The 139670-nt window shown below is 38.3% G+C and overlaps 7 protein-coding genes across 18 annotated transcripts; 4 read left to right on the top strand and 3 right to left on the bottom strand.

Moving 5' to 3' along the window:
* Window positions 1-4398: 4398 nt before the first annotated feature.
* Window positions 4399-17162, top strand: LOC148853822 (glycosyltransferase BC10-like). 2 transcript variants are annotated; one of them, XM_088941259.1, is made up of 11 exons: window positions 4399-5262; window positions 6316-6432; window positions 8269-8369; window positions 10478-10549; window positions 12561-12642; window positions 12766-12846; window positions 13411-13449; window positions 14613-14678; window positions 15972-16121; window positions 16557-16685; window positions 16918-17162. In XM_088941259.1, exons 1-11 carry the CDS (start codon window positions 5029-5031, stop codon window positions 16945-16947), a joined length of 1101 nt encoding a protein of 366 aa, XP_088797385.1. In that variant the 5' UTR covers window positions 4399-5028; the 3' UTR covers window positions 16948-17162. The 2 variants fall into 2 exon arrangements, with proteins under 2 accessions (XP_088797385.1, XP_088797386.1); XM_088941260.1 differs by having other exon boundaries at window positions 4404-5262; window positions 8273-8369.
* Window positions 17163-18900: 1738 nt separating this feature from the next.
* On the bottom strand, window positions 18901-24585 carry LOC148853821 (Sec14p-like phosphatidylinositol transfer family protein). 8 transcript variants are annotated; one of them, XR_016094899.1, is made up of 6 exons: window positions 24148-24439; window positions 23058-23231; window positions 22538-22684; window positions 21579-21783; window positions 20137-20259; window positions 18901-19099 (listed from the first exon to the last, which is right to left on the bottom strand). XR_016094899.1 is itself a non-coding variant. In XM_088941264.1 (6 exons), exons 1-6 carry the CDS (start codon window positions 24262-24264, stop codon window positions 19022-19024), a joined length of 702 nt encoding a protein of 233 aa, XP_088797390.1. In that variant the 5' UTR covers window positions 24265-24585; the 3' UTR covers window positions 18901-19021. The 8 variants fall into 8 exon arrangements, 6 of the variants coding, with proteins under 6 accessions (XP_088797390.1, XP_088797388.1, XP_088797387.1 ...); XR_016094900.1 differs by having other exon boundaries at window positions 23079-23231; XM_088941264.1 differs by having other exon boundaries at window positions 21631-21783; window positions 23079-23231; window positions 24217-24585.
* A 15272-nt stretch (window positions 24586-39857) lies between these two features.
* LOC148853820 (protein neprosin-like) lies at window positions 39858-44275 on the top strand. Its single transcript, XM_088941682.1, has 7 exons — window positions 39858-40521; window positions 40668-40754; window positions 40908-41120; window positions 42020-42184; window positions 42407-42460; window positions 42567-42713; window positions 43612-44275. Exons 1-7 carry the CDS (start codon window positions 40183-40185, stop codon window positions 43987-43989), a joined length of 1383 nt encoding a protein of 460 aa, XP_088797808.1. The 5' UTR covers window positions 39858-40182; the 3' UTR covers window positions 43990-44275.
* Window positions 44276-49578: 5303 nt separating this feature from the next.
* LOC148853819 (2-oxoglutarate (2OG) and Fe(II)-dependent oxygenase superfamily protein) lies at window positions 49579-67992 on the bottom strand. 3 transcript variants are annotated; one of them, XM_088941257.1, is made up of 12 exons: window positions 67857-67992; window positions 67577-67677; window positions 67184-67351; window positions 63689-63851; window positions 63447-63564; window positions 61529-61598; window positions 61368-61448; window positions 52788-52844; window positions 52571-52682; window positions 50318-50982; window positions 50120-50224; window positions 49579-50018 (listed from the first exon to the last, which is right to left on the bottom strand). In XM_088941257.1, the coding sequence occupies exons 2-10, from the start codon at window positions 67670-67672 to the stop codon at window positions 50480-50482; spliced, it is 1368 nt and encodes a 455-aa protein (XP_088797383.1). In that variant the 5' UTR covers window positions 67673-67677; window positions 67857-67992; the 3' UTR covers window positions 49579-50018; window positions 50120-50224; window positions 50318-50479. The 3 variants fall into 3 exon arrangements, with proteins under 3 accessions (XP_088797383.1, XP_088797382.1, XP_088797384.1); XM_088941256.1 differs by having other exon boundaries at window positions 67577-67918; XM_088941258.1 differs by having other exon boundaries at window positions 50120-50384; window positions 67577-67918.
* A 67-nt stretch (window positions 67993-68059) lies between these two features.
* REP (Rab escort protein) lies at window positions 68060-101610 on the top strand. Of its 2 annotated transcripts, XM_088941254.1 has the most exons (9): window positions 68060-68890; window positions 70588-70710; window positions 72891-72990; window positions 82497-82535; window positions 87311-87560; window positions 87649-87724; window positions 88821-89013; window positions 89735-89815; window positions 101203-101610. In XM_088941254.1, exons 1-9 carry the CDS (start codon window positions 68172-68174, stop codon window positions 101287-101289), a joined length of 1668 nt encoding a protein of 555 aa, XP_088797380.1. In that variant the 5' UTR covers window positions 68060-68171; the 3' UTR covers window positions 101290-101610. The 2 variants fall into 2 exon arrangements, with proteins under 2 accessions (XP_088797380.1, XP_088797381.1); XM_088941255.1 differs by lacking the exon at window positions 70588-70710.
* A 1751-nt stretch (window positions 101611-103361) lies between these two features.
* LOC148853817 (cell division cycle protein 48 homolog) lies at window positions 103362-112661 on the top strand. The gene is made up of 9 exons (XM_088941253.1): window positions 103362-103753; window positions 107354-107519; window positions 107602-107830; window positions 107958-108724; window positions 108807-109028; window positions 109149-109220; window positions 109514-109795; window positions 110639-110998; window positions 112079-112661. Exons 1-9 carry the CDS (start codon window positions 103695-103697, stop codon window positions 112376-112378), a joined length of 2457 nt encoding a protein of 818 aa, XP_088797379.1. The 5' UTR covers window positions 103362-103694; the 3' UTR covers window positions 112379-112661.
* A 2821-nt stretch (window positions 112662-115482) lies between these two features.
* LOC148853816 (uncharacterized) lies at window positions 115483-119741 on the bottom strand. The gene is made up of 2 exons (XM_088941252.1): window positions 116376-119741; window positions 115483-116229 (listed from the first exon to the last, which is right to left on the bottom strand). The coding sequence occupies exons 1-2, from the start codon at window positions 119227-119229 to the stop codon at window positions 115727-115729; spliced, it is 3357 nt and encodes a 1118-aa protein (XP_088797378.1). The 5' UTR covers window positions 119230-119741; the 3' UTR covers window positions 115483-115726.
* Between the last annotated feature and the right edge of the window lie 19929 nt (window positions 119742-139670).

Below are 139670 nucleotides of genomic sequence, written 5' to 3'. Positions count from 1 at the left end.
ATTAATTAATGATAATTAATAAATATTTTAATAATGTTAATTATTAATTGGGATATAATCATTTTATATTTATATTAGTTCATATTAATTAGTTTATAAATGTATAATTAGTGTTATTTATTTACATTATTATTATTATTTTTATTATTATTATTATTATTATTATTATTATAAGTAATTATAATTAATACTATTATTATTCTCCAATAAATGTTTTATTTAGTGAAAATTAAATTATAGACTTTCAATTATTCATTATTGTTAAACTAAAAGAATTATAAAACAATTACTATTTTAGGAATTAACTAAAAATCATAATTATAACAAATTAATTACTTCATAATAAAAATAAAAATAAAAAATAATAATAATTTAATATTACTTATCTTATTTCAAAATTAATACACACATAATAAAAATATAATATTAGTAAATAATAGTAATAATAATATACTTATTATTATTAATGACTTCATAATTATTAATATATTATTGATCTATATTACTCAATAAAGACATGGAATAAAAAAACATTCAAATTGCTACTAAATGAATGAACTAAGAATTTGAGTATTCTAATTGACTTGAATTTGACACATCAACATGCCCAAAATTATAATTTCAACCTAAATTTCCTATTTCTATATCCCAATTCCCATAATTCAAACATACCAATAGGTTATGTACAGGTTTCCATACCTTTTTTCCTAAAGATAAATTCTACCCAGTCTACGTGCACTCTGAGGAGCTTAGACTTAAAATCCATAACCATGATTGACCAAAAGAAGTGTTGCCACCTAACTTGGAGGTGACTTCCATACTCAGGATGGTCCCATTATTCTCATTTCTTTCATGTTTCTTCTATTCGATGGGCTTTGGAGTCCTAATTATATTATCAGTTGATTGTAGCCATACATGATGATGATTTGATTGTAATCATTTATTTTTCATCTCTTACTTCAGAGGATGGATGCATCTGCAAATGTTGTTTGGCATTAATTTTTTTTCTTAGCAGCTCTTTGAATGATTTTCTTCCTTCTTTGCCTCTTTGAATGGATATCATTTAAATGTTTTTTATCCGTTCATATGTCCCTAAATATTAAGTAGTATTGGTGATATTGTTGTAAACATCCATCTAATTTTACTTTTTTATAAAATAGATTAATGATTTCAAAATTATTGATACTTTTTTGGTGTGGGTTGCTCGATAGGACATTGATATTTTATTGTTAAATAGTAAATATCAAATTAAATGATGTTGTAGTTGCCCCTTACTTAGTATGGGGTCATTGTCTAGATAAAACATGGTGTCTCTTAAATCAAATAAAGAGCCTACCCTAAATGTCTATTATAAATAATTAAAAAATGATATAATTCAAATTAAATCAAATAATTACTTGCTGACAATTAATGGATTAAGTAAATAATAATAACAATCAATTATATATAGAAATAAATAATAATAATAACAATTATCAAGCACTTAATTAAGTAAATAATAAAAAATGAAATAACAATCATCAGTTATCATTAATGTTTATTCAAAGCATGCCCCATAATAATTACCGAATACAATAATTAAACCTAAAATAAGAATCAATATTTATTAACAGTCATTAAAATCTGTTAAGCCAAATCATTAATGTTTATTCTTAAATGCAAAATATGAATTAACAAATCTATTATATAATAATTATATTCTGTTGGAAAAAAATATTTTAAGTAAATATTTAAATAATTACAAATTTAGTTATTATTATTACTATATAACAAAAACTTTAAATTAAATGCGAAAATAATTTAATAATAATAATAATAAGAATGGGTAAATTAAAGTAATAAACAACTCAAGTTGAATTTAATGACCCATATAATTTTATGAGTTTGACATACAAGGGTCAATTTATATGGACTTGTAGACTGTATGGATATCTTAAAAAATGACAGTTTATAAATAGTAATAAAATGGTGATAAAAATCATTAATGTTTATTCATATATATAATTAACTTCCCTATACTTAGTATGGGGTCATTCACTAGTAATATAGTATGACAAAATTGGGAGGTAATGAAAGAAGTGATCAGATCCGCTGCCCACAGAGCACGCTCCACAACCCATCCCCTCAAGCACGAGAGATGTTCCCAATGCATGAAGGTGATGGGCGGTGGGTCATGCTATTTGGGCAGTCGATCCCATCTCATAAATTAAAGAAGAGATTGTAAGAAAGAGGTTTTCAATATTTGATCATTCTTTATATAAATTTCATTTCTTAGGGTCTGTTTGGTTCATAGTCAGAATCTAAATCGGAATCGAAATCCTCCTGAATCGGAATCAGAATAGTCCATTTCCATAGTCTGTTTGGTTCGGACAGGAATGAGAATGAAAATTAAAATCATCAGGAATGAGATTTCATTCCTAAGGGAGGGGCATGAAATAACCATTCCCTCAAATGGGGAAATGTCATTCCAGCAAGAATGAGAATGAGATTCCGGTTCCACCCAATCAAACAGTTGAAATTGAAATAACCCATTCTAGTTCCGAATCCAAATCCCTATTCCTGCAAACCAAACAGACCCTTAATTTATTTTAGGCCCGAAAGAGAGGGAGGGAGTGGGAGAGAGGCAATCCAGTCCCCATTCCTGCCCGAACTGATGAGGTGAGCAGCAAATTTGAACCTCGTTACCCACTTACTTGAAAAACACAAACAAACAATGTGCATTGGACTTACATTCACATGATTGATAAATGCGCTATATAGATATGTTTTTTATACTTTTGCTAACATGCCAAGTAGATGTTGACGAAACTTGAAGGGTAAAATCTATAGTACCTGTATTGCACCATAACATGATTAGTTGAATATAATGATAAATTGGCCTTATTAAACATAAAAATAAATTTTATTATGAAATGTAAACCAATAAAAATTAAAAATACTTTAATATAATTAGTCGAAATATAGATTTAATAGACAACCAACTTTAATGAATGAATCATAATTAAATTCAACTTGAAGATGCCAATCCACTCGATTGATAAGGTTATTGGCTGGTTGTAGGATAGATTTGGGATCTGAGTCCCACCTTCACCAGGGTTGGGTGATCATGGAGTTGGAGCCGGAAGATGAGCTACCCCATTATGTAATCCAACGAAAGAAAAGATGCTGATGAAACTTCCTTGTTAGAAAACAACATTTTAACTACCCGTTGCTTTGCTTTCGTCAAAAGTAAGATACTAGTTGTTGTATATAAATATTTAGTAGACCATATGTGACCGATATAAGCATAAATCCATAATAAGGTGTTCGATCTATCTTATCATGACAAATTATTGTAACCACCAGAGTTGGCAAGTACGGTAGGCTATTATACTCGAAATGGGCCCATTGCATTTTCATCTTCTGCAGGTTCGAATATTTTACCCACAAACTCTTACTCATACAGTATTAGAGTTGCACATTGATAATATGTTCCTGATCATTTATTAAACGAAAATATTTCTACTACACTACTATTGGGATGGATGTAAAAATAGTTTGTGGGTGGAGCGTGAAGTTCCCTTAGAGATTGGAAAACATATCAAATAATGTCTCAATATCGATTTATTCTTCAATTTCAACATCGTCTTTCGGCATATTTATCATAAAGCAAATAAGCAATGGACTGATTTTATGCAAGATTCAACGTATTGATACGTATTGGCTTTATATCGGCTGATACGTATTATATTGGGAGTTTCCTGATATGCTCTTATAGAGAATGTTTCAGGATTTTGACAAATTCAGGAAGTGGACAGACCTTAAACTGGTCCCTCTGAATTCAATTGAATTTGAAAAAAAAAACTATCAGTACTACCGATATGTCTCCACCGGCACATGGAACGTATTGATATTTTGAACTTTGATTTTACGTGCAATTCTTTATTGACTTGATCAATTTATAGTATATACCTCGAAACCTTAAGTTTATTTGCTGCTACTCCCGTTTTCTAATAAAAAAAACAGTTTGTGGCTAGTGATTTCTTTTGCCATGGTTCAACCTAAAAAAAGAAGATGTCATCCGGCTCTCAGGTCCACTGCCTGCGCCCGGTTCTTATCTCATCAAGCATTCAAGCTCGGCCATGTCGAGGGAATCGGTGTCAGTCACATGGATTCCATAGTGCGATGGTTGATACTTGACAGCTCGAAGCATTGGTGTCGGAATGTGGTTGGAATTTTCCACGTTACAGTCTTACAGTAGAGTACAGACAGAGACAGGATCTTATACTGTACTACCGACTATACCGTAGAGACGTTCAACACGGAAACCTTATTTCCGTTATTTCTGTTCGAAGTGAAGGTTCTTTTTAGTACTTCCATTCGTAGCACCGGCTATAAATAAGGCATGGACTTCATTTCTTGGAGGAGAAGACTTCGGAGCCAATTGACGAAAGCCCATTTCTTAAGTCAAGTCAATTTCAGTGTTCTCTCTCTCTCTCTCTCTCTCTCTCTCTCAAGTTTCACCAAAAGCCTGTGAACCACAAGATTTCCATTGAAATTTCATCAAATTGGATTGTTTCACAAGCTTCTTACTCTTTAATCGACTCCACCGTTTCGTTGTTGACGTGATTCCAGATTCAACCTGTGAACTATATCACGGATTTCTGGTTTTTATCTAGTCAAAGTTGAGTTAATTTGTTAACTCAACTGGGTTCTGGCTACATATCGATGATCTAGATCTGGAATGTCTCATACATAGTTGTTTTGCCACCTGAACTTTTTGAGCTAGAAAAGAATGTTGAATTGGCTGACATTCATGTTTTTAAGCCTTTTATGAAACTGAGAAGTTGGAGTTTTGCAGTTTTCCTTTGGAATGTGAAGCATTTAAATTAAAACGTCTCACATTTGTCTCTGTTTTGACGTTCTGGTTGAATTCTGTTGTTTTCCCAAGAAAATTTACTTGGGCAAATGAGAATTGTGGATTTTCGCGGTCGTTGAGTTTTGGTTTTAGATGATTATTTGTTTATCTGTTGACTGAACTAAAAAGAAATGAAGCGAAGGAACACACAGTATAAATCCTACAGCCGATGGAAGCTGAAGCTTTTCGTCATTCTTTTGATAAGCTTTTGTTTTGGAAGCCTAGTATTGTTGCAGACACATTATAGTCGAATTAAGATGTTTATGTCGTTGCCACCTCCATTTGTTCAAAAGCCTAAGATTGCCTTTCTGTTTATTGCACGGAACCGACTACCCTTGGATGTGGTCTGGGATGCTTTTTTCCAGGTATCTTCTTTTACTCACTGTTACTTTGATTTTCAGCGACCGTAACTGTTGACTTCCTTCCTTTTATGTTATACTGTTTCATTGATGTCTAAGGTCGTTGTATTGCCTTTCTTTCCAATGAATCACATTATTGCCTGTAAGACTGAAATTTAGCATCTTAACATAGTTTATTGTCTCAAGGTTTACTAGTTCTTCACCTTCAGCACTACCATCGCTGTTATTATGTAATTAATTTTGCACATCGTGAAGACATAAGAAGTAGAAATAATTGGATACTGAGACTTAAACTCACTCTTTCTTGGCGTTTATCCTGTAGATTGACTTGTATCTCAGATATTTCCTTCCATTATTGATATTTCTTGGTTTCTCTTTTAATATCTCTTGAAAGAATAAGAAATTATTGCTCCTCAAAGTAAGTTCAGAGTCCTTCTGTTTTTACAGTGCATCTTCTTCTCAAGCTCCCCTTGTCATCTTGCATTTTCATTTGCATATTATTTGATGTTCAAAGTTCTTCAAATTGTTTATAAAAAATGTCTAACAAATTGATAAAAAAACAGAAAATGTTGAACAAACTTGATAACCAAACTAGAATGGACTGGAGCTACAGAATAGGAGAATTTGTCATTATGATCTTTTCTACGATTCTTTCCTACAGCTTTTCTCCTACCATTTGCTTGCTGGGATTTACCTATATGACTATAGAAGATCTTTCTTTGTTGGCAATGAGTTGTTTAATTGACATGCTATAACTTTTATGGGGGTGTTTGATGTATCGTATAATTGGTTTTGTGCTCTTGAAGGGTAAAAATATCTTTATTAATTTTATCCTATCAAATTTTATATTTTTATTTTCTGTTGTCCTTGGGAATCTGTAAATGCCGTTTGCATTAGTTTTCTTTAATTTGATACTCCAAAGTAAAAAAAAAAAGGAGAGAGAGAGAGAGAACATGTGGGCTTTGAAGCTCTGAAGTATATACATCAATTTTTCTTTAATTCTTTTTGCAAGAAACATATATAAATATATTGCTGAAGAAACATATCCATATTTTGCAGGGGGAAAAGGAGAACAGATTCTCTATTTTTGCTCATTCTAGGCCCGGGTTTCTGTTCAGCAAGGCAACGACAGGATCTACGTTTTTCTATGGCCGCCAAATTAATGATAGTATACAGGTTTACAGTACTTGCATTTGAATAAGTTTGAAAATAAATATTGAATTGATAGACAAGGAAATTCTCTTGAATTTGTATACATTTAAGTTGACAATTATTATAGCTGCCCCTTGCTTTAAAATAGTGTTTTTTATCTATAACTGTTAATTTTATTAGTTACAGAAAAAAAGAGCGTGAAATACAAATGTGTGCTTGCCAACTGCCAAGCACAAAAGCACTAGTAACCCCTGCTACCTACCCCAATACATTCTTGAGCATCCAGTCTAGTTGGTTGGGTATCCAATAATTATTCCCCAATACATGTTGGTTTTGTGTACACCTTTCTTAGCTAGCATATCTTCCAAATTCTTTCATTCCTTTGGTATCACATCTAACTTGAACTCTCGGCTTTCTCACCAACTTTCTAATATCCTTTAGTAGGTTCCTTTATTTCCAAGGGCCTGGATTTCTGTTGGCTAAAGCATTTACTGTGATGATTGAACCTTTTGCTAAGAAGTTGGCGTTGTTAAGATAGCAAGGTCAGCTTTAATCCATAATGTAGATCCATTGGTTTTGCCTTCAAAGACTCTGATGCAGCTGAATTGCCTATGCTTGCTTCATTTGCACCCAAGAAAGCAATTCACAGCCACTAGGTTTTACAAATGTGATTACTGGACCTAAATATACTCTAGTAGTTAAACTAAGATTTAATTGTTCTTTACAACTCTAAACAAGTCGAGACAAGGAGAAAGAGAAAACAATTATGCCCAACAAAGGCTATTCCATTCAACAATCAATCCAAAAGCTCATTACAAAGGGTGGGAGCTAGAATACATACTAGCTAATGGCACGTTCCATCCCTAATTCCAATCCATATTGGCACCCCAAATTTACTATAATAAGCCCAATACAAAATAGAAAGAGAACATTGTTAGAATAAAATAAAATCCTTATAAAACCTTAGAGAATAATATGAAGGGCACCCCAGTGCACGAGGCTCTCGCCAATGTGAGGTCTGGGGAGGGGCAGATGTATGCAGCCTTACCCCTACACATACAGAGAGACTTTTTCCAAGATTTGAACCCTGGTCAGGTCACCCAAGTCACAACAGAGCAACCCAATAGTGTGTGAAGGCCCATCCTCACAGTAGAGAATAATATCTAACTTGAAAATGGAAACTGACTATTTGCTGGATCTTTTTTGATGAGCTGAATCTTCTTATCCGCCTTAAGATTGCACCATCTAGATTTGCCTCTTCTTCCTTGATTCACTTTCTGAAATTGATGAGGTTGCCAAATTCTTCATCTCTGTTATTCGCTAGATCTTCTTCCATTAGCTGAATCATCTTGCCCAAATCTTAAGATTGTGCCATCTATGACCTGCCTCTTCTTCCTTGATTCACTTGCTAAAATTGATGATGTTTCCATACTTGAATGGCATATCTTCAATACAATGCAATGGGTAAATTCCATTAAAGAAAGTACCAGGGACAATAAGAAAGTAGCCATCATTTTATGTGGAAAAGAAAGTCATCTAAAACATGCTTCTTGAAAGTTATGAATCATAGTTTCTTAGAGCTAGCTTTTTCATACCTAAGAAGCAGCATAGATTTTATTTGTTGTCACCCATAAGCCATGAGTCACAGTTACTCACTCCTGAGTCTTTACTTCTCTGACTGAGTCCAGGTCCTTTGCAAGTTAAGCTCTAGTTTAGGTGCAGCTTATCCTGTCAGGATCTGAGTCATGTAACCTGTCTGATATTGACATATTTCATTTATAAGCGTGACTTCGTCATGGAGGTTTTGTTATCTCTATCTTTTTTTTTTTTTTTTTTTTTAAACTTATGATTTTGTTCCAGGTAGATTGGGGAGAAGCAACTATGATCCAAGCAGAGCGTGTTCTGCTAAAAAATGCACTTGCAGATTCTTTTAATGATCGATTTGTTTTCTTATCAGACAGGTGACTATCAATCTTAATGATGGATGCTTTAGATATTTCTCCTCACATGTCAATTTGAAATCTCTTCTACAACTTTTATTGCTGTACCAGTCTCTTTTTTATATTTACATTTCATATTTTATGGTCAAGTGATATGTCCACTAGATTAATGGGGATAAGCATTGCAATTTTTTTTTTTATTATTTTTTTTTGTTTCTTGTCCCTTTTCATTTATTAACAGAAAACTGTCTGAAGATGTTTGTAGTAAGTGGTTCCCACTGAATCTATCATATACTCAAAACTAGCAATTCTAGTCGTCTCACTTATGAAGTGAAACTATAGCTTTACATGACATCTTGGTAGTAATTTGTATTCTCTTCCAAGTTCTAATAAAATAAGATCTTATTTTTTAGTTGCTGGTTTTTCTTTTTCTTTTTTATTGAGATTATGTACATTGCGCAATGCATTCTAGTATTTTATTGGAAATCAGGTAGGGGTGGATTCGAGCCGAGCTGAGCTGCATATTTGGCTATTCGAGCTTGGCTCACCAAAAAAATGTCAGGCTTGAGCTTGAGCTTGAGCATGATTCGAGCTAGAGGTTTGAGCTTGAATTCGGCTTGGCTCAAAACTCAAAAGCTTGTATGTTTGAGCTTGGCTTGGCTCGAGCTTGACCATGAACCAAGCTTTAGAACTTCCTATAAAAAATAAAAATTAATTTTTATTTTACATACAAAAAATTAAGAATTAAAAAGTTATTTATTATCATACATATAAAAAATAAAAATATTATGTATACATATAAAAAATAATTTTATTTTATATACAAAAAATAAAATTATAAAAATTATTTACTATTATGCATAAAAAATATTATACATAAATGAAGCTTATTTATTAATATACATATGTATGTATGTATGTATGTGGACAGAAAAACAAATTACAAGCAACACTTCAAGTATACAACAATAAGCACAAGAAATACCAAGCTTAAAACAACAAAACAAATTGGATTTTTAGGGATTTCAGACCTGAACCTGAAGTATAGCTCCTCTTGGAACAGTTCCGCTACAGTAACAATGGTAGAAGCTGGCCTCCCGCACGGACACGCAGTGATGGAGGGATTGGAAGGTGCCAAAATGAGTCGACTCCTCAAAACCCAAGCTCTCAATACTTGAAAGCCCTATCTAGGGCTGAGCTACAACTCAAACAAGAGAGAAAGAACCAAAAGACCCCTCCAGAAACAGCCCCCCATCTCTTTTATAAGAACCAGTGCCTTGCTAGAGAAGCCAATTAAAATATGTACACATAACCCCTAAAATGCTTCCCTCTCAGAAGCAACTCCTTTAGAACAAAACTAACTTCAAATGAACCCCCAAAAGATAACTTTTGTTACAAAAAAACCCAAGAGACCAAAACCCAACTGCCCTTGACCAAAATCTGACATAAAATGACAAAAATACCCCTGGTCCCAAACTGTCAACAAAGCTACCCAAAAACAACAATTTGGGATCCTACTACAAAAAACATGCAAAACAGAATGCATTCACTTTTTTTTTTCCAATTTTCTTCCTTTTTTTTTTGCCTCATTAGTATGTACATATGTATGTATGTATTAGGCTCGATTGTGCTCACGAGCTTCATGAGCTGAGCTTCATTGAGCTCGAGCTCAGCTCGAAGCTCGGTTTAAACCAACCCGAATCGAGCTTTTCACAAGCCGAGCTTGAATGGCTCGTAAAAAGCTTGATTAATTTCCACCCTAAAATTAGGGTTAGAAATTAAAAATTCATTAATGGATTTAGTGTTAATTTACATAGTTGAAAGATATTTTTCTTTATGCAACAAATTTTCTATGTCAGAAGGCTTAGCAAAGGCAAGGCCTAACTTTTGAGTTTGTACTTAAGTTGTGTTCTTTTATTTTTTTTTCTTGTTCCCTTTTTAATAACCAAAACAACAAAACTACTAGATTTTCTTCAGGTTGAGCAAACCTTATTATGAATTTTACTGAATTAGATGTTCGGATTTCAGTTGACTTTTGATTCTGATGTTATTTCATTAAGCAATGACTACCAAGTAGTAATAAATTATTGATTCATCTAGCTAATTATTTTCATTTGATTGCATGGCAGTTGCATACCTTTGCACAACTTTAGCTACACTTATGATTACATCATGTCAACATCAAATAGTTTTGTAGACAGGTGAGTTGGGTAAGTTCTGATATAGAAATGAAATTTCTTATCAATAATCTGTAGCCATGAATCAATCTTCATGAGATAATATGTAATAACCAATTTTGTTACCATTTTTTGAGCTTTCCACCATAGAAATGCTTGTTTGACATTCTTAAATAAAAAGGGACATCATATCTAAACGCTTCTATGACATTCATGTTACATATTCCAATTTTGTATGAGCATTTTAAATTTTCGTTTGTAAAAAAATTGAGGTTGGTTAGAAAGATGAATTCTTAAACAGAAGGAAATAAATGCTGCATTCATAAAAGTAAGTTGAGAAAATAACTATTCTCATGATATCACAAAATTGGAATTGCACGAAAATGGGTTATGTGATTCTTCAATATGCCCATAAATGAGGATAGAAGAGATGATGCATGATGAGATGGGTGAGTGGCAAGGCTAGAAAAGTTAAAATTAGAGATGAATTCATCTGGGGAAATCTAGGAGTAAACTCAATAGATGATTAGAATGAAGTACATTAAAAGGGTTTGGGCATGTAAAAAGAAAACCAGCTATGGCACCAGTAAGGAGTAATTTCATTTAGATTGATGGTTGTAGAGGAGCCAGGGGAAATCCAAATAGGACATGAGAAATGATTGGAGGGCTCACAATTTCTCTAGAGGATATGGCCCTTGGTATTGTAGAGTGGTAAAAGAGGATTTATGTAGCTAAGTTCAATATCAGTGGGATGAAGCTTTATTGAGTGTAAAAAAAAAAAAAAAGAAGAAGAAGAAGAAGACTATTACCCAATGCTGGTCCCAGTTCTCTGGGGTTTGGGAGGGGTATACTGGATATGGACCTAATCTTTGACATTTTTTTTTTTTTCACAAAAAGTGGCTGCTCTCAGACTTGAACCTGCTCTCTCATGCTTGTCAGCCTGGGGTTTTACCATTATACCAAGCAATGGCCCCTATAATACTTTATTTAGCATTCATATTTTCATTGTGTATGCTTTTACTTTAAATAAACCTGTAAATATATTACCTCCATTGAATTTCTTTCTTGTGAATGTTATCCATTTATTCTTCTTCTTTCATGTGGTGAAAAGCTTATTTGGATTTTATGGTGAACTTTCATGAGGAAAATATTTTCAAGTAAACCAAAAGAAACTAGGGGAAAGAAAGGCCTGCAGAAGACACCTGTTCTGTTATTTGAGTCTTAACAGTAAACTTCCTTGTTATTCCTGTAGGACAGAGAAATGATACCTCTAAGTTGAGAAGAAATTATACTTCATAGTTCAAAGCAATCATCTATTTCATAGGAGTGCAGTTCTAAATTTAAAATTGATTTGGAGTCATTCCTCAAATTCAGCGTTATTAGCTATTCCTTTAATATACTGGTTAATTACTTATTGTATTGGAGGGCCAGGATTCACTAGAAGTTCCTCTTGTTGGAGGTTATAGGAATATTTCTTTAATGTTGTTCAATATCCAGGGACTCTCATATAACTTTTTGGAGTATAAAGGGCCTGCATATAATTTTCAGATTGTTATTTGTTGGGCTTGTTTAAGCAAGCATTAGGATATTTAAAGGTTGAGAGAGAGGTAGGCTATGAGCTTGAAGAATTTTATCTCCGTTTTCTGATATAGTGGACCGATATCCTCTCCTCTGGATGTATGCTCTTGTGGCCGAAGCACATAAAATCTGGTCTTTTCTTTGTTCTTTATTTCTTTTGCTGTTTTTCTTGTTTGTGGGTTAATATCTCCGTATTCTGTTATGGTGGTGAGGAACTTAGAATGATGTGGATACTAATGCATTCTGGATGATTTCTTGTTTTGCCAAAACACTTTGGAAATTATGTCATGGAGAAGTTAGTATTAATCTTTGGTGTTTCTACATGATTTTCAATATTCTGACTTCTTCGTCAGTGGAAATTATACTTAGACTAGTTTTTATGTAATCTAAAATATTGGGCATCTGTGGAATGATTAAGTTTTCTTAATTGCAACTGATCATATTATGTTGAAAGCAGTTTTGCTGATACAAAAGAAGGTCGCTACAATCCGAGAATGGATCCCGTTATTCCTGTCCAAAATTGGAGAAAAGGGTCTCAGGTAATTTTTTCATTGCTTCATATATATATGTGTGTGTGTGCATATATATATATATATATGTATGTATGTATGTATTTATGTATATTAGACCCTTGTCTGACTACTTGCAGTCTCTTCTTTCAGTGGGTTGTGCTAACCAGAAAGCATGCTGAGGTTGTAGTGGAAGATGAAACAGTCTACCCAGTATTTAAGCAGCATTGCAGAGTAAGTTTTTTAAACCATCATGGGGAGTGCCAGTATGATCTTGATTAAACTTAGTTCATATTAAGAATGTTTTTTTTTTCCCGAAAATACTTGACTACAGCAGAATGACAAGCTCTAAAAACAGAAATACAAATTTTACTTCAATGTATCATCAACATACCATGGCCTATTTGTTTTTATTTGGAATTTTGTCTAATATGATTTTATGCAGTTCAAGAAACATGGTGTTTTTATTTATCAAAAAAAAAAAACATGATGTTTTGGCTAAGCTCAGAAGTCAGAAATGGTTGAGAAAAAGAAATATGAACCTATTCTCAAGTAAATAATGGGAAGAAAATATATAACATGTAGAGTTGACTAATATGTTAATGTTTGAGTTTCATTACATTTGGAGTGATGATTTCCTTATTGCATATAATTTTTGTCTATGCATCAATAGGGGTGTTCTAAATTGTGAAGTTTATTTCTCACAGATGTTCCGTTGTTTTATTGCTTCAAAAGGGATATTATGATGTTGATTATCATGTAATGATATACCAATACCTTCTATTGTAAATTATGCAGAGGAGATCACTACCTGAGTTTTGGCGCGATCAACCTTTTGTAAGTACCACCCTACCTCTTTTCTTTATTCAGCCATGGCAAGGCTAGCCATTTAGGTATATGGTTGCAAAACCATCATTCATAAAGTAAAATTCATTTTTATAATTTTATATTACAATGCCATGTTAACAATCTGAGGACTTATAATTTAATGGGGATATTGCTCTTCATAGAGTGGAATGGTGAAACAGGATTTGTGTAGCCAACCCCATATAATTGAGATAAAGCTTTGTTGAGTTGAGCTGAACTTTGTTACTTCAAAATAGAGATAAATAACTGGGAAATTATCTAAAACCTAATGATAAAAAAATTATTTAAAATCTTCTTTGACTTTATGACAATGTCTAAAACTTCTCCCAGCTTTTAGATGCCTATAAGGACACCCCCAAAAAGTGTCGGATGACAGTCAGAAAATGCAAAATTACTACTCTATACATCATTGGCTATCTACCCTTCATTCATAATTACATATATCTTTATATACTGAAAAATGGTTATTTTGCAAATGACCAAAATACTCCAACTTGCATGTGAGAGACCCAACTGAACTAACAAAATGTATGAGCATGAGGACAGATTGATGCTTGCATTAAATGGATAGTCTTAATAAACATAGATCTGTACAACTACGTAGATGATATCAATTCAATGGTTTGATTTTGACATACTAATGGACTGTCAGATCAATGCGCTTCCTTGCTTCCATATAACATGTAACTTCAGATAAACTAATCAACCAAAATTAGATCAAATTTTGTCAGTTCCATGACCCTGCAGGTAGGCCATTTACGATCCTAGTTATACCTTTTTTTTTTTTGAGAGAGAAAGATATGGTTAGCATGTCTCAGGGGTATTTTTGTCACATTAAAATTAGGTGAAATAATTTCAAGTATCTCAAAGCCATTTTTATCATTTGAAATTATTTCTAGGTTAGGTTCACTTTCTTATGTAACATATGACTTAACAGCAAAGATAGCTATGTGGTTTGTGAAACCTTCTAACAGGAGGTTCCTTGGAGGTATCTAAAAGTTTGGGGAAGTCCTAGATATTGTCATTAAATCAGGAAAGTAGATAAACTGAACTCAAATGTACAATAACTTATGAGGAAGTAGTTATGCAGCTGAGATTGCAAATTTGTTTATTTATGGTCCTTTCTCCTGCAGCCTGCAGATGCATCTAAGGAACATAACTGTATATCCGATGAACATTATGTTCAGACATTACTGGCAGTAAGTGGATTTCTCAACCTTTTGTATCCTGAGCCTTACTGGTTTCTCTGCCTCCTTCCTTCCCACCCTCAAGAGGTTATTGGAAAGTGAGGTTCAAAACAACATTTTACCTAGAACAAAGTTTCAACTTGTTTTGAAGAATTCAGTTTGCAGTGTCATTTGGAGGCAGTTTGTTGGTTTTTCAACTTGTTTTGTACATAAAGGAGTAAATTGCTGCTGTCTTCCTTTAAGTACTGGTAGCATGCTTAGAAATTCCTTTTAAACCTGTATTTGTTAGGAATAACTTCCTAAGGTACTTGAACTGAAAGATTACAACTTGGCAATATACAGAGGTTAATTCAACTTCCTACATTCCAAGCAATGTAGAAATAAAAAGTGTATAGGCTTGTGACATGGGGTTAATTGCAAAAATACTTGTACTACTAAGCTTGCATTTGGATAAGCTTCAGGATTTGTGTTTTTAAAGCCCCAAAGCACAAATCGCCAATTTTAGGTTTTGTGTTTTGGGGCTTAAAAGTGTTTTGACTTTAGATTATGTTTTTAAAAGAAACACTTGCTAAATGCTTACAACACTTTTTGTCACATTACCACAGCCTAAAGATCAAAAGCAGAAGCTTACCCAAACATATGCTAATTGACAATATTGTTTGATTTTTTTAAATATTAGTTCATTTCCATTTGTAAGGTATAAACAGGTGTCCTTTATGTTTTTAAGTGTTATATTAAATTTGTAATGCCATTGGGGGCACATGTGCAAGATGGTAGGTTTCTATAAATATTAGTTCATTTAGACACAAGACGTTAAACTGTACAAATAACTATTTTTTTTTCTTTTAAAATAAACTTGATTTCTTAAATCATGAACTTTCAATTGTAAGCATGTAATTTGGGTCAGCAGTGTAATTTTTATGGGTTTTTTAATTATTGCAATAACTTACTGAACATAGTCCATTTTACTTAATTCTTCTTTCCATTCTCCTGATTAACTACTGGTGGTTACGTGTTTTGTGGTGTCATTGGAATTTGGCCTCTCAATCAAGTAGCATCAAGGTTTTGTTATTCCTGATTCCTCATCCAAATTTAAACCAAACAAGAGGAAAAGAACAATGAATTCATAAGGACAGAGAAAACCTTCTGAAGCATATGCATTCAGAATATTACTGCAATTCATTTTACTTGAACAAATTCTTGGAGTACCTGATGTTTGATTGCTCTCAAAGTCCTAGTGGTTCTGCCAAATATTGTTATACTGTTTCTCTTATCTTAAAGTCACATGATGTTTTACCCATCCAGCAAAAGGGACTTGAAGGTGAAATCACACGGAGAACACTGACACATACTTCATGGGACCTTTCTTTCTCCAAAGATTTTGAAAGGCGTAATTGGCATCCTGTGACTTACAAGTTATCAGATGCTACTCCCATGCTTATACAATCAATAAAGGTAGGCATGCTTCTGCAGTTCTGCCATGTACTTACAAGCAATTCTTTGAGTGACTATATGTGTATTGCTCTTACTCATTTGATCAGATCTATACAAATTCATTTTGTTTTGTTTGTCAAAATAAAAAGGATCTCTGTTTTTCTATGGTTTTAATAATTAAAACAGAAACTTTAAATTATAACATTATCTGCTCAAAGTTTCTGAGAACACATTGTGACTTGTGAGATTTAATCAGTTCATGCTGAAAGTTGGTCATATCTATGAATGGACCTTCAAAAGTAACATGAGAGAGAGAGAGAGAGGAAATTTTTTTATTCTTTGTGTTGGGTATTTTAGATAAACTTGAGAGACCATCAAGTGAAGTCAACATCCAGGAACTAATTAATTCAATTAATATGTAGTATCATAAAAAGAAAATGTTGCCAATATTTGCAGGAGATAGACAATATTTATTATGAGACTGAATACCGACGAGAATGGTGTAGCAGTAAAGGGAAACCAGCTCCATGCTTCCTTTTCGCAAGGAAGTTCACTCGGTCTGCTGCTCTCAAGCTTCTTTATACGGTAAATTTCCCATGCCTTAGTTGTCCTTTTTGTTATTTATACAAGGAGAACTGCAAAGTATCTAAGTATTCATAAAAGAGTCCGACATCTTTAGAAAAAGGGCAATTGGATTTTTGTGAGCCAGTGGCTGGCTTGTTCAAAGTCTAATTGCATTATTTATAGCCTTTAGAGTTTAGACAAACTTGCATTATCATATTTATTTATTAATTTACCTTTATTTTCTATGGGACAGTCTATCTTGGGAGTTTCAGTAAAGGAATAAGAAAATCATAGCTGTAGTGACATGCAAGTACCTGTTGTTGCAAGTTCAACACGATCAAAATGACTGGTGATAATCCATCCACTAAGAAAGCTGTAACCTTCAGTGTAAAATAAATAGGTAGAGCACAAATGAATGGTGTTAACTTGATTTTGTTCTCCTCATTTTCCTGTATTATATAACAATAAAGAATGAAACCACAAATTTGTGTTGCCTCATTGCCTTTGCCTGGTGGCCTTGTCAACATCGCTTTTTAGGTGGCATTAGTTTTTTATTGACAAGGAGTGTTAACTGCTAAGTGCACCAGCCCGGCTCGACCATCGGGCCTGAGCCCGACTTATAATGGGCTGGGCCAGGCCAGCCCGTCGGGCTACCTAGCCCATGAACAGGTCTACACATGACTCATCATATACTTTTATATGAAACAAACCAAACCCATAAACTATTAGTATTTAGCGTATTGAAGGGTTGAAGAACCAATCAACCAATGGTGTTGGTTGATATGCATCGATACATTTGGATATTCCAAGCCTTGTATGTCATATTTAACGGGTTGTTTGACTAAGAAACACAACCCATATCCCCATATAATACAGGGAACCATGAGCAGGCTTACCATTCTTCTTTGACTTTCACATTTGTTCTAACACCCAGGGAAATTGAAATGAGTACAATGATATTGGTGGTACCGTGTTTCAAAATATGTTCTAGTTCAATGCTACATAAATCAAGGATTTAAAATTTTGCAACGGGCGTTTTGGTGACCTTTCATTTGCCCTTACAGTATCCGTTTCGGGGTATGAGCAGTTTCAGGGGGTAGATAGGTCTTATACAAACCCCCTAACTAGTTTGGGGAAAAAAAAAAGAAAGAAAGTAAAAGTGGCCAAAGATACAGGCCGATATCATCCGACGGGTGTATCAGCCTGTATCGATGTTTGAAACCTTGCCATAACTTTTTGCTGCTTTCCATCTTTCCTATATTCTCCAAGAGTTCTTATTTCGACTTTAAAGGTACTATGCCACTATCATACCTGTATAATTTTCACATCTCTAGAGCGTAGACAGTGGACACGGGATGCTGACCCAGACAAGTAAATTTGCTTCTTGAGTTCTGAATTAAGGGTTTATTACTTTGTCTCCCTTTTACGTTCTTTTTCTTAAGAATAACATAATATAATTTACCGACTTTTTAAAGTTAACATGAAAATGGCAGAGGTATGTGTCTCATCACAACGACTACTTCCTTTTTTCCCCTACAGAAGCCTACCTATTCTAACATGTAATCAGTAATTTATTTTGCCAAGATAATCCCTTTAGTGGAGCCACTGCTCAACTTTCTATCATTGATTTTATCGGAAAAAAAAAATGCTATCTGTGGTTCAGTGCAATTTCATTTGCGTTGGTTTCAAAGTATGGGAATGCAAAGTTTGGCTTGTTTTGATTTAGTTTTTACTTTTATTTTTAGTGCCAGAATAAGTAAAATAAACATAAAGCAAAATTGAATCAGAATTTTAATTTACTCTTCTCATTTATACTTCCATGCATTTGTACTAATGCAAATGAAATTGCATTGCAAGCAAAGAGAGTTTATACTGCATGCATCAATGGAATTCACATGCTCAGTCTACCGCGACATTATGACTTAAAAAAGTCCACTTTGTACCCAAAACAAATGGTGCAGCTTTAAACTCCAAGGCTTGGAATATTTTTAGTATGATCCATTTTCCGCCTAAACGTTGTAGTTTTCTTTGTCATGCTTTGTCAATGGTATTGATATGTGTACCGAGCAATAGCCAATAGGAGAGTATTAAGGGAAGAAAGCTACATTTTAGCTATCAGTAACTGGTTTTATGGCTAGAACTATGGAATTGGAAGATTAACTGAGTGCTTTGCAGACAAGTTATTTTGTTTAGTTCTTGATGAAACGGCTCATAGCTGGTTATAAGAGAGAAAATATGAAATGAAACCTGGCAATTGCAACCTTTTTTGTTATATTTTCAAGTTTCAACCAATACAATACATTGGATAAAATTTTATCAGCCTGCTGACATTCAAGAGTGTTGAACAAATGATATTCTCAGTCTCTGAAGTCAGCTGGCACCGTTGCTTCTGTAAAATATTCTTCTCGAACAGTCTCTGCCGAGCAAAATCTCGCCTTCAAAAGAAAAAAAAGAAAAGTGAAATACTGCACACATAGAAACAGAGAAGCAGAGTATTTTATATCCCATGTTAGAAATTATTTACTTTCAAATTTGAACTTTTGGCTCAGTTTGGGAAGAGTGCAAATACAAATACAAGATTTATAAACATGGTATACAGGGTTTTGCACAGAACATATTTGTGTTTGCACCCTTCCCTATTGGTCAAATACAAATGCTTACAGTGCAAATACAAGGTTTAGTACAAGGTTTTGCACTTTACATATTTGTATTTGCACTCTTCCCAAACTGAGCCTTTAGATTTCATCTTCAATAATTGTAAAATGGTTTAAAGCCATGATTTAAACCAGCATACTAGTAATCAGCAGGCAAATTTCACTGAACTTATAAGCAATATCTAATACTAAAAGAGTTCTTTAACAAAAAGCTAAAAAAATTACGGAGATATTTGACCTTCAAAGTTTACACTAAGACTGTGTTTGGTTTGAAAGGAAAGGTAAAGTAAGGAAAGGAAAGGAAGGGAAACCCATATAATTTTTGTAGAGGTTTCCCTACCTTTTCTTTCCTTTCCCTACACTTTCTTTCAAACCAAAAACAGCCTAAGTGGAACCATGGAAGCTGCTCTGGAGGGACATAAGAATGAACTTTTGGAAGCTTAGTTCACACAAATATGTAGTGAACAGCTGTAATTAAGTTTGGGATAGATTACATACTAATCGTGTCTATTTGATATCGGACACTGTAAGATGACCATACACTAAGGCTCCATTTGGAAAGAGTACAAATACAAATATGTAGAGCGCAAAACCTTGTATTTTGTATTATTTTGTATGTATTTGTACTCTACATTACTGAGGTGTTGCAGTATCATCCATTCAGGAATGTGCTGCCAATTGAACAATCTAGATTGAAAAGCTGATGGCAAATAATATTTAGGATGCAGGGAGAGGGGGACTCTATGAAAGTAAAAATGAAAAAAAAAAACATTATAGAGAACCCGAAAGAATCTATGAATAGTAAGCACAAATCCTACCACAGAAGCATATGATTTCAACAAGGGCTTGACTAACTGCCAGAGTGGCTGGAAGACAAAGGGAGCATCTACAAAGAGAACTTGCCCCAGTCGTTTTGGATAGTAGTAATAAAATACATCGATCTGCAAGCATAGAAAAAAAATCAGCCACATCAAAACCACAATTGGATAGTTCTCTACAAGGCTCTTCAAATATTCATAGAATTTTTAAGAAACATTTCACTAAATTTTGTGTCCATTAAATTAAAATGGACCTTCTTTTTCCATCTTTACTTTTGACAGTCTGAACAATCACCTTGAACTATTTAATCTTTATGATAGAAGGCTTTCAGCTTTTTCTATTATTTTTTCTTTTATTTGCTTTTAGTAAATTACCCAAGTCTTCCACAATTTTTGAGTAGCATCAAACTTGAATAAGTTAACATTGGCATACCTGCTTTAAAATTGACAAATCCTTTTCTTTGAAGGGTAACAAAGATACGTTCTATTAATGAGGAGATATATTCTAAATAGAGGATGTGCAATGGTGCACAATATTAGATTATACAGTCCTACCCTCAAACTGAAAGTTACAAATGCTTTCAGTTTCCACCATGGAAAGAAGCCCTTTCCAGTCCCATTCTGAGCTAAGTCATACACTACTGAACTGATTTTCTAGGATTCCACCTTGTCTTGGATAAAATTGAACCTTGCTTTGTTAAGTGAGCAAGCATCCAATAACCCCAACCCAAACCTACACTCCACTTGATAGCATTAGCCAGAGCCTTCTGAATTGTCTTGGAAGAAATTTGATCTTTGTTCGCAGTGCAAAAATTAACAAGTCTTTAACATTAGGGAGGTAAATAATATAAATATAAAAATGTTAAGGGAGGTGATTCATGATTAAGAAGCTGCACAATGTTTTCAAGTTTTTACAATCCATAAAAGATGTTTAAGTACTTTAGTATTATTATTCAAACAACGGTAACTTAAAAATATAGCAAATGGGTTTGATGCTTCAACTAAGGGAAATAATGAAGATCAGGTTTTGAAAAGGCTATATTTGATAGGGTCGCTAAGACTTATGAAAAGCACTTCAGTACAGTAATTAACCAATGGTCAAGTAAATCAAACAATTAACTTCAATTTTAATGGGGTCCCAGAAATCCTTTTGGGTACCTGCACCCATGTAGCAAACTCCTTTAATTTCATTTTCAGTGGTATCCAATGACTGAAAAAAAAAGATCATTTTCAGCTGTATCACCAGATTAGAGGTTGGTTATAGACACCATTATCAGAAAGTGGTAAAGGTTCTATAGTTATGTTGCCCCTAAATTGTTAGCCCAATAAAATGTGGACTCCTAGAAGTGGTTCCTATGAGATTAAAATCCTCTTCCAGTTTCAATATCAAGATTTAAATTGAAAGAAAAAGAAATGAAAAAGACTAATTAGGACAGTAGAACCTTTTTCCTTCTTTCTTTTTCTTTTTTGCAACGTGGGGATTCAAAAAGTTACCAGGAACTTTAAGAAGTTCAAATCTGCATTATCTGTACTGAATCCCCGGAGATCAAATATTCCGAGTATTTCTTCTTTTCTATCTGGGAGTTTACTCAAAGCCTTCTCGACCATAAATATACAAAGTTTCTCATTCTCAACAGGATTGTGCTTCTGCAACCAAATGGTTATAAGCATGTCATTCCAGAATAATTAATTGCATAGTATAGGAATTTAAAAATGAGCTATTTTTCTAGGTAAAGATGCAAGGAAAGTATCTTTAATGAAGTTGGAAACAATTTCTATATGGAACTTCAATGACAGAAGCTCTTCTTGCAAAATATCGGAAACAGTAGTATACACAAATGGGAGAATGCATAAATTTGGTCACAAAGAATTTCTCGTCTCAGATAGTTTCATCAAAGGCATCCTGAGGAGGAGATTTCAGATATTTAAAAGGAAATGCTGTGAGAGGATGAATTTTGTGTATTAGTGTTCTTTTCTTCTTCTTTTTTTTTTTCATCTTCATATTTTTGTTCTTTTTGTGCCAGATTATGAGATACAAAACATGTCATTCAAGAAGAGGATGTAACAACATATCCCTCTAGTTGTACCTATCAAAAGACACACCCCTCTAAACGTTAAATGGATGAAACCTAGGTCTTGTTGCTTCTATCTTTCTGTTATTTTCATTTTCCTTCACCAACCTCAATATTAAGAGAGCTTATAAGTTGGGATTATAGAATTAGATAGTGGGAGTAATCAAATGGGGCTTATTTCTCCCACTATCTGATTCTTATATTTCTTCATAAGACCCTATCTGAGGAAAAAGAAAAATCAAAAGAGAAAGAAAGAAAATTTATGACATTAGAGAGCAGATTCTTCAAACTATATTGTCATCTCAATAATAAAATATGTGAAGACATACCGCTGGAAAATGCTTGGATGCCACCACTATAAGTACTGGTCTGCCCTCAACATCAAGAAAGTCATGTACATATGCTTTTCCAGTTCTAGCTATCTCTTCCATAGACTCTTCCGACATATCTGAGACACCAAATTCTTTACGCCATTTCTAGTAGGGATGAAAGGATGAAAAGGAAGGCTAGAAGATAAATAACGGCTTGACAAATATTCTGGGATTTAAAATTCTCATTCTTTTCAGCAAAAATAGAAATCCTGGATAAGTTGAAAATGTGCCACAAAATAAAGAGGCCCCAAAAGCAAGAAGATCAAGAATTTTTCCTCTCTAGGAATAAAGGGTTCTCCAGTTATTTCTTGGAAAAAAAAATACACAAACACTCTCAGGGTCCATTAGCAAAACTTTCCAGATTCCTGTTAAAATAAGTTTATAAATCAAGAAAAATATGAGGGACATGCAAAGGATAATTATCGAATATAATATTAGATAATGTAAATTTTAGTTTGTTCATATAGAAAGCATGGACCTGCAGGAAACTCATGGATACAATGGCTTTAGTCAATTTTGATACAGCCTCTTCAACAGAAAACTTGCGGTCCTTCAAAAACCAAAGGATCATTTCTTCGTCATCTCTTCCATTTCTGCCGACTGGCAGAGTAGAGTAATCTCTTTCAAGCCTTTCTCTCACTTCCTTTACTAGCTGTTAAGTATGAAAAATAAGGACTATGAGAATCCAACAAAGCGTTAGTAAATTCAAATGATAATGCCTAGAAAATGCACAAAGCAAAGAAGGTACAGCCTTGGAAAAAATACCTCTTTGAATTATGACTGAATTGAACAGTGAAAGCTAACAATTAATTATATATGTAGGAGTTGCATATTTACTAATTAACCACTACTATGCCATTTTTCTAGGAAACCACGACTTTGTCATTGAAATTTATCCAATATTAACCTTTTTTTAATGAATCCATTTCCTCAATCATTAATTGCCCCTCATGTTTGCCTTAAGTTTTCTTTCGTAGAGGTGAAATGAGTAAGAATTTGAAATTAGTAACGAGACCTCTACCAAAGCTACTTTAGGTTCTTCAAATTGTTCAGATTATCAATGAAATCTGCAGGTTTATTTAGCATTTTAGCAAGCGACCTCTCTTTTTACGGGGGAATTGTAAGAGAAATGCTCAATTTTATTATCAAGTAATGCAATGAAAACCACTCTATGCTGCATCTAATAACAGTTAAACGATACGAGAACTCCACAAACCAAACTGGTAGAAAGCCGATACAAGCACAGTACGGTATCTGGTCTATAAACTTTACATCAGAAATAGTGAAATCGTAGGCTCGTTCTCCCCCCAAAACACTTAATACAGCAAGAATTCAAGTAGTTCAAATACCATAAACGATGAAATTGAAAAAGAAAACGAAAACATAAGCACTAATTCGCAAATCTTAAAATTGTTGCATTTTGTTTAACAGTGGATACTGGATACTCCTAAAAACCTCTAATTCCGAAACCGTTGAAGTATGCAGACAAACTACTTTCCTTCAAATTCAAGAACCATAGTCTAGGCGTGTGTGTGTGTGTGTGGTGGTGTCAGAGAGAGAGAGAGAACCCTATGCGTTTCGATCTGATTTCGAGCGAAGAACGTGCAGGCACGAATGGGTCTATTGTGAACACGAACCGGAGAAAAGAAGGATAACCCAAAAGGGTAAGACAGACGTAGAGCCATTGTCGTGAGCTCGCTGCTTTTCAGTCTTCACATTTATTTGCAGTAGCGTTTCATGCTTCCCGGGAAAACGGATGGTGCCGAACCGCCGCTGGCTGTCGTTAAACATGTATGGACCGGTCCCAGTCACTTGCATGCGTTGGGCCAGACTTAAAGGCCCATTTAAAGATTGTGAGACAGTTTTGAATGTGATATGTTCTACTAAATACCGAAATGGCGAAACAGGATTTCATTCATGTAGCCGAATCCATATTGTTGTGGAACAAGGCTTAGAAGAAGAAGATGATGATGATGTTCGATTAAATGACAAACCTAATTGATCATTTCATGTTCCAAAAAGGCTTCCCAAAGTTCAGCTTCCATGCATCCATGGGCCATTTGCCATGTTTTGGTGGTACTCAGTAATCTCGTTTTTGTCTGGGTTCAGTCCCGAATATATGGACAAAATCTATGCAACTGGACTATAAAATGCAGAGTTGGATTTGTAGTGAGTTCATGATAATTTGGGGCCCAGATCGAACCTACTTTGTGGATCCATACCCAGCCAGATTATTCATGTGGATCCACATTTCCCAACCCCCTGGATGAGATACGGGTTGTGATTTGATAAATTTGAATTATCCAACTAAAACCTAGGTCCCCAATCCATCATCACTGAGTGGTAAGTTGAATATGCCCTCTCCAGGTTGTCTTTAATGAAAATAACTTTGATTGCTTGCTTGATCTCTCAGCTCAAACCTCAACGCAAGACATACTGACAAAGGCTCATCTGGTGGAGGGTTTGGATTTTCCGCATGTATTCTGGAGCAAGAGTTGGGGACTTGGAATTGTAAATTAGGGCTATAAGTTAGGTTGTCTACTTGCTTGATTTGAAGAATTCCAACTACATCGGACTTGGGTTAGGGTTTAACCGTTTAAATCCATTATAAGCTTAACAAATCTCCAACCAGCCTGACCCAAGTTGCACTCCCTGATTAGCTGTAATGACACATATTGGCTTTACTAAGAGAATAAATAAATAACAGTAATCGATTGCGTATTGTAAGTTGAGTCAGGCTAGACCGGTCCCATACCGTCCAACTCAGCCTGGAATAAGCCCAACGGCCCCAAGCAGAATTAGGTTTTGGCTTAGCTGGAACCAAATTTTAGAGTCCCAAGTGTTAGTGGTCGATCTGTGCTGAATCCCTGCTGGTAGTGATAGCTCGGAGACCGCTAGACGAGATTGCAAGACATGTCAGAGCGACCGAGGGATGACCCGAGCAAGGGGACAACACTCAAGTTAACACTGAACAGTCAAGCTAGCTGGTGTAACATGCTCGACACATTCGGAGATAATAAGACTTACCCGCTCATTGTTTACGGAGAACTCCTGCATGGTTTATCTGGTTCCCCGTCAAGTGGAGGGAACCGAGCCTGTTGCTGCCAGATGGGCATTGCGTCCGCGTGTATTTCAGAGGCATTGAGTGGTGTGGGTGGATAAGAGAGAACGTGCCATGTAGGTTAGAGTGTTCCTGAAGTCGGTGAGACCAAAGGGATGTGCTGTGGGACGTTGTGGGGGCTGATTTGAACTCGAGGTCGGAGGGGTAGTTGGACATTCATAGCAATCAGCGGAGGTACGTGTCCAATCACGTAGACCCGGTCTATAGGTCTACCTTTTAGCCAGGTCAGGACTTATTCGGGCTGCATGAGCCAATCTATCGAGAATGCTTGAGCAAAGTCGTGACACACATAAGATGCTAAGGTGTCGTGACACAGTTCTTAGCTGCCATTAGCAGATTGTATTGATGGGTCATTTTAGCCCTTATTAGATGACGTATGCATCCGGATATCGTATATTTGTAGAGTTCGGCTTCAGTTTAGATAAAGCCCATTCGAAACAATCTTTATAGCCTTGTATTGAGAATATCTCGATACATATTTGATTTCATGGGAAAATATTCTAATACAAGATTGCAAAAGGCAGTTGAAACGATTGAACCACTTGCCCTGATGGAAGCCGATCTCATATTTGTACCAAATTTGGTTAATATTAATAGCAAAGTACAAACTGATTGGTTAGTAAGCCTTCCTGCTGGTTGGGATTGGTTAGTAATTCGTGCTATTATGGATTAATATATTATAAATTAAGGTTTTAAAAACTAACCCCAAAATAGAACCACTTTGACCACCATTTTTCAGGCCAGTGGTTCAATCGTTTGGGTCGAACAGGTTGACGAGTTAAATAAAATACATGTACTTCCAATCTAATTGCATATTTTGATCTCTCTCTTTCTTTCTCCACCCCACTAATCAATTAGTTCCCACTTATTTTAGATTTTAAAACCCAACATCATTTTTTTTTATTATAAACCGTGAACCATTGCTCAGGTTGGTTCAATAGTTATATTTGCTGACCAAGTCAAATGTTTTCTTTAAGAATTCGGGGCATGGGCTAAATGGAACTAGGAACTAGATAGGTGGCTAATTCCCAGATCGATCAGGTCAACCACGCTCTGAGTTGGGGTGAGGAAGCTAATAGGATTAAATAAATATGGATGGGGGCCATCTAAGGGTGTTAATGGACCGGTTTTGGATTGGACCCCGTCCGGTCCAAAATCAATTTGGACAGATCAATAAAACATATTGGATTGGATCAATTCGGTCCAAAATATTTATTAAATTGGATTAGACTTGGTCCATCTATAATAAATTTATATTGGATTGGGTTGGATTAAGCCAATATCTGGTCCATTGACATAAGATAAGAATATAGGTGTTAATAGATCAGGCTTGGATTGAAACCAATGTAAATCAAAACGAATTTGAACAGATTAGATGGTCCAGACATTGAATTGGATTGGTCCAAAATGGTTCAAAATATTCATTGGACTAGATTGGACTGGATCACATTGGACCAAATCCAATCCAATTGACACCCCTAGGCCATGCATAGAAACCATTAGTATTAATATTAATAATACAAGTGGGAAACTTTGAGGCATAGGGGGGACCAAGGCATCCCAAGTCTCTCCACCACTTTCAAAATGAACGAAGAATACTGTAATAAACACATATAATGGGCTTGAAGCCATATTTATCTCCCATAAACAAGAAAGGAAGAAAAGAAAAGAAAAGAAATTCAGGCCTTGAGTCCTGGATCATTTATGGTCAATATGGACTGATGTTCACCAACACATTAATATATTTTGATCGAATACTCATTGATATTATTAGTACATGAGAATGTCCCTCTTATTTTATTGAGGCCCAAAACCTGGTGTGAGGAAGTTACTGACACCAAATTACTTAATATATCATTATTTTGAAGGGAAAACTCTTGAAAGTGATTTTTTTTCCCTTCTTTGAATCAAAGAGTGGGTTGGGTGTTAGATCTCCAATACATAAGAAAAAATTATGCATATTTGCATTTTTTTTTTTTCATTCAGGCTCATTTTGAAAGGCAGTACAAATGTAAATATATACAATATAAATACATACAAAATAATACAAAATATAAGATTTTGACTCTACATATTTGCATTTATATACTCTTTTCAAATTTGGCCTTAGGTTCAATTTAATAAAAAAAAATACAAATATGTAGAATACAAAACCTTGTATTATCTTATATTCTTAAACCTTACATTCGTACTGTACCAAGCTCAGCCTTAATTCATCAAGCTTGAGTAAATTCTATGGTTCAAAAAATTTCCCATTCCCTTTATAAAGGCAAACCAGTAATTTGAACCCTGGACTCACAATATAAGTGGAACATTTCATACATGCATGACAAGTCATGACTAAGCAACAATTGAAAAGCATTAGTTGTAATATTCTAACAGCCCCACAAGTCATGTCAAGTTGGCCACAGATTAAAATTCTGAACGGATAAGGGTGAAGTCTACATAGAATAGGGCTGTAATTCCCACAAAAGAATGTTGAGGCATATATGGGAGCCCCCGTACTGGCAACACCACTAAGGTCTGCCCTGTCAGTTTTCGATACCAAAGGTTCCAGAGCAACAATTTTGGCTAATGGCTATTGAGCTTAAATAGGACTACTAGCTATCCCCCTTAGGTGGACTTCATTTGGGATTTAAGGGCTACTTTCCTTTACAAGTCCTAATCTTGTGGATTTGGAAGCTTTCAAACAGATACCATGTCAGACTTTGGAATGTTGTGGGCTCAAATCCCAATGTAAAAAGGATGTTGAGACTTGAGAGAGAGGAGGCCGGGGGGGGGGACCGGGCCAGCTTAGCCCATTAGTAGGTATGGGCCGGTCCAGACAACCGGTGCTATTGACCCATAGATAGGTAAAAATGCATTTTCTACTGTTTTCAGTTTGTTATTCTATGCTTTGTATGTTTCCATTTAGAAGAGGTAGAATACGATTAAGACAACAGAGCCAATCTAAGCTGGAATGGCCTTTCGCATTGAATGCCAGACCCATCTCAACAAATAGACCCGGATAGAACTGCTCTACCTAAGGTAAAACAATCCACTGGAGAATAACTTGAGGCTCAAAATAGAACACAAACCCCAATGAACAAAGCTTTGGATTTCCAAATATTTAATCTCACCCTCATTCAAGAATGTGTCGTGTTATTTTATTATCCAAAATAAATCCATTATATTACAAAAGAAAAAAAAAACAAATTTTCAGTTACCAAAACTTATCTTTTCTAGCAAAATAAATTGGGGTTGTATTTGTTCTCTTTAAGAAGTCATTTATATCTAGCAATATCTATTTACACATTAAAATATTTCCCCGAAATACACAACCTGACATTTCTGTTTGATCTTAAGGCCTTGTTTGCTTGCTGTGCAGTTTTATTTGCTTTGGTGCGAAAGTATGGGAGTGCCTTTGTTTTGTTTTGTTTTTTGCAGTGCAGACAAAATAAAATAATAATTAAAGGAAAACTGGAAGCAAATATATACAAAATTTTGCAAAATTCTCATTTGCACTCCAATCCATTTGTACTAGATTACTAGTACAAGTGAAATTGTATTGCAACAAAACATGGCCTAACCAATAAATTAATTATGCAGTTTAAAATAAAATGAAAACAAAATCCATTTTTCTCACAACATTTGAAATATGTTGGCCAAAATTTGAGCAGAAATTCCAAATTCTTCAACAAAATAGTCCATTCCATTACGCCACTATTCTTGCATACATAAAATAAAATGAACCAAAATATACTGAAAGTTTGGGAAAAAAATTAAAATCATGCATCAGAAAGCGTTGTAGTGCTTTACTTAAACCTATTAATTAATTCCCAAATCAAACTTATCATTGCCGAGCTATTATCACAAAGGACACCCAAGAAAGGTTCAAAGTATCGGTACACCCGATACACACTATTCGATACCATCAAACATTATTTTTTTGTTAATTGTTTTTTTTCCTTTGGTATCTTAACAGGGAGTCAGTATTAGTAGTATTTAACATTTAAAAGTACAAGTTTTTTTTTTTTTTTGAAAAAACTTAAAAATGGCGTTTTGATTGAACCCCCGATACGATACGCCTGTTGAAAATTTGAACTTTGCACCCAAGAACTCTCAAAGCTAAAAAAAACTTTAGTTTTGGATAGAAATCAATCAGACTCAACAACTCCATTCGAATTGAAACCTTCCACCCATTAAAATAAAATGATATGGAGCTAATATATCCGATATCAGCGTCCTTTTTATGTTAAGCTGGGTCTTTTATCTTTGTAATAATGCCAAACCAGTTCATATCCGGACCATATTTTAATGGGTGTCGGGGAACCTTTCTGGGTGCAGACTTCAGAGTAGATACTGGATACAGCCCATGGTCGTTACAGTGCCAGCCTGGATCGGCCTTTGGGCCAACAGGTGCCGCTCTCTTCGGCGGTTGGCCTGGGCCGAACACGAGGCCCAATCAGCCCCATCCATACAATTTATTCTTCTTTCATATAAAAATAACATTGTTAGTGGCATCATTTGACTTGCCATCCTCATCAACAGCGGTCTGATCCTTATGAATGATAAAGACAACTACCCAAAATCCACCTACTAATACCAAACTTGAGACTCCACTTAAAAACTAATCCAGCAGGAATTTTCCTCACATTTGTCAACGCTCCGCTCCGTTCATGTGCTCCTTAGTCAACCTCATATAAAAACACTCCGTATCTGGTCGCATTGCAAATCATTCTGATATTTGATCCAACGGTCACCAGCTAGCTAGGAATCCACTTCCCAAATGCTGAAGCAGATAATAGTGGGTGGAGAGCGCACTACAGATTGTCCACTCTAAGTCAAAACTCCACATCGTTTTCTCCATTCTCGTCTCATATCAAAATTGCACTGTTGAAAAACTTCAGCGTGTAGTTTGTTTCTTGCCTAATTCTGTAGCCCAGGCTGGTAGATGGACATGGAGGGGTGATTTGATGATTCTGATCATCGGTCTTATTCTGTGTCAGAGATAGTGTACCTATTTCTTAGATCCATAGGTTGTACTATGCGGCAAAACGATAGTGGTGGGATCTACCACTTGATATGGCCCCACCTATGATATCTTGACCTGGTCAGCGATTTTGACCGTTTGATCTACCGTTTTCTTGTACGGCCAACTGATGGGTACCGGAGTGGGAAAGAAAAGGCCGAGTGGAATCCAGTTTAGCAGTGGGCTCAGCTGAGGGCAAGATTCTTGGTGGGCCATGGACCCCCAACCGCCCCAAGTAGTTAAGTGAAATTGTGGATTAATGTGGAAGCCCATATAAGGGGAGGGTGGGCCACGCCTACGCCGCTCCTCTGGATGCGCGTAGATGCACAATCTAGAGATAATGATTGTGATGTATGAGATGGAGACCATCCCATCGGATGCATGACTTCCAATCATGTGTCCTCCCCGCAAGAGAGCAACCCAGACCTAAAGAATCCGCGTTCACATTTGCCTGGTTTAACCATGAGCAACATCATCATGATGCACATGATGATGTATTTGGGATGGGCCCACGTGGATGATTCCATGAGCATGCGCCACGCGACACGCAAAGCGTGAGAGAGAGAGAGAGGAGCAAATTGAGTTAAGGTAGGTTTCCAAATCCAACCCACCACCGGATCCCTCCTATCAGAAAGAAACACAGTATTAGAGGCCTAGAGGGGTGACTTTGAGCCAGTGTGGTCCGGTCCGCTGCAATGGACGAGGACGAGGGTGGGAAGTGGTCAGCGACATCTTTCGATGGTTGTCTCCTTGCTAACTCTAGGTTTAGAAAGCTTGCTAACACTCTTAGACACCATGATTGCTTAACATCACCATTCCCCTTCTTTCAAGCCTTTTACACAACCTCTTGATTTCCTTTTTTTTTTTTTTTTACTTTTTAACAACCTTTAGTAATTAATACTTAGAGAGAGAGGGAGAGAGAGAACCAAAGGAACCATTTTTTTTTATTGAATCATGGTGTCTATATTCACTATAGGGAGAGAGGGGGATGGGGGGAAGAGATTTGATATCTATTTATTTTCAAAGGGGAACCATTCAGCTTGTGGGCCATTTCTAATTAAATTTTATTCTCTCACCATGGGTTTGGAAAATATTATGCTATGTTCATGATTCCATTCTCTTCTTTTCATGTTGGTCCAAATGGAATTTTCTTTTACTACTGTTTATTGGTATCAAAGATATACTCGGGGACATGCTTTTATGTGTAATTCTCCCGACACATGCAACCAACCTGCAAGCATCTTATCAACCAAGACAAATTGTCAAGCTCTTTTCCACTCAACAACTTGTTTCGTGGTATTGAGTGGAATCACAAATCCTTCGTGAAAGATCCTTCAGATTTTGAATTCATTCTTTTCAGAAGTCTGACCTTTGGTTGTTTGTTAATTTAAACTAGTTTTAGGTATTTATACACTTTTGTCATCATGATCTGGAGGGATTTTCTTATAAAAGAAGAAAAATGTGTCAAATCAAACGTAATCAGAGCTTCATGTGGGCTTAGTCGCTACATTCTCCATCACTCTTTTGATGCCCTTCTCTTTTCAGGATTTCCAGGAAAGAGTACCGAAAAAGCTCGGCCTTGGCTCTTCCTATGGGGCACTGAATCATTAGTAGAAATGGCTTCTGGTCAAATTCAAGATCAACCTGGGCATGAATATGTGTGTGTGAGAGGGAGAGATAGAGAGCCAACTGGGGGCGGGGGGAACAAATCTGACTGAAAATTCGACTGCTCTGAACTAGTTGATTGACCCATGTGGACTGGGCCTCATTCTACCTAATCTGGCCCGCTGGGTTAATATACCGAACCGTCCTGGCTTGGCCCGTATGGGCCGTATTCTTCATCTTCATTCAGGCAAAGCCCTTGATTGATTCTGCTTAGTGCTTACGGTCAAAAGCGATTTAAAGCGTTGAATTTCGTAAAAGGTTGTGAATAGTTAGAAAGATGAGTGTATGCCAAACGATATACTCGAGGTAATAGAAAATGATGAAGATGTAAGGTTGTGATCAAAGCTACCAACTTCTCCTGTATTGAAGTTGCGGATAGCGTTTCGACACTGAATCTCTTTTCCTCTATTCTTCTAATATTGATCAGAAGAAGTGTGTGAATGCTTTTTGACCAGCACATGCTATGAAGCTATGACTATCTTCTTTTTAATGTCAAAAACAGCTTAGAGTGTACTTTGGCTTCATTCACATAACCACTTTAGCCCGTTGAAGTGACCCTACATTGGGTTGGTCTGGAGTCATTTTTTTCATGATCTGGAGCCGACGCAAGCAAAACAATATCAGGGGGGGAGCATGGCTCCCACTATGACATGTCTAGCTAAGATTAACCCATTTGATTGCTTCATTTTGTCCCCTATTTTTATCCAATTCGGTAAATTTGTTCGTTGGTTTATTATCACGTGTAAAGCATACGTGGGTGGATTGTTTTAAGCCTTTTTTTTTTTTTACCTACAGTCGTCACCCTAAACCCGACTAAGTTCGACTTCAACTTTACCTCGTAGGATCGGGTCAAAGCGGATTTACCACTTAACCAGACCCATTGACATCACTAGCGTTTGCATTCTGGGATTTTTTTGCCAATGCAATGATTAACACTAGAATTTTGTGATTTATGGAACAATTTCAACAGTCTAGAGGGTTTTCATGAAAAACTGAAAAATGGATCGAACCGAACTAAACAATTCAAATCAATAGGATCCAGTTCGATATTATTCAAAATCGATAAAATAAGTTAATCGACTGATGAACATTCATGATTTGATCAACCTGTCCACGAACACCCCTACTAAGGCATATACTAACCAATAAGAATTCATAAAAAATTCATGGGGGCAGTTTTGATTGATCAAACTTTTAAATATCAACCATTTAGAGTTTGATTAATAAAAACCATTCTTATGAATTTTGAGGAATTTTCATTGATTAGCATACTCTTAGTACAGGTCTTTCAGTGCAGAAGATGTAGACTCCAATTTGCACTTTTTCCTACACTTTTATTGGGTCTGTAATAACGACTGACAAGTGTATCATTACATGTAAATACTTATACATATGGAAATTTACATGGGTACTGGGGCACTTGTCAAAAACTGAATGGAACTGCAAGAGATTCAAACTCCAAAAACACTCCCATGATGTAGTTGAAATGAGGTCCAGATTAAAGAAAAAAAAACATTCTCAGATGGAATCAGGATACGGCACATTGGAAAATGAAAAAGCAAACCACTTTTCTGAGCTAAATAGATTATGAGAAATGTTTTCAATAAAATACATGTAGTCACAAACATTTTAACAAACACAACGATGCCAAACCCAATTGAATTTGTAATTGATTAAAAAGTCAGACCAAGACACGACCCCTTCCACTACAACAACTCTTGGAAAGCTCAATAATGCATGTCATGTTAAGTGTTAACAATCTAAAACCCATAAAAGTTATCCGATCCGATATGACCCGATTTTTGGTGAGATGATTTTGTCAAGTGGAGATGATGCTTTTAAGTATACGACACCTGGCTAACTATGGGACCCCCATATCGCGACTACGTTTCCTGTGGCTGCAGGGCCAAGTCACTTGCGCGCATTGCAACGTAACAGAACCTTGTCTCTACGTTTAAGCAAATTGAACTTAACAAAAGCTTCTCCTTATTCCTTTTGCTTCAGGTCTCGTCTTTTATAGAGATCTTCAGCAACCTCAACTTTTAAGATATGAAAAGCGTCACATCTTATATATTCTGTAAAGCTATCTTCTCTTGGCTTCTCTCTTCTTCTCAACAACCATGGACCATCTCCTGATCTCCATCTTCTCTTCAATGTTTACACCAAGGTTTTAAAACAGTCATTGACCCGAACGGTCCAATTGTTCAGCCTGAACGTTTCAGTTCTAAATCGTTGTTTTCTCAAAAACTGTTGAATTGTTCAAGATCTACTGACCTGAGCGAGCGGTCAGATTGTGATCCATTCGCTTTGAACAAACTAATTTTTTATTTTGATTTTTTTAACATTATCATCGGCTGCTCCATTCTGATCGAACAGTCGAACCGCTGACCCACAAAGCCATACCTAAAGCTTACGCACACATAAAAATGTAATGGCGAATTAGCATCAACTCGTGTAGAGCTTAAATCTTACGAGTTTCATCATAACAGTGTTGACGTGGTTTTATAATCCACCGTAAAAGGAGCATTCCCTCTTTGTTTTAGAAAAGGAGCGAAAGTGAACTCAAGCTCCACCATAAAAGGAGCATTCCCACGTGCACAAGCGTGTGGATCGTTTGTCGACATGAATCATTTGGTCTTACAGATGATCAACCCCATCTCCCCCACCTCTTATCCCTTTTCAATATTCTATGTTGTCCTATACGAAAGGCAAACAGGGCAGACTTTATAGGGGAATTTGGATTCATTTAAATTAATCCCACACTTCACCAATCACCAAACCACATTCTCTTAATCTATATATTATTTGGTTAAGAAGTCTAAAGAGGATCTCTATTGTAATACTTTGGTTTAATCAGCTTAAATGTAGTAGAATGGAAGATAATATTTAATTAAGTAATATATTTAATGTATTTTCCTTGATCGAGGGACTAGAATCTATTCCTCAACCCAACTTTGTAAAGACACAGTTCCACTGAGATATCTTAAATCCCTTGGCCCCTTATTTGAGAGGAGAGTGACTCCTTGTGGGCCAATATTCCTGAATACTTTTATTCGTTGCAGAAGTGTGAGTGGGGTTTGTAAGACTATGATAAATAAAATAATAACAAAAGGGTTTGCTGCGGAAGTGGGAAGCATCATTGCTAGAACCCTAAAAAAGAGAACTAGGGGGCCTGCCCCAACCTTGGTGCTCCAACAAACTCTAATATGTCAAATTTTGAGGTTACTGTTGTTATTACTTTGTTGTTGTTCTGCTGCAATAAACCACATGAGTCATGTCGTCTCCATCATTTCTGGCTGAAAATATTAGAACACTTTGGCCTAATTTTTTGGCATGCAATTTCTTCTGCACTGGTGTAAAAGCACGAGAGTGCAAATGTGTTGAATGCAAATTCTTCTTGTTTTGTTTGGTTACAGTGCAAATGAAGTAACATGAAACCTAAAGTAAAGTAAATTTCAATGCAAAACTAAAATGGAATTCACACTCTTCTGATTTAAACTCCTATACATTTGTGCTAGTGCAAATTAAATTGCATTGTAAACAAATGGAGCCTTACGGTAAGTATGATTTTATTTTATTTTATTTTTTCAAAACAAAAAACAGCTGCCGCATGAGCAAGAAAAATATGATTTTGCTGGGGTAGCGTTAAAAAATGTGCATATCATCGAACAATCTCTTAACATTTTGTGAGAAATTTCATTTGTAAGAAAAGAAACATTTAAATGATCCATTATTTATGGATTAATTGATATTTTATCTAAAATTCATTACTACTATTATTATATTTGCCTTGATTTTCAATCAGTTGATATGTTTAGTTTATTTCTGGCTAACCAATTTCATACTTTTAAGGGGATTCTCTTGTGATACAATACATCTGAAAATAAATAAAGAAATAATTATAAAATGAAAAGGATGTAATTTGTTTTTCTTGTTCCACTTGCAAACGCATTTCACACCACACATGTAAAACATTGTATGAAGTTCCCACCAGATGGACATATATACTGCATTTAGCATGCTGGAATTAGTTTTGATGAATTTTGTGATTTTAAGAAACAGTTTTAATTTTGATTTTATGAAAATTGTCAGAACTATTGTTTCTCTAATCTCATAATTTAATCTGAGAATAAAAAAAAATTAGCTTCAAAAAACAACTATTTTCATTTGGGAACTCCCTCCTCAAATAGTGTTTTTTTGGAGCAGAATTATAACGAAACATAGCCATAATGGATCCACTCAACTGAAATTATATTTCGAATGTATAATGCATGGAGCACATGTAAGGAGCATAAGAAAAAGAAGCTTATATCATTCTAGGAAACCTACCCATATGAGTTTGACAAAGATGGTCCAAGAAAAGGGATATATAATAACCACACAAGGGGAAGCCAAATTGATCATGGCATATTCTCTTCTACCATCACATTATGGCCCCAATCGAGCGGCATTGGATTCCACCACAACCATAAGGCTATCGTATCTTTAGCCTAAAATTTAATCAAAATTGCATGGTTTCTATCAAAGCAAGATTGACATTTGAATTTTATTTTCTTTTAGGCTGTGTTTGAAAATGATGCAAATATGTAGAGTGTAAAATGGTTTATATAAATTGTAAAATTAGGTTAATTTTACATTGACAAATTTACCTTCTTATCAAACATACTTTTACAAAAAAAAATCATATGATTTTCTTCAATAATTTGTTAATAGTGGAACAACCACCACTCCATTAATAGTTTAATAATTTTAATTTTATTTTTTTAGTTGATGTCAAATTACAAAGTAATATTGTTATTGGAAAGATTATGAAGGAGGCAATTTTAAAGCATGTACCATGACTAGAAAATTCTAAAATATGATCATGAGAATTATTAAAATATACATGGATATTGATAGGGAAGGTCGCTTAAATCTTATATATAAATGTATTAATAACACTAATATTATAGCTCAATCCTGCTGCAATTAAAATATAAGTGCATAAGAAGCACATTTTAATGGTGTGAATTGAAATAAGGGTTTGACTATGATGTCGGAATGACATGATACTGAAAAAACTTATAACCATTCAATCGATATCATAAAAAGTGGTAACCAATCAGTGGATTTTCATCAAAATTCATGGCGGGTTTTGATTGGTCAAAGCCTTTCCAGTATCATGTCTTTTTGGCATCGTATTTCTATTTTTTTGTGTAATAATAAATTTCAATGGACGCACCAACAATCATAATTTATATCTATTTGTAAATAACATATAAATTCATTATAATTAATAAATTTTATAATCTACGTAAAAAATGTATGAACCCTTATAAATTTATATAAAATCCAAACCCACTAATGACATCAAATTAATATGCAAGATATTTAATTTTAGGGCAAATTTCTTAAACTACCCCTAAGGTTTAGGAAATTGACTTACTATATTCTTACTGTTTTAGTATTGCCTTAAAGTACCCTTACTATTTTTGACAATTGACTAAATCTTCCTTACCGTCAATGTCTGTTAATGGAAGGAGTAAAAAGACTATTCCGCCCATCATTATTCTTTAAATTTTCAAAATCCTTATTCAAAATGAAAGACGATTCCAAGTAGGAGCATGCCGTCAACCTCCTTGAAGTGACAAAGGTAGAGGAGGGATCTATTTCTTTCTCTATTTTTTTTCTTCTTTATTCCAGGTTGCCTCCTACATTGAAAGCTGCTAGGAAGAGTTATCCGAGGAGAGGGACAATTCCAAGTAGGAGCATGTCATTGACCTCCTTGAAGCGGTAGAGGTAGAGGAGGTGATAAGCCTCGGCCTGGGTGATGAAGCCGATGACGTTGATGATGATGATGATGATGATGATGATGATAATAATGATGATGAGCACCTTGTCATCTTTAGAACGCCTCTGTTTCCACCCCTAAGCTACATGCACATTATACGATGACGATGACGATGACGAACTCTATAATGGGTTTGATGATGAGCGAACAAGCCCATCAGAATTTTTTCACTTACCCTTCACTTGATTGCAGCTCTCAATCAGGTGCATTCTCAGATCTGCGACAATTGCAGCTGTGAAGCTTAGAGATAGTTCAAGAAATTTATCCTTAATTTTATACATTTTTATAAATATTAATATATATGCATTATATTTCAATTAAGTAAAAAATAAAACCAATTTAATATAAAATTATATTTAGATCCGTATCAGCCAATACTGATCCCTTAATAATCCGTATTGACCTTTATCGACGTTATACAAAGGGAAAAAAGTCATTGACATATTAGGATTCAGTGAGTGTAGTAGCGTACCGCTCAGCCAAAAGCACACCCATCGTCTCATACACGTGGCACCATATTGACGCTCTGAACCTTGAAATTGGATTCGGATTTGGACAGAAAACCACATACCTTAATCTTCTATCAACCTTTGAATGCCTAACACATATCACGCCATTATGATTCCATAACGATATTGAAAATTACCCGTCCAGACGCCCACCAATTCTCGTTGACGAAGCTTCAACAAACAAAAAAATGAACCGCTCGTCAACAGATGGACGGTGGAGATTGAGTATGCCAGCTCTCCACGTGGTTGAACCCCATCTGTTCACTGTGAACCAGCTGCCCTTCCAATTAACAAATAATTTTTTTATTCAGTCAGTAATTATAAATCTATAGATTTATTAATAGTAAAAAAAAAACGAAAAACGACAAGCAAAAGCGGGAGGCCTAAACCTCGAAACACACACGCACGCACACGCGAATCCATCCATCGCAGGCCTCATGACGCACACACATGAATGCACACAGGCTTAGTGTGTGGGCCGCCACACAATAAGTGCGCAATCCGCGAGTACTCGTAGAAAAGAAGCGACATCATACCACAGAACAAGAAATAGCAATTTTGCACTGTGGAACGAGCAAGAATGTACTTGGTACTTACCATGTAGCCGTGTATATGAGATCAGAATTTATCAAGATCATTGATTTGGTACATCACCCAACTCGACCAGTGTTGAAGATAAAATCCATTATTGGAAGTCTAAGATGATCTCATCATCATGATCGATAGCTGTCCACCACTTTATTCTGTGGTGCCGTCCACAGCACCATATAATATAACTTCTCCATCACAGGAATTTCTGAAATAATAAACTCAAATTTTCACAGTAGACTGTAGAGTAGAAGGTAGAAAATGGGGTGGGTTTGCTTTCCTTTGATAATTCCCAGCTAAATGGTTACCACATTAGCTGACACAAGGAACATCTAGGGAGTAGGGAAGTGAAAAAGAGAGAAACCAAAGCAAACAGCTTTGAAAACCCAGAATCAAGTGTGTAATTCTTCTATGTCGTCAGGACCAAAGCAAGGAATAACAGAAATCAGTAACTTCAGTCTTTGTATAGGAGACTGGAAACACCCTTAACTCGATCCACCCTACACTTACACTCTCTTTTAAGTTTTATCCAACCAAGATAAGATAAGAAAAGAAAAGAAAAGAAAATGGGAAATTTTCTTAAAAATTGGGTCATTTTATTATCTAAACTCTCAAGCCATTATTTATTTTTTGCTTGCCCACATGGGAAAACCTCTTAAAAACCCCACCTATTTGGGTCTTTTTTAATCAGCTCGTGCCTGAAGGTTCTTTGTGTCAGAACACCAAACCTAAGGTATTTGAAGCTTTGAGACTGAGAGAGACCACTGGGCGAGAGTGAGTGATTTGGAGTTTTTAAAATCTTTGGAAATGGTGAGAGAGTGAACTGGATTTCTGTGATGGTTATTCTGTTTTGGATGGTTTGGTGGGAGTCGTGTTTCCATGGACGCAACTTGGAATATATGGCGTTTTGTTGATCGCAGAAGAAGACAATACCGATGTATACAAATGCTAACGCATGTAGCGGAAGAAACAAGACAGAAAAATTCCTCTAACATGGCTTCTAGCTGTTGCAAGATCTCTCCAATCATTCCCGTTTTTGTTGGTTTTCTTCTTGTTGCTTCCTGGGTTGGTCCCGTAGTCTCCTTGTCGACTTCATCAGAAGCCGAGGGGCGGCTCCGGGCAAATCAAACTTTCCGACCGGGGGAAGAGTTGCAGAAGTGGAAGAGGATTAACGCTCTTCTCAGCAAAGTCAACAAGCCTGCTGCCAAGACAATTCAGGTATTTATTTCCACGAGAGGAGATTCCTTTGTTCCTGATGGAACTTTTCTTAAAATTTTCCTTCTTTGTTTCGTTTGAAGATTTTGTTTCTCCGTTGGTTCTAATTTGGGTTTATTGATGAGTTGGGTTCTTGTTTACTGTTGCAGAGCCCTGATGGTGATCTGATAGATTGTGTTCTATCACATCAACAACCAGCCTTCGATCATCCGCAGCTTAAGGGACAGAAACCATTGGTAGTTGAACTCTACTAGCTAGCAGCGCTAATTTGTTTTCTCTTCCTTCCTATTTTGTTGGTTTCCTTAATGGGTTTTAAAGCCTTGGATTTGAGAGCTGTATGAGTGGATTTTAGGAGACAAGAAGTTGTAAAATTTTCCTTCTTTTTGCAGGATCCGCCTGAGAGACCAAAAGGCCATAATCCAACAGGTTCTGTGCCTGAAATCTTCCAGTTGTGGACAATTTCTGGCGATTCATGTCCAGAAGGAACCGTTCCGATCAGAAGAACCAGAGAACAGGACGTCTTAAGAGCCAGTTCTATTAGGAGATTCGGAAGAAAAGTGAGGAGACCAGTGAGACGCGACTCTTCGAGCACTGGCCACGAGGTTAGTTATAAAAACAGAAACCAGAGCAACACCCAGAAATTGTTGGCAAAAAACTGTAGTAGTAGTAGTAGGAAGACCACTGTAGTTTGTTTTCTGAAAAGACTTTATGAAATGCCAACCGGAGAAAATGATCGATCCAGAGAACAAAACAATGGCGTTTTCTATGTTAAAAAGGAAATGACGTTTTTTGCTCTTTTGTGATTTTCACTCTTCGCGTGTTGTCTGCAAAAACCTCTCAACAATTCCAACGGTTCTCTATCTTGTTCCTGGGTTCACAACAGCAATTTGGTTCAGATGAACTTAGAACAACACGGAGAAGAAAAAAAAAAAAAAACTAATTCCCTTCAAATCTCACCTGTCAAAATCTCAACCTCTCCCGCCTACCCGGCAACCAAACACGGAGGCTAAGTTTCATTAAATTTATCATAATTTGGTGAAAGTGGTAGAAACCAAAACCAGCATTGTACGAAATTAATTAAGATGAATAGAAGTCTCCTATCTTTACTTTGAGCACAAAATAGCAAGTTTTGGTAGATGGGTGTTCTTTACTTTCATTTATGAGGCATTAGTTTCATACTCTTTTCAAGTAATCGCAAACTTTCATGGCTTTTCTCTGAAGTAAATTGTTGTGTCGCTCCATCAATTACTCCACCAGTAGCTTCGAAAATTTTCTTCCCAATATTTAATTCTCTAAAGTTTGACATTTGAAGCCAAATACAGTGATAAACCATTCGTGGATGGAATTCTGGTACATTTGATTCTATACTGTTGCATATTATTCATTTAATCCCTGCATGCTCAATAGTATATAACCAAATTCAGAATAAACTTTCATCAGTAGCGCTGCAATTAATTTATGTACTGAGTTGATTTATTGTTTTATTTATGGATTGCAACAGCATGCAGTTGGGTTTGTAATGGGAGATCAGTACTATGGAGCAAAAGCCAGCTTAAACGTATGGGCACCCCACGTAGCTAATCAATACGAATTCAGTTTGTCACAAATGTGGGTCATATCTGGTTCATTCGGGGACGATCTCAACACCATTGAAGCTGGCTGGCAGGCAAGTTAATAACTTCGACGCAACTGTTTTTTTTCTTCTATAAATATAAACGAAGAGAGAAAAAAAAACAGACATTCAATTAAATTTTGAGTCAAATTGCTAAAACCCGTAAGCTTGTTCTCATTTAAAAGCAGTTATTACAGCTCAACTACCATTCCGTCGTAATCAAACCCAGAATTCTTAATATAGGTCATGATGTCTTTTTATTTATTTTTCCTTCAGGTGAGCCCAGAGCTGTATGGGGACAACTATCCTAGGTTCTTTACCTATTGGACAGTGAGTGTTAAATTTTACCTTATTTCCCTCTTTTCCTTGTTTCCCATGAAAGTAACAAGTAAAAACTAGAGATAATTTAAGTATTTAATCAAATGCTGATTTACAGACCGATGCATACCAAGCCACCGGATGCTACAATTTGCTTTGCTCCGGCTTTGTCCAGACAAACAACAAAATCGCAATCGGAGCGGCAATCTCTCCGATATCGTCATACAAGGGCGGCCAATTTGACATCAGTTTATTGGTTTGGAAGGTAAATTTGATCTCAGTATTAAGAAAGTTTTTCATTGATTCGTTTTCTTTTAACCGTTAGTTTGGTAAAGCTGGTAAATTTGCTCCCATGCATCTTTTGACTACAAAAATGGAACGATGGACTCTTACATGTCGAAGTATAACCGGGAGAAGATTTGGTACTCCCGCTAACAGCATATTCTTATGTGATATAATCCAATTGCATTCACATATGGCCCTTGGATGGTCCAATCAGTGGACCCCATTATAGGAGTGTTTTACTAGGTAGCCTATACTACCGCCTTTCTATTTCCAGTTGTCCAAAGAGAATATAATTTTTCTCTGGTTCATCGTCCATCCAGAATATCTCATTATAGACCTGGAATTGACTAGCATACGATCCTTTAGGCTTTTAATGGCGAGGGGCCCGCAGTGGTATTAAATTATTTTTCCAGTATGGGCCTACCCCCATCCGCCCCCATCACCCCTCGCAGTGTATTTATCTAAAATGCACCGGAGTGCACAAAATGCCCGCGGGGGGGGGGGGGTGGTTTGTCATTTCAGCGAGTTAGTAAATTACCGAGGTGCCCCTTTGCCATCTTTTCTCTTTGCAAGATTCTTCTCTTTTACACACAAAAGGGTTCCCTGACGCTTCGACTTTTTCTTTTTCTCTTTTTCTGCCTTGTTTTTAATACTTATTTTTTTTTTATAATTTCCCAATTCCCAGCTGGTACTCCGTCGACAAACTCGATTTTGACCGGCTTTTTAGTTCTTTTTTCTGTTTTCTTTACCCAAAAAAATTAATATCCAAAGTCCAAACACTTCTTGATGATACAAAAAAAAAAAAAAAATGTAGGAGAAAAAAATAAGAAAAAGATGTATAATCACTGAATTGATCGTAAAATGTGATTATTTGATAGGATCCGAAGCACGGAAATTGGTGGCTGGAATTTGGATCGGGATTACTGGTTGGATATTGGCCTTCATTCTTGTTCAGCCATTTAAGGAATCATGCAAGCATGGTTCAGTTCGGAGGAGAAGTTGTTAATAGTAGACCAGGAGGCGTCCACACGGCGACCCAAATGGGCAGCGGTCACTTCGCCGGAGAAGGATTCGGGAAAGCTTCTTATTTCCGAAATTTGCAGGTGGTCGATTGGGATAATAGCTTAATTCCTCTATCCAATCTTCGAGTGTTGGCCGATCATCCGAATTGTTATGATATCCAGGGAGGGAGTAATGGTGTTTGGGGAAATTATTTTTATTATGGAGGTCCCGGGAGGAACGTAAGATGTCCCTAAATGAAAAATGGTATAGGAGTAGAGAGTTCTTTAATTCTCTCTCCCTTTCTCTCTTCTTTTTTTTTTTTTTTTCTTTTATCTTTATTTTTATTTTATTGAGCTTATTCAGGTTTTCTCTCCAGATCTTTAATCGGTTTTGGGTTATTTTTAGTTTTGATTTCTTTTTTCTGTTAATCCATTATTTTTCTTTTCTAACAGGTGATCCATTAATTATACCAGCTTTAGGGACTTATGTAAATGTGAAAAAGAGAAGATATAGTAAATATACTATGGGTGTGATTTTTTTTCTTTCTTTCTCTTCCCTTTCCCAAGTCTAATCATCATTCAGTGTCTTTTGAACATTCTACTTCTGGTAATTAATGTGAGTTATCAAAAGACTCCCAATCCCAGAAAAGAACTGATGAAAGAAGAGTTGCAGAATACAGTTGAGCGTTTGAAATTTTGAATAAGATGGGGTGTGGTCATCAAATAAAGGGACCACTGAATCAGTCAAAACACACTCAACCAACTATCTTACTGGAAGCATTAATTCCACACAAATTGATGTTTCTTAGATAACTCATATGAGATACAACTCCACGGTTTGTTCTTTGTTCATTTTTTAAATCAATTAATACAAAGTTCATTCACTTGGGTAAAACCGTAACGGAGTTTAATTAGTCTAAAGACCATAATCTCATATAAAAACAAAAGCAAATACATTTCTTATTGGCAATATTGATGCAATTCATCCGTTGCAGATGGGAAGCATGTGGGGACATATTAAAAATTGAAACCCCACCAACCAAGAAGCAACCATGAATAACTAATGAACCTTCCTATGATAAAATATCCTAAGCACAACACCATATCCCATGTATCGTAAGCTCCCAAAAATGAGTAAAGCGAGATATATATCTTAGTTGAAATCAAAAAAATAAATAAATAAAACCCAGATATCATTAAATGCACCCAGCGTTCCCACTGACTTCCCGCATTTCCACCACATGAATTGAAAGTCTAAATTAGGGTTTTCAATCTTCGGTAGATTCTTTTACAATTTTTTTTTTTTTAAGGAATGGAAGAATTCTTCACAATCTCCAAATGTGGATCTTATGGGAGAAAATGATACAATGTATTTAAATTAGGATTAAATTGTATGAGGTGTCTCATGTTACTTCTTGTGGTCGAGATCTGCAACAAGAAAATGAACGGGAAAACCGAACAATGAAATCACACCAACGGCCCTACATGTACATCTCAACATATGTTAAAAATATCTTTCTTATTTATTATTGAGAGATGTTCCCAATAACACTGGATCTGTTCCTCACACCTGGTACCTCATAGACATTTCAGACGACATATCCTATCATACATTTTCTCATATTAGTTATAATTCACAGAAGATGTTCTCAATGCACGGTATGTGAAGAGCATATCCCATCACGTTCCCATTACACAATTGGTATCATGGTATGTGACGTGTGACTTTTTTTTTACAATGTTGGCGTTTTCTCCTATTTGCCTCTCGGCAGTGCCTTGCCAACTGGTGAACGGAGTAGGGCTACATCATAACCCAACATCCACTCATGATTTTCAGTTCTCGATACCCGTCCTCATGCATTGCCGGACCCACATATAAATAGCAATCTCCAAAGTTGAAGCAAATCAGACGGTTGAGCACTCTTACACAAATGCTCTTGTCAAGTGTCAACATTGATCCTTTTTTAATTGAGCTTTTACTCTTACACAATCATAGACTCCCTCAGCCAGCTGTCCTTATCTTAAAGTCGACGCTTTGGGTTTAGAAGCACCACGTTATTATCACCCTATGTCTCTCAAGCTCCCAACTGGTCCTTGTAATGCGGAGAGACTTAGATAAATAAATAATGTCAGTGAGTGATGGGCGTAATCTTATTTTATTGATTGTTAGGAAGTACTTTGAAGAAAAGAATTGGACAATCCAAACATGAATTATTAACATCAAGTCTTCAACCCCTTCATTCAGAACATAAAACTGCTGAAATTTTGACTTATTTCACAAGCCACAGAGAGGAGATCAAACCTGGAATTTCTCAAGTGTTTATTGACTAAAATAAGCCTTCTGTTGTTGAGAAGGAATAGAATAGGTGAGATGATTTCTGGGGTTATTTTAGTCAAAAGACATTAGTTGTACACTCGTACGAGTAGAGCTGGCCCAAGGAAAAAAGAGATGCAATAACAGCTGTTACAGCTCCCAAAAAAGGCCAGAATAAAAAATGTCCTTTTGGTATGTATTTGGTTTTAGGCTCCGTTTGGGAAGACACGTTTGTATTGACATTCTTCCTTTAGACCAAGTTTGGGAGTACTTATTGGACAAGTGTATGGTGAAAAAATTACTTCTTTCAAACCAATATAGTATATGTATATTAAAAATTATATGGCAGGACAACATGATCATAAATCAATAAATGCTTAAAAATAAGCACCTAGATTCTTACTCAAAACGATGAATAAACATTTAAGTTTAGTTTGGAAGGAATACAAATGCAAATATATAGAATGTAAAACCTTATATTTTGTATTTATTTACATTTATACTCTTTTCAAACTGAGCTTTATTGGGACTTATTTACCAAATATAAATAAGTGGTTATTAATGTAGACCCAGCCTCCAATCAGTATAAGCACTTAAAAATAAACACTCTCAAATGTGGGCTTATTATCGAAATTCAACTTGGTTTGAGATATTGGGATTGGACTTCAGTAGTTCTGTTTTTATTTTGCCTTTCCACCCTAACCTATACAATTACAATATTTTGCAAATCGAACTAATCAAGCTATTAAAACTTAGAAGAGGGGTAGTCCGACACTACGACCCCAATACAAAATACACAGAAATGAAGGCTTGAAATCTGCTAGGCTGAGTTGGGTTTCACAAAATTCGTTAACAACTTTCCCTCAAAGTTCTGTTCCTTTATTTTCTGTCACATCCAACATAGAACAAATTTCCAAATTCCACTCCACACGGAATTGGACCCAAATAGCAGACTCCGGATACAAGGAATTCATAGCATTCCAGGTAGCAGAAAAGCAGTTGGGTGTAGATAGGGGACTAAGGGGTGGGATCTAACTTAAACTCTGGCTTTGACCAAAGCGCCACTAAGGAACCAAATCACCAACAAAAGGGGGCCAATAGAATGGAGAGGAGTATTTGAGTTATTGACGTGAAGAGCAAGCGGGTGTAACAGTTAATGCAAGCATTCAACTCGTCTTTAACTTGAATCACAAGCGAAGCGAAGCACAGACATCTCCCGATTTCCAAGAATAATAGCTGAGAAGCCAAGCTTTAATTGTTTGTTTGATAAATCCAATTAACCGTTTGGTCATAAACTCGTAATAATTAGCCACCTACCCTCACAAATGCTAATAGAAGAGATTACAGGTGGCAATTTGCAACGACTTTTGGCCTTTTGGGTCGACACTCGACACGCAGTAAGTGAATTGGTTGAGAAGGAAAACTGGCTTCCTCTAGGCTGATTGATACTATACGTCCTCCCTCGCACTAGAGTTAATGTGTAAGATTACTAGGTTTGGAATGGATACAGACATCGGTGCCCACTTCATGTTAAAACTTAAATCCAACCCCCCCACCCCCACCTTCCCCTACACAAACTTCTAAGAAGTAATTGTTTTGCTTATCACAAGGACATTAGAACAGCTGTGAAGTCCTGAAACTAAGGGGGTGTTCTTCGATGTGAATGGTTTTTCTTGTTGCGAATTTCAAAATAAATTAGAATCGTTTATAGCTTGAAAATGAATTGATTCCAATATATATTAAAAACATGTTCTTCGTGTGCATGTGTGTCTTCTTCTTCCTAAAATTAGAAATAAAAACATCTCCTTCAATTTTCGGTTTTTATGAACAAAAATAAATAAAAATTGGGATGCAACATCAAGACTTCCCAAGAGGTCACACATCCAAGAACTTGTTTTCATCTGATAATTGATAAAGAGTTCATAAATTTGTTTGTCTTAGAAATCATTATTTTAGTGGTTTTTTTTTTAAAACAAGGGTTATTTTTTAAATAAAACCAACTTGTTTTTACTTCTTCAAGAAAAAGTAAATATAATAAATGCAAACATTCATGTTGTAAAGAAAATTAGAACTTAGGAAAATGACAAAATGTGTTCTATAGGATGTTAGACCATGTACAAATACGCAGTTTTGCTCAACCCAAGAAGTCCAAACTGCAAATCTGAAATCTATACTATATTTCTAAAATGCAGTTGTCCCTCATATGGCTTTCCAACCCTTTTAAAATTATGATTTTTTATGAAATCTTAGAAGTAAAAAAATTAAATATGAGGCTATTGAAGTTCACTCACAACCAATTCAGTTAAGAAACTGCGAATGTAAGAGGGCATCTTTTTAACACCCAATGCACACAGGTCTCTTGTAACATGAAGTCATGCATGGTGTTCCACGTATACTAATTAATATCATTAAATTCCCCACATGGCGGCCTTTACTAGGTCTAGGTGCTTGTTTGGTAGGGCTTTCACACAGCTGCTTTTTGCAAAGTGGGCGCCACACAAACAGCCTAAAAGCTATGTTTGGCGTAAAACCCAGAAGCCTAATGTGCTTTCGTTCAGTCAAACAATTGGCTTTCTAGCAATGTTTTAAAAATCGATACTGAACCAAAACTGCTTTGGCCACTGGTTTGACCGTCTGATCCAAACCAACAGTCACAGTTTAAAAATAAAAATAACCATTGTCCAGGTCAAATGGATCAACAATTTGATTGCTTGAGTCAGCAGGTCATTGACCAAATCAACTATTTTTGACAAAGGAATGATTCAGGGGTACAATGGAACTGGTTGCCTAGACAGTTCTGGATCAAATGGTCCAACCATCCGATCAATAACAGTTTGAAAACCATGCTTTCCAGTGAAATTTGTTGTAGTCATCGAATCAAAGTGGCTCAGTGAAAAAACAGCTCAATTAGAGCCCAAGCCATCCCAAATGGGCCCTCTCTCTCACGGACAGGAAACCTGAATAACAGCAACTCCGTGGGCCTTTTGCCGTTTCGCGCCTCAGTGATAATAGATGTTCAACCTATGGCTTACTGGGAATTGCTAAGGAATGAAGGAACTATACGAAATAATCCCGTATGGCCATGAGAAATGGAATAATTCACTTAAGTTTACATAATCTCAGATCAAACCACCTTTCCTCTTCTTGGCTGCTTCTTCCCTCTCCCTCCACTTCTCTCTTTCCTTCTTTTTTTTTTTTTTTCTTTTTTGAGAATTAAAAAAAATTGTGGTCACCACAGCCCAGTGCAACAATGGTAGTCACTTGTTTAATGGTCTACATGAGCACGTAACCCCATCAGTTTTCCAACAATCTGATACTTCGGCTGCGTAAGTCATTTCTTGAATAATTTGAAAATTTATTTATTTTGGCCGCATAAGTCATGCTTTGATAATTTGAGAATCATTTATTTCTGAAATTGACATTTCAAATTGAAAAACTCAAAAGAAATAATGAGTTTCCATCCATTTCTGAAATGAAAAAGAAAAAACCGCAATCAAGCAACAGCATAATCTCCAAATAAGGCAAAAATATTGGCAAAACTAAACTTTTTTTATCAATAAAAAAAGTTAATAACAATTTATTTTTCATTGAAACGGGGAACAAAAAAGTTAACAACATGTCATCTCCAAACCTTCGACGCATCAGGTTGGTGATATTTATCAGCATTGCATACTTGTAAATATATCTGCACAGTTATCCATACCAGAAAAAAATTGGTTTCTGCATATATCTCCACCAACGGAACAGTTTCAAAGCCCCATGGTGCGAATTCTCATTAATTGTGAATTTCCATACCACCCTGTCGAGATATGATCTTTCCATTTTGTCTTATTGTAGATCTTTGGTACATCATTTAGCACTTTCAGCTTCCTATTCTGCAACCATACGAGCATATAATCTCCATCCTGCCTCTTGGTCCACTAAAACTCCTTTAAATCCTTTCACATCAGTTGCTTTGGTTTGAAAACCTCTGCCGGGACAAAATCCATACCATATCAAGATATCCCAAATGACTTAAATTGGAAACTCTCAAATGACTTGACATGAATTTACATCCAAATATATTATTACCTCTAACAGAAGCAGTGAGGTTTCAAGTCGTTGAGTTCATACAGCTAGAAATCCAAGTATCCAAAAAATATTTGTGATGGCACAGTCCATGATTGTAGTATCATTCTGAAGAAAGAGACATTAAATCTAGAAGCTTCAAGTAAATCCAAATCCACAGAAGCAGAAGTTTGCACAACTATCATCCTGTATTTTACTGACCTGTGTGAGTATGGGTCATCATGACAGTGGTTGCGTCTTTGACACCTCTTATGGCAACACCCATAAACTGAAAATATCCCAAACAAAAGGCATCTATGCAATTTACAGGAACTTTGAGTAAGCAGTTCTTCAAGGGCTCAGCTATGGCATTTTATTCAAATATTACCTCTTACAGAGCCATTGAGATTTGATGTCACTCAATTCAGAGAACAGATTAATGTTTCTGTTACTAGAAAAGCAACCAACTTTATTCAAAACACACTCTATGACTGTAATAAGATCTTTGGGGTTGGAAACCTTAAAATCATAATCTTCCATAAAGTCCATCTCCACTAAATTATTTCCTAAAGAGTAATTTATATCAGAAGTTGGCCCAATTATCGTCTCATATGTTCCATTTAAAGCTATGCACAGATCCAAGAACTCTGACTGCCCTATAACTTCTCGGACACCAACTAAAGTTGCTTCGTTTCCACTCAAACTCTCCATGGACTCCATCTTCAATGCAACTTTGCATAAGCATGTGAGATTTATAATTAGATACTGAATTCTTGGCAATGGATCCCTAGTGAAATTACTGTAGTTTCTTACAAGATGGTACAGTTGGATCAAGTTGGCAAAAGAGAAACGTGAGATGCAGATGAAGAAATCCAATAAATTCATGCCTGTTAGAAACAAAGAAATGACTAAGAGAAACTATACACAAGAGAGACGTAGAAATCAGTAAAACTTCAGTAACTAAACATTTCAGCATCCTTCCTAATATAAGCATTAGTAGATTAAAATAATGATAATTTAAATGTAGAGACGCTCATGTCCTAACCATGTTTGATGCATGGTCTATATCATATGCAGGATCTACAATTTAATGTATTAAATGCAACTTGAGCAAGTTCAATAGCAACATGAACCTAACTGATGCAGCCCCTTTTGTAGGTTTGTTTTGGACTTTCCAAACCCTGAGTTGGGGTTGGTGGAGATTCTTGAGTCTCAACAGAATTATGTGTCACATTGGGTTTGGTTAATAAATGGGTTGTGATTAGGTTTGCTAGTTTGGGCTATTTGGCTTCTGCACATGTATGTGCATGTGTCTGCATCCCACGGGCAAGCATGTAGTTGGGTGATTAAGGGTGGTCTAATTGAATAGTGAATAAACAGGGATTTGGCATTGAATCTGCCTTTGGTTCAGAGACCTTTTGTTCTTTACTTCCTTACAAATACTGCATCACCAGAATTGAGATAAGTTATTCAGACCAAGGATGGGTGGATTTAAGGTTGTATTCCATTTGTTCCCAATATCTAACTTTCCACTCTTTTTTTTGAAAGGTAATAATAATTTTGGGTATACCCCCTTCCACCCATATTCAATAACTCCCACCAAAAACACTTAGTATGAAGTTAATCATCCAATCTGGAACTTCTTAAAGTAAAAAAAAATTCTAGCCATATTCTTCACCTATAAGATCATCTAACCATTCCAATATTTGACTTGGGAGAGTAAGGAAGGCTGTCCCTACCCTGATGCAAGGGCATTTAGGCTACTCTATTCTAACTCAAGGTCCATAAGATATGTAGAGAACATGCAGGTCCACTATGCGCTATTTCCTTCAATACAGTTCAACAAACTATTCCATGCTCCTGGGATTCAACACAAACAGCTCATGTGTCACACTAGTAAAATTCCTATTTCATTTAGGACTCTTATTTAGAGTATTCTTATAAATGTAGATCTGGAAAACACTATTGTATGCATAAGGACCGTCAATCAGCCTCAAAGGATTTTTCAGATGATTTAATGTGAATTAAGACTGAAGAGCTCCCCTGGAAAAATAATGTTGGCTGTGCATGGTAGCTCGTGCATATGTTCTTGTAGAAATATTTTCTCTACTTGCAGGAGAAGATAAAGAAAAACTCCTTGCCCAAGGTTCAAGATCAGGAACTTGATTCAACCTTCCCTTCATTCTTGGTACAGGCATAAAGTCCTTGTGATATCTTATACGCATTGTTATTGCCTAAAGGACACTAAAACCAAATTTCCTGAACACCAATTCCTTATTTGCTTCAAACATAACCCTATTAGCCCACCCTCCAACCCTAACCATGCTATTATGAAACCATAGCATGTAGGGTTGCATACCTAATGAATCAGCCCTACTATCCTACATCACATTCTGCCTTCCTAATATTCCTTTTTTTATGGATTGCCTTCCTAATATTCATAATTCAGAGCTCCTCTTTGCTACAACACTTTACCTGTGTTAGCTGCAAGGTTTCGCTGACAGAGGCCTTCAAAATCATCACATATATCTCTAATGTCCTCTATGTACTCTTTTGCCTCATTATAATCTTTGACAAGCAATTCCCACTGAAAACAGATAAAAATATAATGAGATGTAGCTCAATTTGTTGGAAGATGGTCTTCCTCTAAGTTTTGTAGGCTATGACAGGTGAATTACTTAGCTCTACTTACCACCCAAGAAAGATTATAGGCATTGAACCAGTTGTGGTTTATGGATATTGTATCCCCCTGCAAAAGAAATACAAGTAAAATTCTTAAATTAGGAAAATATAGTAATTCCTCAAACAAACTAAAGAAAAAGAATAGGACACAGTAATCCATGAGATCCAATCCAACTCTTTTCAGATTTGGATGGCCCATATGCACAAAAGGATTGAACTCAAATTAGGAAAGTAGTATGTTGTTGCCTATTAATAAAAATTTTGTTATTTATCAAGATGATTATTAATTGGTAGACATAAAGTGGTTATGATTTGTAAAAGCATGTCTACAAGTCATCCATCCCCCCCCACCCCCCCTTTGTAACAACAAATAACCAAAAAATTCTAATGATTTTTAACCAAATCTAACAGTACCAGATCTGATTGGATTTTAAATCAAATTTGGTAATATGGGTTAAAAGACACAGGTAAGAAGCCTGCCAAGAGACACAAGTAAAGAGTCACTTTCTTCAAGACGATGATGTATGTCTGAAAGATTTTTTTATTTTTTTGAAAAAAGAGGTAAAGTATTGATTCATTAAGAAAAAGAGAGAAAAGACCCATGTACAACCAGACACTATACATTGGGGAATACAAAACAAACATTAGACCACTATCCCATTTGTCATTACAAAAAGGTTTTCAAAATGAAAGAGAGAACTAAGGGGAACACTATTTCTTGGTAGATGTGCAGATGACCAGGATAGCAGTTTCCCAACTATTTTTTACTACACTTCCCCTTCTTGACGGCCTTTACTTTGAAAGAGTCTTGAGTTTCTTTCTTGCCAAATTGACCAAAAAACTGCTCCTGGGACCATTTGCATAGAGTTTTCCCTCTTACTCAGACCATGTGTCCACCAGCCTTTTACAAAAGCTTCCACTGATGCAGGGCAGCAACTTTTAATGGCGAAAATTCTAAAGATTTTCACCCATATGTTGTATGTAAAACTGCAATGCAGAAACAGGTGGTCAGCTGACTCTTCTACTCCATTACATAACACACAAACAGGTGAGTCAATCACCACTCCCCTCCTGATCAGGTTGTCTTTTGTAAGAATCTTGTTCAGATAGGCAGACCAAACAAAGAAAGCCACCTTTGAAGGAATAAACTTACTCCAGATTACATGCCAAGGGACATCCTGCTCATCCTCTTGGGTCAATTTATTATAAAAAGATTTTACTGTGAACTCACCCTTTCAATCTTCTGACCAGACCCTTCTGTCCTCTGAATTAAAATTGATTTGCATGCTGTACAATTTCTGAAGTAGCTGCCCAAAAGGTTCAATTTTCCAATCATTTAGAGCTCGTCTAAACTGTGAGCTCCACCTGATCGCCATTTTGAAAATGCACATAATCAGCCACTTTTGCCTCTTTGTCCACTGTGATTACAAACAAATCTGGAAAATCATCCTTTAACAAGTTGTTTCTCCACCAGAAATCCATCCAGAATTGAACCCTGGTTCCTCTTCCTACTTCAAACTTGATTTTCTTGCTAAATGAACTGTTACTCTTTTCAACCCCTTTCCAAATCGAGAATGTAAATCACCTCTTTCTTGAGTGCCCATTCACTACAAAGGCATGGAGTCATTTTTTCAACCTTTTTGGTGTTGCTTCGTTTACTCGTAAGATTGTAGAGTTGTTTTCTTTACAAATCCTTCCCATGCACAAAAAGAAGAGGGTAAATTTTAAGGCACAGAATGATGGCAGCAGTTCTATGGAGCACTTGGTATGAACAGAATTTCAGAATTTTCGAAAATAAGAGTCAAGATGCAGAGTATTATAGAGCTTTGTATGATATGGATGGTACATAGGCTGAAAACTAGAGAGGAATTTCAATTGATATCCAATCGTAAGAGAGTGGTATATGTACATATGTACGTATGTATGTGTAGAGGGAGCTTTTATAGATCATGACAAAAGCATGGTATTGAACTATTCGGGCCCAACCAGATTTGGAAATTCATCAAGGAAAGAACTGTTAGCACTTCTTCAAGGGATAAAATTGGCAATGTGACAGAGCTTGTTAGAGTTGATTTACTTTTGAAGAAGATTGCCAAGTTATTATTGATTGGTTTCTCTCCAAACTGAAGGACCTTGGCACCTTAGACCTCAAAATTAGAGAAGCAACAGCCTTTTTTTTTATAGGAAAAGGTAACTTTCATAAGATAATTAAAAAGATTACAGGCTTACCACCCACAAAATGGATGGAAAAAGAAAATAAAAAAACTTACAAACAGGCCCAAAATAAAGCCTCCCTAGTAACTGCTTGCTTAGCTAAAGTGTCAGCCATTCCATTTGCTGACCTTCTTACCCAATTAAAGTGCACCCCAATCTTCCTTGCTAAGCTAATAATCTCTCTTAGAGGCTGTCTAAGAGTCCACACTACCAGGTTTCCAGTTTGCATCCACCCTATTACCAGCTTGGAGTCTCCTTCCACTTCTAATTGTTGCATGCCCCATTGTTTTGCCAGTTTCAAACCTTGAAGTAAGGCCACTACCTCTGCCCTTAATGAATCTCCCACCCCAATTGGGCCCGAGTAAAGGGCCAAGATTTTCCGTCATCATTTCTGTACACACCCCCAATTCCCGACTGACCTAGATTACCCAAGGAGCTTCCATCAAAGTTTAGCTTCACCTTGACCTGAGGCAGTGGTACCCTGACGTGGGCGCCGGCAGCAGCAGCAGTAATTTAGTGCAGCAGCAGCAATTTAGTGTTCTCATCCTATCTTATCTATTCAGTATTCTTACCTTATCTGCTTTCAGTAGCAGGGATTAGTAGGAGTCTTATCTATTCAGTTATCTTATCTTATCCGTTCAGTAGGATAGATTAAGGGAGTCTTATCTTATCTAATTACAGTTCTTATCTTATCTTATCAGTTCAGTAGGATAGATCAAGGAAGTCTTATCTTTATCAGTTCAGTCTTATCTTATCAGTTTAATAGGATAGAGTAGTAGATTAGCAAGGAGTCTTCCTAAAAGTAGGATTCTACCTCTTGTAATCTCCTATTTAAGGAGCTGATATTATTCAATAAACATATCGAAAATTTCAGTCAAGAAAGAGAGCAAAGGAGAGTTGGTGATCTCTTGAACAAATCACCTTTAGGGGCGGCAAGATAGGTTCTTCAAGAAAAGGGAGGAACAAGGGAAAACAAGAGGTTTTCCCCGAGGATATAGCTATAACACTCCAATTTCTAATTAAGTCTACTGAGGAGAAATCCTTGAAGAGATGATGTACTTTCAGCCAGTGCATACATAACCTTGATGGTGACAACCTTCACAAATGCTTCCTTAGATTTTTCTTGCTCTAGGAAGATCCTATTGTTTCTCTCTTCCCAAATTGACCATAGGATTGCAGCTCTTGTTACTCTCCACATTATTTTGCTCCTTTCCTTGGTTATCGGAAGAAGCTAGAGTCAAAATGGTTCAACACACCTAGGGGGGGTTCCATCTGTAACCGAACAAAGAAGAGAACCAATTCCACGAATAATAAGCAAAAGGACAAGAAATCAAAAGATGAGTCGCCGTCTCACCATTTCTAACAGACATGTAGGGAAAGGCTCTAGTTTGGCCTTTTTCTTTGAAGTACATCCATAGTATTGATCTTTTGAAGAGCCACTTCCCAGCAAAAAGCCCTAACTTTTGGCGGCATAGGAGAATACCAAATTTCTTTAGTAGGAAAAGAGACAGACACAAGAGAATACCAGATTTCAAAGTTAGACAGATTTCTTTTCACTGCTGATTGGGAAGAACATTGGAGAGACATGATGTCAAGGACATTGCCTAGAGTCACCTCTGATCATTGGCCAGTTCTAATAAGTAAGCTTGAGCCTAGGAATAGAGGACCTACCCCTTTCAGATTTGAGAATATGTGGCTGTCCCATCCAGGTTTTAAGGAGAAAGTAAAGGAATGGTGGGTAGGAAGTAACCCAAGGGTCAATTGGGAAGGTATGAAATTTCAATGGAAGTTGAAAGAGTTGAAAAGTAAAATCAAAGAATGGAATATTCTTCATTTTGGGAGGCTTGAGGAAAGAAAACAGCAGTTGGTTAATCAGATTGAGGAGCTAGATGCAAAAGAGGAACTAGATTCGTTTGGGGAAAGGGACAAAGAGCTCAGATGGGAGCTGAGGAAAAATTTGGAGGATGTCCTCTTCAAAGAAGAAATTAGTTGGAGGCAAAAGTCCAGACACAAGTGGGTAAAGGAAGGTGATAGGAACACAAAGTTCTTTCATGCTATAGCCAATGGTAGGAGAAAGCAAAATGAGATTGAAGGGGCTTCTGTGGATCATTTTAAGTCCATCAATAGAAGGCCTATGTCTAGTAGGTTATAGATTGAAGGTTTGGAGTGGCCTAGGCTCCCGGAAGAATCGAGGGTGTGGTTGGAGAGAAGTTTTGAATTAGAAGAAATAAGGGTAGCCATATTTTCTATGAATAGATCTAAAGCACCTGGTCCTGATTGCTTTACGATGGCTTTTTACAAAGACTGCTAGGAGATACCTAAGGAGGATATTCAAAGAGTGTTTTCTGAATTTTTTGAAAGATGGGTGATCAATCCAAGCCTAAACTCTACCTTCCTTGCTCTGATTCCGAAAAAGGGAGAGTTTGGTACACGACCTTTATAAAATCATTGCTAAGGTGCTATCTCGGAGGATTAGCTACCCTTAATAATTTCCCTGAATCAAAGTGCCTTTGTGAAGAATAGACAAATTGTGGATCAAATCCTAATTGCAAATGAGAGTGTGGAAGATTTCAAAAGAAGTGGGAAGAAAGGGTTGGTGTGCAAATTGGATCTCGAGAAGGCATATGATTTGGTGGATTGGTCATTTTTATTGGAAGTCCTAAAGTCTTGGATTTGGGCAGAAGTGGTGCAATTGGGTGAAAGGATGTATTAGGACATGCTACTATTCCATTTTGGTGAATGGTAAGGTGGTAGATAACTTCCCGGCTACTAGGAGCATTAGGCAAGGAGACCCCCTTTCTCCTTTCCTTTTTACCCTAATTGTTGAAGTCCTAGGAAATCTGATTGAGAGGGCAGATTCTAGAAACTTGGTGAAAGGCTAGAGGGTAGGGAGGGATAGGGTCCAGGTAACACATCTACAATTTGCTGATGACACAATTCTCTTCTATGGTGGGGATGAGGTAAGTTGGGTTAGTAATCTAAAGCAAGTGATCAATGTGTTCGAACAGGTGACTAATCTCAAAGTGAATTTAGATAAGAGCTGTGTGATTGGCATCAATATAAGTGAAAGTGAGGTGGAGGATAGAGCTCGAATTTTGGGATGTGAGATTGCTCAATGGCCATTGATTTATTTGGGGCTGCCACTAGGGGATAACCCAAGCAAAAAGAGTTTCTAGAATCCGGTGATTGATAGGCTTACTAAGAGGTTAGCATCTTGGAAGAAAAATTACCTTTCCTTGGGAGGCAGGATAACTTTGATTGAGTTAACATTGGCCAATTTGTTTGTTCACTTTCTGTCGGTGTTTAAAATGCCTGAGGGAATATGTGGAATTTTGGAAAAGCTAATGAGAGATTTCCTTTGGGAACCAGGAGAGGAGAAAAGGGACCATAGAGTCAAGTGGGATATAGTTACCAAAACCAAAAGTGATGGTGAGCTTGCTTTAGGTAATTTGTAGAAAAAGAATGAAGCTCTGTTGGGGAAATGGCTTTGAAGATTGACTTTGGAGAGGGATAAACTGTGGGCTCAAGTTGTCTTAAGTATTCATGGGTAAGCGGCGGATGGCTGGGACTCGGGAGTTTCAGCTAGGGCTACGAGAGCTTTTCCTTGGAAATCCATCATGTTTGGGTGAGAAGCACTCCGTTGAAAGAGCTTTTCCCTTCTTTGTATTCTTTATCATGTTTTAAAAATAGGCCAGTCTCCACTTTTTTGACCACTTCTAATTCAACTATTGACAGGAACTTGGGTTTTAGAAGGGCCCTTAGAGACTTTGAACTGAACATTATTTCTGACCTGCTCAAAATCCTAGATGAGGTGGGTATTGACCCCTCTAGGAGGGATGGTAGGATTTGGGTCCCTTCTCCTTTGGGTGTCTTCTCATGCTCTTCTTTCTTCAAAGAATTGGCTCATTCCCCACCTGTTTTTGGACTCCCCTTCCCAGTTTTGGAAGTTTGGGGTAGACCAATCCCTCTGAGAATTAGTGCTTTTTGTTGGGAAGCTTTCCTTGAAAAGTGTAACACTTGCGACCTACTTCAAAGAAAAAGGCCTAATTGGTGTTTATCCCTGCACTGGTGCATCCTTTGTAAGAAGAATGGTGAGACTTGTCATCACTTACTGGTTTCTACCCATTTGTTTCAGAGATCTGGTGTTGGTTTTTCTCTCTTTTTGGTTGTAGGTGGACACCCCCCCCCCCAAATGTACAAAGCCAATTCCATTCTACTACTGTTAGGGGGCTGAAGAAGAGAGGGCAAATTCTGTGGAGATATGTAAGAGCAGCTATATGTTGGACAGTTTGGGAGGAAAGGAATCAAAGACCACGAAAGAAAGAAATAAGGGTGTCATCATTGAATTATTCTCTATAAGGGTGGTTCACTGGGCTAAGACTTTGCAGCTCTTCGAAAACTATTCAGAAGGAGACATCATCAGGAAGTGGAAAGAAGTGGCTTGGTCAGCTCCAAGGAATATTTCATCTAACCCAGCTTGGTCCCCCCCAGCTTCGAGGTTCACTAAACTAAACTTTGATGGTAGTAGTGAAGGAAATCCAGGCCTGTCGGGTATAGGGGGAGCTTTCAGGGATGGAGAAGTTTGAATTATTGCATTGTATTCTGGTTCTATTGGATGGGGGGATTCTCTTAGAGCTGAAATATTGGCTGTTTTGGAAGGGTTAAAAAGACCCCAAGAGTTAAATATCAGAAAACTGATGGTGGAAGGTGATTCTAAGTTGGCTATCAATTGGCTAATGCAGGATGACTTTAGTTTGTGGAAATTTCTAAATGAGAAAAAGAAAGTTAGACAGCTCATTCAAAACATGGAAATCAAGTTTCAATTGACTAACCAACAAGGGCTGGCTCGTTGATGTGTTAGCTGGGTCATATCAGCATTGACGTGGAACCCAATCCCGCAACCAGCACTTTGGGGATAAAAGGGGGTAAAGGGGAAAAGTGAAAAAAAAAAGTTTCAATGGACTAAGAGGAGTGCAAATTCGTTGGACAAACAAGGGGTGGGAAGAGTTAATTTTTTCTGGCCAGTATTGTAATCTGAACTGTTCTTATTGGGAGGGTTAAGATTTTTTTACCCCTCCCCTTGTATCTTGCTCCATTATTATATATTAATAAAAGTTTTTGTTATCTATTAAAAAAAAAAGCGACAGACACAAAAGAAGACTGGACTAAGGCATTGAAGAAAGATGAACAAGAGAAAGCAAACTGTAGCTATGATACCAAGGTCTGCCAACAGCCTAGTGGATGGTTTAGCTATGATCAATGTTTTAAAAAATGACCCAGAAATTAAACTGTTTTGGCTCCAAGTTGTGGGTCAACAACTCGACCATCGAGCTCAAACCATGACATCAAAAAGCATGTTATCAATAAATAAAGGATACATTATAAAATATAGAAACTTACAGAAATTTTGCAAAAAAAAACTGGGCATGTCTCTAATATTTTATATTCATCATACTGAACAAAATTAAGTGTGACAAATCTTGCTGTTATAATAATGATAAAAATGGCTAGAAATATAAAAAACAGAAATAAAAAAAGCAATGCCTAATCCATGAAGCGCTAGCCATGCCAAATGGGTAAATAATTCAACTGGCCAGTTCACTGGGTCATTGACCAAGACAACAGTTTTTTTTTGCCAGCAAACAGTTCAGGGGTAAAACAGACCCAAAAACATGAGCAGGTGGTGGCTCAACCAGTCCAAACATCCAGGTCAATAACAGGTTGAAAGCATTGGTTCTGAGGCCAGCAAAATTTTCTAATTATCTTTGTATTATACTGCTTTATGCTGTCAGCTCATGGCTGTTTTGCTTTCTTTCCTACTTTAAGTATCCCAAAGAGTTGTGTTGTATAGCATATATTTCTATCTTAATAAAATTTACGGTTATTAATAAAAAAATTGTTGGCCCAATAAAACCCTAGTTGGTTACTATGCATGTTGTTATAATTATTATATGATTACATATCGTGTTCTTCAGTAAATAGAGAAAGGAATCCCCATAAGGATCCATATATAAGTGGGTCATCATATATAAGTGGGTTCATAAAGAATTTCACAAAAATCCTCAAGAACTTTTCCTCAAGCCTCAACGTTCGGTTTCTCTTATTTTCTGTCAAACCAAACATAGCCTTAAGGAAATTAGATACTAGTTCTTGTCAAAGACCTAACTTTTACCAAAAGAGATACAATACTTCAAGAGTTAAAAAGATGAATTTTGTTCAGTGATCAACTCAGTTTTTGCAAAACAAATGGATTTTAATTTTTTAAATGCATCTTAACATGGCACCTGGAGTTATAAAATATGTGAAGGTCATTATTGAATATACTAATAGAACAGAGCATGATTGCAACACACTAGACTGAAGTTGAGAATGATACCAGATTATGCACTTGATGATACCACCCACTAGGTACAAAGAAAATTTCATTTCGTTCTTGAGTGCATTCCAACCAAATAGCCTGAAATGCCATATATGTACAATCAATGTTTTGTAGAAACAAGGTGGAGAAATAGATCAAAGCTCTATTTGGTGAATTACCTCCCTGAAGCCTGGAAACTTTTTCTCTGGAACATCAGCAAAAATGTCATAGACAGAATTTTTCATGTTCCTGCAGGAATATAAAAGGTCAGATCAAATACTATATCAAAATAAACATTTTTCAAATTCATGCCATTGCAGAGCCTTGTTTTGTTCCATCACACAACTTGACGACTATCTCTGCCATTTACCCTCAACATTGACAGCATAGAATAAGTTTACTGAAAACTCATCAATGCAAACACTAGTAATTAAGGCAAATCAATGTTTTAAAAGGTGCAAAAGGCATACAGGAGAAAACATTGAGGCATATGGTGGAGGCATGCATACAGTGAGGTGTAATGGCGTATGCCTCTAACCTTCCATTCAGTTTTCTTATTGTAAAGTTCAGCAGTTAGGGCTCTTGAAGTATATATGGTACCACTCACTCTGTTTAGACATCTATTTTGGAGATTTTCCTATTTTCTATTTTTAATTATTTACTAATTAAGAATTACATGCTTGGGAATTATCAAAAAAAAAAAAAAAAGAATCACATGCTTGGGGGCTTATGCCTCTTACATTGTGAATAAAACCTCATGCCTCAGGATAGTGGAAGACCTTGCACCATACCTACGCATCTTAAAATATTGATGCAAATGCAGACCTTTTTTTATCAGCAAAAAGAATTTCATTAATATAAGAAAATATGAATTACAGTTATGATTTCTCATTCTTACAACTGAGCCCAAAAACACTAATCCCTGTTTGCCCTTGTTTTGCTAGCTGGTCTGCAAATCCATTTGTCGTCCTTGGAGTCCACTGAAATGATAGCTGCAAGACCTTGGAGAGGCTTTTAATCTTCTTCATATCATTTCTATGCAACCAGGGTATATTTTCAGTTTGCTTTAGCCAGCTTATCACTACTTTGGAGTCGCCTTCCACAACAAGCTTTCGCGTCCCCATCTCCTTAGCTTTTTGGGTCCTAAATACCAGTGCTTTTAGTTCAGCTGTAATGGAATCACCCAAACCAATAAGGCCTGAGAATAGCCCCAATATAGTTCCTTTGTCATCTCTAAATACCACTCCAATTCCAGATCTTCCCGGATTTCCAAGGCTGCTTCCATCGAAGTTCAGTTTGAGGAATCCGGGTTGCCAAATGCAGCCTTTCCCCAACCAATATTTATTTTAATCATCCAAGTTTAGTTCTAGATCGGAAGATTAAGATCATTCAATGAGCCTGACCATTTAATACCCCACCCAAGAGGTTCTCCACCCAAGGATGAACTGATGGACCATGTGCATTGTATGGTTCAACTCCAACAAATGGTCATGGATTGAACTTTAGATTCATTATAATTGTTTCAAGTTTATAAATGTAAGAATACAAAATATAGAAAGTACATAATAAAATAAACGGATAAACCTCAAATTATGAAATGAATAGATAATTTTCAAGTTATTAAATGATCTGATAAGTAGGATGTCAAAACAAGATGGATAAGATTTTTCCTAGAATGAGTTTACCACTCAAGTCACATATCAAACGTGTCAAACTCTTAGGTTGAGAATTGGACATTGAATTGGTTTTGTCAATTCTGAGAAGAATCTCCAGATCCCATCATTTGGGCATTTCTTTTATGTTTTACATTGGGATTTGGAGAGATGGAGAAAAAAAAAAGGAAAAAAAGCAGGCAAATTTATGTTTTAGCAGAATTAAACTTCCTCCAAAAAGGCCATTTATTTCATTTTCATGGAATCCAAAGTCAAATCCATTCTACTCCTGCAATGGAAATGCAGCCTGATGGTATAGTTTCCTATTGATCCCACAGCAGAAATTGGAGCTCCAGTTATCATGATCATAGCTCATGGCCATGGTAAAATATCAAGCCCAAATTGATGCATAATCACACACATATTCTAGAATGTATATCCATACCTGTCAAATACAAGATGACATTGAGAAGGGGATAGAAGATGCCACTGTTTCTTTCCACACACATTTGCAGACCAACTATAAGACCTGAAAACATCGGCATGTAAAGGAGTCCATGTCCCTATAAGATAACCAACACTTTGATACCTTTTCCTCCATAGATTGTATAGTCATCCCAGAATAAAAGGCAAAATTAAGGCATGGATCAGAAGAAAAGAAAGTGTTCCTTGTGTATGTGTACCAACCTTTGGCTCCCATGTAAACAAAACGGTAATCAGAGCAGTTTATCTCATTTGTCTTTTGATAGTTGTGAGGATCTATATGCATAGGATGACCATCAAGATATATATTCAGCCAATCATCACGAAAAAATAGTGGAGTTGTATAGACCACATAATCTGGGTACTCCTGAGAACAGCATCATACAAGATTAATAGGTGCAAGCATAGAAGAAACAATCTTTCTTTTATCGGTTAGAGGATTATAGTCTTCTTTGCAAACTAGTTTTTAAACCAGCCATTTTCTGTGTATAATACCAATGCTCAGAATATGGGACAGATAGCTAGCTATAGGAGTTCCAGGGCATTATTCAGGTCCTATGTTCCTAGACTTAGCCTTAGAAATCTTTATTTTATTATATTAAACTTTTTTGATAATTAAAGAAAACTCTTATTCTAGGAAGAAGGAAAAGAAGAGCCACATGCCCAAATACAAGAGAATATATTAAAAAACCATCATTTTGAAAAACATTAAAGAATTTATAATCCTATTAAAAAGTTTCCATTTGTTATGGGCTACAAGAATGACTTTCTGTTGGGACAGGAGGTCTGCATTTGCAAATGGGTTGGCCAGTGATTTGGCCAAACAAGGTATATTAGGGCCCAGGGATCTTTTATTCTGGGCTGAAATGTAATTAATGTACCGTTTCATGGGTTAGATGGTTGATTATGAGCCTATACCTTAGCTGCTTTGGCAGTTTCATATATACTATTCTTTATTGATGATTAATAAAATTCACAGTTACCTATCAAAAAGGGCTACTGGAGTGAATTCTGGCTGCCTTTCCTTTTTCCAGAGACAAAAACTACTACTTAGTTGGAATAATCGAGAACTTCCATGTAAATACATTTCAGTAAACTTCATGTCAGTTTGAGGATGTAGTTCCTAACATGCTAGTGGATTCCATGATAAATTTAGCCTTCTGTCCAGTCTCCATTTATATTCTCATTGAGTGGTCTGATATGAGTTAAAAAAGGGCCCATACAATTTGCCAAAAATATAATGTACAAAGAGACCCACTGCATCCAAGATGGTTAAATAAAATGTGCTTTCAGCTGATCTTCAATTTACAGGAATTGTTCATGTAGAAGTACCAGAATCTGGATAAATGCTTTTTTTATCAGAAATGATAACTTTCATTAGATAATATTTAATAAAATACACTGTCACCACCCAAGATAAGGATGTTGACCCTTAGAAGAATGTTCAGAATCTGGATAAATGTTAGCTGGAGCTAGTACAGTTTCCAGGCAAGAATCTATCCCCTGATTAGTAATTTATCTAATCATTAGCCACTTCAACCACAATTCCCTTTCATTCAGTTTCACAGTATAATAGTCAAGGACTCAAGAATTTGACTACAGAACGCCAGTCCATCTTTGTATCTAGACTGATTCCATTTGTCATCTTCTTGTTTAATCTGTGGTGCCACAACTCATAAACATGATTCCTTTAATCAGAAAGATAATCTTGTAACTTACATAAGATGGATAAAACTATTAAAGTCAGTGGTCTTATCTTAAATTTTATGTCCTTCTAATTTCTATCACATCCCACTAAACATGGATAAGACATATATACTGTTCCTCATTTCTGCTATATCTAATGACTAAACGACACATTCTATTCAAAGAATCAGCTAATAAATTACTTCTCACTACACAAGTCTTGGTTCTTGTTTGATCTTCCTGCCCTTGAAAACCATAAGCTTGCGTCAAGTAATTGATTCTTATTGGTATTTTTGTTGATTTCTGATGAAGGGTGATTTGGCCCGACCTCATAAACGGGTGACACGTGTACGTGACTCAACATGAATAACAACTCGATATGAGCAGATCAGCACGTGGACATGACTCAACGTAGATGACAACTCGCCTCAGAATGAGCTCGGGTACAACCAAGTTCACGGCAGTCTAAACCCAAGCAAATGAGGCACCTCGGAGACAACTCACCTCGGGCAAAATCAACTCGGCATGCCACCAGCAGCTCGAAACAAGTAGCTCGCCACAAAGTAGCTCGCTACGGGGTTCGTTACAAAGTAGCCCTAAGTCCCGCAAGAAGCTTCCTATTTGACAACCGTACCTGTCAACCCTGAAAGCTGCACCCACGTCCCTTGCCTGGCGGCGCAGCATCTGCCAACTCTGAGGACTGCACTCATTGTCTCTCACCTGACGGCGTTGTGCCTGCCAACCCCGGAGGTTGTCTCTTGCCTGGCGGGACTGTACCCTACAACGGTCGCATTAGCCCACCTACTCCCCAGTCCAGACGATAACAGCCAATCACTCCGAGGCGTTACCTGACAACAGATCGCCGCGACAAAGATTTGGGATCAGCCCCTCCAAACCTGACAGAATGTTGGTATATAAAGACTTCAACCCCCCAGGGGCCAAGGTATCGCATATTCACCACTCTCTAGCTTTCCCATCTTCTTGCATACTCATTTTCTTCCAGCTCGCAATTGAGTACTAATTTAAGCATCGGAGTGTTCCCACCGGGTGAGCAACCCCGGGTTCCTTCATCTCTCTTCGAGCAAGTATCTCTTGCCCGTCGCCAGCTAGGAGCTTAGTTGCTTCCAGCTAGGAGTGGCTGGATTGCGCATCATCAATTTCCATTTCACAAGGTCAAATCATCTCAATCTACCTTCCCTTACCCTATCACCACCATGCTTCCACTGAATGTACTAAGATACACTTATTTGTAATGATGTCCTTACCCTGTCACCACCCTGTCACCATTCTTCTTCTTCTTCTTCTTCTTCTTCTTCTTCTTCTTCTTCTTCTACTACTTTTTCTTTTCTTCTTTTCTATTCAGCCCATATATGTTTTGAAATTTCTTTTCCTTCTTCATTTTCTTCTCATGAATATGTTGATTTTCTATACTTCAACATGAACTTTATACTTTTCTTATGAATAATTATTAAAGAAATATGGTTATGGTACCTAGGGGAACTACCCTAGGGTCTATGTTTTTTACAGAAAAAGAATCCATCGCCTAGGTGACTAGGCAACAAGGCGCCCCTGTTGCCTAGCCTCACCTTGGCACCTTGAAAACTATGTATACACGTGAAATATACATCTTTTATCTTAAACTAATTCAAAGTGCAAATATTGATCACATGCCTACATGAATTATCAATAGTGGTTCTTGATGTCATGCTCGTTGCATCCACTGTTATCGATTACTTGAGAAAAGACTTGAGTTATACATTTAAGCTCCATTTGGGAAGAATGCAAATACAAACATGTACAGTGCAAATACAAGGTTTAGAAATGCCATATAAACATATTTGTATTTGCACTCTTCCCAAACTGAGCCTTGAAGGAAAATACCAGTGATAAACAGATAAAACTACCATGCTAGTGCAATACAGAACAGTAACCTCGTAAAGATGAGAAAACTTTGCATAAAATACTCTGAAGAAATATGTAAACAAGAACTTGCTTCTGTAGTTCTGTATGCACCTTCACAAAATGCCAATCCTTCAAATATAACACTGTTTGATCATTGCCCTGGCGGTTTGAATAACTACCATCTTCTTTGGGAAGCTTAAGCCAATGGTCAATGAACTCTGAAACCGACATTTCCACTCTCTTCTGATCAGTGAACTCTTTGCTACCACAATCCGCCACCTAAATTTGACAATGATATTACATAACAACATATAAAAAAACAAAAACAAAAACAAGGATTCCACTAGGTGCTAGAGATAAATATAAGCACGAAATTAGAAAATAATAGAAATAAAAAAATAACAAAGAGGTATTTATCAGGAATTGCAGATGGAAGCCAACAAACAAGGGGTATTTATAATGTTACCCAAAAAAAAAAAGAAAAAAAGAAAAACAGTCAATTACCTGAACTCTGGATTTCCCGAAATGTGCAGAGAAATAGTGGAGATTGGGATTTCCATTCTCATATACCCAATCTCTGCAAGCCTTCCAGTCATCCATCAGCCCTGTTAGAACAACTGGTTGGTTCTTCTCAAGATACCTCTTCACAAATTCACTGTAACTCAGTTCCTTCCCATTAACTTTCTCAACATGCCCGCCAATATTCAGTCCCATTTTACGCTTCAAAAATCGTTTGAAAAAAAAAAAAAATCTATATATAAGTACCAACGACTGTTGCAACTACCTGATGCTCCTCGCCCCTCTTCAGTTCCTCTGACTCCAAAACTTGCACTCGGCAATCGGCAATCGTCGTACCGGGATTTGACCTAAGTTGATGAATACTGCCTTGTCCCTATTAATAATCGGTTCGGGGATGAGACACCGTGGCCCGACCCAGACCCGACCCACTGACAGGCACAGTAAAAATGCAAGCCCTTGTTCGAACGTCGGATCATGTATTCCGGCAGAGTCGTGCTCGCCTGCTCGGTTCCAACTCCCAACCGCATAACCGAACCTTTGTACAAAACTTGCCGCCGTTTCCCTTCGAGTCTCAGCTGCCATGGACGAAAATGTATCGTATCCCTTCATTGACACCTCTTCATTCGATCTAATCGTCGTCGGAACGGGATTACCGGAATCAGTGATAGCATCCGCCGCCTCTGCCGCCGGAAAATCCGTTCTCCACCTCGACGCCAACCCTTTCTACGGCAGTCATTTCTCGTCTCTTCCACTCGATAGCTTCACCTCTTTTCTCCAGTCTCAGCAGAATATTCCCCAGAAAGAATACTCTTCATCAATAGAAAATTACAGCCAGAGCGATTGCGTGGTCGTAGGCCTTGAGTCCCGTTGTCTGTACTCCAACTTTGAGATCTCCTCTCACGTATCCCCGGAATCTCTAGAACCTTCAAGGAAATTCAGCTTGGATATCTCAGGGCCTAGGGTTTTGTTCTGTGCTGATCCTGCCGTGGATCTGTTGCTGAAATCCGGTGCAAGTCACCACATTGAATTTAAGAGTATCGACGCAAGCTTCATTTACACTGGTGACGGAAGACTTTTGGCAGTGCCGGATTCTCGAGCAGCAATTTTCAAGGATCGGAGTCTTGGATTGACCGAGAAGAACCAACTGATGAGATTCTTCAAGCTCGTTCAAGAGCATTTCGAATCAGTTGCTGCTGATGGTGATCGGAAAGAAGAAAAGAGGAGGATTTCAGAGGAAGATTTGGAGAGTCCGTTTATTGAGTTTTTGAATAAGCAGCGTTTGCCGCCAAAGATAAAATCGTACAGATCGCATTGCCCTTCTCTTTTTGTTAGTAAGAGTTCTCATTTCAGCACTTAATGTCTTGCTCCTTTCAAATAATTGCTTTTAGAAAAATTCAGGTTCAATTTGAGATAATTGTTTTTTGAAACTTTAATTGCAGCTAGGAATTACAGATCGTGCCGATATGGTAAATTATGTGTCTTTATGACATAGACCTGAACTAGAAATCCTGACCAGTCTGCCGAGAAGAAAATAGAATTTTTTTTTTTTTTTTTTTGTTATGCTTAATTTCTAAACTCAATCACCAGTTTCTGGATTTTGTTCAGAAGCTAGATTTTGCTCTCTTAAATGATTGGCGGGAATTTTTGTCCTTTTATTGCATTATCACTCCGAGAATTTTATAACCTTTCTGCCCTTTTTTCTGTTGCTGAATTGAACTGCTTCTCTTAACTGATTGTAAATGAGGTTTCAAGTACATAAAAAACAGAAGCTGAAAGAAACAACAAAAATTTTAAGGAGAAGATTCAACCTATGGAGTCTATCATTGAATGTATTTCTATAAAGGTGGCACATTGGGTGAAAACCTTCAATCCCTTCTCTCTTAATGATACCAAAGGGATTGGTATATTGTGGCAATCTCCTATGGCAAGAACATTTTGGTCATATCTTGGTCACCGCCTTTTTTTGGTCAGTAAAAAGAAATTTTATTAGGAAATATCAAAGATCATAGAACAGTACAAGCAGCTCAAGAGCAGGTTTGAAGTGCACACAGCACATACAAACAAATTAAACTACAACTTTGCCCAATACAATGATTCCCTGCTAATCCCATTCTTAGAGAGAGTACCCACCATCCCACTAGCTGATCTTCTAACCTACTGTGTTCTCAATGGCATGGTGTTGGTTAGCCATTTGAACTTCTTCATCTCCTATACGCCCAAATGACGGTCTCCGGTTTTTCCAACCACCCTACTACAGTAGTACCACCTTAGAGTCACCTTCAATAATCAGCTTCTCCAAATTCAAATATCTTGCAATCTGAATCCCTGTATAACAGCAAGAAATTCAGCTGTAATGGAATCTTCAATGATCAGTCATATCTTGGTCACCTCCTTTCAACATAATCAAGTTGAACTTCGATAGATATAGCTTTGAAGACCAAGGTAATTATGGAGTGGGGGTGTTTTTATAAAAAGCAATGGATAGCATTGTTTTTGCGCTCTGTTGGTCAAGGTGATTCAACAAGGGCTGAGCTGATGAGAGTTAAGCAGGCTTTAGGCTGGCCACATTACTAGATTATAGAAACTTGATTGTGGAAGGACAGTCACATGTAATTGTGGGATGGCTCAAGATAAATAGTGAGGACCTGTGGAGACATAGACATGTTACTAGGGAGGTGAAGTTGCTGACAAGGGAACTAATATTCACATACAATTGAATACTGAGATTGGTCAATACTGTGGCTGGTGTTTTAGCAAGACAAGGGGCTAATAGATCTAATTTGTATTGGGGGGGGGGGGGGTCATTCCCCATGGAAGAATTTGTAGATAAACAAGTATTAAATTGGGTGGGTAGTCAAGGTTAGCCCAAGCGAAGGATTGTATAACACATCTATACTTGTATATTAATTACATATTGCATTATAGTTTCTTTTCTTGTTGTTTTCGATACTTGATGCTGTTTTATATGTCACTAACTTGGAAAATCTCTACTGTAGTATTATTCTATATGCAATAGTCATGGCAGATTGTGATCAAGACCACCCAGAGATATTAGAGAATCTAGTCAAGACAAAAGATGGAATAGAGAAATTAGCCCTCTACCACTCTTCAGTTGGCAGGTCATCTCTCTGTACATTCATTCCATGCTTTTGTGCCTACTTTTGCAATGTTTATCCCATGAATTGCAGATACTTCCGACTTCTAGTACTTCCAGAAATTCTATTGGCACACAGTGATGCTGACACTTTTATGTTTCTATACTTATATTAATACTTGTATACTTCCCATTAGTTATGTGGTCGGTTTGGAAAAAAAAATAATTTTTATGTTTTTGAGAACAAAATTGTTAAGGTTGATTCTATTATAGATAGGGTCTTTAGGATGCTATACTTTTTGTTTTCTATTTTGGCAGATTTCAGGGGTTCTGGTTCCTTAGCTTGAATCAGAAGAAGTTATTAATGATCCTTTATTCCAATTAGCTATATTTGTATTAATTCAAGGTGGCTAGGGTAATTATACTAAATAGGTGTTAGACTGGGGTATTAAGTAAGCAAGATCTTTTCTAAATTTGGTTTGAACTCTTAAGGGTGACATGGAATGTAATGAACTAATGGAAGTAATTAGATAGGATGGTTTGAAATAAAAATTAGAGGTTAGAAGGGTTTAATTAGGAATAAAAGGGGGTTTAATTAAGGCAACTGTCTGACTAGGGTTTATACTAGTGGGTGGTGATTCTAGAAATATGTGGTTGGTTGCTTGGAGTAGTAGTCTAGGTCTTGTTCTCTTTTTCTTGACCAATAAATTATACAGGCTCATTTATAGAGGTCAAAAAGCAATTGCATGTTTTATTGCAATGGCATCAAGAAACAGAAGGTGTGTGCCAATATCCTCTGCTGTTGCATGTGCTAAATGCTTGACAAGCTATGAATTTGTTAGACTTGGAAAAAAGCCTGTTGCTCTCAAAGAAAATGAATGAGAATGAACCTGTCAACAATCTACTATCTTTGATAGTATCATTGAGTATCCTCTGCTGTTGCATGTGCTAAATGCTTGACTAGCTATGAACTTGTTAGACTCGAAAAAAACCTGTTGCTCTCAAAGAAAAAGAACAAGAATGAGCATATCATCAATATGCAAGCTTTTATTAGTACCGTTGAGTTTGGAAGGCTTATTGTGGTTACAAAATGGTATTAGGTTGGAGTTGCTAGGCTTTCTGTTGCCTACTTTTTTTTTTTTTTTTTTTTTGAAAAAGGTATCTGTGATTATGTTAATAATTTCAAAGAAAGGTACATGAGATGATATACCAAAGAAACAAACAGAGAACTCCTCAGGAACTACACATGCATAACTCTATCACTATACAAAACTTTGTTGTGTGCACTAGATTTAGTTAAACCATCTACTATTGAGTTTAACTCCCTAGGGGTCCAATTAACTTTTATGTTCATCAAAGTCATAATGCCTCTAGCCTTGGCCAAGCAGTGAGCCAGCCTTCAAGGATCACCATCCTTCTCCTGTAACCATTTTATAGTATTTGCTGGATCACCTCTAATGATTAGAATAGCCCAACTCTTTTGCAATTTGGAGCCCAGTGAGAGCAGCTAGAACCTTGACTTTTGTAGAATCAGCATTCTCAATTGGTCCAAGCCCAATAATATTTACCCCCCCGGATCACACCTACCCGGGTTACCTAATGCACTTCCATTGAAGTTTCATTGCATCTCCACCTCCTTCCTTGAGGATGGGCCCCGGGGAGAGATAAATGTCTTTGGGGAGGAGTATAAGGACTCTGCTACATTCCTTTGCAGGTCACTCACATATGTTCTTTTGAAGTCCAAGGAATTAACCAACCACATATTTCACAAGCCAGTTATACAAGAGACCAGGTCTTCATAAGATCTAGCCTTGTTTTAAAAATTATGATTGTTTCTTTCTTCCCAGACACCCCATATAACATGATAGAGGACTTTTTTTTAAGAGTAATAGTGAAATTTTATTAATTCAGATACTGATTTAGAATTGTAATTTCATAAAACATACCATGGAGAGGCACAAGCTGCAGCCTCTCCCAATAGCTTACAAGTAAACTAGGAATAAATTACAGAAATCACAGCTGATCCCAAAGCAGTTCTTCCCTATTTACCCCTTGCTAGGCTAACACATCAGCCAAAGCATTTGTTGATCTCCCCATCCACTATATAGAAACCAATATATTCCTCGTCAGCCAATTAAATTTCTTAATTTAATTCTTGTAGCACCACATTGTATCTGCCTACTTATTATTTGGAACCTGTTTCAGGCTTGCAAATGCATCAGGGGCATTTATTTATCCTATTTATGGCCAAGGAGAACTACCACAAGCTTTTTGCCGTTGTGCTGCTGTTAAGGGTGCTCTCTACGTAAGTCTCAATCACTACAAGTTATCTCCTTTAGGGGGCAGCATTTTGTGTTGATAGGTTTTTTTTTCTTGATTTTCTTTCATGGATATTTGTGATTGGAAACTTTCATGGTAATTATGTCATATGCATTTCTCTAAAACATTATCACTGTTCTTGTTTACTTTTGTAATATTGATGAATCCATCAATTGCTGCTGGTTTTACAATGTTGTTTTTAAAACTTAGCTGTAGTTGTACTAATATGATTTAAGTTTTTTTTCCCTTTATATGTGCAATGCAATTTTTTTTTTTTGATAAGCAGAATAGAAATTGTATTACTGAAGAGGGAGATGGTCTCTCAGCCACCACACAAAATCGGTATACAATATCATCAACAGCCACTATATATTTTATACAAGCTGATGCTGTTGGTTTAAAGTGATCTCCATCAATCCCTTAAAAAAGCTTCCAATCAAATAAGAGAGTAAAAAAGACAGACAGTTATTAAAAGAATAGAGAGTTCTCGTTACAGATAGCGGGGATGTTCAGTAATTGGGCAATGTTATTTTGCAAGTGCTTAGGTGGTGCTTGTGTTTATTGGGGTAGAGCTTTGCGTAGCAAGGGAGGAGTGACGTTTAGAGGTTTTGAGTGTTTTTTCTCTCTTTCCTCCAGATGTTTTTGGGTTTTTTTTTTTTGCTCAGGTTTTGGGTTCTCTTCTTTTTTTCCTTGTTTGTGTGGGTGAAGCTGTTCCAAGGGGAGTATTTGGGGTCTTTTGTTTTCTTCTTTTCCTTGGTGATTTCTTATAACCTCTCTCGTATGTTGTATCCCATTTCTTTTATTCCTTAATAAATTTTTCTTTATAATTTATTACCAAAAAATTCCATTCAAAAAGCTTCAAATTTCTCATAACCTGCAGTTCAATCTTTTCAAGCAAGGTTGCCCCAGGTAAAGATTTATCTTGAAAAATATGCAAATTTCTTTCCTTCCATAAATGGCCATGGGAACCACTTACCATAAGGCTTTGCCTCTTTTGGACAGCCCACCTTGCTTCCAGGCTGATATTAAACCGTGGATATCAGGTGAATTCACCCACTGTAAATAAGAGCCTCACAAAATGGGTCTCCACCTGATCGGAGTATTTCCAAGACAATTTAAGTTTAGATGGTTGTTTCTGCTGTGACACTGAACAGAGCTGAATTACAGACTGGGTTGGGACAAGGTTTTGTTGAGTTGAGTTGAGTTTTTTCTGACACTAAGTAGTTCTTGTTAGTGCTTCCCATGGCTGTCATTCATTTGAATGTATCGGCTTCTAAAATGGTCGTGCCAATCCTTTCCTAGCCTGGATGATGGAAGTCAGATCTAAAAGCAGTTTATTGTCTGTTTTTTCACATGCTTTCATCTACTGAATTTGGTTTCTAGTTGGTTGATGGTTCTGTTAGAGATTAAATGCCATGCACTGCAAACCAAACGAAAATTTTGGGAAATGGAATATTGTGCTAAAAGAATGTTGAATTATTATGTTGATACTCAATACTTAAGTGTCATATGATTTAATTACCCTAAGCTCGATATGTTTATCAGGCCCTTGGTTAATTGGCCTGGATTGGTGGATATGACATAGATAGACATTTTTTTGGGGGGATCTAGATGGCGTAGCATGGTCTGTTGAAATATGGTTGTTGGATTTACAGCTCTTGAATGGCATGGCATAAACTAGCAAGGCACCTCTATCTACACCAGTAGGAAGATTTCGTATAGAAGGGGGTGGTGAGCCGAAGTAAGAAAGAAGGGGACCTAGGATTATGAAATGTCGTTAGCAAGGATGAAGCTCTTCTAGCAAATGGCTTTGGAGGTGGCCTTTGGGGGAGAGAGAGAGAGAGAGATAGATAGATAGATAGAGAGAGAGAGAAGTGGCTAGTATCCTTGACTTCTCTGAAACCAGTTGGGGTATCTTGACGGGCCTTACAACACCTTGGAAGGCAATTTTTGGTGCACTCCCTAAATTCCTCAGGTTTGTAAGGTATGATGTTTCCTCTTTAAAAAGAAGCCTATTTCAAGGTTCATTTCCCCTTTGGTTCTCCCATTGACTTTAAATTGGGACTTCGGATTTCATAGAGGTTTAAGGGATGAAGAATCAGCTTGTGTCTCTAAGATTTTGCTTCTAAACTTTGTGTGTGGACCCTCTTAAACTTGATAAAAGAATTTGGACCTTGACTCTGAATGGATTCTTCTCCTTCCTTTGGGGTGTTCCTTGTTAAAGAGATTTGGTCAAGGCCTATTCCTCCTAAAATTGCTATCTTCTGCTAGGAAGCTTATTATGGTAAGATCCATACTTTGCATAGTCTGCAAAAGAAGAGACCTTATTTGTGTTTCTCCCCAAACTGGTGTATTTTGTGTGAAGCAAAGAGTGAAGACGGTCACCACTTGCTGAAATCTTGTGTTTTTTTATGCTAATATTTGGAATTGGGTTTTTATGATGTTTGGGTGCAGGTGGAGCTTGCCCTCTGTAGTATTTGCTTTTTGAACCAACCACCTTTGGGTGACCAACAAAGAGAGGGAAACCGATGTGGAAGTGTGTTAGAGCAGTTATTTTGTGGACCATTTAGGAGGTGAGGAATGCCAAAATTTTCCAAGAAAAAGAAAGAAGCCTAGCCAAAGTAAAGGAGTGCATATTGATAATAGCAATGCTATGGCAGAAAACTTTAGACCTTTTTGTGAATTATTCCTTTGATGATCTTCAGAAGAGCTGGGCAGAGGCGGCCTCCACAACCTCCAAAAAGAATAGATTAAAAGCAGAATGAAGACCTCCTCCGAAGGGAGGGGTAAAGCTGAATTTTGATGGGAGCAGTCAAGGTAATCCAAGGCCATCAGGCATAAGAGGGGTTTTGAGAGATAAGGATAGTAACATCTTATCCCTATTTTCTAGATCAGTAGGAGTTGGTGACTCTATAAGGGCTGAGATACTGGCTGCAGTACAAGGAATACAGGTTGCAAACCAACTTGGAGTGGAGCTTGATAGTTGGGGGGACTCCAAGGTGGTAGTGGGTTGGCTGTCAGATCCAGATACAATTTTCTAGGGCTACAGGGATCTTCTCAAGAAAGTTAAGTGGCTTACACGGAACATGTCAGTAAGTTTCCAGTGGGTTTAGCAGATCAGTAAATGCTATAGCTAACATCTCGTGCCTCCTCTTAGGGTGACTGTACACTTTCTTCTCTTCTTAATAAAATTACCACTCATTTATTAGAAAAAAAAAAGATTCCAAACAGTTCCTGATTCCCTCAAGTTTTCATTTCATCTAATAGGAGTGGGGGACTCATTGAGAGTGGAGGTGATGGCCTTGCTTCAAGGTGTAAGATATGCAAAACAGTTGGGGTTACACCAAAATGAGATAGAGGGAGACTAAATTGTTGATCGAATGGCTGCAATCTAGTAAGTTGGGAGCCTGGATTTATAGACAGCCCATAAGGGAAATCCTCAACATAACAAGGGAGATCGGTGCATGCTTCAAATGGACAAGGAGATCAGCTAATGGTTTAGCTGACACGTTGGCTAAACAAGGGACTGTGAGGGAGAGTATGTTCTGGGCAGTTTTGTAAGAAAGATTACTGGGGGCTCAACACCTACTTAGGGATTGACAGCTGTACTTAAAATCTGGAAAGTAATTTTAAGTTATATTAATGAAGTTACCGTTTCCAATAAAAAAAAAACTCCAGCGCATTCAGACTGCTGCAGAGGTTGTATATGTTCGCCGTGAAACTCAGTTTAACATCCACGACATTGCAATTGGATGCTTTGGTATTGTCAGATAAATGTGAAGGTTTTTTTTTTTTTTTTATGGATGTCTGACAATATTTTCTTTCCATCCAATCCACCAAAACAGACTTTCCCTGACTAAAGCCTGTTTGTAAGCAAAGTTACTCCACTCCTAAAGCATATATATTGTATGTTGTGTGTGTGTGTGTGTTTTGAGAAAAGGTAATTTTCATTAAAACAAAAAAGGTGAGGTGATGGATGGGGAGAGAAAAGGCGCTATACAAAGAATCCATATCCACCCTAGAATTAGCAAGGCAATCAGCTGTAGCATTAAAAGCTCTAGGAACCCATCTAAAGGAACAAGACAGATCTGTCACGATTTTCCAGATCTCATTCAAGAAGTGGTCAAACCTCCAGGGACCACCCATCAGCCCAGCCCTAAAAATTCCTAATATCAGACTATTCCCTTGAAAACAAAATTATAGTAATAAATATCAGAAAACATCATTTACAAATTGTTGAATAAAGTTCGTTATTCATCTAGATTCTTTTGCTTTTGAAAGGGGAAAGCTTATCTTTCCAATTTATCTAGATTCCTTTGCTTCATGATCCTTTCCCCCTTTACAGCGATCTTGATGATTGAAACAGCATATCCAATCTCTTCATCAGGCAAGAGACACTCCAGACAGGTTCTTGGTGGATATTTAAGGGCCTTCTGCATATAGCAAGAAATAATAAATTGTGCTATGTTCTAAAACTGAGAGCAGCCTGCAAGGCATTCTGTAGAATATCACTAGACTTGTCAGTCCATCCCCTGAAACTGGTATATTTGACAAGATTTTAGTAAGAGAGAATGATGTTGCAACATCTTCTTCTCTCTCAGAGAAGAGAGAAAAAAGAGGCTTGAATCAAAGCTGATTCTAGATAAATTAGCTTACAGGGATGAGCTAAAGTGGAGACAGAGAGCAAAAGTTAACTGGCTGAAAGCAGGGGATAAAAATTCTGGTTTCTTTCATAGGATGGCAAATGCAAAGGCTAGAGCTTGATGGTCAAGTGAGCAAATCTTGGGCTGAGTTGAAAAGTATAGCAACCCATTACTTTTCAAATCTTGTCAAGGAAAGTTGGAAAAGGAGACCCCTCCCTCTTGACTTGGAATTGAATAAGATTTCCGAGGTTCAACAAAGAGAGTTAGAAGCTCCCTTCTCAGAGGAAGAGATCTGGCAAGTGATAAAAAACTTGGAAGTTGATAAATCTCCAGGGCCGGATGGGCTCACAAACCTATTCTATAAAAAGTGCTGGGAGATGGTAAAAGTTGATATCTTGAAAGTTTTTCAGGAATTCCAATTGAATGCTACTCTTGAAAGAAGGCTAAGTGCTACTTTTATTTCTTTAATCCCAAAGGTGGAGGGAGCTACAAATATAAATGACTTCAGATCAATAAGTCTGTTAAACAGCTTTTACAAAGTCTTAGCCAAGGTCCTAGCTGAAAGGATGAAGAAGGTCCTGAATTCAGTGATTGCAAAAAATCAGTTTGCTTTTGTGCCAAGACAAATGTTGGATAGTGTCTTGGTGGCTAATGAGCTGATTGATTCAAGGCAAAGGGAAGAAAAACCTGGGCTGATTTGTAAACTAGACCTGGAAAAGGCCTACGATCACATTAATTGGAGATGTTTGGACTTTGTATTGGAAAGAATGAATTTTGGGCAAAGATGGAGGACTTGGATAAAGGTTTGCATACTTCTCCTAAATTTTCAGTCCTAGTGAATGGTCAGTCGGCTGGTTTCTTTAAGAGCTCTAGAGGTCTTCGACAGGTAGACCCCCTATCCCCTCTCCTGTTTATTTGTGTGATGGAATTATTAACAGCCTTTGTGAGCCGGGTGGGAAATGAGGGTCTGTGGCAAGGTTTTGAAACTACCCCGGGGGGAGAAGAAGTCCAATTGCTCCAATTTGAGGATGATACCCTCTGCTTTATTGATGCTGATGTGGAACAGTTGGATGTGCTCTTTGGGGTTCTTTGCTGGTTTGAGGTAGTTTCAGGTCTAAAAGTCAACTGGGCCAAAAGCAGACTAATTCCAGTGGGAAATGTAGAAAATATTCAAGAGTTACCTGAGGTTCTAGCCTGTCAAGTTGGTTTCCTGCCAACTATTTACCTGGGGCTTCCTTTGGAAGCTAAATGCACATCAGCTTTAGTGTGGGAGCCAGTGCTGGAGAGATTAGAAAAGAAGTTGGCTTCATGGAAATCAAAATATCTATCCTTAGGTGGAAGGATTACTCTTCTAAAAAGTTCTTTATCAAATCTGCCCTCCTACTTCCTGTCTCTTTTCCCAATGCCAAGGAAAGTGACCTAAAAAGTGGAAAAACTGCAGAGAGATTTCCTGTGGAAAGGGTGGGAGGAGGAGAAAAAGATTTACCTGGTTAGTTGGGATCAGGTTTGTACCCCTAAAAGAAAAGGAGGTCTCGGGGTTAGGAAAATGAAGGTTTTTAATAAGGCTCTTCTAGGCAAATGGATCTAGAGATTTGGTAAAGAAAGAGGGAGTTGGTGGAGAAGTTTGGTTGCAGCCAAATACAACACAGACTATGGGGATTGGGTGACAACTGCCTTGGTGACCTCTCTGGGGTGCTCCATCTGGAAGGAAAGCATGGAAGTCTTCCCCCTGATAAATGGGGGTCTTTCGATTAAGCTGGGAAATGGTCAGAGGGTAAAGTTTTGGAAGGATATTTGGTGCAATAGCAGATCTTTAGCTGAGTTGTTTCCTCAGTTGTACCAGATTGCAGAGAATCAAGATAGCTTGGTGGCTGACTACTGTGAGATCTGGGGCAACATCCAGGTTTGATGCCCTTCTTTTAGAAGAAACTTTCAGGATTGGGAGCTGGACCTTGTTTCTAATTTGTTGGAATTGTTGTCCAACCAGAACCTGAACCAGATGGAAGAAGATACCTGGTACTGGAATTGGAGTAATGATGGTGTATTCTCTGTTAACTCTTTTGCAAGGTACCTAGTAAGTGGCTCTCAAGCTGAATTTCTAGCTGATAAAGTCTGGAGTCAGGTTGTGCCATCAAAGATAAGTTCTTTGCTCTGGGCCGTGGCACTGAACAAATGCCTCACCAAAAAGAATCTTGTGAGGAGGGGAATCTTGCTCCAGGATCTGTCCTGTGTGTTCTGTAATCAAGTGGAAGAAGATAGTAGCCACTTATTTCTGCACTGTTCTGTATCCACTACAATATGGAACCATCTCTTGTCCCTTTGGCATCTCCATTGGGCTATGCCAGTGACTGTGTGCGACCTTTTGTGGTGTTGGGATCAAAGAGGTCTGTCCAAGATAGCAAAAAGTGTTTGGTCCTCCATCCGTGCTGCAGTAATCTGTACCATTTGGGCGGAAAGAAACAACAGAATCTTCAAGAATAAGCATAATGGAGTGGATCAACTAATCTCCTTTACTTTTAGAAAGTTAGTCTCTTGGACTGCTGCTGTGAAAGGGGTTCAACCAACGGTCTTGGGTGCCCAGCTGTTGGCTGGTGATATCTTGTAGTGTTTTCTTGGTTTTACGCCCCAGTTATATTGAGGGGCCAATTGTACTCTGTATTGTGGTTCTTTCTAATAATATTTACCTTACCTTTTTCAAAAAAAAAAAAAGTGTCCGTGGGAAAAAGGAAGAGCACAAGTGTAATTGATGGGATGAACAGTTTTTGCACTGCATATATAACAGAGATTAGCTCATTCCAAGATGATTGAATGATTCTGAGCCAAGGGCAAGAGTGAGGTGGTGTTCAGCAACTCTGAAGTCTGAAGTTTAAAAGCAAAAAAACCTCCTAAAAAGTCTTAAAGCATTCAGTGGAAAATTTGCTTTACAGCTTTTGCAGACATCTGAATATAGTGGGGTTGTTTGGTAATCTGAATGTTGTCAAATCTGATAAGTTTTCATTTTACAATTTTTCCCCTCAAAGTCATAATTTAAATAAAAATAAATGAAAATGATTAAAGTAATAGGATGTCATAAAAAATATTACAAAATAATGCAAAATATAAAATATGATAAAATCAATAAATAATATCAATAAAAATTAAAAAATAAAGTAAACTGTTTAAGGACTTAACAGCTGATGACATTTATAGAAGTTGGGGTGAGGTGGTAGGTACTACATCCCTAAAGTCCGTGGCACAGGAAATGTGGTCCCCGCCAACTTTCCAAAGCATAAGGTTGAACTTTGATGGCAGCTCTATAGGTAATCCGGGCCCATCAGGTATAGGGGGAGTATTTAGAGATGGGGAAGGCAAAATTATTGCCATGTTTTCAGGACCAATAGGAGAAGGAGATTTGTTAAGAGCAGAGGTGATGGTTTTACTTCAAGGCATAAGATAACAAATGGGGCTGCAACAAATGGAGATTGAAGGGGACTCTAAACTGTTAATGGGGTGGATGCAGTCAGGTTGTTTGGGAGCATGGAAATATAGACAGATGATAAGGGAAATAATCATTATAACAAGGGAGATCAGTGTGTGCTTTAAATGGACAAGAAGGTCAGCTAACAGGCTAGCGGATACCTTAGCAAAACAAGGAACTGTAAGGGAGAACATGTTTTGGGCAGTGTTGTAATGGGTATGTAACTTGGGTCAACTTCATAGTAGTTGACAGTTGTACTTTGACATAGTTTGAAATTTTAATGAATTCACCATTTCCAATCAAATAAATAAATAAATAAATAAATAAAGTAACAATTATAAAATAGTAAAAAAATATGTATAAGAGATCAGTAAATAATAAAATGATGTAAAAAAGATAAAATAGTAAAAATAATATTAAATGAATATAGTAATGAAAAATAAAAAATATAGTAATAGGTTTGGGCTTGGGATGATTTAAGATGCAAGATAATTTTGGGTTTTTTGAATTCTTACAGGGGCACCGCTGGAATAAACATTTCATGCACTACTTTTGAACACGCTTGGAGGTAGCTCGAAGCCTGAACAATTTGGAGGAATTTTTAGAGTTTGGTTGCTCTATTCAGAGGTGCAGCAGAACACCCACCAAGCGCTGAAACAGCAAGTTTTTCAGTGTTTTTGTGTATTCAGCACAACTGAACACAACCTGAATGAGAGTGTTGTTGAAGTGAAAATGACCTCCATTAATGATTTCTGCAGTTCTGGCAACTTGTGGCATTGAAAGCCAGAGTTTTGGGGCATGGTCTTAGAAGGAAGACAGAAGAAAAAGGTTTCCCTTTTTTTTCAGGGGGGAAGAAGCATCTCATGCTCTCATGTGGTATTGATACATGGGAAGGGACAGGTTGTGCCCGGAGCATTGCAAACCAGCAAGACAACCACAAGCACCAACCAGATGATCCTGACCCTAATGTAGCACCCTTTGTATCATAGGTTACTGATAAAAAACAAAATAGCAATGCTTAGCATCTTTGGCTGCTTTTTGCACATCTTCCAGAGATCTTACAGGATGTTGTGAATCTGATGGCTGTCATTCTTAATTCTGTTCTTTTGCTTCACTTAGTTGCTAAATATGGAGAATGTTGCTAATTATGTTATTCTGTAGCCATTTAACTTTGCCATTCACAAATCCATTGGTTGTTTGTTTGTTGCTCATCAACCATATGTGCCATGCTTCCTCTCACTTATACTCTTGCTTGGTTTTGCATTTTTCTTGTTTGGGCTGCAAAGCTTGCTCCTTTTGTGTTTTCCTTTTTATTCAATACAGTTTTTCCTTATTATCAAAAAAAAATAAAAATCATGGGCATATCTGATGTCAAAGAATTATATTATACAGGTCTTGCGTATGCCAGTGACAGCTCTGCTTCTTGACAAGGTATGGAGATTATGGGATGTATCTGTTTTTTTTTTTTTTTTTTACTCTTATTCTTTGTTTTGCTCTTTGGGAAATCTAGAATCTGGATACTTGGATCAACATAAGCACTAAGGCCCCGTTTGCTTTTCGGTAAGTTACTTACCCGGGTAAGTGTTTCCCAGGAAAGACTTATCCGGGTAACTGCATTTACCCATGTTCTGTTATTTCCCATGTAAATAAGGAAATAACCATTTTAGCCATAAAAATCCATTATTAAAAGGGGCATTTTTGTCCCATTCAAGTGTTGGCAACTTCCCCCCAGGTGGGAAAGTTATTTACCCACCTAGGAGATGGGTATCACTTACCCAGGAAAATAAATTTTCCCTGGTCCCCACATAAATCTGAAAAAAAAGAACATGGGATTCTTGGTCAATGGGAATCAAAATCCCATTGACCAACTTTCCCCCCTCTCAAAATCCAGAAAAAGAACACCCCCTAAAAAGTAACTATTCTATACACTTTACAGCTTGCAGATGATTAGTTTCCAACATTGCTGTTTATAATTACTTTATTAGCAAATGAAAAATACATGTATGAAAAGGAGAAATGATCAATCAACATTGCCATATCCTTAAGAGTATTTGTTAGGAAATGTGTCCCTGCTTTGCAAAAGAAGGGGCAAATTGAAGCCAAAAGTTTTGGAGTGCATGCCCAGTCCATTAAAAGCTACTAGCATCCACATAACTAAAGCAAAGAAATGCAGGAACTTCAATTCGAGAAAAAATCATGGAGGTGGTTGTAGGATTACTAAGGCTTCTATTGGTTTTCGAAAATCTTCCTATTTCTCGATTTCCTTATGTCTCATTAAATGGAAAAGAGACCATGGGCCAGATAATAGATTGTCTACAACTGATGAAAAAGAACCCCAAGATGAAATTATGTCTTTCAATGAGGAGATCTGCACCTAAAGTGTTTGGAGAACAGAGCAAAGAAAAATGTGCTCAGGCAAAAGAGAAACACTTGGTTGATTGATTCAGCTAAATTGCACATGACCCATCTATCATGGATTTGCATATCTCCGTAGTTCAGATGAGCCATGGTAAGCAGTTCTCAAGGAGACTAGCCACATGAATGCATCAATCCAAGGAGGGAACCATCTGCCCTAGATGTTGCTCATTCCAACAATACCTATTACTTCTCTCTACCAAATTTCATTTTTTTAGTTGGAAATAAAAGATGATAAATGTTGAGGGTTAGTTCTGTATCCAGTCCACCCCTCCCAAGACTCCAGATATCTAGGACCAACATTGGGTAATGACCTTTATTTGGAAATATAAGATCATTCTTGAGCTTTTGGAGGCAGAGAAAACATTCAGAGATTTCTCTACTCAGGAGAGGATGATGTAAAAGAGGATTCCATGACATTAAATTGCCCTGAAAAGAGACTCCTTGCTTGGAGATAGTCTATAAATTGGTAGACAAATGGTATTTACCAGAAGTAGAGTCTGGTCAATGACTACCCATTAGTTTCTTACCACCTCCTCTTTGGTGAATCTCCAAAACTATTTACCAAGGAGAGCCTTATTCATCAGAGCCATTTTCTAGAACCCTAACACTCTAAGAGCTTTGGGTGACACATTCACTTCCATCTCTTGGATACATTTATATACCATTAATAATATATATTACAAATTGTACCATATAATGTATTTCTTTGAATTATGTTTTCTACCCCCACTTAAAAAGTCTAATAAACACTACACCTCAGTTATCACGCCCAACACAGGTTGCCTAATTGAGATATGATTAACCCCTTCTTTTGTAACAAAATGTATATGGCTTTGAGGGTCCAACAAGGTCCACATAAGAGACCTCTTGAACTATAGCTAAATGCTGCTGTATAATTGAGTTATGGACTTCATTGATGACACAATTTGAATATATGGAAAGAAAAATAAGAAAAAGCAGTGACTGAACTCATCAAATGTAGAGGCTTCGCAACGTGATGGGTGGTGCCCAAATGTTTAGGTTCCATGATTGGGTTTGATCTGATCTTTTGGCCCTCATACACTCATCATAAGTAGTCCCGAGCTTGCCAGGCCTGTAATCTCCCCTAATTAGGACTTTGGAGATGACATGTTTATATTGTGTTTTGTTGTGTAACTTAGAAGAGCATAAAATGCAATCTTGAAGATATTAAGAATGTTATACAAGCACAAAATAGGTTGTTACTTGCTAGGTTTAATGATTTCTATTTCAAATAATTGTTTCACTTATATAATGAGCACCAAGTGTATTTTCTATTATTTTCTAAAATTTTATCATAGACTTTTAACATTTGATAAGCTTTCTATAGTTTACACAACTTTACAAATTTTTTTCATAAGCTTTTTTAAACTTCCATGTATTAATTCCACTTCTGCTTATTGATCCCCCCAAAAAAAATTCCACTTATGCAAGGTCTGAAGTTTACACTGGAAGAAATCACATTTCCCTCTTTTTTCTTTGAAATAAAAGTTACCTTTTCTTAAAAAGAAAAAAAAAAGAATCCTCAAAAGGAAATTTGATGATCTAATTGTGCAAGAGGCTAAAAGTAACTTGATTTAGCTGACAAGGTCACAGGAAACAATGTTTTGGGATTAAACAATGTATAAGAGTCTAACCAACTTGAAGACAAGATTCTTTCAAACATCAATTAATTTAAGGATCCATTATTATGTGCAATAGGGGTGCTCAACAAAAACAAAAAAACTGAACCAATCTGAGGAAACAGAACAAAAAAATCTGGTTAATCAAACCAATTGGTTTGGTTTTGGTTCGGTGTTTTTCAAACATCAATTAATTTGAGGATCCATATTTGGTTATGTGCAATAGGGGTGCTCAACACATTCATCAAAAAAATAGGGGTGCTCAACAAAAACCAAAAAATCGAACCAAACTGAGGAAGCTGAACAAAAAAATCTGGTTAACCAAACCAATTGGTTTGGTTTTGGTTCGGTGTTTTTTAAACATTAATTAATTTAATTTGAGGATCCATATTTGGTTATCTGCAATAGGCAAAAACCAAAATTGAATCAAACTGAGGAAACTGAACAAAAAAATCTGGCTAACCAAACCAATTGGTTTGGTTTTGGTTAACCTAAAAGAAAAACCAACAATTAACCAAATTGACTGGTGTATATATATGTGTGTGTGTGTGTGTGTCATATTTATAATTATAATATACATATTTATAGTATTAAATATATTATATTATATATTTATAGAATTTATATGTTTATTTGTAATATATATTGTAAATATTAAAAACCGAGAAACCGAAGAACTGAACCAATCAACTGGTTAACCAATTGGTATCAATTCGATTTCATTTCACGTTTTTCAAAAACCAGCAGTACCAATTTGGTTTCAGTAAAGCTGAACCATGAACACTCCTAATGTCCAAGAGATCTGTTCTAGAGCCTAAGTTTGTTGAAGAAGCTTTGGCAATATCTTGACTGTGGTTCATTTTACCTTTGCTGATTATCCACCTTTCATCCTCAAAGTTATTTTGAACTCAAGGGTGAGTTTTTCTTTCTTTTCTTTTATTTTTCTTTCTATTTTTTTGAACTGGGAGAGAGTGATGAGGTATAAATTTGAGTATCAAGGGAAACTTTCCATCTGGAAAGTGGTGTAATGTAGTATTTCTCATCTGTATTAGTATCTTAGAATGTTGGTACAGGTGAGCTAAGCATGTCATGATATCCAGGTAGCATAGCATGTATTTTGGACTCAGATAGGGGTGATCATGGGCCAAGCTGGGCTTAGCACCTTGATAGGGGCTATAGCCCAGACATGGACCCTGGACCTGAAATATAAGTCCTTAAGGCTGGGCTTCCGGGCCTATGACTTTAAATGCATTATATTTGCTATATATATTACATGACATATGATATGTATAAAATACATGTTATACTTTGTATGGTATAGTATAGTATAACATATATGTTTTTTCTATCTTGGTTATCTCTCATCACCTTTTTTCTCTTTTGCTTTGTAATCTGCTGTACTCTTCTGCTCTTCTTACTCCAATAAAATTTTATTTTTTATTTATACATACATAAATGTATCTAAATACATACATTTATGGGGTCATCTACATGAGTTCTTTTATCGGCACTTAAATGATTTCTTACTACTACTGCCTATGTCCTTTTAAATTATGTCCATTTTATGTATGCATATATGTGTATGTATATATTGCAGGCCATGCCTAATGTATTGGGAACAGGCTTGGTTCGCAAATTTCTGGGCATGATTTGCAGGCTTGGGCCTAGGCCGAGCTGGACTTCACTAGAAATGATCACCCCTAATCTTAGAGATGGATATGATGTGTGTGAAATTAATTGTACACAATAAGTCCAAGGGACATATATAGTGTGCTTTAATTAATTTATCTTTATGTGACTATCATACAAGTATTTTAAAATGTTTGCTTAAATCATGATGTTTGGCACCAAATAATTTTTGTCAGAGCACATGTGTGTCTTCAGCACAATTGATTTTTTTTTTTTTTTTTTGAGAAAGTTGTTTCCTCATGCAAGAGGCTGAAGGTTGAACACATTTCTTCAGGCAACCAAAATTTCCACTCGTAATCTTTTAATGAATATATTTTGTTGTCATTCCAACTATGTTAAGTTGTTTGACCTATCTTTTTCAAGAAGCTTGTTGACGTGTTCCTACAATTTTTGGTTTAATCCAACTGCAATTGTTGTGCTGTAGCTAATGTTCATTGTCTTGTTCCTCTTGAAAAATAGGAAAGTAGCCATTACAAAGGTGTTCGGCTGGCATCCGGTCAGGAAATGTTCTTCCATCATCTGGTTGTGGATCCATCATATGTAGTCCCATCATCATCAATCTTGTCACATACTGTAGATTTGCAGCAAAAAAGTGCTCACAGTTCTAGTCTGGCAGTAGTCAAAGGAAAAGTGGCTAGGGCAATATGTGTTACGAGGGGTTCTGTCAAGCCAGATTTATCAAATCTGTTGTTGGTATTTCCTCCTAGATGTAAGATATAAATTTTGCTTTATTTTGTTTTTTTTTTTTGGAGGGCTGAAAAATATAGTTATTGACTGGTGTCTTCTGTGGCATGTAGCTTTGAACTCCAAGCAAGTAAAATCAATTCGAGCTCTTCAGTTAGGCAGCAATTTAGCTGTTTGTCCTTCAAACCTGTAAGTTTTGCTGGCTAAAGTTAAACGGCTTTTTTTTATACGTAAAAGATCATTAAAATTTCATTGAAATCAATAAAGATAGGCACTGTTACAAGCATCCCAAAGGGAGGCACCAGATGCAGCCTCACTATTAAATAAAAAATGGCACAGTAATTACAATTGTGCCAATACAATTGATCCCTAATTACCCCTTGCTTAGCTAATGAATCAGCCAATGCATTAGCCTCTCTCCCCACCCATTGTATACTTCGATTCATCTGCTGTCTTAACCACTGGAACTTCTTCATTTCATCTCTATAACACCAAATCACTGAGACCGGATCTTTTACCCAGCCTACTACCACCTTGGAGTCCCCTTCAATCACCAGGTTGTCCAAGTTCATCTATTTTGCAATCTGAATGCCTTGTAAAACTGCAAACAGTTCAGCCTTTAGTACCTTGGAAAACATCATGGTTTCATGAAAAATCTTCTGTGTGTGGACAGAGAGCTTTAAGGCCACCTATAAGTATCTATAAAAGAAGAAGCATGCACCCAGTACCATGTACATGAGTCCATAAATGTATCTAAAATTCTAAATACATACATTATATTTATGTTTAGATGATACTATGTGCACTTGCACACAGTCACACACACAGATGGATCTTATTGGATTGAGTTACTAGATAGGGGGTGCAACTCAGGTTGGTCTGAATTAGCATTGTACACTACTTCGGGCTCAGGCCTTTGGGCTAGGCCCATTCAAAATTTGACAATAGCTCAACCCAGGCCTGGCCAAATTGCACTCCTATTTCTAGATGAACTTAACCTTGGCCAAACTTGGTTCTGAAGGGTGGCCAACCCACTCTTAGAAAAGTCCAATGTGAAACAATTGAAAATTAGGTTGTGCATGGAAGTTTCAGTTTTGATGGATCTTAGTGAGATGCAAGATTGATAACAAATGAGCCATATGTACATATTGGTGTACAAAGGATAGTATCTTCTTTCCCCTCTCAAGTTTTCTTTTTATTTTCCTTTTTCCTATTCCATGGGTAATTTTATAAGGAATGTCCAGGAGTTGACCAACATTTTTTTTTTGCTTTTCTTGGCACTTAGGTTTCTTTTATATCTTTCGACTGTCTGTGATGATGCTATTCAAGGGAAGGAGTCACTACATGCAGCCATGGATGCACTTTTTACACCTGTTTCTGAAGACAATGATAGCACATCAGTAGCAAGTAAGGATATGGAAGGACAGACCAAGCCCTCTTTACTGTGGAGTGCCATGTATATTCAGGAGATGGCAATGGTTTGTTTCCTATCTCAGTTGTTACAGTTTGCCAATACATATGTGTTTAATTAACTTTTTTATTTACATTTGGAGAAGGTGCAGAATTATGAGGCATATTCACAGATCAATATGCAATCTCATTACATGCTCCACAGCTATTTCTTTGATCCACATTCTGGGTATAGATATTAATTCCATTTTAATGATAAACTTAAGAAAATGTGTAGGAAAAAAAACTAGGCAATACAAGTGTAAAAGTGAGGCGGCCCAAGTTTCATAATGTCATGGTCAACATGGGAATCCCACTTTACAAAGAATCTCTGCTTCCTCTGTATGTATTAAGGTCATATGCCAAATCGTTAGTGCAGTAGGCACTCATCTGAGAAATATGTTCAAAGAGGAAAAAAAAAAAAGGCAAGATCTCTGATTTCAGGAACCAAATATCATAGCTACCAACTTTGCCAGAAGTACAGCATTCCTGTGCTTGATGCCTAGGGAATTCAGGTTGCTCTTTGAACTGGAAGGCCTTGTTATCTGGATGATGGTTGTTGGGCAACATCAGTGATGATGGTTTTCTAGTACTAATGAATATTATTTTGGGGTCGTTCCATTATCAATCTTGAATACCTGAATTTCTTTTTGGATATTATCATGTAATTGGTGTAAAGTTTATGGTTCTGAGATTTTTGGTTGCTTTATTGGTACTATTTATGTTGATGGAACTCATGACTAATTGCAGGGTTCATCAGACACTATCAGCTTCTGCTGCATGCCAGATGGGAATTTAGACTACTGTGATCTCTTAAAATCAACTGTTGAGGTATCTCTTAATGAACATCTTAAACAAACCATCTGACTTGTTTTTTCTTTCTCCTTTTCCTGTTAACTTTTCTCTTCCTCTAGTGCTTACATCCTACTGGATGTTGCTTTTAATATGGGAAAACCATTTAGATCTCGATAGATGTTGATTAATCGTGACAGTCTTTTGTAGGTGTTTATGAACAGCTAGAATCAGCTTTATAGACGTTTTACTTTTGACAGTCTCTTAAGTAGATAAGATTTTATTAAAGGAGAGAGCTAGAGGCACAAGTGCTTCATATACATTTAGGGACAGGGCCTTAGTGGGTGCCACACCATCAAAACCCAAAAGCCATGTTAGAAAATACAAAAGAGCCCCCACCCATTACAAAAATCAGAAAATTGAACCCCATTAAATTGCTTTAAAATGGAAGCCCACATAAACACAACAACTTCAATTCCAATCACTTGAACCTCATACCTTTCAGCATTGAAGTGGATATGGGGAATTAAAGGAAATAGGTGGCTCTTCCAGCAACAGGAGCGTCGGAGGGTATATTCATGATGTGGAGAAGAGTTTTAGTGATTGAAGTGCATAAGGGAGAATTCACCATTTCTGTTCTCTTTACGGATAAAGCCAATGGCTTTAATTGGATTGATCATAGTTTTAACTTTTAACTTTTTAAGGTGCTGAGGTGATGCTAGGTGATAGGGGGCACCTAGTTGCCTAGGAAGGCACCTACGCATCACCTAGTTGATGGGATTTTTTTTGAATAAAAACCATGGATCCTAGGGTAATTCCCTAGGTTCCATAGCAAGCAACAACCATGTTTTACTACTAATTCTCTATATTCTTCATAAAAAATGCATAAACTTCATTTAAAACATATAAAATCAACATATTCATGAAAGAAATGGAAGAATGAAAAGAAATTTCAGAAAATAGAGGGGCTGAGACTCTATTTTTGCTCTAGATAAAAAATAAAAAAGAAAAGGAAGGATGGAATGAATATGTATTGATTGGAAAAAGTTTTGAGTTCTTCCATGCTTATTAGTTCAGGTTTTGAAATGGAATGAATATGTATTGATTGGAAAAAGTTTTGAGTTCTTCCATGCTTATTAGTTCAGGTTTTGAAGTCTTCGAGTGTTCAAGGCAATATACATCTTGTGTAAAAAATAATGTCTGTTTTATTATATAATCTCAAGAAGTTAAGAATATAACAGTATCCAACAGCACTGTGTAAAAAATATCTTGGCAGTCAAGTGAGGTGACCCTCTGTGAGCATCTTATTGCCTAGGTGTCACACTACATGTTAAGTTACCCTGGTATTACCTGAGTGTCATAGTTAGGTAGTATATCCTAGAGGTAGTCTCTAGGATACAAAACCATCCAATAAAACCTTGCAAACCTGTAAAATAGCACAAACTGCTTTAGAGCATACACCAAAAGGTATTTATGAACAAAAACAACTCATTAAAATCACAGATTTACTTTCCTAACCTTCAAACTGACAGCACGATTCTACCCATACCAAAATTAAGAATGTCTCTTTTCCTCTAACAACAAACTCACAACCCTCAAAACCACCACAAGTATCATCTCTCTTCACACACCTGATAAAACAAAATCATTTACTCTAAATTCTTAATTTATAACTTGATTGATTAATTTTTTTGTCATTTCAGCTCTGTTTGTTTACAGCACAGATCTGAACCGAATACAAAATTTGTACCCGGCTCAGTTTTTCATCTGTTTATTTGTAATTATAATTTATGACTTGCATTCTTATCTGATATAAACCTTTTGTCTCATTTTCACTCACTCCAAAATTGATGCAAAATATATACCACCTTCCTCCTACTTCAATGCTCTCTCATATAAAAGAGGGACCATATCATCTTGCTTCTTACCTCACTCTCAAACACAACCTTCCTCTATTATCTTTTGTATAGAGTGGGGACTACATCATTTTACCTCCTATTTTAGTTCTCACAAACGAATAAAACAGTCAATTTTGATGCAAAATTAAACCAGAATTTACACTTGGCCTATTTGTACCCCCAAACATTTAGACAAATGTAATGAAATTTGCACTGCAAAATGAGCCTTCGGAATCTCTAACTTTATCTCTTCTAATTTCAGAAACACTTTTCTTGCAAACTATTAACCACCTAGAAAGAACAACCGCAGCTTCTTACCTACTTGAATGTCTTTTTCACCCGTCACTTTTATGTCAGCTTTTCCTTTAGATATTTCGACCCTGTTTGATTTCACTTCTAAAAAGTACTTCTTTTAAGAGTTGGGACCACACATTAAGTGGCTATTAAATGCTTATATGTGTTTGGTAAAAAATTATATTTTTAAGAAGCACTTCTTAAAAAGTGACCTTAAGGTTAATGATCAAAAAAAAAAGTGACCTCGAGGTTGCTTTTTTTCAGCACTTCTCGGAGAAGTGCTTCTTCCAATCGAATGGGACGAACCAGTCCCTGTTAATTTTTTAATACCCAGAAATTTGACACGCAGTTCACAGACTTACAGCAGCGTTCACGCACTCGAACATCAACAAAAGAAACTAGTATTCATTCAGCAGAAAACATTAACAGTTGGTCGGTTCTTCGAGAGACTGCCGGCTCTCCCAAACACTCACAATATTCTTTACTCAAAGAAAACATACCACCCCCATCCCCCAAAGCCCCCTCTTATACTCTACTAATAGCATAACTGACTCCCTCTATAAATGCCCAGCTGGTCTAGTTATAAATGCCCAAAAACTCTTCTTATTCATAACTGACATAGCTATAAATGCCCCCAGACTCTCCTTATTCCCTCCAGCTATAATTGCCCTCATGTGATTAATTGTTCAATTATTTCCCCCCCATAGCTGATTGTTGACCTTTCCTCTTCCTGGCATTACTTGGGGCCTATCATTACCCACCGCTCAAAGTCTAACCTTGTCCTCAAGGTTAAAATGAGGAAACTGATCTCGAAGTAAGTCAAAAGGCTCCCAAGAATCTTCAAAATCAGGCAGGCCCAGCCAATGAATAAGAACTCCCAAACCAGTAGCTCCGGGCATAGTGGATGGACGCACACCGCGTACTGATATGTCCCTGCACAGGCCAAGCAGCAGCATCGCCCAATGCACAGATGGTGTGTCTGCTTTGTCACCTCTTGAAGCATGTCTATTTCCCCCAGCTTCGTGTTTCCAACCCTCAGCCCTCTCCATGATCCTCCACAGCCATCCTGTCCCCTCCCTACATGGTGTGTACTGCCCCCAACTTTCAGGCTTGTAGAAGTAAGAGAGCCTAGCAATCACATCCACAACATCAGCTGACTCATCCATCATAATTACAGCAGCTGTCCCTAAACCCGTTTGGACAGCCCGGAGTGCATCAAAATCCATCAACACATCATCACATATGTGCTTTGGAATCAGTGGAACAGAAGAAGCCCTGGTATCACTGCAAGCAAATTATCCCATCCACCTCTAACTCCTCCACAGTGCCTCTCTATCAGCTCCTTCAATGGAATACTCATCTCCTCTTCATTTGTACAAGACTTATTCACGTGGCCTAAGACACAAAATAGCTAAAGAAGAGACAGAAAGATATGAAGAATGGGATATCTTATTATGCTTCTGTACATCGAAATTTATAGCTCTCTCTAGGAAACAAACTAGGTAACAAATCTCCCTAATTAAGGGATACAAACTAGGTAACAAATCTCCCTAATCAAAGGATACAAACTAGGTAACAAATCTCCCTAATTAAAGGGAAGATAAAGCTGATTCCTAAAAAATTTGTACAGCTCACAAATCTCTCAACTACTTAAAATAGCACAAAATCAAATATAATACACAATTACAGAAATCTTCCAACACTCCCCCTCAAGCTGGCATGAATATATCACTCATGGCAAGCTTGCTAACTAAGTTCTCATACTATGCCCTAGGAAGCCCTTTGGTGAGAATGTCTGCTACTTGGCTTGTGGTGGGTATGTAGGACATGCATATCACACCACTATCTATCTTCTCCTTGATGAAATGTTTATCCACTTCTACATGCTTTGTTCTATCATGTAGAACTGGATTATGAGCTATGGAAATAGCTGTCTTGTTATCACAATAGACTTTAATAGGTGTTGGTGTAGGAACCTTCAATTCTTCTAGGAGCCTTTTGATCCATAACACTTCACAAAAGCCATGTGCAACAGAGCGGAATTCTGCCTCTGCACTACTCCTTGCTACAAAGTGCAGTAACCTGAAGTAGATCTTCTATCATTTATATCACCTGCCCAATCTGCATCTGTGTAGGCTTCGACTTGGAGATGACCCCTATTTTTGAACAAGAGTCCTTTCCCCGGAGTTCCTTACTGCAAAGGCTATGTCAGGTCTTGTGTGCGACAAATAGATTAGTCTTCCAACTAATCTTTGATAACGTTCTCGATCAACCACCTCATTTACTGTTACTGCTTTTAACTTCATATTTGGGTCCATTGGAGTTTCTACGGCTTTACAACCTGTCATCCCTGTCTCCTTAAGCAAATCAAGAATGTATTTGCGTTGGTTGATAAAGATTCCCTCCTTGGACCTTGCAAACTCCATTCCGAGAAAATATTTAAGTTTTCCCAGGTCTTTAATGTCAAATTCAGCCTCAAGCTTATTCTTCAACTTGTTGATTTCAAATAAATCATCCCCAGTCATGATAATATCGTCTGCATACACTATCAAAATAGCTATTTTACCTTCGGTGGAGTGCTTGAAAAGTAAAGTATGATCAGCTTGACTTTATGAGAAGTCGTGCCGCCTTATTGCATTCCCAAATCGTTCAAACCAAGCTCTTGGTGATTGCTTTAGCCCATATAGGGATTTTTTTAACCTGTAAACTTTGCCTCTTCCAAGACTTTCTTCACAACCTGGTGGTAGGTCCATATATATCCTTTAGGTCTCCATTCAAGAATGCATTATTGACATCGACCTGACGAAGTGGCCAGTTAAAATTAATTGCAAGGGAAAGAAGTATTCTGATAGAGTTAATTTTAGCAACAGGAGCAAAAGTCTCTTGGTAGTCTATACCATGAGTTTGGGTAAATCCTTTTGCTATGAGTCTTGCTTTGTATCTCTCCACACTTCCATCAGCCTTGCACTTTATTGTAAATACCCATTTGCACCCGACTGTCTTCTTGTCATGGGGTAGATCAGTAATACTCCATGTATTACTCTTTCTAAGAGCATTCATCTCTTCCATCACAGCTAACCTCCATTTCGGATCATCTAATGCTTCCTGAACAGTTCTTGGCACATACAGATTAGAAATCCTAGACACAAATGCTTTATGAGTATGTGATAATTTCTCATATGACAAGTATTTTGCAATAGGATGTTTTGTGCAAGTTCGGGTACCTTTTCTTAATGCAATTGGAATGTCAAGATCTGAAGAAGACAGATTAGGCAAATCATTAGATAAAGATGGAATAGGGATAGAAGAAGGATTACTCTGAGTTGTAGGATCTTCACTCGGCAAATTGGATTGGACTTCTGCTGTAGGAACAACTGGAACAGTAGTACTTTTGTGAAACTTCTTCCTGGTATAAAACTGAAGCTCAGGATGAGGATTGTGATCCGTTTGAAGTACTTCTCCCCCTGTCTCTAATAACGTAGTATCTGGCAAATTTGGATTAAGAGTACCATCACTAGGTTCCATTATTTCAACAATTGTTTCCGAACCTTGCTTATCAAAATTAATCAAAGGTATAAATTCTTCTAGAATAGGTAAAGTTTCCCAAAAATTATCTTCCTTACCTATGTTCTCCCCCTGAAGAGAATTTTTTTGAAAGAAAGGTTGGTCCTCAACAAAGTGTACATCCATACTCTCAAAAAATTTCTTTGTAACTGGATTAAAGCATTTGTACCCTTTTTTATTAGATGCATAACCAAGAAACACACATTTTTCAGCTTTTGGATCCAGTTTTGATCGAAAAACATTTGGTATATACACATAACAGACACAACCAAACACTTTTAAAGGAAGATCCGTAGTTATTCGAGATGTGGGAAAACAATTTTTTAGATTCTGTAAAGGAGTTTCATATTTTAAAACTCGAGATGGCATTCTATTTATCAGATAACATGCAGTTAGGAGAGCATTTCCCCAGAGATATTTAGGTACATTCATAGAAAACATGATGGCTCTAGCTACCTCAAGAAGGTGCCTATTTTTTCTTTCAGCAATTCCATTCTGTTCTGGTGTGTCACGACAAGTTGATTGATGGATAATACCTTTTTCGATTAGAAATGCTCCTAAGTATTTGTTAAAGTATTCAGTCCCATTATCTGATCTTAGAATACCAATTTTGGTTTGAAAATGATTTTCAATCATTAGGAAAAATTCTTTAAATCTTTGTTCAACCTCTGATTTCCTTTCCAACAAGTAAACCCAACATACCCTTGTATGGTCATCAATAAAAGTCACAAACCATTTTTTTTCCAGAAAGTGTGTTAAGCTTAGATGGGCCCCAAACATCACTATGTAACAAATAAAATGGTTTTGAAGCAGAATAAGGTTTTATTGGAAATAAAGCACGATGATCTTTAGCCAAATGACAAGACTTACAATGAAGTTTTGACCAATCAACTCCTTTAAACACTTTAGGAAACAAATGTTTGAGATATGGAAAACTAGGATGTCCTAATCTTCTATGCCATAATATAACTTGATCACAGACAGGGATTGAACTCGTACTACTTAAACCATGAACTTTTTTATTACCAATAGAGGTTTCATCAAAGTAGTAGAATCCATTTATCTCTCTAGCAGTTCCAATCGTCTTCCCCGAGTTCTGGTCCTGAAAAACACAAGTGGAAGGAAGAAAAGGAATGGAGCAGTTAGTATCTTTCGACAATCTGCTGACAGAAAGAAGATTGCAGGCAAGTTTTGGAACATGTAAAACAGATTTCAGAGTAATTTTTTCTGAAATTTTAATGTTTCCTTTGCCTGTTTGTGCCATAGACCCGACAGGAGTATTAGGTGACGAATAAGATTTTAGAAGTTTAAGTAGATGATCTATTTGCTCTTTGCTGAATGGGGATGATTCAGCCTCGTTTGCTGTAGGTATATTCTGTCCATCAGGTTTGTTCACCCTCCAATTGGGTGGTCTCCCATGCAGTTTGTAGCAATTCTCTCGGGTATGGCGAGGTTTCCCACAGTAGTCACAACGTAGGTTATTCTTGTCTCCAACCCGCTGATTTTGGGCTGACTTTCGACTGACTTGGGCCTCGGAAATAATCAGGGCTGACTCTTCCACAGGTTTAGTTGTACCTACAGCCTTCTTTCCAAGCATCACTTGTCTCCGACTTTCTTCTCTACGTACTTCTGCAAATACTTCACCAATTGGGGGTAGAGGGTTTCTTCCAATAATTCGGCCACGAACCTCATCGAATTCAACGTTTAAACCTGCAAGAAACTTGAAGACTCGGCCAACATTCACCATCTTCTTGTGATAATTGCAGTCATCGGGTGACTTCCACTCGTAATCGTTGAATAAGTCCAGGTCCTGCCAAATTCTCTTAAGAGAATTAAAATACTTAGTCACAGAGTTCTCACCTTGGCGAATATCTCCGAGTTGTAGAGATAATTCGTACACTTGGGATTGATTCTCCAAATCAGAGTACATCTGTGAGACATTGTCCCATAATTCCTTGGCTGTAGAATAGCAAAGATAATTTGCACCTATCTCTTCAATCATGGAGTTAACCAACCAAGTCATCACCATGGAATTTTCAGCATCCCAAACAGCATAGGCTGGATCCTTCACATCAGGCTTCTTCGTGTCTCCTGTGATATAGCCAATTTTCCCTCTCCCTCTGAGATACATGCGAACAGATTGTGACCACCGGAGAAAGTTGTCACCATTTAGTCGGACTAGACGTGACTTCAGACATTTTTAGGGACAGAAATGCAGAAACAAACCCTAGGTCTTTTCTGCTCTGATACCATAAAGAAGAGACAGAAAGATATGAAGAATGGGATATCTTATTATGCTTCTGTACATCGAATTTATAGCTCTCTCTAGGAAACAAACTAGGTAACAAATCTCCCTAATTAACGGATACAAACTAGGTAACAAATCTCCCTAATTAAAGGATACAAACCAGGTAACAAATCTCCCTAATTAAAGGGAAGATAAAGCTGATTCCTAAAAAATTTGTACAGCTCACAAATCTCTCAACTACTTAAAATAGCACAAAATCAAATATAATACATAATTACAGAAATCTTCCAACAATAGCTTTGTCCCAGAATTGTTCTTCCTGCCAAAACTAGCAAACCATTCAGAACCACACCTTAACATGGTGGGGGAAACAGCCACAGTTTCAAAATTTGTAACAGTTGTTGGACACCCATATAGCCCTGCCTTAGCTGGAAAAGGAGGGTTCAACCTTGGTTTTCCTTGTTTTCCTTCGAGGCTTTCCAACAATGCCGTCTCTTCTCCACAAATGTAAGCATCAGCCCCATAGTGGATATGAACATCAAAATCATATCCAGGTGGAAAACCCATGTTATGTCTCTCATGTTGTAAGTTACGTATCATAGCATGCAAAGATACCTGAGAAGAACAGAGAGAAGGATCGCCCTGTAATTTCACCCAGACACCTCCCAAATTGAGCTTCATAGACATGTTGCCCCAATTCATCACTGAGTCCCCGAGGGATGCTAACCAAGGAAAACCAAGAATGACATCCGTAGAGCCCAACTTTAAAGGAAAGAAATCAGCAATGACATCCAATTCGGGTAAGTTGAGGCAAACCTGACAGCAAACTCCGGAAGTTCTCACCTCCTCACCATTTCCCATCTGAACTCCAAATTCGTGTGTAGGGGTGCGGGGTAATTTCAATTCTTCCACTAAAGTTTCGGAGATAAAGTTGTGGGATGCACCTGAGTCTACCAATATGACCACCTCACGTGACAAAATGCGTCCACGTACCTTAAGGGAATTTGCCGCACACAACCCAACAAGAGACGAAACACAAAGTGCGGCTGATTCTGGAGCCGAAGCAATTTCAGTGTCCCCAGAAGTGCAGTCCAAATTAGACGCATCAGAAGTAATTTCCTCCACATCATCTTGAACCCATAAAACCTGAAGTGATTTCTGAGCACAACGGTGTCCCGGGCTGTATTTCTCGTTGCAACGGAAGCATAGACCTTTCGCACGTTTCTGTTGCATCTCTTTATCGGTCATCTTTTTGAAAGCAGGAGGTGGGGCCTTAATAATAGGGGCTGATGAAGGAGGGATTGCGGCACGTGCAGGTTGGGTGACAGCAGGAGTAGTCACTTGCGAAACCCGTGAGTTAAAGTGGGTTCCAGAGAGGGACGTTGTGGGCCCACAAGGAAATGAACCTGATTGATAAGCCCATAAGGCCTGATTCTTCTCCTCAATTTTCTGGGCTGCAACCATTTTTCTGATCAGCCCAACGGGTTCCATCTGTCAGAGTTCGGCCCGGATATCTAGGCGCAACCCATTAACAAAGGCTGCTTCAAGGACTGATTCTAGCAGGTCACGTAAGGGAGCGGAGAGCACCTCGAATTGGCGACGGTATTCCTTAACAGTAGAAGACTGATGTAACGAGAAGAGTTGTTCCTGTAAATTACCTTCCTGAGTCGATCGAAAACGTTCAAGGAGGAGTTCCTTGAATGCTACCCAACTCCAAAAAGGTCGCTGACCATCCTCCCAATAATACCACGCCAAAGCATCACCCTCTAAACAAACCACGGCCGCCCGCAATCGTTCCACCGGAAGCAAGCCATTAATCTCAAAATAGCGCTCCGCGCGAAAAAGCCAACTGTCTGGATTTTCCCCATCAAAAATAGGCAACTCCAACTTCCGAGGAAGTGGATCAGAAGTATGTTCCGGCACTGACATTGAAGAAGACGTCGGGAAAGCTGCACTCTTCCTTTTGTCAGCCGCACGACTTGATGCGGCTACAGGAGGAGCAATGTCAGTTGTAGACAAAGGAGCTGAAAAGATCTGTTGCTGAAGCAACAGATCAAAACGTCTTACCAGGTCTTGAACGCCTCCTTCTAGGGATGAGATCTTCGAAAGTCCTGCTGCTATCTTTTCTGGATTGAGTCGCTGAATCTCATCACGTAAGCCATCCACTTCAGAATGCAGAGAAATCAAGCGTTCTTCGAAACCCTCCACCTGCGATGCCACTTCCTTAGTTGTCACCATGGCCGAGGAAAGACATGCTCTGATACCACTGATATGACCCAGAAATTTGACACGCAGTTCACAGACTTACAGCAGCGTTCACACACTCAAACATCAACAAAAGAAACTAGTATTCATTCAACAGAAAACATTAACAGTTGGTTGGTTCTTCGAGAGACCGCCGGCTCTCCCAAACACTCACAATATTCTTTACTCAAAGAAAACATACCACCCCCATCCCCCAAAGCCCCTTCTTATACTCTACTGATAGCATAACTAACTCCCTTTATAAATGCCTAGCTGGCCTAGTTATAAATGCCCAAAAACTCTTCTTATTCATAACTGACATAGCTATAAATGCCCCAAGACTCTCCTTATTCCCTCCAACTATAATTGCCCTCATGTGATTAATTGTTCAATTAACCCCCCCCCCAGCTGATTGTTGACCTTTCCTCTTCCTGGCATTACTTGGGGCCTATCAGAGTTGGGACCACACATTAAGTGGTTATTAAGTGCTTATATGTGTTTGGTAAAAAATTATTTTTTTAAGAAGCACTTCTTAAAAAGTGACCTTAAGGTTAATGATCAAAAAAAAAAAGTGACCTCAAGGTTGCTTTTTTCAGCACTTCTTGGAGAAGTGCTTCTTCCAATCGAATGGGACGAACCAGTCCATGTTAATTGTTTAATACCCAAAATACCCCCACGTGAGGGTTTTCTTCCCTAGAATGCATTGTTTATATGTACGGGTGAAGTGATGGCTAAAAGTGTCATTTATGCCAATATAAGCACTTGTGGGGAAAGTAGCTCACCAAACATCCCCACCCAATAAGTGCTTAAAAAACATAGCAAGTGATTTGGCAAGTGGGTCACCAAACAGCCTTAAGTGGTTGTTAAAAGAACCACTTCTAAAAAGTACTTGTACAACAAGTACTTTTAACAACCTCTTATTCACCAAACATAGCCTTCATCAAATGGGATAACATCTTCAACATCATTTTGGTCCATTGCTACCTCTCCTCTCTTCTCAGGGGAGCATCCTCAATAGTATTAGAATTCTCTGATGATTATGTTCTATATCCCTTTAATAGGTTGTTAAAAGAACCATCATTTTGGTCCTTGTAGTTTGTGCATTTTTTTGGTAAGAAATCATGTTCCCTTGTAAGCTAAACTGATTAGAACATTGTTGCTTATTCTGAATATGGTAGTTGTTCCGTGAGATGTATCCCATGGAAGAATTATTTCCGCAAACCACGGCTGAGAAAATTGAGGATGATGGCGACTCGCTGGACTAGAACCATCTACTGGATCATTTTTATTGAGTTTCCAGGGATTATAATGACAACTGCAAGCCTGAATCAACGTCTTCACAGGTGGAACCTTCCATGAAACAGTTCAATAGCCCTAAGATACTTTGATTTTATGCAAAAATGGCTAATGTGCATATTCATGTACACATCGAGGGCTTTGCACAAAGGTGTTTACTTTGAAATTTTTGTATTGTGAGTTTGTTCCATGTGTGCTCTGTTAGTATGTGTTTTACATTTTTGTTGGAGCTTGAGCAAATAGATATAAAGGGTACTGTCTGGGCCTACAAATTTGCTCTGGCAAGTAAACGGAATCCACCCCACGGTCGTTCATTTTTTGTTCTTGTTTTGTATGTATTAGTGGGGCCGAGGGCAATCGTGCACCAAGCGCCGCAGTTGGGGCCTGGGGGATCAAATCAAATGATTCGCACCGCCTGTTGTTTGCTTTTGCCATTTTTCAACTGCCGGACTAAAATCTACATGAATGGATTCGAATTCCGTATACACAAGCAGGTGATTGACGTCATTAGTTTTAAGGCCGGAAGAAATTCACCCCGATTACCATTGAACCATGTGTTGAGCCTTGAGGTTGAGGTTACACAGGCAGATTAATCCTTAACAATCACCAACAGCACATTTTAAGATAAGCTAACCAGAGCGAGCTATCATCATTGTGATTTAATATCAATATCAGGAACTAAGAGAAAACGCATGGTATTTCTCTTTGCATGGTTGTTGCGCTTGCTTGTTTCAGTCCCATTGACTTCATTACAGAAGTGCTTGTTGTTGCATCACTTCAGTGGCAATAGCATTTGCTCATATTTCTTCATTGTATTTTGGTCCAACCAATAGTATGCAAGGAATTGACAAAGCAAAATAGGTCGTCTCCATTGTTAATCTTGTAGCAATCAGAGTCACTCACAATAGAAGAATGCAAAGGAGTGTCTATTGTTTCTATCCAAGGTGTTGGCAAGCTGTAGCCTTTTTTTTCAGAAAGGGTATTAATCCAACATTGATTTAAAACCAAAAAGTGAGATAAACAAATTGAACTTTGATACTTGTGCCTCAAGCCATATGTGAGTGTGTCTAGAAGCCAGGCAACCATAATGTAGTGAGGGTTTTGCATTTTCACGTGTAACTGTGGAAGACCATGTTCATTCATTATATGATACTTTGAACTTGCTATATTGATGAAGAGGGATGTTGTGTCCAATATCACATGTGTAATCTTCCAGCCTACTATCTTATCTTTTGTTAGTAACCTTCATGATTAAATTTAAGGGAAAATTCGTGATCAGTATCCTATACTTTGGTTCAAATGACAATTTGGTTTCCAAACTTTAAAATGCAATAATTCATACCCAAACTTTCAAAATGTGACAATCTAATATCCGATTTTTCAAAATGTGGCAATCCAATACCTACTATTAACCAGACTGTTAATCAGCTGTTAAGTGACATTTGAAAAGTCAAAATTGCCATAAGAATGCCAACTAATTCTCTTTATCAACCATCCAAACATTGACAATAAAATGAACTGTTACAAATTCTAGATTCTTTTAAACAGTCACCAACTTTTTTGAATAGAAGAGTCTAAGATTTGAGACTGTTCAGTTTTTTGTCAATGTTTGAAGGTTGATAAAGAGAATTAGATGGCATTTGAAGGGCATTTTTTTGCTTTTCAAATGTCACTTAACGGCTGATCAACGGATTGGTTAACGGCAAGTACTGGATTGTCACATTTTGAAAGTATGTGTACTGGATTGTTGTATTTTAAAATCTGGGGATCAAATTGTCACTCGAGCCAAAGTACAGATTATTGATGGAAAATTTTCCCTAAATTTAACTATTAAAAGCTATGTTTATCTTGTAATATAAAAGGCTCATTTTTACTCATTTCCTAAAAAGATATGCAAAGCTTCATTTTAACAGGTGGACACAATAATGCCACGTCACTCACCATCAGAACAACATACACTAGGAGTGATCATGGGCCACACAACGATTGGACTTGACCTTGGCTCGAGCTTAACTCTACATAGGCCTGGGGCGGGCTTCCAGACCAACAACCTTTCTGTATGTGCGTTTGTAAGCAATTCTGAGTCTGGGCCCAAACCCTGAAATTTACGGGCCGGGCTAAGAACCATCCCTATTTGAGGCATTTGCATTCCCAGGTCTCAGCCAAACCCGAATTTGCTAAACAGCGACGATGAAGATTTTTCGGTCGTTCAGCGTTATTCGCTAAACGGCCCGTCTTGCAAAGCAGAATTCTCCTTGTTAATGACAGTCTTGCAGTCTTGCTGTTGTTGCGTCCTAACTCCTGAGCACTGGAAAGCCGAAGTGAAAAACTGAGAAATATTTTCCCGTGAACCTTAGAAAAGGATCAGAAAAAAATGGCAGACTCAAACTCGTCTGGACCAGATCGTGGCCAGCCTTCTTCGTCATCGGATACGTAAGTATAAGAGTTCTGGTTATGGTTTTCCCACTTTAGATGCCATCCGTTTTGGGCGAACACCATTCCTTCTGGTTTAAGTGTTGATTTGTTCTGAAATTTAATGTGTATAATGTGGGGGTTTTTTGTAGCGTCAAATCTATTGTTTTTGAACGCATGCATGTACTAAGAGTCTAAGACTTAGGTTTTAGGGTTAGGGTTTTGATTTTTGACTCTCGAAGTTTCTTTGACACACAAGCTTCCTGCAAAGGAAAAGAGCTTCAGTTAAAACTTTTGTCAGCAATGGCCTTTATCCAGGACAATAATTATAGTTCATCTTCTTTTGAACAACAAATAAAAGCTAGTTCTGGTACAGAATTTTACCTATTTTTGCATGTCGAAACAATAGCTAGATTTATGACATCAATAGAATGACACAATGGCTGTAACTTAGCATTTTTATCAACGGAAATTCTCACATGAGGATACTTGCTTGGGTCTTAATTGAAACTCAGTCTACGGCACTGTGGCTTGTAAAGGGTTCCGATTGAAGTTTCTGCTAATCATAAACTAAAGGTTCTAATTCGTACACTAGCACATGAATCCCTTACCTGTGCATACCAGAAATTGGCCATACAGAATTATAGAGAAAACAATAAAAACCTAATTTCTCTATGTGTTGATAAACTTCTTAGTTGAAGAACCAAGGCACAGAGATGAACTCAATTCAACATGAAGGACATATATATAAACTTGTGATGTTGTACCGTTGTTGTTTAAGTGATTAGTAGGCTGGGAAACTTGTCACCTGGGCATCCAGCCAGGTATCATCACCTAGGTTGTAATTTTCATATAGAAATGGGTGTTTTAGGTTGTTCCCCGTTTGTGAATTAGCTTGTTTCCCTAGCTGTGAGTCAAGATTTTAAAGTTTTACCGAAACCTGTACAATTTTGATTTTTTTTTTTTTTTTGATTGCGCATATGTATAGAATTTGACATGTATATAGTTTAAAATGAAATAGGAGATACCCAAATATTTAGCTAAGATGGTTACTGATCACATATATACATAGCTAAGACAAAAGGAGACAAAAGAGGAATGTGCAGGTGTCAGAGAGGAAATGGGAACAAAGAGAGAAAACAGGAAAATGTCAGATATTTTAATAATTAATATAATTTCATTATTGTGTTCTGTACGGATTATCAAAACTTTGATGGAATTAAACAAATATTTTAGTAGAGGATGAACCAATCAAATAATAAATAAATTAATACCTTGGTCTAGCAATTAGAGAAAAAAAATGAAGTGATTTAACATGTGAAAGAATCAAAGTTAAAAGTTGAGTTAAAACAATTTACATAGCCTATGAAAAAACTGGGAGATGGGTTTTCTGTTCTAATAATTTATGAAATAGAGATACAAGAGGAATGTGTATGTTAATTCATAGGATGGGAATGAACAAACAAATGAAAGGACAGAATGCTTCTTATGTTGAATGCAGAGATAGATATATAGGAGAGAGAATTCAAGTGAATTTGTAAATACAAGGATAAACAAATGATGGAGTGGAGCTCCTTTTTCTGATCATAGATAAGACCAAAAAGATGAACACAATGACTTTTTTTGCCATCTAGTAAGTAAAATAATTAAGGGTATGGGTTTCTAATGCCTGGAGGTTTCTTGTTTCTGAGGCTGCATCTCTGAGGAAAGGTGCCGCAGGGACTTTCCTGCATCAACACCACACCTAGCATGACCAGATGCATTCACTTTGTCATGGGGCTCTTGAGCCATTATGGGTAAGGCCATCAACCCAAATTCAGCTTGAGCCAACCCATTAAGGAGCTTAAAACTTCCTTAATAACTTGTTCACTAAAAGACAATGCTACAAGTCATTCAGTTCAGCCACTTCAGCTGTTATCAAATACCCCCTGAGAGGCCTTTTGTAAAGAATGCAAAACATGGCAAGTAGTTAATTGAAGCTCTAATAAAATGAATACCTTACTTTCCCATTGTTGTTGCAGTATATCCTAGACTTATTTTATGGTTTTTTATACTCGAAAATGGTCTCAGATGATGTCTGTGTACACTCTTTTACCCATCTTTGTATGTTGTATGGTGGTACACCTCCCATGCAAAGACATGAAACTTAGGGACAAAATTACCCTGAGAAGATGCTTTATTGCTTAGTGCCCACCTACAGTGCCTGACAACTTTGCGTTGTGATTCAATATCCTAATTATATTTGGTAGGTGCCAGTGCTATTTATTGTCAGCTGATAGTGTTAACAAAACAGAAGTAGAATGGTCCTGTGAGAATTGATAATTAAGAAAAAAAAAGGAACAAGGAGTTAAGATTACATTGCATTCATTGATTGTTTACTGCATACTTGTATATTAGGAAGCACCTCTTTCATGGGGAATGATTAAAAAAATATTACCTCTTTTCTAGATAGCAATTTAACCATTCTTGGACCACAAATGGTGTTTTATCATAATTCATAAATAATGAATGGCTGCAGACGGTATCTGTTTATTTGGATTTGAATATGGTTCAGGGCAATCTGAGTTTGATCCTAATCCAATACAGATAAGATTCAATTAGAATCTGAATATTAATGAATCAAATTCGGATCAAGGTGTATCCAAATTTGATCTAATCTGTTCGCAACCCTAAAGATATATGTGCATACCATCCCCAATATAAGAGCATTTAATAATGAAGCTTATGTCACTATGTCATGCAATGTATGCCCTGCTCATGTGTTATTGCAATATCTGCCGTATGTCATGCTATGTATGTCCTGCTCATGTATGAATTATTGTGGCCCTTCTTCCCGTGTTGGACACCAATACTGCCTGGATACTGGCATAGGAGTCTAGATCTGATTTATGTCAAGTATGACTCAGCAAGCCGGTGTCATGTTTAAAAAATAGAATTCATGAGAAGAAAATATTGGATATCTTCTGAAACATCATGTGCCTATAGGGACATAATTGGGATCCATGCCACTATAGACCATGCACCTTGAGTCGATAGGCACAGTGGCACACATATATCATTTAGGGTTTATGTCCAATATTTTCTTTTCCCTTGTTGGACACCAATGTTGGATACTGGCATAGGTGTCTAAATCTGATTTATGCCAAGTAACTCTGCAAGTGGGGGTCATGTTTAGAAAAAAAGTATTCAGGAAAAGATAATATTGGATATTATTGATAAAAAAAAAAAAGATAATATTGGATATCTTCTGAAACATCATGTACCTAGGGGCATAAGTGATTGGGCTTTTGATAGCTAGGAACATTCTATAAGAAAAGTTGCAACTTATTATGTCTTCTGGAGCTTAGTTTATGCCAAACAAGCAAGAAGAAATAAAGATAGCAATATGCAAAAGTTACCTTAAAGAATCCAGAGTGTTGGATTTGGATCTGTGCCCAAAATAGACACTTTGTCCATTTGGGATGTCCGTGTAAACTATTAGATGGGTAGAAAAACCCTAGGTCAACATGGTATTGATCTTTTGGTTTTTTTTTTTTATGTGGATTATTATCCATGATTTATTTATATGTTATTTTGAATCCCCTTATCTAGTAGAATAAGTTTCACATACATTTCATACAGGAAAAGCAGTAAGAGGGATTTTTCTACTGCAATTTTGGAACGCAAAAAATCTCCTAACCGCCTTATTGTTGATGAGGCTGTAAATGATGATAATTCTGTGGTTTCAATGAACCCTGCTACAATGGAAAAGCTTCAGTTTTTTCGGGGAGACACAGTTCTAATTAAGGTTCTCTCTCTACTTGTTCTTTTCTGCCATACTATGTAGAAATTGTTTTCGGACATTCTTTTACCATATTTGAATGTTACAGGGGAAGAAACGAAGGGACACAGTGTGTATTGTTCTTGTTGATGAACAATGCGAAGAAGCAAAAATTAGAATGAACAAAGTTGTGCGTGCTAATCTCAGGGTACGACTTGGGGATGTTGTCTCTGTTCATCAGTGTCCAGATGTGAAGTATGGGAAGCGTGTTCACATCCTTCCTATTGATGACACAATTGAGGGTGTGACTGGCAACCTATTCGATGCATATTTGAAGCGTGAGTCCCGTGCAGTGTTTATGTATATAAGTTGATTTTTTTTTCTGAACTGACTATTTTATGTGGAACTTGTTTCTATGCAGTATCATTGACGTGTCTGACACTCATGTCTTCTTGTATTCAACAGCATATTTCTTGGAATCATATAGACCTGTAAGGAAGGGTGACCTTTTCCTAGTAAGGGGGGGCATGCGGAGTGTTGAATTTAAAGTAATTGAGACAGATCCTGGTGAGTACTGTGTTGTTGCACCAGACACAGAGATCTTCTGTGAAGGAGAACCTATCAAACGCGAAGATGAAGAGAGACTAAATGAAGTTGGATATGATGATGTTGGTGGTGTCAGGAAGCAAATGGCACAGATACGGGAGCTAGTGGAGCTTCCTTTGAGGCATCCACAATTGTTTAAATCCATTGGTGTAAAGCCCCCTAAAGGAATATTACTCTATGGTCCACCAGGTTCTGGGAAGACCCTTATTGCAAAGGCAGTTGCCAATGAAACAGGCGCTTTCTTCTTCTTGATAAATGGGCCTGAAATAATGTCAAAGTTGGCAGGTGAAAGTGAAAGTAACTTGCGAAAGGCTTTTGAAGAAGCCGAAAAGAATGCTCCTTCAATCATATTTATTGATGAGATTGATTCCATTGCCCCAAAGAGAGAAAAGACACATGGTGAGGTGGAGAGGCGTATAGTATCCCAACTTCTGACTTTAATGGATGGTCTTAAGACAAGAGCTCATGTGATTGTCATTGGAGCAACCAACAGGCCTAATAGCATTGACCCAGCTTTGAGGAGATTTGGAAGATTTGATCGAGAGATTGACATTGGTGTGCCCGATGAAATTGGGAGGTTGGAAGTTCTTCGTATTCATACAAAGAATATGAAGCTTGCAGAAGATGTGAGTATTTTACATTATCATGCATTTTAGTTTTGTTGTTACTGTCTAAATATGGACATGTTCCTTGCAACTTGTTTTGCAGGTTGATCTTGAAAGAGTTGCAAAAGATACCCATGGTTATGTCGGAGCAGATCTTGCTGCTCTTTGCACTGAGGCTGCTCTCCAGTGTATTAGGGAGAAAATGGATGTTATTGACTTAGAAGATGAGTCAATTGATGCTGAGGTTTTAAATTCCATGGCTGTGACAAATGAACACTTCAAAACTGCACTGGGGTCTTCTAATCCGTCAGCCTTGCGTGAAACGGTAAGTTGTAAATCAAATCTCTCTTTACTCAATGATCTTCCTGCTGCAGTTTCTAACATTTTATTTTATGAATATAAGTACAGTTATCTGATGATAGGTGATGTGGACTTTTCTTGGCAGGTTGTGGAGGTGCCAAATGTCTCATGGGATGATATTGGTGGGTTGGATAATGTCAAAAGAGAGCTACAGGAGGTAATTTTTCATTTTCTTGATCATTCTTCTGCACCTTTTCTTTCTACCTATAGTTATGTCTTATAACTGGCCATCATCCATCACTTTTAGCAATCTTGGTTCTTGAGAAGCACACTGATAATTCATTATCTGCTGATTTTCATCTGCTTGTAGATTTGCTTGAGGCTTTTGCTTGATATTATGTAATCAGCACCCTATACCTGTGTCATTTTATAGTTTTTTCTGCTATGCCTTTTTAGTCACCAAATTTCCAATGGGAAAATCAATTACATCATGTTTTTGGTTATTGGCAGACTGTCCAATATCCGGTGGAGCATCCTGAAAAGTTTGAGAAGTTCGGTATGTCTCCGTCCAAGGGTGTCCTCTTCTATGGGCCTCCTGGATGTGGTAAAACCTTACTTGCAAAGGCAATAGCAAATGAATGTCAAGCAAATTTCATAAGTGTTAAAGGCCCTGAATTACTGACTATGTGGTTTGGAGAAAGTGAGGCTAATGTTCGAGAGATATTCGACAAGGCGCGGCAGTCAGCTCCTTGTGTACTTTTCTTTGATGAACTTGATTCTATTGCAACTCAGGTGACTTGTTAATTTTACATGCATTTCTTCTTGTACTTCTACCATGCATGCACATACAGTGAATATATCTTTAAATAACTTACTGTTAGGTCGAGTTGAGGCAAACCCTAGCCCAACCCGACCTTCAACCCAACCAACCCCAACCCTAACCCTAACTAAATTCCTTCAACCCTAACCCAACCCGAAGTCAATTTTGGGTTGGGTTGGGCCCAACCCAACCTTCTTCCCATCCTTTAAAACCTCAGAGAATTTCTCAACTTTAGATCTTAACTCAACTTTCACTACATATATTAATCCTATGTTTCATTAGTATTTGTTTGTTGACATTATATTTTTGTTTTTTTATTACAAAATTCAGAAAAACAAGTGTTAGAAATGACTATAGTTTATTATGAGTTATGACTTACAATAGATCTTTCTTGGGCAGCAAACAACACAGAGGAGATGAAGAATAAAATTTTCAAAAAACATAAAATAATTAATGTTATTAAGGTTTTAGTCTTTCTGATTAGGATTAAGTGAAGTGATTATCTTAAAAGAAGTACATGAGACTATGTGGTAGGGGCTATACAAATATCATGCATCTAAACAAATCGATGTATGTTATATATTAATATAACATATTTTATATATGACATGTACTATTGACTCCGGTTCGGGTTGGGTCGGGTTGGCTAAGGGGTCAACCCTAACCCAACCCAAAGTAAAGTCGGGTTCATGAATTTCAAACCTAACCCTAACCCGAACATCAACCCAACCCAACTTTTTCGGGTTGGGTTCGGGCCAACCTGGCCCAAGTTGCAGCCTTACTTACTGTCAATACTTTGTTGTTTGTTCTGTCAGCGTGGTAATTCAGTTGGAGATGCTGGTGGGGCAGCAGACAGAGTTTTGAACCAACTTCTGACAGAAATGGATGGGATGACTGCAAAGAAGACAGTTTTCATCATTGGGGCAACAAACAGGCCAGACATTATTGACCCAGCATTGCTCAGGCCTGGTCGTCTAGACCAGTTGATTTATATACCATTGCCAGATGAGGCTTCCCGTCTTCAAATCTTCAAAGCATGTTTGCGAAAATCACCTGTCTCTCGAGATGTTGACCTTTCAGCACTTGCAAGATATACACATGGTTTCAGTGGTGCTGATATCACAGAAATCTGCCAGCGTGCTTGCAAATATGCAATCAGAGAGAATATTGAAAAGGTAAGGAAATCTGAATCAACTCAGAAGTCAGAACCTTACTTCTGCTCTACTAACACCCCTCAAAGGCTATCATTTATTTGGATTAAACTAAAAAGTGATGCTGGATAAATTTGACCTTCTGTTTCAGGAAGGTTATCAAGAGTATATTTGTATGGTGCTGTAGGAGAGTATGCTGATTAGTTTTATCATGCTCAATCCTTGTAAACTAAAAAAATGAAAGTAATTATATAAATTGCAAGCTAGCTTAGTTTCTACTAGTCGATCCTCAACTTGAGCCAAAATTTAGCTGGGTCCAATTTTTTTTGTACAGAAGACCTGGGATGAGTCAGGTCTGTTTATGCATGGAGAACATCATATAATCTAAAAGTAAATAAGCGTCAGCTTTACCGTGCTAAACATTAATTCTCACAATATTGTCTCCTTCAGTTCAAATTATTTTTGTTTTTCCTCACTAGCACTTACGAAACATAGATTCGTTCTTTTTAATTGCTTGCATTTGATCCTATTGTTTGGTTCTCAGCCCAAGCCACCCCATCTGTGGGTGGTTTTACTTTATCATGTTGGAGTTGAGCTCCTTGTTACCAGCCTGATTTGAAACCCTATCAGAACAAGTCACAGGTGGTGAGATTTCTGAAGCAAATTCTAGTCACTATAAATGAAGCCACATGTGCTTTTTGATAATAAAATACCACTTATAGCATTGTTATTTGGTGATCTCAGTCCAAGATGAATGATGTTTAAGGAGATTGTTTTGAGATTTTCAATTTATCTCTTATTTTTAGCCGTTTCATTTGAGGACTTGCAAGTCTTGCTAATCCAAGTATACCTGCGGTTGATCTTTCTCAGTGGCTTATTGGTATTCAACCTGGATTCTCCACTTCTGGATAGGAAACATTGATCTGCATGCCAAATTTTAAGAATGTTTCATGTACTCAAGTTGATGTTGATCAGCTAAAAAATTTTCCGACATTGCTGATAGCTGTAATAGTTCACTTCATTTTCTTCATAAGTTGTTATTGAATGGCTTGTTGTGTTTCAGTTTTTATTTTTCTCCCCCTTCACCTATTAGAGATTTGACAGGATATTGAAAGAGAGAGAAAGAGGAGAGAGAACCCAGAAGCAATGGAAGAAGATGACACTGATGATGTCCATGAGATCAAAGCTGCACACTTTGAAGAATCTATGAAATATGCTCGCCGGAGTGTGAGTGATGCTGACATCAGAAAATACCAACTCTTTGCTCAGACATTACAACAGTCCCGTGGGTTTGGATCAGAATTCAGATTTGCAGATCGCCCTGAGAATGCTGTGGGCGGAGGAGATACAGATCCATTCCCTTCTGCGGCAGCTGCTGGAGATGATGATGACCTGTATAGTTGAAAAGTTGATCCCAATTACGAGTACTGTCAACATGTGGGGATCCACTGTTGTTTTTTTCTTTCTGTAGGGTTCAGAATCTTTGCCCAGCTTTATTTCTTTTTCTTTTTGGAATCCTTGATCCCAAATAGCCTCTGCAAAATGCCTACTTTTCATCGGCCACGTTTTGTAATTTTGTTAGATAAGCTTGTGAACTCATCCACCCTGATGCAACTTTCTTTTGCCTGAAATGTTAAATTCTGTAATTTCAGTAAAGTCGTTGAAATGAATCCATCAATTTATCTGCCGTTTTGATTGATTAAAACTTCGAAGTATGGGAAGAGGCGAGGGGTAAAGTCCACGTATGAGCAGTAAAAGAAGGAAAAAAAAAAACTAGGTTGTTCACTAAAGTGATGCTCGACAATATGATTGTTGTGGGTTTTTACCGTTCAGTCCACCCCAGAAATCCTAGTTTCACCGTACAGTTCAGGTTAGGTGTCGGAATTGATGCCAAGGAGATGTTTATAAATTTGAATTGTTGTAAGTCTGTAGTTCAAATCAGCGTTCTGAGGTGGAGTGCATTTGTTTGTTTTATTCTTCAATACAAAACGTTAAGTTGATGTCGAAGTTGTTTTGAAAAACATTCACTATTCATTTCATATATTCGAACACCCCCTTAATGGACCATTTAACTAAGGATTGCTTGGATTTATTTTGCAGGGGTCCATTTAGCGGTTGCGGTGCAGCTCATTTAGACAAAATTCCCTTGGAATTCCATTTTATTGAATTTGAATATACGATTCATCCCAATCTGATCTGATCTGATCGGAATCAAATAATATGATAATGAGGAACGTTAAATTGTACTCTTTCTATCGCTTTGACGTGTTTTCATGTTTAGGGTGTTTGTGTATTATCGCAAGTTAGGCAATGGCATCATTTTCATTCTGCATTGACACGATATATTATTGTTGTTAGGGTGGCGTCATGTATCTATATGCCCAATTCCTGAAGCATTCATGTTGGGTTCTTTATTTGATTTAGTAGACCAAATTAGTTTTTTTTTTTTTTTTTTTTGAAAGCAAACAACACGTTGTTGGAAAGAATGGGACCTATTAAAAAATATAGTCTTTTGTTTGGGCTACAAAACTAAATGAAATTTGACTTGTATAGAATTATAGTGGAATTTAGAATTCTGCAGTAGTGTAATATGTATACTTTTTTATAAAATAACTTTCTAATTTGAAAAGGAAATGACATTTTTTGAGCTAAATGCTAAGATGGGATCCATGCCATTATCGACCATATATCATTTAAGGTTCTATGATTAGACGTGAACCCAAATCTTACAACGTACAAAGTTAATTTTCACTTGTATGCCGCCAACATCAAAGTCCATGTACTGCTTGTGTTGCCAACTGTTCTCTTGCTAAAAGTACAATGCGTATTAATGTAGTTCCGATCTCAAATACTTCAAAGTTTCTAGCCCAAGCTAAATACCTTAGGACTTACCACATGGATAGTGGTAGTGGGTCTCAACTAAAATATGTACATATAATTGTCCTCTACTGTATATTGGGTCATCAGCTAGTCTAATATATGAGACTGGTTAACAACCTCTTGCTGAGTATGGGGCCTCCATTTTTATCTATTTTGTTTAAGGGCCCGGTATTCATGTTATGTCTTGGACCATTCTGACTTTTTTTTTTCCTCTCATTTACGAGACTTAGGTTAAAATCAAACAATTTACTTTTATCTGGAAAAATGGGACCCAAAGGCATGGGCTAGGTGAAAGTCCTTCCCTATTGTCCCACTCTACAACTCTGTTCCACCATTTTTGTGCCCTGGCCCCTGATGAGGATCGACCGGTCGAGTCGAGACTCGAGAGGGCACAATGAAAATTTTGGAGCGGATCAACCCCGATACAAGTGATTGGGAATCCTTTGATTTAATAGAAAATAAGAGAGACAAAAATTCCTCGACAACCTTCACACAACGCTCTATTTCTCTCTTATTTGTTTTGTCAAGCCAAACACAGCTTTAGTGTAAAACTGTAAATAGGGCGATGTCAAAACAAAAATAGCGTAAAAGAATGATAGACAGTTATATAGTTGTTAGGGAATCCTGAAGCTGAAGGGATCTACGATGTCTTTTTTACTTAATTTCCCACATTGCATGGGCTGAATATTTTTAGGACAAGTAGACGGTAGATGTCATTTTGGGGGGGGGGCATTATTTGCATGGGCCATGGGTCTGGTCTGCAGCTGCAAGTGCAATTGTTGTTTCTCTGTAACTCAGAAGGCATGTGAGTCACATGAGCGCAAACAAAGGGCTGCCAAAGGAATCTATCCTCGCTCTTCACTGCCAACCTCCCCCCTTAAACCAAAATTTTTATTATTTATTGGACAGAATTGACACCACCCACCTTATTATGTTATTCATTAATTAATATCTTAAGTCATGGATATAGATCTAACTGTCCCTCACATGGCCCGGGGGTGCACTTATAGGAAGCTTCTCACTCATCCTTCAAATAATTAATCAAACAATTAAACGTGAGTGAGGGAATAGGGATAGAGATCGGACGGGTTTTGCACTGACTGAATCCGGTTTCATAGGGATACGAGTGAGAAGCTTTTTTTTCTTTTTTCTTTTTTTTTTTTTTTTATTTTTGAACAAAACACCACCCAATCATTACCCGCAATTCCCCACAAAACCAAACCACACATCCCTGATCCCTCCTCCTCCATCTCTCACGTCTCCAAAAAACGAAATCAACCTCGATAAAACCTTTTTATATCAAACGTCCAAACTCACACAACCCAACATAACTATCTTACACACGGATATCCCCGGCCAAAAACACTGACTTCACGCTGAAGCAAGACAACAAAGGCAAAAGCAATTAATCTTAATCCTGCTTTTGGGAAAGAAGTTCTGATGAATTCTGTGATATCAAAATTCATTCCAAATGGTGATTCTTTTAAGCAGAATGCTAACCAACCAAACGCAGCCTAAGCAACTGGAAACAGGAAACTGGGTATCTACCTCTCCTCTCTCCTGTTGTTTTACTAAAATGCCCCTAAAGGCTGGGTTACCCTTACCCGTAGACATTAGGCAAACGAACAGAAAAGAAGTATGTATATACAAAGAAAAGGTCATATAATTTGCAAGATACCCTACAAATTCATTGGAACAATAATGTTAATTTGCTGCTATACACTCGAATTGATCGTACGTCTTGTCTTGTTACCAGGGTCACCAAAAAACAACCAACCCTTTTTCACTTCACTCTTTACAATGGCCAAAACAGTCTATATTGCTTTTCCCACATTTTCTCCCTTTTTGGGTTTTGGCTAACAGACATATCGTTCATTGGTTCCCCGATGGAATCCCACCAGACGAAGCTGAGTACGCTAGTGAACAATGAGATGACTCCTGGAGAATGAACATCTGCGCCGGAGATACCGATGACGAGTAGGATGGAGTGTCCGACGACTTGTTCCAAGAGTTACAGCATGTGGGCTTTTGGGCTTCGCTTCCGGCTGGGGAATCGTGGCGGATCTCCCTTAACAGTGCCGCCACGTCCTTCATTGTCGGCCGGTCTTCTGGACGGTTGCTCGCGCAGAGCAGGGAGATCCCTAACGCCTGCAGCATTTCTTGTATCTGGGAGTCTGGCCTCCCTTGCAGCTTTGGATCAAGGATTTCAACTGGGTCCCTCTTGCTCTTCAGATGATCCCGCACCCATTGGACCACGTGTTGCCCATCGGGAAACGATGGATCAACTGGTTTCTTTCCGGTTATGATTTCTAGCAGTACTACACCGTAGCTGTAGACGTCGCTCTTCTCTGTGATCTTCAGCATACAAGCATACTCTGCCCATGTCAATTCAGATGAAAATATTATTAGAAAACCACGATTTTTCTTAATAAAAAGTAACGGATTAATACTTGAGTAATTTGGGAAAATCATAAGGAGAAATGAGTCATTTCAAGTTGCTAAAAAGACATAGAAAGCTCACCCGGCGCCATGTAACCGTAGGAACCGGCGAACTGCGGCGGGTTTGCGGAAAAGGAGCCATTTTCGTCTTCAAGGAGCCTAGCAAGTCCGAAGTCCGCTAAACAAGCCTCGTATCTGTCCCCCAATAGTATATTCTGGGTTTTCACATCCCGGTGCAGGATAGCCGGAACACAGTCGTGGTGCAGGTAGGCCAACCCTTCCGCCACGCCCAACGCTATATTGAACCGCGTCTCCCACTCAACCACTCCCGAGTGTCCGTCGTGCAACAACGCTGCCACCGTCCCGTTCGGTAGATAGTCGTAGAAAAGTAGCTTCGTCTTTCGATTAGCGCCCCAACCCAACAGCCGTACTATATTCCTGTGTCGTATACGTGCCAGCGTGGCGATCTCCGACGAGAAAGCGGATGCCGAGAACTTCTCCGACGACCGGAATCTCTTGACTGCTATTGTTAACCCCGAAGGAATGGTGGCTCTGTAAACGACGCCTGAGCGGCCCTTCCCTATGACGTTCGCAGCGGTCATGCACCTTACCACGTCAGCGATAGACAGGTCGAGCTTCTGGTAAAGCGTCACCTCCCAGTGTGGTCCCATCTCTAAGTCCTCGTCACCATCAATATCACACTCGTGGGCTCCACTGAAACTATGCCGGCGCTTTCTGCCTCTCAGGATGATAAACAGAGCCGCCAGGAGCAACGCGCATGCGGCGCATAGAAGCACCACCATTGCAACTCTAGCTGCAGCAGCGGCGTGTCGGGCCGCTTCGCCCCGAGTATCGGCGGCACAGTGGTTGCCGGAGAGGCAGAGAGACGGGTTCCCCTCGAGGTTGCTTAGCGGTAGCTTGGTGAAGAATGGTGTGTACGGTATACGCCCCGAGAAATTGTTGTAAGAGATGTTAAGCGCCACGAGGTTCTGGAGAGCCGCAAGGAACTGAAGATCGCCGGTGAGCTGGTTGTGGGAGAGGTCGAGGATTCCGAGCTTATCTAATCCGGAGAGCTCCTCTGGGATCTTGCCAGAAAGCTCATTCCAGCTAAGATTTAAAGCTATCTGTAGCGCCGGAATTTTGCCCAGGCTCGGTGGAATCTCTCCTATGAGTTTGTTCCTGCCCAAGTCAAGGAGCTGTAGTTTCGTACACGAGCCGAGCTGTGACGGGATTGAACCTGAAAACCGGTTCTTTCCAAGAATGAGTTTGCTGAGCGACGTCAGCGATCCAAGATTTGGATTCAACTCTCCTTCTATCAAGTTGTCGGAGACGTCAACATATTGAAGTGAAACGAGCCGGTTGAAATCTGTAGGCAGGTTGCCTGTGAAAGAGTTGGAATGTAAGTCGAGGAATGTCAGGTTCTGGCAACCAGATATCTCCGACGGTATGACCCCCGCCAAACGATTCGAACCGAGGTCTAAGAAACTCAAATTGCGCAGCTTCCCGATTTCTGGCGGAACAGGACCGGTAATCTTGTTGCCATTGGCTCTGAATCGGATTAACGACGTGCATTTCCCAATCTCGGGTGGAATTTGGCCCGAGAGATTGTTCGACAGTAGCAGCAGCTTGTTTAGATTCTGCAACTCAAAGATTCCTCTTGGAATCGGACCCGTTAGACTGTTTTGAGATAAATCAACGGCTTCGAGATTCTTGCAGAGCGAAATTGAAGTCGGTATACTCCCCTCGAGCTTGTTAGCCCACAAGAACAACAATGTGAGATTCACAAGCCGTCCGAATTCGGATGGAATGGTGCCAGTGATTTGATTGTTATCGAGTCCGATGTGAGTGAGACTCTGGCAATTCCCCATCTCCGTTGGGATCTGGCCAGATATTTGGTTGAAACTCAATTGCAACTCCTGCAATGAACTCAAGTTTCCAAATGTTTGAGGAATGCTCCCTGTGATCGAATTCAGCGAAATGTCGACAACCAATAATTGCTTGCAGTTCCCGAGCTCCAGAGGAATTACGCCGATTAAATTGTTCTGCCACAGCAGTAGATTGCTGAGATTGCGCAGATTTCCCAACTGGGCTGGAACAGAGCCACTTAGATCGTTCTCGTACAAGTAGATGTTTTGCAGCTCGGTACAGTCGCCAAGCTCAGGTGGGATCTGGCCTGAGAGGAGAGCGGTGTAGATGGCCAACGTCTGCAGTCTCTTGAGGAGCCCGAGCGTAGGAGGAAGAAATCCTGACATGCTTGTCTCAGCAAGGCCTAACATTACCAAATTGCTACAGTTCCCAATCTCTTGAGGAAGTGGACCTTGGAGATTCTTGTTTCCACCCGCCCTGAGTACTTCTAGTTTCTTCAAGCTCCCTATGGTACTGGGGATTTTACCGCTGAGCTGATTGTCATACAGAATCAACCATGTCAAGCTCGAAAGGTTCCCGATTTCGATCAGGATTGAACCCTCGAGCCGATTGGAATTGAGATAGAGCGTTTCAAGCTTAGTCAGGCTGCAAACCTCACTGGGCATTTCGCCTGTTAAGGCGTTGTCACTCAAGTCCAAGTAACTCAATTCACTAAGGCTGCCTAGCTCTTTAGGGATGGAACCAGTAAGGTTCGTCCCCGACAGAACGAGCTTCTGCAATGAGTTCAATGAGGATAAGTTGGAAGGAACATGGCCGAGCAAATCTACATACCTCAGCTCCAATTCCACGACCTGGTTGTTATTGTTGCAGGATACCCCGGACCAATTACAGGGGCTTTCGTCACTTGGGTCCCAATCAGTCAAGACCTCCAGCGACCCGTTCAAGCTTCTCTTCCACGAAAGCAGTGCTTCACCTTGTTCGTTGACGGCGAAAGCCATGAAAGACGTAGAAATGGAGAAAGAGAAGGAGAAGAGGAGGAAGGAAAAGAGGTTCCATGAATTTACAGGCATCAGTACTACACTAAAATCTCTCTCAACTCCTGGGCGAGGGAGGGAGAAGAGGATGCGCAAGTGGAGACAGGAAGAGAAGAAATACGGAGAGAAACCAAACCATGTCTTGTGGGCTAAATTTAAATATGAGTTCAGAGACCCAGAATCTCCGGATCCAAGAACAGCTAAGCCATGATGTTTGTGCAGAGAGACATGGAATTTGGATGCTGTTTTTTCATTTGTTTATGGCAAGAGAGAAGAAGTGAGCTAGAGGGTGAAGAGAGAGAGAGAAACCCTTTTTTTTTCTTTCTCTCTTTATTTTATTTTATTTTTTTTTAATTAACGAAAGTGAGAGATGGGTAAGTGACTTTTGTGTATTTGTTGTAATGCCTTTATCTCCTTAAAAAGTATGGCATAGCTGTATAGATATGGTCTATTAACAGTTCAACTTTTCTTCACTGTTTCATGTCGAGCAGATTCAGCGCTGCTTCATATAAATGAATGGATCTTTGCATGGTGGTCTCTGATTCGGTACCTCCCGACCTACTAAATTAACTTGCAATTCGAGTGCAAACACTTGACTTGCATCAAGTTGTGATGGACTGTGAAGTAAGATTTTTCTTTTGAACGAATGAATGGCCTAGATCAATTGCATCAAGTTGGCTTCTGATTTTTAAATTTTTATTCTTTTTTTTTCTTTATATGGTCAGTCGGATCCAACGAAAAAAACCAAGTCCAACTTCTAACGTTGTCAATGCCCGTTATGTGTATTAAACTCGAAAAATCTTTTAAATACTTGACTAGAATTACTTAGATCAAATGTTGAAGCGAGGCCCTAACCCTAAGCCATTGGATCAAATCCTATGTAGGATGTAAGATTGGTGGGATTATTTTACATGGTGGAGTCTCGCCTACAAAATCAGGCAATCTCTGACACACGCTCAATAAAAATTGAGGCATTTTTATAGAAACAGCGAGATATCACGTGTCGCAGTGTGGAGCCAAGTCAATATGTATGAGATATCAAATGCCTTGTGACCACACTGTACACTTATATTATCTTATCTTAATATAAAATTGGTTTTAGACAGAGAGAGAGGCAGTGAGAGCGGGTGTGTGACTGTATTTGTGTTTTGGAATCTAGGCACGAGGGAAGGAGGTTGCACTTGCACATGGAGACTCTCTCAAGAGAGAGAAAGAGAGATGGTGGATTGATAATGGAGATGATGAGGGGGCCGATCGAGAGGGTGGGGAAGGAAGATTTTTAATTTATTTTAGAGGGGCCAAAGCGTCCATTGGTGTCTGACAGCTTTTCAATGTGAAAATTTTTGTCCAGGGCAAGAGAAAGAGACAAAGGTCCATAGGGAAAAAGTAGAGAGAGAGAGAAGCCCCCCACCACCGCCACCACCACCTCCTCCGCCTTGGACGTGGACGGAAGTCCTTGCCCTGAATCCCTGATTAACACTAAACAGTTTGTCACCTTCTCCTCCCTTCCTAATTCTAATTACTATTTCCGTTATTGTTATTACTGTTAGACCATGCTCAGCAGTAGTAAGTCTCTGGAGACAACATCATAAAAAACAAGACAAAGCTAGCTAATAAGCCTCCTTACAGATTGGTTTTACAGAGTCATCAGTGATTCGGTACAGTATAAATACCACAGAAACAACTGGACAAGAGTATTTGGTCACATGTAAGACACCTCTTAAAGCCAAAGTTTACCGTTCTCCTTCCGGTGGTGATTTGGACACTCCATGCCAAAAAGACAAAAACTACCCTTACTTGCCATAAATAAAGTCCAATAATAGGGCTATACTCTCGTCCTTATGAAATATGCATCATCAAAAGTGGGCTATATATGCTAGCTAGAATTCTCGTTTGTGAGCTATTTATTTTTAGGAGTTAGGAGTCTCAAGTGTCAAGCATATGTCAGATCAGATCTTTTAGCCCAGTAGATGTAGATCATCTGGGTTGGGTTGAGTCCATTAAGGGTTGATGCCAGAGCAGTGGAACAGTGTTAACTAAGGGACTATCGTTGTAATTCCATAGGTAGCTGGTAGGTGTACCTTACCCCATAAGCATGGAGAACATTTGGTGATTGGTGAATGAGAAGTGACTCCTCCACTGAAAGAGACTGGAGTAGCCAGTGTGTGGGTGTCCTTTTCATTAGAAAAAATAATAATAATTGGAGAAGTTTCTATCTAAAATCCATCCATGTAAATTTGTAGTGAAAAAAGGATGGAATGGAGAGAGCGGGGACGAATGATGAATGGCAACCAGAAACACAGGGCTCCCATTATATGGTGGAACATGAATCTACCGATCGAGACTGTGTCGTTGAGATGAGTGCCCTTGTGTCTATTTTAATGGGCTTAATGGCTATTTATATTTGTGTTTAATTCGGCAGCAAGGTTAAGGTTGTATTTGTCATTCCTTATTTTAAGCACTTATTTCTTTTTTTTTTTTTTTGTTAAAAAGAGATAAATCCTTAATAAGAGTTTGGATATGTTCATTACAGGATTCACAGTATGTATTAGTTATACATCGATTAGGAATATTTTCTATACTTGTATGTTAATTTTATTAAAAATATATTCAACATACGATGGGATGTAGGTGTGAGATCGGTGGGAGGAGCAGATCCAATTTAGCTCATAAGTGCTCATTCCATCCATAAGTGAGTTGACTGTCTACATGAAATGAGTGAATCTAGGTAAAATATGGATACACCTGGTATTTTGGTGTGTAATTGTGTTTTGATATGGCCAATGTGCTATTTTTTTTCGCTTTTTAAGTATTTTAAAGTGTCTCCTCAGTCATCATTTAAAATTTTAATTATTTATAGAAATCTTTATATTAATATATCTAAGCGTATCCAGGTACACGAAGGATATGCGTGTTAACTAGTGTATTGATTGTCTACTCAAACTCCAAGCTGGAAGTAATTTCATTAAGAGGGAAGCCGCCTGGTCACAGGATTGGGAGAGTTGGTAGACTCCAATTAATTAATGATTTTATCAAGTGAAGTCTTATGACTTAAGAGGTGTATTTTATAAATATGATTTATTTATTGTTTTTTGTTGTGATTTTTTAAAAGTTAGACCAATAATTTATTTAAAAAAACATTATTTTTTTTAATCAAAAACACATAAAACATGTTCTTTGGTTGTTTAGTAATTTTTTTTAGACTCAGTTCGGAAGGAGTATAAATATAAAAATGTAGAATGTAAAACCTTATATTTGTATTTAGCCACAAGGTTCAATAGACAATCTGATTGAATCAGTATTAATTCAATTCTCTTATATTTTTTATTATTTTTTTTATTCTATGGGGCTAGACAACCCCTTTGAAGGTGGCTTCCATCCCAAGTCTCCATTACAACCAACCAGAGACCTTATCAACTCAGTCAGTTGGACCTTTGAGCCATTTGTATGAACTTTTTAAAGCAATGCTGAACAAAGGATCTCTAAGACCTAATGGTAGACCACATCAGTATTCTCGAAATGAAAACACTTTCAAAACAAATTTTGATAATTAATAAGCAGTAGTCAATTGTAGGGTCATTGAATGGAACAAGGAAACAACACAACAAATAGATCGGCAAAAATAGTTACCCTAGTTCTGGCTATATGGATACTGAAAAACAACATAGTCTTTTTTTTTTGTTTTTGGTATTCGGTGCTATATACCATTAATAACTTCCTCCTAATTCATTTTTCCCTAAAGTATTGATTGCAGGATTTGATTCTACAGCAATGTTGGAATAAACCAGCTAACACTATTAATAATCTTTTTTTTTTTTTTGTATTAGGTGCTATGCACCATTAATGACTTCCCCCTGATTCATTTTTCCTCAAAATATTGGTTGCGGGATTAGATTCCACGTCAATACTGGAACAAACCAGCTAACACACCAATGAACCAGTCCTTAGTTCTTTTAACATACAAAGCCAACTGCCCAAACCTAGTAAAATCAATAGATACAGTTTAAGTGATGGAATTTCCTGCAAGCTAAAACTATATACACATTCTGAAAGTTTGAGAATCCAATTGCATATTGAAAATATTTTTTCATAAATTTAACATATATGTATAGATGATATTTTTAATTGAATATTATATCATATAGGATTTTTGCTTGCGGGAGATCCGGGCTTATGACTTAATAGATGGTAAAAGCGTATGACGACACTATAGGACTAATGAAGGAACAAAAAAGGAAAATCACAAAAATGTAGATTGGACACCACCAAAAGAAGCACAAATAAAGATAAATTTCGACATTCATTAGGGAAGTATGTCATTCGGCAATAGGCATAGTAGCAATTAACAGATTCAACTAATCACATAGTGGAGACAACTTCAAGAGCCCTACGAATCACAAGTCACAACAATTGATATGGCAAAGGAAACAACATCAAGAGAAAGCACTACTCAAAAGCAAAAAGAGCGATTAGTCAAAATTGGCTAGGAGATTTCAAGCGAGTGATCAATTTATTATAAGGACATAGAAGGATTAACTCTATGGAAAATAAGAAGCCCGATTCTAGACCCGTGGAAAATGGGAAGAAATAATGGTGATTGATGAACAATTTAAACATTTACATGGAATGAAACCAAACAGCAGACAAAATGTTGCTACACATAGAGCGTGCGATTAGATGGTGACATGTTGAAAGAAGAACATACTTTAGGCTCGATTTGGAAAGAGCACAAATACAAATATGTAGAGTGCAAAATCTTATATTTTATATTATTTTCTATACATTTTCTCCAAACTGAGTCTTGAAAGGAATACAAATGCAAATATATAGAATGCAAAATCTTGTATTTTGTGTTATTGTTTATGTATTTGTACTATTTCCAAAGTTTCAGTTATGAAAAAGTATAAATACAAATATGTACAGTACAACCTTGCATTGTACATTTTTGTATTTACTCCCTTTCCAAACTGAGACTTGGGCTGCATTTGGTTGCAGTGCAATTATATTTGCACGAGTATAAATGCATGGGAGTGCAAATGAAAAAAATGCAAATTCTGGTTTAACTTTGCTTTGGGTTTTACTTTATTCTATTCATGTCTTTATTTACTCCATTTGTTTTGCAATCAAACAAAATAAGCTAAAATTTGAAATAAGAATAGGTCAGAATTATACTCAAATCATTTGCACTGTTATAGTTTTGCATCAGTACAAATTTGCTTGCGTTGCAACCAAACATAGCTTTAGGCTTAATTTGGAAGGAGTACAAATGCAAATATACACAAAATACAAAGTTTTGCACTCTACATATTTGTATTTGTAGTCCTTCCAAACTAAGTCTTAAGGACTGTTGAGGATAAATTATTCCAAACAAAAAAAAAAAAACAGATTTTTTCTTTTTGTAGAAATATTTTTTGTTGATTTTGAAAACATATTTTTTTCCAATTAAACTGAAAATATTTTCACTTTATTTCAAAAAAAATACATGTTTAAGAACATGAGTTTTCTAAAAGCATTCATTCATGTAGAAGACAGCCCCCCCCCCCCTCCCCCCAAATCTGATGTAAATTGATGGGGTATTAGTCATGTGAATGGTTTTGTTTTATAAAATAAAATAACTGTCATATCAAAAAAATAATACATTTCTGCTGATGTGGCAAATGTTTTTTTTTTCTTAGAAAACAAAACCATTCACATGACAAACACCCCCTTAGTGGATTTACTTTGTTTAAACCTCATAGATACAAATAGCCTGAGGCTACAATGACAATGACAATGAAGCCAGAGTGATCCACGCCCAGTTAGTCCACTTTATAGGCATTAGGCTCTATAACCGAGTGAGTGAGGTTGTAATTCTGGTCCAAGCCAGCCAAAGAAAAAAGATTAAAAGAGAAAGAAAGAAAGCTTAAATTCCAAAATATATATAAGAATTAATTAACAATTTAGCTCTTTTGTTCTTGATTTCATTATTCTTTTTCTTCATTAAACAGAATATTATCTCATCTCATGGTTCTAAATTTTAATATTAGATACGGACAAGTAAGAAAGAGTGAGCACGTGAGGTTGAGGATAGGCTTTCAGCAGACTTAAAGCCAGTACCAAAGAGAGAGGGCAAAAAGCCCTATATAAAGTGAAGTCCGATCAGGACAACCATGTCCGAAAACAAGTAGAGTACTGATCGAGGTCCACCATCCATCCACCGGCTCATTGTGAGCTTGTTGGACATGACCAGATTTGATCCAGAGCCACTGAAGGAAGGGAGTGGTCCTGAGGAGGAGCTGGGCCCCGAGTCCCGACTCTCTTTACGTTCACTTACCAACGACAAATTCCATTATGGATTCACCCAGCCTTGTTTTTGTACTTTTGTGGTTAGATAATATGCCGCCTTCATTCCTGCTCTCCTCTCATTTCAATTTAATTATAATTGTTTGGTGACGATACATGGAAGCCATTAAAGATATAACATGGGTCCTGTCTCTCTCATGGCTCTCATTTTGCCTGTAGGGCAATGAATCAAAAGGTTATATATTCATTGTTTACTTGTAGCATTGCTACAGCCTACAGTACATATGGAAATTCATAATTCTACCCTTCAAAATCTAGTAATTAGAATATCAACTAGATAACCACCTCAACTAGTAAAAGTAATTTAGATAGAAAAAAAAGAGTAAAATATAAAAGCCTCTCCTATAGTTTCATTTTAACAAATACCTACCATTTTTATAAATTATTTTACATACAAGATTATTGAAATAATCCCATTTTAACTCGACAAAATACTCCTTTAAAGATTATTTCAGTAATTTTACATACAAAATTACTGAAATATGTATTTTTGTTGAGTTAAAATGGGATTCTTTCAATAATTTTATATGAAAAATAATTAATAAAAGAGTAGAATGGATATTTGAAAAATACGGGTGTATCAGTCTAACGTTTTCCATCTAGGATGGTGGTGGAAGGGAGGCTTTTGTCAAGTTTCTGAAAAGTTCAGGGGACGTATTTGTTAAAATAAAACTATAAGGGAGGTTTTTATGATTATCAGAAACTTCAGGAGAGGTTTTTATATTTTAACCAAAAAAAGAAGCTTAGGTCTTTCATTTGTAATTTTGTATAGAACTGTAAATAAAATAAAAGGCCATTACCCAATGTCAGTCCTAGGAGTGCAACTCAGGTTAGCCCAAATTACCATTTTATACTGCTTCAGGTTTGGGCCTTCAGGTTGGACCCATTTAAGTTTTGACAAAAGGCTAAGCCCAAACCCACCCAAATCCAACCCCAGTGGGCCCCAATTATATAGGGTTTTGGCATGGATAGATTGGATATGGTCTTTAACTTTTGACATTTTTTTCACACAAAGTGGTTGCTCTCAAACTCAAACCTGAGTTCTCGCCCTTGTCAGTCCGAGATTTTAATATTATACCAAATAATGGCCCCTATTATATATCAAATTATTAATAATATTTTTGAATATTAATTTCTTATTTTCATTAATGTGCCATACTTTCTCCTAGTTTTAATATTTTCTGTTCATCATTTTTCTTTGTTCCCACGTTCACGAGGGTGCACATGTATGATGCGTGTCTCCATCTAATGATAAGAAAGAAAAATGAAGTTTAAACATTTATTCTTCCATATATCTGATTTGATCTTCTTTTAATCTTGTTACGCTCTGCTCCTTGACTCTGTTCAATATTAGTACTTTTTTTCAAAGCAATAAGAAATTGTTTTCTTTTTGAAGCACTTGATTCTTCATAAAATCTTTTCCTTTTGTTGACTCTAATCATGAAAGCATTCCATGAATCTATACATGAGGATTATTCTTCTTTCTATATATATATATATTCTTAATTAGAAGCTTATTCAACTTGAATCAGTGAAATCATACACCAAAAAATAAAAACTTCTTATAGACAAGAGGGAGATCACAAAATTGTTTCCAGGTTGGATGCCTTTTCTTTTCCTTACTTTTGGTGGGAAACATCAGTCGAAAGTCGAAACTTATTCTAATTCTCAATGTATTATTTGTTCAGAAAACCACACGTCCAACTTAGATTAAAAATTTATTCTGCTCAATCCAGTCAGAAACCTCTTTGCCATCCATCATCCAACCATGCACACAATTAATTTAAACAGGTGGTCGGGTAGGGTATCAAGACTCGAGCCAACAACAAAACTGATTAGACCCATCAGAAAAAAGAGAGGTTGGCCAGATTGTCAGGCTGTGTTTGGTTGCAATGACAATTTATTTGCCATGGTGGTGCAAATGATTTCGGTGTAAATTATGATTTATTTTTATTTCAAATTTTATCTTATTGTGTTTGGTTGCAATATAAGTGATGTAAAATAAGATCTAAACCAAAATAAAGTAAAACCCAAAACAAAATTAAACCAGAATTTATATTATTTTCATTTGCAATACAAATAAAATTGCACTTCAACCAAGGTTCAAAGTATCAATACAGCTCAATATGTTGGGTGTATCAGCTTGTATCAGTGCTTTTTTTTTATTCTGGTTCAGAATGATCAGTTTAAGGCCCAACTACTTTCTGAACCATGGTCTAACCTAAAATACCCATTATAGGGAATATCAGGATCACCATGGTATGATACGTATCAACTGATACATAATGATATTTTGAACATTTGAAACTACGGTGTCATTTTCTTGTGGGCTGAGAATTGATCAACTGCAATGCACGGTGCTTTTGAGAAATAATCGAGCATTATAAGTGGCAATCCCAATAGAAAAATAAAATGGATTAATCTTTAATCAACCACCACTAGCCCAATTGACCCATCAACTTTTTTGGCCATGATTTTTCTTTTTGGGTCATGGACTCATGGGCGCGCATTAAGAGCTGTGGATACGGTTGACGTATGTGGTTTTAAAATGGAGTTATTAGGCTTAAGTTTTGAACACCAAACCAAATGTGATTCTTTGCTTAATGGTGTCTATCACTCTCTTTCATCTCTTTATTTGATGATTGTTTATTTATCTCCTTGCTTTTCCCATTTTTATTTTCCGCTTTCTCTTTGTGGTTTTTGCTCTTTTACTTTCTATTGGGATACAAAACAAGAGAAGAGTCTCTGGACCAAACTAAATATTATTTTTTTTAGCCAAAGCATCGTCTCGTTGCTTGGGCTGTTTTTCTTTGTTCCAGGGTTAATGGCCTAATTTGCTTTTCTCTTTCGGCATTAAAGGAGAGTGTAATAGCTAGTACGTGTTATGTAATGGAGGACGTCTGCAATGTGATTTCTTTCTTTTGTTTATTTTGAATTGATTGAAGCACATTCAATTCTACAGTTTCTCAATCACTTTGTATGTGTGTGTGTTTTTTTTCCTCTCCACTTTCCTTGACAATTTTGCTGCCTTCTTCGCTTTTCAAACTCTAATCTTTTGATCTTTTCCCTCCCTGATTGATTGAATATTTGCTTTGATAATCATGCTGCCTTTCACATTTTCTATTCATTGGTTGTATCTGTGACGAGAGGCATCTTTTTGGCGTTCTGGACGTCAGCAAAAAACCTGAAACTGTCAAAACATTACTTCTTTGTTGGCCATTTCTCCGCCTAAGTTACTATTTGAGTAGAGATGAGGCCTTTTTGCAGACAGAATTCACAAACTCACAATATGTGAAAGATGCTTAATCTGTACTTTTTTCCATCCATAAGCTTCCATAATCACTTGGTTCAACAATGCCCAGCCAAACATACTACTAGCAGACACATATTCCCTTGATGAATGACCCAAAGCACTATGGCCCATTTGATTAGTTGAGTTACTATGTATAAAGCATAAAAGAAGTGATAGACACTATTAAGCAAAGCCAAAATTTGGGCTTCCCAGAGTCTCTTTAGGCCCATTTTGGGCTTCCCAGAATTTTCGCCAAACATTGTTTATATGCTGTTCGGGTGAAGCCTAGCCAACAAAGCCAAAAGCTGTCACGGGAAAGCCCTCCCCAAGGGTCCCCTACATGACAGCTGCCAACTCAATTGAAAGTGATACCCTCCGGCCTAATTCCTATCGAGCCTGCTATGAGGCTATGAGGTGAGCCACTGATCAGCCTGTCTCATGAACCGGTCTTGTCAGTCTGTCCCATCCCACCCCATTACAGTTGGCTCTAGGGTTACAAATGGATCGGATGAAATCAGATATAGTCACAATCCGATTTTGATTTGCTTCAATTCCAATTTGAATCCATCAGATATTTAGCTGATTCGAATCACATTTGAATTATAATTTGACAATATTAAATATTACAATAAATTAGACAAAAATGAATTAATAAGATGATCTAAAAGCGAGTTTAATATTATATTTCATGAACAAAATGAATTAATTATTTGTATAAAACTTGAACCTATGACGAAAAAAAAAAGAAAAAAAAAACTTGAAGCTATGACAATTTAGTGAAAATGCAGCATTGAAACTAATTTAATCATAAATGTAATATAAATTTTTAAGTATATATGGACGTATATATTTAAATCAAATCGAATTGGATTATATCATATTAAATAGGGATAGATCCATATTTGATTCAATCATGGATCAAATTCAAGTTAAAATCACCCTTAATAGAATTCAATTTGAATTAAAATTCAAACAATTGAATACCATTTGCAATCCTAATTGACTTCTTGCCCGACCATGGGTAAAGGGGTCACTAGAAAGGAGAAAAAAAAACGAAGAAGATTAACAAATTGTGATGGGAATGATTATATAATGTTAATATTGGAATGGATGGCACAAGGAGGCAGAAGGGACAAATAATCTTTCCCATGATGTACACCCATCAACTGGAATGTTTTAGTGATTTGTATGGTAATTAAAACTTTCGCTTAAACAAACCAACAAACACATGAAAGGTACTTGACTCGTTCATGAAACTTTCATTCATGGCAGCCATGAATACAGACTTAGTCAATGAAAATCATTGAATTGATATTTCAATGCAAGCCTCGCCAAAATTGAAACTGTATGCTTTTGAAAATTTTGTCAAGGGATGGCAATGGGCGAATTTCTTTGTCTTGTGATCATTTAAGCTGTAATCAATTCCCAAATATGACCCAGAACCTTATCTTACCGAATTTATATGGGATTCATGTAGCCAACCCTAATTGGGTATTTGTCAGGTTAACCCATGACAAACCCAATCATTAGTATTATGGCATTGAGATGCTTGTACATATGGCCTTGATTGATCATGAGTGTACCGCTTGTGGGGCGGTTGGTTGGGCTCAGAATCACATCTATATCTATATCTATAACCATAAAAGAATGAATATCTCTTTTTTCTAGAAATTTTATTGGACATTTTTTATCCCCTATCTAAGCAGCATACAATGGGCATAAAAGATGTCATATATATTATTTACTCTCACTCCAAAAATTACCCACTTATAACAATTAAAAAACTGTCAAATTATAATTGTTCAAAAACTACACATAAATTGTAAATAGTTAATTGTCTTGGAGATACTGTCATGTGTTACTAATTATATTTAAATGGAACTGATGTAACCGTTTCTGGCCACGTACCAATGTTTTGTGATGTAAAAAATTTTTGGCTAAGTATCTCGTTACTTGACCTGATGGTGACGTGCCTTAGTGATGAGCTACTTGGTGGCGAACTGCTTAGTGGCGAACTACCTGGTGGAGAACTGCCTGGGGGCGAACTGCCTGGTGGCGAACTCCCTAGTGGCGAGCTCCCTAGTGGCGAACTGCCTGGTGGCGAACTGCCTGGTGGCGAGCTCCCTAGTGGCGAACTGCCTGGTGGCGAACTGCCTGGTGGAGAGCTACCTGGTGGCGAACTCTATGCTAGGCGTCCTGTGACTTAGAGAATGGTGGAGCTCCCTGGTGCAGCGCAACCCAACTGCCCTCAGCATGAGGTGGTCTTCTTTCCTTTGTAAGCAGTGGGAGCTGAGGGACGTGCGAGAACTTCATCTTTTCCTCCTCTTTGTAGGTGGTGGGAGCTGAGGGACCTGCGAGAACTCCATCTCTTCCTCCTCTTTGTATGCGTCGGGAGCTGAGGGACCATTTTCCCCCCTCTTTGTCTGCGGCGGGAGCTGAGGGACCTGCGAGAACTGAATCAGAGGACCCCGGGGTATTTTCCCGGCGGGGGCTCTCCGACGCTTAAGTTAGCACTCTGATTGTAAAGAGCTTTGAGGATAATGTTGGAGAGACGAGAGAGCTAGAGAGCAGGGATTACCTCCACCTTTTTTTCATCCCCTTCCCCTTTGGGGGTGAGGTCTTTATATACTGGAGTCCTCGTGGGTTAGGTGGGTGAAAAGCCTCCAAACGGTAAGACTCGTCACATCCCATCAGAACCGGGGTACGGTGGTGAACTCCTCGAGGTCGTCAGGCTGGCGCTTGTGTCAGGCGGCCAAGTCGGTGTCTGGGCCAGGTTGTCAGGGCGGCGCCTGCGTCAGTCGGCAGTAGCTAGGTTGTTAGGTCGGTGCCCGTGTCAGTCGGCGGGTCAGTGTCTGGGCTAGGTTGTCAGGCAGGAGATCTTCCTGCGATACGCCAAACTACTCCTGTACCGAGCTTCTCTACAAGTGACGAGCTGCCTATGGCGAGCTGCCTGTGGCGAGCTGCCTATGGCGAGCTGCCTGTGGCGAGCTGCTTATGGTGAGCTGCTTATGGCGAGCTACCCATGGCGACCTGCCTATGGCGAGCTACCAGTGGCAAGCTCTGGCAGTGCCTGTGGCGAGCTGCCTGTGGCGAGCTGCCTATGGCGAGCTACTGCCTATGGCAAGCTGCCTGTGGCGAGCTGCCTGTGGTGAGCTGCCTATGGCAAGCTACCTATGGTAGGCTACCTGTGGCAAGCTGCCTATGGGGAGCTGCCTGTGGCGAGCTACCTGTGGCAAGCTGCCTGGAGGCCATACTTAGTTGGCACGAGGTGCCACATCACAATTCCACTGGAGGGCCAAATCTGCCCTCATCAATAGGCCCCCACTCCCGAGCTGAGAGTAACTCAGCGTAGGGAGTAGATTTCTTTTGGCCCGTAAGTCGACGAGCTAGTAAGTGCTTATCCAATTCCTAGTGTGGCCCGTAGGCTTTGGGAGTGACTCGTAGTCTACTCTTTAACTTTTGCCCGTGCCGGAGAGGCGACTGGGTCTTAAGTAGTAATGTGGCCCGTAGGCTTTGGGAGTGACTCGTAGTCTACTCTTTTTTAACTTTGCCCATGCCGGAGAGGCGATTGGGTCTTAAGTAGTAATGTGGCCCATAGCCTTTGCTTGTGAGGTGTCGAGCTATGATTGTGCTGCATCAGCTTCATAATGCCGGTCACCCACTCCTACAAGAAGCTACTAGGAGCTCAACCTTCGGGGGCAGCACTACCAACTTTAGGTCGCCAACTCACACAGGAGCCTTGGAAGGCTCGACCGGTAAGGACGCCTATGTAGTCGGTTGGCTGCCAACTCCCGCGAGCCACAAAGAGCTCATCTTTGTAGGGGGACCATGCAGAGAGGACTGATGAGGCATTATTTGAATTGAAAGTAAGGTTGGTAGAGCTACTTAGTCCGTTAGCTCCCCGCATAGTCTTTGATTTCATAAAAAACGTAAACTATAAAGCGATGGCTTCAATTTCTAAAAAGTGAAGACTTAGCTTTGGTAGGATGAGAACTTAGTTTTTGTAGGATGAGAACTTAGCTTTTTGTAGCGTTTTCCCACAGACAGTGCCAATTGATGTAACCGTTTCAGGCCATGTACCAATGTTTTGTGATGTAAAATTTTTTTGGCTAAGTACCTCGTTACTTGACCCGGTGGTGATGTGCCTTAGTGATGAGCTACTTGGTGGCGAATTGCCTGGTGGAGAACTGCCTGGTTGTCAAGGGGGGTAGTTCTACGGCGGAAGAACCCGTGCGGCGTCATGGTCAAGGCAGGATAGAACAAGCCTTTATAACGCATAGAGGCTAGGAGTTGCCCGATGGGATGGCTCCACCAAAGTCAGTAGCACTGGATCATGACCTCAAGTCCAATGATCGGGGCACTCTCCTGGCTCAGACCGGTCCATGGGAGGCGCCGCTTACGTGCTAAAGGGGGACAACCATAATGCAAGGTGACCATGCGCCGATGAGGTGACTTGGCACCGATGTGATGGGTCTCCTGTATGCCAATGATGACAGGCACCTGTGTGCCATGATGATAGGCAACCGCTTGGGCCGAAACACACTCATGCGCTAGAGGCAACGGGGTAGCTCACTCAGCTTGGGCAAGGGGCTGGCGTGGTGAAGGGACGTGCTTGAGCCAAGCCTGCATGCCAAGCCTCCCTTGAGTATCGGTAGCGCAGTGCCGATCCAACACTGTCCCCATGAGCAAGTGTGCACCCATGAGGAACCCTGGTAGCCATGCTAGTCGTTAACTAGGGCCGCCTCGCAAGGGGATGAAGGTCTGGGAGTGCCAAGGTTAGGCACCCAAGGAGGTCAACCACCCCTCCTCAAAGAGTATGTTAAGCTTCTGGTGGTTTGCCTGAAGATGACATCAGTTCTCCCAAAAATCTTACAGGCGAAAATGACGGGAATATCCTTAACATAAGCCTGCCAAGCGTAGGCAAGGCTAAGCCTGTGTCAGACCGTCACATGGTGGCGAACTATCTGGTGGCGAACTGCCTGGTGGCGAACTGCTTGGTGGAGAGCTACCTAGTGGTAAACTCCCTGCTAGGCTGCCTGTGACTTAGAGAATGGTGGAGCTCCTTGGTGCAGCGCAACCCGACTGCCCTCAGCATGCGTTGGTCTTCTTTCCTTTGTAGGCAGTGGGAGCTGAGGGACCTGCAAGAACTCCATCTTTTCCTCCTTTTTGTAGGTGGCGGGAGCTGAGGGACCTACGAGAACTCCATCTTTTCCTCCTCTTTGTATGCGGCGGGAGTTGAGGGACCTTTTTTCCCCCCTCTTTGTATGCGGCAGGAGCTGAGGGACCTGCGAGAACGGAATCAGAGGACCTGGGGGTATTTTCCCGACGGGGGCTCTCCAACGCTTAAGTTAGCACTCTAATTGTAGAGAGCTTTGCGGATAATATTGGAGAGACGAGAGAGCTAGAGAGCAGGGATTACCTACACCTTATTTCCATCCCCTTCCCCTATGGGGGGTGAGGTCTTTATATACAGGAGTCCTCGTGGGTTAGGTGGGTGAAAAGCCTCCAAACGGTAAGACTCTTCACATCCCATTAGAACCGGGGTACGGTGATGAACTCCTCGAGGTCGTCAGGCTGGCACTTGTGTCAGGCGGCCAGGTCGGTGTCTGGGCCAGGTTGTCAGGGCGGCGGGTTGGTGTTTGGGCCAGGTTATCAGGTCAGCGCCCGTGTCAGTCGACGGGTCAGTGTCTGGACTAGGTCGTCAGGCAGGAGATCTTCCTGCGGTACGCCAAACTACTCCTGTACCGAGCTTCTCTACAAGTGACGAGCTGCCTATGGCGAGCTGCCCATGGCAAGATCTGGCAGCAGCCTGTGGTGAGTTGCCTATGGCAAGCTCTGGCAGCAGCCTGTGGTGAGCTGCCAATGTCAAGCTGCCTATGGCGAGCTGTTGCCTGTGGTGAGCTGTTGCCTGTGGCAAGCTGCTACCTGTGGCGAGCTGCCTATGGCGAACTACTGCCTGTGGCAAGCTGCCTATGGCGAGCTGCTGCCTATGGCAAGCTGCTACCTGTGGCAAGCTGCCTATGGCGAGCTGCTGCCTATGGCAAGCTGCCTGGAGGCCATACTTAGTTGGCACGAGGTGCCACATCACAATTCCACTAGAGGGCCAAATCTGCACTCATCAAGAACTATCCCCATAACACTGTATTGGTGAGAGTCTTATGCAATGGATTGCCCTTTTGGATCTGATTTGGTTAGGGAAGCCTATGTTGGTTGAAATTCCTAAATTTTTCAAAAGGGTTCTTTTTTTAAACTGCACATTTATAAGTAACTCTTTAGGTTGTGTTTGCATAAATTTCAAGATTTGAGCTTTGAAGGCCCAAAAGCACAAGAAAAAAGAAAAACAATTTTGGGGCATAAAAGTGTTCTGCCTTAGAATATGTTTTTAAAAACAACTCTTACCAAACTCTCAAACCACTTTTTGGTTCATGTTGGTGTAGTACCATCCAAAGCTCAAAAGGTAAAACTTATCCAAACAGAGCCTAGTTAGAAATAAAAATAGCTTTTTTGTTTTCCACATAACAAAATGCCAAAAGTGAATACATCTCATGTTGATAAACTGATTCAAATATGGCCTAATTGGTAGTGATCCTGGTTGGCATAGTGATTAGGCTATAGAGAAGTTAAACCAGAGAGACTAATCATATTAGAATGTTTCATATGGCTGACAATACAAACCATAAGTATGTTGTATTTTCATCAATCTACAATGGTGGCTTCTCTTTTTGATGAGGGCAGATTTGGCCCTCCAGTGGAATTGTGACACGTGGCACCTCATTACAACTAAGTATGGCCTCTTGGCAGCTCGCCACAGATAGTTCACCATAGGCAGCTTAGGCAGCTCGCCATAAGCAGCTAGTCATAAGTAGCTAGCCATAGGCAGCTCGCCACAAGCAGCTCGCCATAGGCAGCTCGCCACAGGCAGCTTGCCTTAAGCAGCTTGCCATAGGCAGCTCGCCACAGGCAGCTTGCCATAGGCAACTCGCCACAGGCAGCTCGCCATAGGCAGCTTGCCTGAAGCAGCCATAGGCAGCTCGCCACAGGTAGCTCGCCACAGATAGCTCGCCATAGGCAGCTTGCCTGAAGCAGCTCGCCATAGGCAGTCGCCATAGGCAACTCGTCACAGGCAGCTTGCCTTAAGCATCTTGCCATAGGCAGCTCGCCACAGGCAGCTCGCCATAGGCAGCCCGCCATAGGCAGCCCGCCATAAGCAGCTAGCCACAGTCAGCTCGCCACAGCTCGCCATAAGCAGCTTGCCATAGGCAGCTCGTCACTTGTAGAGAAGCTCGGTACAGTAGTATCGCAGGAAGATCTCCTACCTGACGACCTGGCGTAGACACCGACCCGCCGACTAACACAGGCGCTGACCTGACGACTTGGCCCAAACACTGACCCGCCGACTGACACAGGCGCCGACCTGACAACCTGGCCCAGACACCGACCCACCGACTGACGCAGGTGCCGCCCTGATAACCTGGCCCAGGCGCCAACCTGGCCGCCCGACACAAGCGCCAGCCTGACGACCTCGAGGAGTTCACCACCGTACCCCGGTTCTGACGGGATGTGACGAGTCTTACCGTTTGGAGGCTTTTCACCCACCTAACCCGCGAGGACTCCAGTATATAAAGACCTCACCCCCCAAAGGGGAGGGGGATGGAAAAAATGGAGGTAATCCCTGCTCTCTAGCTCTCTTATTTCTCCAATATTATCTTCAAAGCTCTCTACAATCAGAGTGCTAACTTAAGCGTCGGAGAGCCCCCGCCGGGAAAATACCCCCGGGTCCTCTGATTCAGTTCTCGCAGGTCCCTCAGCTCCCGCCGCATACAAAGAGGAGGAAAAGATGGAGTTCTTGCAGGTCCCTTAGCTCCCACCACCCACAAAGAGGAGGAAAAGATGGAGTTCTCGCAAGTCCCTCAGCTCCCATTGCCTACGAAGGAAAGAATACCACCTCATGCTGAGGGCAGTCGGGTTGCGCTGCGCCAGAGAGCTCCACCATTCTCTAAGTCACAATCCACCTAATAGGGAGTTCACCACCAGGTAGCTCTCCACCAAGTAGCTCTCCACCAGGGAGCTCGCCACCAGGCAGTTCGCCACGAGACAATTCACCACCAGGCAGTTTGCCCCCAGGCAGTTCACCACCAAGTAGCTCATCACTAAGGCATGTCACCACTGGGTCAAATAACGAGGTACTTAGCCAAAAAAATTTTACATCACAAAACATTGGTACGTGGCCAGAAACGGTTACATCAATTGGCGTTGTCTGTGGAAAACGCTACAAAAATCTTAAGTTCTCATCTTACAAAAGCTAAGTCCTCTTCTCCCAGAAAGCTAAATCCTCACTTTTTAGAAATCGAAGCTATCGCTTTATAGTTGACATCTTTTATGAACTCAAAGATTATGCAGAGAGCTAACAGACTAAGTAGCTCTACCAACCTTACTTTCAATTCAGATAATGCCTCATCAGTCCTCTCTGCAAGGTCCCCCCTACAAAGATGAGCTCTTCGTGGCATCCGCGGGAGTTGGCGGCCAACCAACTACATAGGCGTCCTTACCGGTCGAGCCTTCCAAGGATCCCGTGTGAGCTGGCAACCTAAAGTTGGTAGTGCTTCCCCCGAAGGTCAAGCTCCTAGTAGCTTCTTGTAGGAGTGGGTGACCGGCATTACGAAGCTGATGCAGCACAATCATAGCTCGACACCTCACAAGCAAAGCCTACGGGACACATTACTACTTAAGACCCGGTCGCCTCTCCGGCATGGGCAAAGTCAAAAAAGAGTAGACTACGAGTCACTTCCAAAGCCTATGGGCCACATTACTGCTTAAGACCCGATCGCCTCTCCGGCGTGGGCAAAAGTCAAAGAAGAGTAGACCACGAGTCACTCCCAAAGCCTATGGGTCACACTAGGAATTGGATCAGCACTTACTAGCTTGTCGACTTACGGGCCAAAAGATATCTACTCCCTTCGCTGAGTTACTCTCAGCTCGGGAGTGGGGGGAAATTGATGAGGGAAAATTTGGCCCTCCAGTGGAATTGTGACACGTGGTACCTCATGCCAACTAAGTATGGCCTCTTGGCAACTCGCCATAGGCAACTTGCCTGAAGCAGCTCGCCATAAGCAGCTAGTCATAAGCAGCTAGCCACAGGCAGCTCGCCATAGGCAGCTCGCCACAGGCAGCTTGCCTTAAGCAGCTCGCCCCAGGCAGCCTGCCATAGGCAGCTCGCCCCAGGCAGCCTGCCATAGGCAGCTTGCCACAGGCAGCTCGTCACTTGTAGAGAAGCTCGGTACAGTAGTATCGCAGGAAGATCCTCTGCCTGACGACCTGGCGTAGACACCGACCCGCCGACTGACACAGGCGCTGACCTAACGACCTGGCCCAGACACCGACCCGCCGACTGACGCAGGCGCCGCCCTGATAACCTGGCCCAGGCGCCGACCTGGCCGCCCGACACAAGCGCCAGTCTGACGACCTCGAGGAGTTCACCACCGTACCCCAGTTCTGACGGGATGTGACGAGTCTTACCGTTTGGAGGCTTTTCACCCACCTAACCCACGAGGACTCCCGTATATAAAGACCTCACCCCCCAAAGGGGAGGGGGAAGGAAAAAATGGAGGTAATCCCTGCTCTCTAGCTCTCTTGTTTCTCCAATATTATCTTCAAAGCTCTCTACAATCAGAGTGCTAACTTAAGCGTCGGAGAGCCCCCGTCGGGAAAATACCCCTGGGTCCTCTGATTCAGTTCTCGCAGGTCCCTCAGCTCCCGCCGCCTACAAGGAGGAGGAAAAGATGGAGTTCTCACAGGTCCCTCAGCTCCCGCCATCCACAAAGAGGAGGAAAAGATGGAGTTCTCGCAAGTCCCTCAGCTCCCACTGCCTACGAAGGAAAGAAGACCACCTCATGCTGAGGGCAATCGGGTTGTGCTGCGCCAGGGAGCTCCACCATTCTCTAAGTCACAGGCCACCTAGTAGGGAGTTCGCCACCAGGTAGCTCTCCACCAGGCAGTTCGCCACCAGGGAGCTCGCCACCAGGCAGTTCGCCACCAGATAGTTCACCCCAGGCAATTCGCCACCAGGCAGTTCGCCCTCAAGCAGTTCGCCCCCAGGCAGTTCACCACCAGGTAGTTCACCACCAAGTAGTTTGCCACCAAGTAACTCATCACTAAGGCACATCACCACCGGGTCAAATAACGAGGTACTTAGCCAAAAAAAATTTATATCACAAAACATTGGTACGTGGCCAAAAACGATTACATCACTTTTCTTTCCTAACATGTTTACGTTTAATCATTGCCTCTGATCTCCTCCAAATAAAAAATCTACACACACTCTAATAGCACGGGCACCTAGAAGCATGAATTTAACAATATAAGGGATATTCCCAAGTTGTGGTTGAATGCTGTGTGAGCAGAGTTTTTGTTTGCAGGATCCAGATTTCATTGCTTCCTTGAAACTGACATGTGGTGAAAGGCCCTTTTAAGAGAAGTTCAGATCTGGTCCCAACAGCCATTGCAGCTGTACATTAAGAGCATCCATCTCCCTTGTCCTTCATGGTGATATGCTCCCAATGTACGGCTGCAATGGCTGTTGGGACCATGTGTTGGGAGTCTTGGGACCATGTGCTGGGACCAGAGATGAACTACTTCAAGAGAACCATCAGCTAGGGCTGCTGCCTACTCTCTCCCCTGTCCAATATATGGAATCTACCCAATGTCCACTGTACCAACCTTGGCTTGGAGGCATAGTGAGGTGAAGCTTAGCGTCTTCTTGCTTCTGAGTCGGGCCTTACATGGACAGCTTATAAGTTGAGACCCTGAATCTGTTGTTTGTCACGTTGTGTGCAAAATGCTACAT

This window comes from Nelumbo lutea, chromosome 4 (genome assembly GCF_056320005.1).
Source record: "Nelumbo lutea isolate HS-2025 chromosome 4, American lotus-T2T, whole genome shotgun sequence".
NCBI classification, from domain to species: Eukaryota; Viridiplantae; Streptophyta; class Magnoliopsida; order Proteales; family Nelumbonaceae; genus Nelumbo; species Nelumbo lutea.
The sequence above is the reverse complement of the archived record's forward strand: the minus strand, read 5'-3'. Positions and strand labels throughout refer to the sequence as shown.

Excerpts from the sequence above, each read along its gene's own strand:
- LOC148853822 (XM_088941259.1), top strand. The coding sequence starts at position 5,029 with ATGAAGCGAAGGAACACACAGTATAAATCCTACAGCCGATGGAAGCTG. Across the intron at positions 12,847-13,410 it reads TATTTAAGCAGCATTGCAGA|AGGAGATCACTACCTGAGTT; the intron begins GTAAGTTTTTTA and ends TAAATTATGCAG. Across the intron at positions 16,122-16,556 it reads TGCTTATACAATCAATAAAG|GAGATAGACAATATTTATTA; the intron begins GTAGGCATGCTT and ends CAATATTTGCAG.
- LOC148853821 (XM_088941261.1), bottom strand. The coding sequence starts at position 24,264 with ATGGCTCTACGTCTGTCTTACCCTTTTGGGTTATCCTTCTTTTCTCCG. Across the intron at positions 21,784-22,537 it reads CATCCAAGCATTTTCCAGCG|AAGCACAATCCTGTTGAGAA; the intron begins GTATGTCTTCAC and ends ATTTGGTTGCAG. Across the intron at positions 20,260-21,630 it reads TGAACTTCTTAAAGTTCCTG|ATCGATGTATTTTATTACTA; the intron begins GTAACTTTTTGA and ends CTATGCTTGCAG.
- LOC148853820 (XM_088941682.1), top strand. The coding sequence starts at position 40,183 with ATGGACGCAACTTGGAATATATGGCGTTTTGTTGATCGCAGAAGAAGA. Across the intron at positions 40,522-40,667 it reads CTGCTGCCAAGACAATTCAG|AGCCCTGATGGTGATCTGAT; the intron begins GTATTTATTTCC and ends TTACTGTTGCAG. Across the intron at positions 40,755-40,907 it reads TTAAGGGACAGAAACCATTG|GATCCGCCTGAGAGACCAAA; the intron begins GTAGTTGAACTC and ends TTCTTTTTGCAG.
- LOC148853819 (XM_088941256.1), bottom strand. The coding sequence starts at position 67,786 with ATGGGACTGAATATTGGCGGGCATGTTGAGAAAGTTAATGGGAAGGAA. Across the intron at positions 63,852-67,183 it reads AGGATTGGCATTTTGTGAAG|GAGTACCCAGATTATGTGGT; the intron begins GTGCATACAGAA and ends TGCTGTTCTCAG. Across the intron at positions 50,983-52,570 it reads AAACCTTGCAGCTAACACAG|GCATGAATTTATTGGATTTC; the intron begins GTAAAGTGTTGT and ends TGTTTCTAACAG.
- REP (XM_088941254.1), top strand. The coding sequence starts at position 68,172 with ATGGACGAAAATGTATCGTATCCCTTCATTGACACCTCTTCATTCGAT. Across the intron at positions 82,536-87,310 it reads CAGCTCTGCTTCTTGACAAG|GAAAGTAGCCATTACAAAGG; the intron begins GTATGGAGATTA and ends CTTGAAAAATAG. Across the intron at positions 87,725-88,820 it reads GCTGTTTGTCCTTCAAACCT|GTTTCTTTTATATCTTTCGA; the intron begins GTAAGTTTTGCT and ends CTTGGCACTTAG.
- LOC148853817 (XM_088941253.1), top strand. The coding sequence starts at position 103,695 with ATGGCAGACTCAAACTCGTCTGGACCAGATCGTGGCCAGCCTTCTTCG. Across the intron at positions 107,520-107,601 it reads GAGACACAGTTCTAATTAAG|GGGAAGAAACGAAGGGACAC; the intron begins GTTCTCTCTCTA and ends TGAATGTTACAG. Across the intron at positions 108,725-108,806 it reads ATATGAAGCTTGCAGAAGAT|GTTGATCTTGAAAGAGTTGC; the intron begins GTGAGTATTTTA and ends CTTGTTTTGCAG.
- LOC148853816 (XM_088941252.1), bottom strand. The coding sequence starts at position 119,229 with ATGCCTGTAAATTCATGGAACCTCTTTTCCTTCCTCCTCTTCTCCTTC. Across the intron at positions 116,230-116,375 it reads CTACGGTTACATGGCGCCGG|AGTATGCTTGTATGCTGAAG; the intron begins GTGAGCTTTCTA and ends TGACATGGGCAG.